The 120957-nt window shown below is 41.3% G+C and overlaps 6 protein-coding genes across 7 annotated transcripts; 1 reads left to right on the top strand and 5 right to left on the bottom strand.

The window, feature by feature from the left end:
* Positions 1 to 22527: 22527 nt before the first annotated feature.
* Positions 22528 to 28523, bottom strand: dpm2 (dolichyl-phosphate mannosyltransferase subunit 2, regulatory). Its single transcript, XM_080876303.1, has 4 exons — positions 28441 to 28523; positions 25855 to 25944; positions 23791 to 23893; positions 22528 to 23708 (listed from the first exon to the last, which is right to left on the bottom strand). The coding sequence occupies exons 1-4, from the start codon at positions 28441 to 28443 to the stop codon at positions 23653 to 23655; spliced, it is 252 nt and encodes an 83-aa protein (XP_080732429.1). The 5' UTR covers positions 28444 to 28523; the 3' UTR covers positions 22528 to 23652.
* Positions 28524 to 30611: 2088 nt separating this feature from the next.
* On the bottom strand, positions 30612 to 54728 carry LOC308391970 (early estrogen-induced gene 1 protein-like). The gene is made up of 12 exons (XM_080874806.1): positions 54543 to 54728; positions 54012 to 54268; positions 41023 to 41143; positions 40698 to 40727; positions 39072 to 39188; positions 38934 to 38980; positions 38696 to 38856; positions 38484 to 38585; positions 38006 to 38219; positions 37342 to 37460; positions 35947 to 36016; positions 30612 to 35869 (listed from the first exon to the last, which is right to left on the bottom strand). Exons 2-12 carry the CDS (start codon positions 54182 to 54184, stop codon positions 35824 to 35826), a joined length of 1200 nt encoding a protein of 399 aa, XP_080730932.1. The 5' UTR covers positions 54185 to 54268; positions 54543 to 54728; the 3' UTR covers positions 30612 to 35823.
* Positions 54729 to 56534: 1806 nt separating this feature from the next.
* Positions 56535 to 61277, bottom strand: naif1 (nuclear apoptosis inducing factor 1). Its single transcript, XM_080864844.1, has 3 exons — positions 59708 to 61277; positions 58417 to 58464; positions 56535 to 57956 (listed from the first exon to the last, which is right to left on the bottom strand). The coding sequence occupies exons 1-3, from the start codon at positions 60150 to 60152 to the stop codon at positions 57391 to 57393; spliced, it is 1059 nt and encodes a 352-aa protein (XP_080720970.1). The 5' UTR covers positions 60153 to 61277; the 3' UTR covers positions 56535 to 57390.
* A 3154-nt stretch (positions 61278 to 64431) lies between these two features.
* Positions 64432 to 71812, bottom strand: LOC308392378 (folylpolyglutamate synthase, mitochondrial-like). Its single transcript, XM_080875382.1, is given in 16 exon segments — positions 64432 to 65026; positions 65275 to 65335; positions 65446 to 65521; positions 65692 to 65842; positions 65924 to 66007; positions 66131 to 66278; positions 66359 to 66436; positions 66518 to 66620; positions 67026 to 67087; positions 67367 to 67418; positions 67420 to 67442; positions 69906 to 70020; positions 70411 to 70475; positions 71013 to 71066; positions 71174 to 71293; positions 71801 to 71812. Coding segments are annotated over 15 exon segments (1485 nt in total). The 5' UTR covers positions 71207 to 71293; positions 71801 to 71812; the 3' UTR covers positions 64432 to 64646.
* A 2301-nt stretch (positions 71813 to 74113) lies between these two features.
* Positions 74114 to 88629, bottom strand: LOC308393109 (folylpolyglutamate synthase, mitochondrial-like). 2 transcript variants are annotated; one of them, XM_080876618.1, is made up of 15 exons: positions 88252 to 88629; positions 82108 to 82236; positions 81953 to 82006; positions 80661 to 80725; positions 80109 to 80223; positions 79436 to 79513; positions 79202 to 79263; positions 77744 to 77846; positions 77590 to 77667; positions 77362 to 77509; positions 76605 to 76691; positions 76375 to 76525; positions 76166 to 76241; positions 75997 to 76063; positions 74114 to 75293 (listed from the first exon to the last, which is right to left on the bottom strand). In XM_080876618.1, the coding sequence occupies exons 1-15, from the start codon at positions 88495 to 88497 to the stop codon at positions 74917 to 74919; spliced, it is 1836 nt and encodes a 611-aa protein (XP_080732744.1). In that variant the 5' UTR covers positions 88498 to 88629; the 3' UTR covers positions 74114 to 74916. The 2 variants fall into 2 exon arrangements, with proteins under 2 accessions (XP_080732744.1, XP_080732745.1); XM_080876619.1 differs by having other exon boundaries at positions 76605 to 76688.
* Positions 86571 to 99367, top strand: cdk9 (cyclin-dependent kinase 9 (CDC2-related kinase)). Its single transcript, XM_080876621.1, has 9 exons — positions 86571 to 87028; positions 94360 to 94770; positions 94909 to 95022; positions 97699 to 97780; positions 97869 to 97959; positions 98037 to 98203; positions 98293 to 98464; positions 98594 to 98742; positions 98829 to 99367. Exons 2-9 carry the CDS (start codon positions 94730 to 94732, stop codon positions 99192 to 99194), a joined length of 1182 nt encoding a protein of 393 aa, XP_080732747.1. The 5' UTR covers positions 86571 to 87028; positions 94360 to 94729; the 3' UTR covers positions 99195 to 99367.
* Positions 99368 to 120957: the final 21590 nt, after the last annotated feature.

Raw genomic sequence — 120957 nt, 5'->3', positions numbered from 1 at the left:
TTTAAATCACATTTCTTCCCCATTCTGATGCTCAATTTGAACGTCAGCAGCTCATCTTCACCATTTTTTATATGATGAGTTGCTGCCATGTGATTGACTGATAATACATCTGCATTAACATTCAGCTGAACAGGTGTATCTAATAAAGTGACTCATGAATGAAAATAGACACTAAAACCACTTGGTTTTATTTTATGAAGATGGTGGTTTGGGTTATAATTCACTCCTGGAAAACTTCATATCTGCTCAGTGACCAATGAAGCACAGTGGGTCCTGATGATGTGATTACATGTGAGGAGGTGTCAGTCTGAGCAGTCTCAGTGTTGCAAAGAAACTAAAGAAACAAATAAAAAAAATACTTGTATTTGGCTTCAAATAAACAGAGTCACTTCATCAGTAATAAAACCTTCATTTTAGAAACAACATTAAGATCTGTTATTACAGAGTCTTTATCCTGCAATTTAAACCCATCTGAGATTACCATTTTTATCAGCTGGTGCTTTATAAGGAAAACAGTGCCTCAGCACTCACGTCACAGCGTTACCTTCCTTTTGTAAATTAGCCTGCCATGCCATTGGACGCGTCCATAGCAACATGCATGACGCTGCGCTCCTTGGACCTTTTGAGCTCCTCTCTCTGTTCTTCACTTTGACTGAGAAACAAAAGCTTCCTGTCTGATCACAGCCTCTCCTGATGCTGTTTGATGGTCTGAGTGTTCGGCTTCAGCACGTCTTTAACAATGGTGACAAACTGTAATAACCATTGTTAATAACTGGTAAAAAAAATAAAATAAATTGCAGTAAATTATATTTAATAATGTTTAATAACTGGCACATAATTGATTAGTAGAACATCATCTGGCAAAGTTGCAACTGATGTTTATAGAACGTTGCAAATCTATTCATCATTCAACCTTACTTGGCTCTTATAATGCTGAAACTGACATATAACTATTTCACAGGGTGTAAAAATGGACAGGTGTCCTGCTTCATTAAGTTTCCTGTTTTTTGGGTTTTTTTGCTTTAACTTTCTGTAAACAAATACATAATAAAGTACAGTGACAGGACAGGCCTGCTGGAGTCCAACGCCCACCCTCAACGAATCAGATTTACTGCTGGCAGTGCAAACCAGGCTCTAACTACAGGGACCAGATGACCCATAACAATGGGCCTGATACCCAGTACACTCAAAGCGCCCCCTACACTAATCTTTTTGTCACTTTTTATGGAATCAAACTCAAAGTAATGTCTGACCTTCCACGCTTTAAACACTGCATGGTTGCACTCTCTCCAGCACTCCATTTGTCCGTTGTTGATCTACACACATCTGTTGTTGCCATGGATATTGCACACTCGTATGTCATTGTCATGAGACACTCTCACAAACAAAATCACGACTTAATAACGTAGTAACGGCGCCTGCTTAGGGGAAACTAACAGTAATGTAATTACTTTTTTGCTTTAGTAATCCCTTACTTTACTCATTACTTGAAAAAAGTAATCGGATTACACATTACTGCCCATGTCTGTTAGTCACCCAGGTATGTTAACAGCTGTATTCTACAAATAAGTTTAGAACGTATCTTTAATCTGTTTAAGAGGACAACGACGTCTTGTGATTTTACTTGCGGACAATCTGCCGCTCTTATTTTGAAACCTTATCGAGGCTCATCGAGGCTGCAGAACAGCAGCACGAGACACAGGTCTTGTTCACAGTCCAGGGAAGGATTGAGTGGAAGAGTGACTGATTGATGCAGCATCTGCCGAACCCGTTCTGCTGTGGTGGAGAGCTGAGCGTTGAAGCAAAGCTTTAGATTTACTGGTTGATCTACATTCCACATCTGTGCTGTGGGTACAGACTGAAAGCATGAGGGTGAGGTACGTGTGCTAGACATGAGCCTCCCCTGAAGGCAGGATGGGCTCAGCTTCAGAGATAAGACTAGAGCAGTTCCTCTTCCACATCAAAACGCAAGACTTAAGGTGGTTTGATCAGGGTGCCTTCTAAGTGTCTTGGTATGAGTCCTCAGGCCCGACCCAGGACATGCTGGAGAGACTTTGTCTGTTGGGTAGACTGGGTTTTCTAACATTATAAAAAGTATTTAGCGCATCACGTGGAGAACTGGTTTATGTGTTGAGCTCATTAAAGCTGCAGAGCTGGTCTCTATCTCTTGGGAGATAAATCACGGGCGATCCATTTTTTTTGAGCAACTTCTGGAAGTTAAAGCACAATAATTACTGGCAGCTGGATGTGCCGGCAATAAACTGGTACTTTACATTCGACCTCCTGAAATCTAACCTTTATACCTTTACTTAACTGTAACTGAAACAGTGCTGTATTCAATTAATTAAAAGAACCATTAACTAAGTTTCAGTCTTGATTACAGCAAGACTGGAAGCCTTCAAACATCCATTACAATCAAGTGTAAACTCTAAATAACTGATAAGCCACCACAAACCCCCCAAACTGATGAACTGTATAACCCAGGTAAAGTCTCCCAAGGCAAACTGGTCCGAGGAGATTAATTAGACCTAGAGCGATTTCAAAAACTCCAGTGAAGCCTAAAACTTGGATCTGGATAAACTTGTAGGAAGTGTGAATCTACACCCAAGAGGAAAGCTAGTAGAGAGGGAGTGCATTATTTGATTTACGAGGCAGGTGGCTGGAAGTCTTTTCTTTTGTTTCTTAACCTTTTCCTTGCTTTGGAGCCTCAGGCGGAGATGCAGTGATGGCTTCTGTCTCCTGCTCCACCCCCTGCCTGGAATTTCTCCATTGAAACAGTCCTTCCAACACCTGCCCTCTATCTGGTAATCAAGTGTAGAGTACAGCAGTTCTCTGCACCATTATATGGTGAGAATTAGGCCACCTCTGTTACCTGCCGCTTTTGTGGTAACGCAGTGTGCTTTCACGTCTCCAAGCTAGCTGCTCCAAACTTCCACAGAAGGAGAAGGTTCATCTGGAAACTTGCTTATCTGGAAACTTGTCTACCTGTTGCTTGAAGAAATTTATAGCTGTACTTACCAGCTCTGAACCCAATTACCTGTAACATGTCACAGGAAAGACTTACCTGCTCTCTTGCCTTTCTGCCAACTCTCTGATGCTTGCCAGCTGTCGGCACACCACATCCAACTCATGTAAGACTGTTAAACACCCGCTGGCTTTCTCATGTGAATTCAGTAGCACAGCAGCTGATGTGCACACCAGCCTGCCATAAATTATTATTAGATCGTGCTAGGACTTGCTCCGTACATTGGCGGCTGCTGTTTGTGACAAACATGGGTTCCAGTGGAATTCATAGCAGCTTTCCCTTCCAGAGAGTTTCACTTTCACCAATGAAAATAAAAGTGTGTCAAAGCAACGCAAGTGAGCAAAACATCAGCAATATGATAACAATAGAAAGGATAAAACCCAGAATTGCATGCCAATTACAGGCCAAAAAAAATATAAAACAAATGAAAGGAATTAAATATTAAATAAAATAATAACGTTACAGACAGAGATTGGATATGGCAAACATACTGCCCTTTTTATAAACCCAAGTATAGAAAAGATTTTAACCGTCAGATCATTTTTTTTGACCCCAGCTGTTGTTATTTTTATGTACCATAAAACATTTATGGTACATAGAATCTTTTTCAATAAAAAAAATACTAACTAATACACGTTTTGGTGATTTTTGAAGTCCACCCATTCCAGGCTTCCAGGCCCATTGCTGTGGTAAAGATGATAGGTGGAAGGTTGTGTGGGAACCCAGGAAACAAATAAAAAAATGTAACACTAGCATAGGATTTGAGTCAGTTGTAATTTCCCTGGTCTTGTGATGTTTTGCAGAGTAATGCACAGCATGACAATGAAAACAGCTAAACTGATGGAGATGAGTCAGGATATAAAAATGTGTGAAAACCATCATTATCAATAGGGCTGGGCTATATCATGCCGTTCACGGTAATACCGGTGTAATGTTGGGCAATGATAAGAAAATGAAATATCGCGATAGAATATGGGTAAAACGCACATGCGCAGTGCCTTTGTTTACATGCGCACTTGGCTACGACGCAGAATGAGACGAGCGAAAGTGGATCATTGAATGAAACAGATGAACCAGAATTGGTTTGTAAAAATGCTGCAACTTCAGTGGTGTGAAACTGGTTTAGCTTTCGTCCGTCAGGTACACAACAAAGCACTATTTTTGGTACAGCATGCTAGCGGGCCGTCGTTATTGCCGTATTGTTTGGAAAAGACGGCACACTTAAAATCAATCCTTTGATTTTTCTGAAAATCGACAGGTCCCCTTATAATCCCGTGTGCCTTATGTATGAATTCTGGTTGTGTTTACTGACCTCGAAACGATTTTATGTACACGGCGCTGGAAAATCTGTCAAATGTTTCAGTACGACTTTGCTAAGCTACGAAGCCGCACCGCTTGATGGATTGTCGGAGCATTACTGCTATCGTAGGCAGGAGCCTCGCGGAGGGATACGTACTGTGCTTCAATATAATATTACCGTATTGCGTGTGTATAACCTCTTTTTAAGTTTTGTGGATATTATACATGGTTATGCTGAGGATATGTCGGCCAGTTTCCACTGAAAATGCCTTTTGGTTAAACTGTCAGCAAGGAATTTGCATTTGCACTGTTAACTTTTTATATAACTTTAATACACTTAAAAAGCTGCTTGTGTAAGTGAAAATACATTGATGGGGGTGTTTTTTTGCACCAATAAAGTAGAGGAGTTGTAAAGTATTTTGTCTAGTGTCAATTATATCGTCAGTTATATCGTTATCGCAAATTTTCAAATGTATATCGTGATAAATATTTTTGGTCATATCGCCCTGCTCTAATTATCAACATTAAAATGTTTTGATTATCTTTCATATGAACAGTGTAAGTATGCAGTGTTACTGATCAGGCCAAGATTTTAGTGGATATTTTAAGATTTCTTTGGTGCAACAACAAGAATAAACCCATCATAATAGATGCCTACCTGCCGACTAATACACTCACTGAACTCTGATTTGCATTTTTTTCTACCCTCTTGTCAGTCCAAACTGGTCAGGTGCATTTACCACAGAGTTTGCTTATTAGCACAGAATCATGTCCCACTGCTAAGACAGGTGAGTCAAATACGTGGCCCTAGGGCCTGAACTCGCTCACTGAAAGACCCAATCCACCCCACTGGATGGCTTTAAAAAGTCTAAAACCTGCAGAGAAGCAGGGCACAGCTTAGTTTAGCTTTTCCCTGTTTTCCTGTGTGAATTCTTGTGTTGCAGGGTTTTAAACTCCTAACATCTACCATGACACTGGCAATGATCAAGGATTAGGGTTTTGGTACAGTTAGCGTCTAACCTTTCTTCCAACCCTTCTACTAAATAATTAGTCTATTAAAAAAAAGTTTTATTTATTTTTGCAGAAAATCTGTGACGCCAATATGAGAGGGAACATCTTCCAGTTATGAAAGCGTGCCTAGTTAACATGTGGCCAAAATAAAGCACAACCCTGTTAAGTGCCATGGTTTGTGTGCAGGGAGGCATGAAAGGTCCCAAAATTCAGACTCAAATGCAGAGGCCAAGCTGAAACTCAAAATGTTAGCTTTATTGCTGAACACTGGGGAAAAACTAAATTAAACTTGGCAGGCTTGGCAAACAGAACACACAGACATACAGTGGGGCAAAAAAGTATTTAGTCAGCCACCGATTGTGCAAGTTCCCCCACTTAAAATGATGACAGAGGTCAGTAATTTGCACCAGAGGTACACTTCAACTGTGAGAGACAGAATGTGAAAAAAAAATCCATGAATCCACATGGTAGGATTTGTAAAGAATTTATTTGTAAATTAGGGTGGAAAATAAGTATTTGGTCACCTCAAACAAGGAAAATCTCTGGCTCTCACAGACCTGTAACGTCGTCTGTAAGAAGCTTTTCTGTCCCCCACTCGTTACCTGTATGAATGGCACCTGTTTGAACTCATCATCTGTATAAAAGACACCTGTCCACAGCCTCAAACAGTCAGACTCCAAACTCCGCCACGGCCAAGACCAAAGAGCTTTCGAAGGACACCAGGAAAAGTATTGTAGACCTGCACCAGACTGGGAAGAGTGAATCTACAATAGGCAAGCAGCTTGGTGTGAAAAAATCAACTGTGGGAGCAATCATCAGAAAATGGAAGACATACAAGACCACTGATAATCTCCCTCAATCTGGGGCTCCACGCAAGATCTCATCCCGTGGGGTCAAAATGATCATGAGAACGGTGAGCAAAGATCCCAGAACCACACGGGGGGACCTGGTGAATGACCTGCAGAGAGCTGGGACCAAAGTAACAAAGGTCACCATCAGTAACACACTACAACAGCAGGGAATCAAATCCCGCAGTGCCAGACGTGTTCCGCTGCTGAAGCCAGTGCATGTCCAGGCCCGTCTGAAGTTTGCCAGAGAGCACATGGATGATACAGCAGAGGATTGGGAGAATGTCATGTGGTCAGATGAAACCAAAGTAGAACGTTTTGGTATAAACTCAACTCGTCGTGTTTGGAGGAAGAAGAATACTGAGTTGCATCCCAAGAACACCATACCTACTGTGAAGCATGGGGGTGGAAACATCATGCTATGGGGCTGTTTTTCTGCCAAGGGAACAGGACGACTGATCCGTGTTAAGGACAGAATGAATGGGGCCATGTATCGTGAGATTTTGAGCCAAAACCTCCTTCCATCAGTGAGAACTTTGAAGATGAAACGAGGCTGGGTCTTCCAACATGACAATGATCCAAAACACACCGCCCGGGCAACAAAGGAGTGGCTCCGTAAGAAGCATTTGAAAGTCCTGGAGTGGCCTAGCCAGTCTCCAGACCTCAACCCCATAGAAAATCTGTGGCGGGAGTTGAAAGTCCGTGTTGCTCGGCGACAGCCCCCAAACATCACTGCTCTCGAGAAGATCTGCATGGAGGAATGGGCCAAAATACCAGCTACTGTTGTACAGTGTCCTTGGGTGCTTTGAAAGGCGCTATTTAAATAAAATGTATTATTATTATTATTATTATTATTACTGTGTGTGCAAACCTGGTAAAGACCTATAGTAAACGTTTGACCTCTGTTATTGCCAACAAAGGTTATGTTACAAAGTATTGAGTTGTATTTTTGTTATTGACCAAATACTTATTTTCCACCCTGATTTACGAATAAATTCTTTACAAATCCTACCATGTGGATTCATGGATTTTTTTTTTCACATTCTGTCTCTCACAGTTGAAGTGTACCTCTGGTGCAAATTACTGACCTCTGTCATCATTTTAAGTGGGGGAACTTGCATAATCGGTGGCTGACTAAATACTTTTTTGCCCCACTGTATATGAGGGAGATCGTGACACTGATGAAGAGAAACACGGGGCTACACTGAGGGATAACAAGGGGAATGAGACACAGGAGGAGAGCACAGCTGAGAGTAATTAGGCAGGACGAGACAAGGGAAGCAAAACTAGAAATATTAACATAAGATGCAGACTGTCAAAGTAAAACAGGAAATATAATACAGACGCGGACTTGACAAGGGGTTACAGCGCAAACATGGAACACAGAGAGAAACCAATAGACTAAGAACTCTAAATAACACAAAAGAGAAGATTATTAATAATAAACAACACAAAACACTGGGTCACAGACCCAGTCATCCAGGACCATGACATTAAGAACTTAACTTCATTCAAACCAAAGACCGAAACAACAACCTTCACACTGACGCCCATAATCCTGCGTGCACATTATCTTACATTTGTTGATTTATGCAATTTTCAGAATACAATCCCAACCCCAGTAAATCCGGCCATGGATTGATTAGCTGACTAATGTGATGGGGAAGTAACCGCTCACTAATGTCATGATGGAAGCCATTAACGCGGTCAATGCATGGTCAACATTTATGGCACTCAATGGCCACAGAGGCATCTTTGCAGTCAAAAGCAGTCACAGTGTGATGGTGAAACTTCCAAACAAACAGAAGTTGATGCTGTTTTTATGGACAGCAAAGTTGCAACAACTGATTTGGTCACTATACGGCTGTGAGCAGACAGCCAACTCAAAATGAATTGAGGACATTTCATCTTTAAATGAGAATCTGATGATTGTAACAAAAACAAAGCTGACAGTGTCTAATAACTGCACACAGCAGCCCGGGGAGGTGACTACACATCAGCAGCTTGGGTGAAACCCCTCACACAGTTGATCTCTAGCAGTGACTGCACGCATTATGGAAGCAATCAGATTCAAAGCGTTTCACTTGCCTCTGTACAGCAGCTGATGGTCGGCCTGTCCGTGTCTCTCCCAGTGTGTGTCACTCACTGAGTGCATGTGTGTCACATGTCAGCCTGCAGAATGACCGTGTGATGTCATCGGAGCATAGCCCGGCTCACCCAGCGGTCACACCCACACTGGCACTGACTGTCTGAGGCAGACACGACTGCCGGCAGCTGCAGCTCTGATACTGCAGTCAATATGAGGCAAGCAGAGGTGCAGAAATAAAAGGTTTGTTGGCAAAGTGGGAATGCAACTGCAGCGCAAACTCTGCTGACTCACTGCTGGAGGTTTTCCAGCCAACTGGACTCGAGTCTCCATCCATCTGAAAACACACCCAACACTCCACAGACAAGAAACCCCAACTCCTCTCAGACGATATACAAACATATACAATACCTTCAACGTAGATTTTCACTTGGAGACACCAGAGTTATTGGATTTTAATTTGCTTTTTCTCCATTTTTTTTTCTTTTTTGCAAATTCTTTCGGATCAAATCAAATCAAAATGTATTTCTATAGCACATAATAATACAACAAAGCTGACCAAAGTGCTTCACAGTTGGTCAGAGAAATAGCATAAGACAGCATAAAAGAAACAGGTAAAAGGAGGGCAGGAAACAATATGAACAATATGAGTAAAAAACAACAACAACACATAACTAGCCATGAAATAGCATATTAGTTTGAATCAAAAGGTTATTCCAGAGTCTGGGAGCTACGGCAGCAAGGGCCTGACCACCTCTGAACTTCAGACGAGACCTCGGTTGCATCAGGAGCATTTGATTAGAAGATCTAAGTGCCTTATTAGGGATATACAAATGGAGGAGTTTGCATAGATAGCTGGGAGCCAAATTGTTTAAAATTTTAAAGGTAAGCAAGAGAATTTTGAAATTGATGCGATATTCAACAGGAAGCCAATGTAGGTTGGCTAAAACTGGTGTGATGTGGGCATAATTTCTAGTATCAGTTAGGAGATGCGCAGCTGCGTTTTGAACTAACTGGAGGCGGTGGATAGAGGAAGATGGGAGGCCCAAGTAGAGGGAATTACAGTAGTCTAATTTGGATGCAAGTTAAATATCAGGGTGACAGCTCAGATGAACAATTTGGAGACAAAGTTAGAGAAGGAAGGATGTGATGATTTGGACATGTATGGAGGAGAGAGAGTGGATATATTGGACAAAGGATGATGAAGATGGTGTTGCCAGGTAGGAGGAAAAGAAGTTGACCTTGGAGGAGGTTCAAGGATGCAGTGAAGGTTGAATAAAATGGGTCTTTCGTCATTTTTGTGACAAAGGATTTCATGATAAAAGTATTAACATGAAAGTAAATGGTCTTTTTTCTGTCCCAAATTATAGATTCTGATTTATTTTGATGGTAAGAAAGACAAGTGAAATTTTCAGCCTTTTCTTTAAAAGTCTTTGAGATATTCACGTTCAAACGTTGCCTCAGATTTCAGGGCGCGAAAAAACAAATAAGTCTCGGATGTGGGCTTTTACCTGTTTTGTCTCACTGAGAGTGGGATCTCAGATAATACAAAGACATTAAGAGAACAAATACCAGAAAATAATGGCCTTTACCAAGATAACTGGAGCAGAACGGACTGAATTGTTGGCTTCTACAAGCTGTAAAAAAGTCTCCTAATGTCCACTATTGTAAGATACTACATATCGTGTGTGTGAGATTGTGAAACTTGTGGTGTCATTGTGATGTCGTAGCTCTCACCATGCTCTTTCATATGATGTTATACTCAATTATATTGACTTTGGGTGCTTACAATGAAGGTCATATTACAGATTTACTGATATCTGATATTTGAATACTGACTTGCACATTTCCTGTGACCTTGATCTTAACTATGAACTGATTTTCAACCAAATTAAATCAGCTCGAGTTCGTTATTGATATTTACTATCGCACAACATTTGAAAATTATACATGAAAACTGTAGACTGGAAACAAACAGACCCAGTTCTCCTTCACTTTGAGGGGAAAAACTGCAACTCATTAGTTGAATTTTCACAATGAACGATCGAAACTTTAGGATACTGAGTCAGAGCGGTGAAGGAAAAATGTCATTCCTGTATCAAACCCTGTTCATAAAATGCAGTAGAAGAAAGTGTTAGATGTTTTATTACCGGCCAAATGAAGAAGAGGCACGCTATAGACAAAAGCATTAGACCGCACCTGTAAATCATGCTCAGCAAGACATTTTGGAACTTTCAGCTTTGTGGAAACTGGTTGAAAAAATGATTTCTGCACAAAGAAAGGTCCAAACAGGCATGACTGACAGAGTTAGATGTGGCAGAACTTGACTGGTTTGCACAGAGCCCTGACCTCAACCCCATCAAACACTTTGATCATACCAGAAGGGAGTGTGCAAGTGTGCAATCAGTGTCTGAACTTACAAATGCTCATCTGGATGAATGAACAACATTCCCACAGACACAAAAATCCTGTAGGAAGCCTTCGCAGAAGAGTGGAAGCCTTGAAAGCTCCTGCAGGTATAATCTGCAAGTTTCCCAGTATTTCTGTCTGCCACTCTGATGTCTGTCTAGCAGTTAAAAATCCTCTGAAATAGACTGATTTGACTTTGGATCAACAATTAGTGAGCCGACACCTTTGCAAAAAGCCAAATACCAAACAATTTTGAACAATACTGGTTAATAACAGAGTAGTAAGTGTACCAACCTAATGGTCTGTGGGCTCAGAGTCCTCTCGTGTGTAGCCAGGATTCTTGATCCGCTCAGAGAGGATGTATCCAGTTTAAATGAATCTAATAAGCTGTTACTGAGCCACGGTTCAGTCAGGAGGAAACCCAGCAGCTCTTCATCTTTTTGGTTTTGCCGGTTGTGTTAGCCTTGAGCTTGCACCTCTTCCTCCTGACTCTGTGCAGCTTCCTCCATTCCCCTGCTGCCGGGCTTCACATCTCCAGAGCTCTGCTCACGGCGTCCTTGACAATGCATCCTTGGGAACGCATTCTAGGGAATGTGTCCTTGGGAATGTCCTTTTTCCTCGGAGATCGTAGCCACTCGCCCGCATGACAAACTGCCAGAACAAGCTTGGAGATGTTGGGCTGGGGAATAAAAGAGTGCCATTTATCCAATTCCAATTAAAATAGCTGCGTATTACAGCTTTAACTGAAGAAGAGGGAGTGATTGTGAACAGAGGACAGAGGACAAAATGTTTCATAACCCATTTTATCAACAAAGCATCCATGGATTGGAGAAATGCTGTCCCAGCATGTGGAAAAAATATGAAGTTCAGTGAGCTGAAATGGCTGTGGCGAGCTGATGTTCAACACATTTATTATATCTGATTTTATAAAAGCGTCATAGGCTCAAATTATGTGTGGCTTAAATCACCCAATCTCACTCAGGGAAAGATTTTTTTTCTCTAATCTGACAGCAAAGGAGTGACTATTGGGACTGGACAATATAACCAAAACTGCATTTCTTTAAACAGCGTCTCAAAAGTGAGGCAGTGCCCGCAGAGTCTCATGTCCAGCTATACAGCACATATAAACGTGTTTCTAAACAATATGAATTCTTTAGAGATTTATAAAATTGCACACAGATTATTTTTCTATGACAAGCATCTATAAACTAAATTAAAGGCTTATTGCCACTTTGACTAGTCTGATCCAGGTGGCTGCAGCTTTAGAGCCACACTCCTGGTAACTGGAGCCACAAGCTGACCTTGGACTCTGTGCTGTTTGAGACCTTTATTCTTTTTTTTTTAATGCAATCATCTGGTGAATATTCAGGCTCGCTGTGGGGGTACTTGTATTAACAGCCATATACTGTGTGTAACTGTAATCACATTACATTTTTCATTGAAACAGTAACAATCACATCGCACACATTAGAGTTGCAGTTATGTTACACTTACTTGTGTTACAAAGAATCTTCTGTACTTTTAGTATGTGAGTGTAACTTTCTTGTACAAAGAGCGATGACGGGAATAAAAACAAACTGCAAGCTTTGGGTTTAAAAAATCAATTTCCAGATTCAAAACAATTTTAGTTTGAACAAGGCGATATCAATTCACTAAATCCTGAATCTATTTTTAAATATAAATGCATTTTGCCAGACACGCCAGAGTCTCAGGTTAAAGCTCAAAAAACTATTTCTACAACCAGGTTTCATCACTCTCTGACCAAAATTCACTGAACCAACAGCAAAAGAAGATCAAAACTACACTTCATGTTTGAAAAACATTGTCATGAATTTGTAATCACGTTAGACGGTAAATCTCTCTCCAAAAAGAGTCGCAGTGATTAAATCCATTCTGAATTACAAAGAAACAAATTCAAAGTTTTTGATGTCATTTTGCTGTCTGTTGATACCCAACTATCCTGCGTGAGAAGCGTCGTTATTCATGACACCTGGGAGGAGACTGACAACACATGATAAACTACACGTGCAATCAGTGGACTGGAAACAAAATCCTGACAAATCATTCACTCGGACAGTGTTGTTGCAGGATGGTGGGGAATGACAAACGCCAATGTTCATCATTCAAGCTAGCAAGAGCTGTTATAGCTTCAGGTATCTTTGTGGGCTCCTCAGATTTAACTCTTTAGGTACCACATTCTGTGTCACTCCAAATCCAAAAGTACAAATGTGCCTGCTCATTTGTTAAGCCACCACACTGTGGTGCTTCACTCCTCCCACAGAAGCAGATGGTGAACCACACAGCTACATACTAAATACGAGCTTAGTACAAATGAAATGAAGATATTTCACCCCCTATTTAATATTTTCATTGGGAGTGAGCAGAATAGACAAGATTAGAAATGAGTGCAGCAGAAGGACAGCTCAGGTTTAAAGGCAAAGTTAAAGACTCAAGCTTGAGAATGTTTGCACATGTACAGAGGGGGGAGAGTTGGATGATGACAATAGAGCTGCATGGCATGAGGAGAAGAGGAAGACCTTAGAGAAGATTCATGCTGTGAAGGAGGATATGGGCCGGTATGGCTTGAAGCTGTACCGGCCCATATCGCCAGGTCGTCTGCTACTCTTTCTGGTAAATCCACCTCCCTGTCTGAACTCACATTTGTTTTTCCAATTGTTAATATTTTGTCTCCCTTTCCTGCAGTCTCCATGCCTAAGGACCAATACTTGTACGCTTCCATAACTTCTTGGCTCAACGTCCTACTGAACATCCCTGCAACATCAGTGGCTGCTCAACATCTCACCCGCCCGCTTGCTCTCAAAGCTCGGGATTTCCCCGGTCACTCACCTGCCTGACCCTCTGCTTCTGGAAACATCTGTTGAAAGAATTCCTCCCTTGGATCCTCTTCTATCTGCATATCTTACCTGGATCTTTCCCTCTCACCTGCCTCTCAACTCTGCAGAACAAAGTAAGGAAAACATTTTTCAGTGAACTCCTCACCAGTGACACTAGTTTGCCCTCCAGCCCCTGCGGTCAAGTCTCCTGTGAAAAGATAAAAAAACAAAACAAAAAAAACAACAACTTGCTTTTCTTGTGAAATGTTCTTTCTGATGAGTCAGCTTTTGGGTCTGCCTCTTTGCTCCGGCCAACTCGACCTTTTGACAAAACATCCACATGACAAACATCACAGATACAGAAAAAGCTTGTCTGAGTGATTCAAGGAGAAGCGTTTTAACTCTTTCTCTATTATGTTCTTAGGTGGGAAAGGAGGTGTGTGCACAATGTTTGGTGATACATGTTCTACATTTATAGCTAACAATACTTCAGCTGATGGTTTGTTTACAAAAGCCGATCCAAATGTAATCACAAAAAAAGTTCAGTGTTTAAGCAGTTTGACAGATTTTTGAGAATATGGGAAACTTCATTAGTCACACTGTGCGTCATGTATGAGGCATCTGTGAGGCCTGATGAATCTGTCTCACACCAAACAGCCTCATGCATGAACAACCTGACATGCACCTGACTGGATACCTCCCTATCATAATTGTAAAGATGAAGCAAAAAAAAAGTAACTTGTGTAAACATTTAAATCTCTGTATAGTTTGTGACCATCTGGAAGGTCATTTCACTTTCCAGTTTAGGGTGCTTAAACCCCCAGGTGTGCAAGCACTGATGGTTTTAGATTTTATGCTATGAGGAATTAATTCAAATCAAAAGGAGGGAAAATTGTGTTTCATCTCATTTCTCCTCTCTGTACTGTTGGTATGTTAGTGTAACTTTCTTGAGATGAAAGAAAAACAAACTATTTGCTGAAGGCATGATGGACTTTCTTCATTATCAGGCAAATGCCTGCATGACTGTGAAAAGAAAACGCCTGACAACTGATCAAACAAAGATTATCCCCATGAGTATAAAGGAGCTGTTGTTCTTTCATGTCTGTATCAGTGCTGGTTGTGCTGTCATCCCTTGCCAAAGTTTTTTTTTAAACAATAAATCCCTGAATATCTGGTTTCCATACTCAGTTTTGTATGGCTGATTTCAGTTCGTGTGCATTGCTTTATTCTTAAGAAAGGTGTACATGACCTTATCCCCCTTTTTTCTACATCTCTGAACCTGGTAGCAGTTCCTCTGAATCTCATTGTACAGGATGGGCCATTTATATGGATTCACCATAATAAAATGGGAATGGATGGTGATATTAAAGTCCTTTATCATCCCTTTATTTGTTTAACAACTCCAACACTGATAACAGTCCATCCATTCTCTTCCATTTATGCTTATCAGGGTACCCCTGCTACCTTTGGGCGAGACGCAGGGTACACCCTGGACAGGTCACCAGCCTGACGCAGGGCTAACACAGAGAGAAAGACAACCATTCACACTCACACCCACAGCAATTTAGAAACACCAGTTAGTCAAACTCCACTAACTGCATGTCTGTGAGAGGAAGGCGGAGTACCCAGAGAGAACCCACCCAGGCACGGGGAGAACATGTAAACTCCACACAGAAAGACCCTGACCAGGTAGTGAAGCCAAACTTGCAGTGAGGCAACGGTGCTAACCACTGTGCCACCGTGGTGCCAACTGCTAACAGTGGTGGAACATAATGAAGCCACATTATGATGTCTAGACCAAATAGAAGGTTATATTAATCACTGGAATTGAACGATTTACTGAAGTGAAAAATCCTTTTCTAACAAAAGCCAAGCAATGATACAAGCTCCAAGGAAATCTACCCACAGGAAATGTGCTTGTGTGTGGAGTAAGCTGACACTTAACACATCTGTCAGATCTGATAAAACCACCGGCCACAATTCATTGTTACATGTCATGAGTCATAGACGACAGTTCCCAGCAGTAACCACAACCTGGTTTCAGCCTACAGGCAGATCACCAGTAGTAGCCAGCTTAGCGCTCTACACTGTAAATTATGGGGAGTTAGTCCGAGCTTGCAGCATGTCCTTTCACTGTTACACAGAGGACACTTATTCAGTCAAACATCTTAAAATCAGAAGTCTACTTCTTCTGCTGTCGGCAAACCTCATCAATCCAGCGCCAGCTTTATGGACTGACTCCAGGGTCCGGGCCTGCCCAGAACAGCCACTGTGCTCCCTCAGCTGAATTTTAAGTACCAATTCATACAGTTTGGGCATGAAAAACTTTAACACCCAGCCCAGCAGCCACGCCCTGAACTTCAGTCTCATCAATCAGGCTCATCAGTTTTCATGTTTGCTTTGTGCTGTCGGCTTTGTGTTTATACCTAAATATTAAGAGGATGATCTTATGTGCCCCTGTCCTAATGAGGCATTAGGACAGATATTTGTGTTGCTATGTAGGGCTGTAGCTTCAGGTTTATATTAAATGGTGATTATCAGTTTCAGGTCATTTTACAGAGTAATTTGAAAGTTGTGTAGGAGGAGTATAAAAAATGTCTTTCTCCTAGGTGTAATTAAGTAACGTGGTGCATGACTTTTCAGAAAATTGTTCTGTGTAAGAATTCATTTTTAAAATAACAACCCTGACACCGATCACAGCAAATAGAAATACCCCAACAGCAGGAAACATTTGACCACACAGCATGCAAGTAATGTGCATGAATGTAATGACTGCTTAGCAATGGTGGTGACTCTCAAAGCGCAGCCAATCACAACACAATAAGCCTGTGATGTTAGTTTTAAAGGACGAGCCTTCAGAACTGCCAAACAAATGGAACGTGCTGAGATTACTGTGCACTCACATTCAGATGTCTGAGTGTAATGCACTGATTCTTCTATAGCGCTTTTCTACTCTCCCGGAGTACTCAAAGCGCTGTATACAACATGCCTCATTCACCCACTCACACACACTCATACAAGCGCTTCTAAACTCAAGTGCAAACTAACCAACATTCAAACACATTCACACTCCGATGAATGCATCGGAGGGCAACATGGGATTAGAATCTTGCCCAAGGATATGTGGCATGCAGACTGGGGAAGCCAAGTATTGAACCACCAACCTTCCAATCTGTAGCTGATCTGCTCTACCACCTGAGCCCTGTGTGGTGAGCTCGTTGATCTTTGTCCCTGCAAGGACAGATATAAGTGCTTACATAACTGTGGTTACTTTTCTCTGTGTGTTTACTCATTCTGACAGTGTTCACATTGATCCAGCAGCAGGATGCTGAGCAGTGGGACAAGGCCATGCAGTCCTGCTTTCATTTCATCTACAGGCACCATTACTGCAACTCTCGTCCTATCTGATATAATCTGAGAGTCCAACTGGTTAAAAATGTTCACATCCTACAATCTTGGTTTCTCTCCTGTGACTCCTTTTACATTTTAGAACTAACTTTAAAACTTTCAACCCTTTGCTGGGTTCAAGCTTTATTGTAAAGAACTGTGCTTCTGTCCTCGACTTTAGGATGACTTTCCAGAGGAGATAAGTTCTCCAAAATCACATCTTAAGAAACATTTTCACGATTGTTGTCATTATTTTTTCCGACCTCATCCTTTCTAATAATGAATAATCATGGCTTAGGGAATTTGTATGACGAAATCTCATCAAGCAGGAGCACCGGAATCCGGGTCATGTTGGCTCCTGGGCCAGTTCAATCTTTCTCACTTACACTCCTTACTTATTATTTGCATAACCATCACAGCTGTATCATGCACAGGGCCTATATTACATGGTTTTTAAAAGCTGGATCTCTAACTGAGGTGACACCCTTCAGGTTGAGATGCTATCTTGAAGGAGAGTACAGGTTCTGACTTTTTTGTTTTCCTGATGGATGTCAAGATGCCAGATCATGTTTTGGTAGGAAGTTTAGTTTAGTTATGTTTGTGGTGTGATGTGCCTGCAGTAACCTGTTATGTTGTAAACTTTTTGGCTGTGTCTTGGAAAAAGAAAGATGTAAACCTGATGTAACTGGAGCCTAAATCCCAGCTTAACCCTGTAAAGCCTGAACCACTTCAGAATAATCCCACATAACTTAATTTGTTGTGAAATGCACTTCTTTTTTTTTTAAATTGTCAACCAAAACTTATATTTTAGAAATGTTTTGGATAAATGTAGCACAGTGGAAATTCCACACCTGAGCTGTGAATAAGTGGGAGAAAAAAAAGTGTTTCTTTTATACTGTTGTAAATCTGCTCTATTTCCTGTGCATAAGTCCTAAGCATGTCAGCAGGACGCAGGTGAAATGCTGGCATGAATTTAAAACAATTTACTAAATTTACTAATTTTTTAACTTACTGGCCTTTTCCAGTGGTGTCTTGAAAAGTTTGTGAATCATTTTCCTTGTCAGCTTCTGTATTAAAAAGCATAACCAACAAAAAGGGAAAGGAGGGGAAAGCCATGGGCTGAATCATATGTCAGACTGATAAGAGCACAATGAAACTACAAAATCAAACACACAAATTAAAATGTTTGGAATTTTTTTCCCCTGAAAATTGTATTCTCTATGTCACGGCTATATTTATAAAAAATCTGAATCATCGACGTGCATCACAGCTACGAAAGATAACAAAAACAGATAAAGAACTGATGCATTACCTTACTCACCCTTACTGCTTCCAAAGGAAATAAGCAGGAGCCAAGTGCTGATAATCAAATGTGTTGGTTACTCAATTATAAGCAGGTGTGAGCACTTTCATAAGGGTACACCTCTAACATGTCAAAGGTTAAAGTTCATGACAGCGAAATTTGAAAAGTAGGGAACAGGTCTGGCTTGTGTAGAAGGGTTTCCAATGGAAAGCCTAGTCAGCTTTAGGATTGTTTATGCAGCTCGTACACAAATTTGAAAATAGCCTGTAAACATGAAAGGATGGACAAGAGATCTCTTTCCTCTGTCTGGCCTTTTTATTCCCAGACACATATATTGCAGTAGTTTATTAGTTAAGTTGATCACCTTTAAAGAAAGATCCATTAAATTGGATCTCTAATGGTTCAGAAGGTCAATGAGGACTAGCAGACATGTAGATGTATGTTTTTATGTTTTGGCATGCCATGAGCTGAACCATGACCTTCTCTTCTCCAAGGATTGTGTGACACTCTTTTGTAACCACACAGCTGATCTGACTTTACCTAAAGAGCTTCTTTCCCTTCCTCCTTCCAGAACTACAGAGCTGATTTTCTAGGGGTGATCAAAACTGAGGTTTCATTTATTTGTCTGTGTTTTAACTCAGCAGCTACATTTGGCGAAAACCAAACACCTTGGCACCTCACAGTCACTGAGTCGACCATAGATTATTCTAGAGTCAAATGTGAGACCATCTGTCAGGTTTATATGGTTGATTGTCATTTATGCTTAGAAATATTTACTCATATATGCTTAGAGTTTATAATCGAATAGGGGTCTGATCCTTAGTAGTCTGCAAAGACTTTGTGTGCATTCCAGAACGTTCTGGCATACACACTCACACCCTAGGGTCATGACATGAGAGAGGTCGTATCTTCTCTTGCTGATATATGGTAAGGCAAACACATCTATATCTGTTTTAGTCTACGTGCCTTTTGTTTAGATGAACTGCTGGACTTCCAGACCAGCAGGTTTAGGGAAGTTTTTTTTCGGACCCCCCCACACACATGTACGCAGACGGTACTCTTTGTTCACATGTGTAACTATGTTAATGAGCCTATGCATATTCATGTAACCTCAATAAAAGAGCAGTGTTACAAGGGAGCGGACGAGAGCGACCGAGGTCAAGCGAAGGAACGGCGCTAGTCTGGTTCTCTCCCTCATGGATGAGAAACACAAAGAACTTTGGTGACTTGTGTCTTGCTTTTGCTGTGTAGTAGAATTGTGTTGAACGTTCCGGCGAATAGGTTTATGCTACGAACCTTCGCCATTTGTACGGTTTTCTGAAGCCAGAAGTTGCCTCATGTGGATAGTTATATCCATGTATACATATGGTATAGACCAGCGATCCGCAACCCCCGGGCCATGGTCCACCGGTACCGGGCCATGAGAGTTGAGGCTCTGGTGTGAAATTCAAGGTTTTCAGGGTTTTTAGCGTTTTTATTTTTATTTTTTTATTGTTTTTATCATTAACTCGGTTTCCCTTGGTCTTTTCCCGTGCGTTATGAATAAATCTTCTTTTTTTGTACCGGTACTGGTTTTATTTTGTTGTATTTCTCCGCAACACCTTAAAGGCCAGTCCGTGAAAATATTGTCGGACATAAACCGGTCCGTGTTGCAAAAGAGGTTGGGGACCGCTAAAGCTGCATTCATAAACCGTCTGAGCGCTGAAACAAATCAGCCAAGAAGGGCTAAACTAATCAAACTAATAATTTCACTCATCAGTACTGAAGCACAAACTTCTTCTGGTCTGTGTCACAAACACCATCATATTATTTGGAAAATCCTTTAAAAACACCACAAAGATTCAAAAACATCACACACAGTGAAAAAACCCAGTTTAATGTCTCGATAGTAGATGAGGTGTTGCAGACATTCCTCATTCTGCCGTCCAGATGAATGAGTCAGAGAATGATTAAAGTTTATTTCAACATTGGAGTCTGTGGAGCCTGACTCACTTCTGATATCAAAGGAACTTCAGATTTTGGACTTTGGCCTTGGATTCAGTTTTCAGTTACTGAGGCCGCCCCCAGGTGTGACAGCTCAACCCGAAGTCTCATAAACTTGCATTCTTTCTGAAAAGTGAAAGATGACCAGATTTCTGGAAAGACCATTAGCGGGTCTGTTAAGATGCAAATTCTTTTAGTACCTCAGTCAAGTGAAATGGCCAGATATTTCAGCATGAGGCTTCAGGACCGCTCTTCACACACAGGTGGGTCAAGGTGGTTAGGCCCATTCTTTCTAAACAGTCTGTTTTGTCAGGATTTCTGCATCGTCAAAAAATCTTTAATCGAAATCAGTTATCTGCAAACACAATCTGACCAAACTATAACATATCCTGAAATTCTGGCAGTCTGGTCTTATATCAAAATGTGTATTTGTTTGTGCTCTGCCACATGTGGATGAGCAAATTCCAAGGGAGGAAATAAAAGGCTATCAAAGGACCAAAATAAGCAACGTTGTATGTGGTGTTAGAAGAGTGGATTTCCTGTGACTCAGGATTTCACGTGTGATGCCTAATACTACAAAAATAACACGAGGACTGCAGAACAAACGAGCGGATACATCTGAATTTCCTCTAAGGCTAAAAATTTCTCAGATTCTAAAAAGAAATTTTTTAAACATCCTTTCATGAGAGAAGTCTTCAGTATTTTTTCATGTTAATGGGAAAAGGACATTAAAACAATGTTCAGTGGAACAGGATGGAGTGAATCACAACACTAACAAACACAGCAAGCTGGTATTTCGATTTAAATACGCTGATATGTAGTCCTTCCTGTTTCCTCTGGTGACTTTTATACTCGTTGGGTTAAAACCATGTTATCTTTTCCAGTAGAGTTAATGTGATTTGGGGAAGAGAGGAGTGCAACACAATAAAAGATAAAAATCAAGTCTTAAGTTTGAAATCAGCTCCAAAGAGTCTTGACTCTGTTTGTAAGATGTTTAAAATGATTATGAAACAGTGCCCACTGTGTTTGGTTTGCGCAATTTACCAAATGTATTGTTGCCCTTTAAATAAAGGTGATGGATCCCTAATGACACGTCAGCACGGGTAAAACTGTACAGCAACACAGGAAGTAAACAAAGAAAAAGATAGTGGGAAGAGCAAAACAAATGAATGGTAGCAAAAGCATGGCGGTTACATATTGTTGAACGAGCAGGTCTTAAACCTGTAAGATGTGGTGCTGATGGATAAGAGCGGCACGTAGGTAGCATCAGCTTGGGAATTTTCACCACGCTGCTTCGACCCAATCCAAACCGCAATGCTGCCTTCAGCAAAAAAAAAAAAAAAACTTCCTTTGCAGTTGCAAGGAAGTTTTTTGTGCTTTTGACCCTCCAACTACAGTAGTGGGAGAAAGTGTTTAGTCCCTTTCCTGATTTCCTAGTGTTTTGCATATTTGTCACACATACATGTTTCAGGTCATTATCCGAATTTTAATATTATACAAGTAAATAGAACATGCAGTTTTTAAATGATGATTTCATTGATTAACCAAGAAGATGTATCCAAACCTACGTGGTTCTCTGTGAAAAAGTAAGTGCTCCTCTTGTTGAATCATGAATTAACTGTTATTAATCACATTTTTTGGAAAGTCGAGTTCAGTTTTACTGAACACACTCAGGCCTGGTTACTCGCAGACCTGCTGAATCAAGAAATCATGTAAATAGATCCTGTGTGACAAAGTGAAGCAGGCTAGAAGAATCAAATGGGAAACAAGGCAACTGACATCTATCAGTCTGTAAAGGGTTACAAAGACATTCCTGGGAATAGGGGAAGCTTCCCAGAAATGACTAACCGACTGAAATTACTCCAAGAGCACATCAACAACCCATCCAGAAGGTCACTAAAGAACTTAAAACAACATTAAAGAACTGCAGGCTTCACGTGTCTCAGTAAGATCAGAGTTCATGATTCAACAATGCAAAACTGGGTTCAAGAAAATCACTGCTGACCAAAAAGATCACAAAGGCTCATCTCAAGTTTGCCAAAAAGCATCTTGATGATCCCCAAGACTTCTGGGCAAATAATCTTTAGACTGACGAAACAAAAGCTGAACTTTTTGGAAGGCGTGTGTCCCGTTACATCTGATATATCTGACATGTGAAAACATTCAGCATGAGGTTTCAGGGCGGAGCTTAACACACCAGGGGGTCCTGCTGGCTACGTCCATACTTTCTAAGCAGTCTGTGAGATTATCAGGATTTCTGCATAAAATGTGCCTTGATTTCAATCTGAGCCAGAATTGTAAACAAACACAACCTGACAAAACTGATCACACAACAGAAAAAAAAAAAACAGCTGTGTTGTTCACATTTTTATTAAACACAATAACTGCTTGTTTAGCAACATCCTCCATCTCGTTTCTCATTACGACAGAGCAGCACGGTCTCGTGGCAAATGTAAATTAACCTCAAAGAAATGGACGCGGTGACCTTTTTTCTAACTGAAACCAAGTGGTTTCAAATGATAATTAATGCATTTAAATCATTCAAATATTTAAAATTCATTGTAAAATCTGTGACATGTGGGACTCAAACTTGAGTGTGTGTGAGCAGCTCCACCACCTACTGCTCCAGCCTCCACATGCAGACTTTTCCAACTTTTAAGTGAAAATAATAATTTTGTATGTACAAATACATATACTAGTAGACAGATGAAAAACTGTGTTCAGGAACATGACGACAAACAATGGAAAACTGTGCACAGAAATACAAATGAACAGATTAGAGGGTCGTCTTTTTAAACTTTATTTCAATTTTTGCCCAAGTAAGTGCTCGAAGGTGTTTCGGGGGAGCTGCTGAGGGGTCAGAATTGCTTCTATAAGGACTTTGGCATTTCCTGTAACTTCGTACGAGACTTGCACAATGATGAAGAGGATTTCTGAACAATTCCTCCTATCAAACAGCCCCTTTCAGGTCCTACCACAACATCCCTGGACTTTATTCATTGGCGTCTTTGCGTTATTGCTGGGTTGCATCACCCCACCTCTCAAAAGCTTTTGCTCATGAACTCCTGCTTTGATGTTCACTTGAAAATGTCTTTGTAACGTTTTATAATCATTGATCTCTCACTGAGTGTAAAGGTGTCCAGGACCTCAAGGTGGCTCCACCCTCCAACTTGCTTCACAGTCATGATGCGGTTTTGGTGCCTTTTTCCCTCCAAACATAATTTCTTGTCTCATTTGTCCACGCAGCAATACCTTAAAAATGTCGAGAAACTTCCAAATGGTCTTAAGAGAAGTGCATTCAATGATGCCACTTGGGGCCACCAAAGCTGATTTCTTAAAATGCAGAATTAAGACCGGCAAACTTTCCTCTGAACAAAAATACTTGTAAAAGCGATGATGAGGAGTATTTATTACAAAATAGGGCTGGATTTTAGTTGTAAGGTGCAAGAAGCTGATGTTTTACAACATTAGTCCGCTTTTTTTGGCTTGCGATTCTTCCACATGATGACAACGGTGAAGGCTCCTGCAGAGAGGATAACAGGCATTAGTGTTCATTGAATTAGATAAGCAGATAACTTGGCCTGCAGTTCTCATGGTGGACTGACCTATACAGATGAGCAGTATTACTGCTGCGATTCCAGGCAGAATGACTGAGTACTCCCGAGGAAGAAAATACTTGTGCAGGAAGTGATCGCTGTCCACGAAAGGCTGGAAAAACGACCAAAACAACCATATTAATGTGTGGTGTCAAAATTACTGTCCGCGAGTCACATGACGCAGTTCCACACCTAGACTACAAAAAGCAACACGAGGAATGGTGCACTAAAAGGCAGATACAAAGCTACTGGTTAGTTTCTGGACAGGATTTTTTTTCCTCCATTCCCTCAAGACGGAGATCTAGTTCAGTATTTTTTTTTTTATGTGAATGGAAAAAGCAAATCAAAAAAGGGGAAGGTGGAATAGGATGGAAGTGAATCACAATGCTATCAAAGGCAACAGACTGGTGTACTTTAGTTTAATGTGCTTGTTATTCGAAGTTCTTTTTCAGTCTCTCCTGTTTCCTCTGGTGACCTTTATACTACATCTGGGCTGGAGCCATGTTAAACAAAGAAAAGGATGGTGAGAGGAACATGGCAAAGTCAGGACATTACATAAACTCTACAATGAGATTGTTCTAACAGACTGTATCTCACAGCTTCCACAATGCACAAACCAACGAACTCACCAATTAAAAGCTTTTGGCTGGAACCTGGACTAAATTAATTCAAAGAATACACGGAAGTCTCTAATAAATAAAAAAAGACTGGGGTGACATAATCAGTTACATGAGCTGGGTGCTTGACTTGTAGCATGTGCCGGTGTAGTTTATGTAGCGCCAGCTCGGTAATTTGCTTTGTTGTGCCACAGGCTAGTTAACATCAATCACAGTTAAAAAAACAATTTAACTCCCCCCAAAAACACCAGCTTCCATACAGGGAGTGCAGAATTATTAGGCAAGTTGTATTTTTGAGGAATCATTTTATTATTGAACAACAACCATGTTCTCAATGAACCCAAAAAACTCATTAATATCAAAGCTGAATGTTTTTGGAAGTAGTTTTTAGTTTGTTTTTAGTTTTAGCTATTTTAGGGGGATATCTGTGTGCAGGTGACTATTACTGTGCATAATTATTAGGCAACTTAACAAAAAACAAATATATACCCATTTCAATTTTTATTTTTACCAGTGAAACCAATATAACATCTCCACATTCACAAATATACATTTCTGACATTCAAAAACAAATCAGCGACCAATATAGCCACCTTTCTTTGCAAGGACACTCAAAAGCCTGCCATCCATGGATTCTGTCAGTGTTTTGATCTGTTCACCATCAACATTGCGTGCAGCAGCAACCACAGCCTCCCAGACACTGTTCAGAGAGGTGTACTGTTTTCCCTCCTTGTAAATCTCACATTTGATGATGGACCACAGGTTCTCAATGGGGTTCAGATCAGGTGAACAAGGTGGCCATGTCATTAGTTTTTCTTCTTTTATACCCTTTCTTGCCAGCCACGCTGTGGAGTACTTGGACGCGTGTGATGGAGCATTGTCCTGCATGTCTCTGAGTATTGCACACTTTGTGTTTTTGGGCACTCCAGTGATGTTGCAGCTCTGAAATATGGCCAAACTGGTGGCAAGTGGCATCTTGGCAGCTGCACGCTTGACTTTTCTCGGTTCATGGGCAGTTATTTTGCGCCTTGGTTTTTCCACACGCTTCTTGCGACCCTGTTGACTATTTTGAATGAAACGCTTGATTGTTCGATGATCACGCTTCAGAAGCTTTGCAATTTTGAGACTGCTGCATCCCTCTGCAAGATATCTCACTATTTCTGAGCCTGTCAAGTCCTTCTTTTGACCCATTTTGCCAAAGGAAAGGACGTTGCCTAATAATTATGCACACCTGATATAGGGTGTTGATGTCATTAGACCACACCCCTTCTCATTACAGAGATGCACATCACCTAATATGCTTAATTGGTAGTAGGCTTTCGAGCCTATACAGCTTGGAGTAAGACAACATGCATGAAGAGGATGATGTGGACAAAATACTCATTTGCCTAATAATTCTGCACTCCCTGTATGTCCATGTGACTGATGTGATTTCAGTGAACTGAAGAGAACTTACCAGGATGATGACCCAGACAGAGTAGTACGTGAACAGCACGAGGCTGAAGACAACAAGACTCATGCCAGCCGCTTGATCCACTCCAGTAGCCTGAAAACATATCCACAGAAAAACTGAGCACGAGGACGTCGGTGTTAAGCATGGCACTGGTGGTCGTTTGAAGCTTTATGCAGACTAATGTGAATGTGGTTAAAAGTTTAAAGCCAGACGTCAGGTTGTCGTCAGAGGTGAGACACTAAATTTCCCATAAAGCAACTGGAAAGGAGATCCTCCTTGTTGTTACTTGGATATTGAGCACACTTCATGGCACCATCCTCCCCTGGCAAACATTAGCTTTGTAATTGTCAGTTTTGGCCAAATTTAAAAATACTCATTAAGACTTTACATCACATCCTGACCAATAAACTGTGATTCTACCTTTTTTAAATAAATGTCAAACAGCAACAAGAGTAAATAACAACAAAAATTGCAGGTAAACTTTTACTAAAAAAAAAATTTGGATCAATATAAATAGTTATCTTTATTTACAGGCACTTTTATAAACCCGCATTTCAAAGGAAGTCATGTAGTCAAAATAACGAGCAACAATCAACAAATAAATGAAAACTCAACAAGACGTTGATTCAATAGATCTCGAATCAAAAGATCTCCAGTACGAGGTCACGAAAACAACGGCTCCATCTACAAGGTCAATTGCAACTAAACATGACAACCTATGCAGCTAAAACAACCACTGACACTACAGCAACTTCAACTTCATCATTCATCTGCAACTAAATCAACCTCTAAACCAACTCATCTAAATTCACCATTGCAACTATACCTGCAACTAACCCCAGTGCTCCAGGTTAACTGGTTAGATTTGTTTACATGTTCTACTCTCCGTGTTCCAGATGTTGGATCCTCTGTCTGTCAGTGTATCTGCAGCTTGACAAGATTAAAGACCTTGGGGGGGGGGAAAGTCTCCATCTGCAGCTTGTGCAAATGCATACACACATCAAAATTATCTTCAGACAACAAATAAATTGTTTGGATAAAAAAATAAATAAATCACAAAGTCTTCTGCCTGGTCTCCTACCCCTGTCTTTCTTTAACATAAATAACAGCTGACATTTTCTCAGGACACCACCGATCAGCTCAGCTGACCTCCACTTTCCCCTCTGAGTGACTAATCTGGGTTAAAGATGACAAACGTGATTTAAAGGAGGACCGATGGATGCTGAGCACCAGATCAAAAACACACACTTAAACCTACGTCCTGTTTCTAACCTGACTGATAAGCTGCTAAGTGCTTTATAATTCAGCTGTGAGTTCGGTGAGTTTTCTGAAGATACTCGCATCTTGAGAGGATGACTGTGGTGGGGCGTGGTCTGCGGTGCCGTGCAGGGAGGGCGGACGCACCTGCACTGCATCCTTAATCACGCCCGCCGAGTTAAAACACGGGGACTCAGGGGTTGGTGTGCGTTGTGGTGTGATCTAAATAAACGGCTCATAAGTGCGATATGTGGTCCCGCCGAGCCTTAATTCCACCACAATGATTTTTAATCGTTTCAGCAGATCAGTAGCAGCTATATTACTGACGTACACGGGTACTAATCCAAACAGTGTGGGTCATTAATTCTATTTATTCCATATCCAAACAGCCCAAATTCTTATTAAAGCAACAGGTTTGCTTATAAAGTGGTCCATCGCTCCATCCGTTTAAATCCTGTTTGTCATCTGTCATCCAGATCGGTCACTCTGAGGGGGAAGAAGTTCCAGCAGCTCTGCGCTGAAAAAACAAACTACATTTACTTATTTTGTGCACAATATTGTGATGACGTCACGTTGTATTGCCCACGTTAAACTGTGACTTTCACCAGATAACGGGGGCATGTTTCCTGAATCAGCAGGCGCTAAACAGGGTCTACGCAGGTAAACTCGAGGGTATTTAGAAAGAAAGACAGAGCTAGGAGACCAGACGGAAGACTTCATGGTTTATTTATTTGTTTAAATTTAAATAACTTAATTGTTGTCTTAGGATAATATTGACGCGTGTATGCATTTTGCATCATCACACTAACTCCATCAGCACCTGCCAATTAAACTAACAGCTCGAGCTACAACGCTGCCTGCACCGCAGCACGGCGACTCTGACAACTAAACCAACAGAAGCATCTGCAGCCACCAGGTGTTCCCCCATTTCCACAATAAGATGCATTAAAAGGAGACAATCTTGGGAATCCCCTTTAAGCTGCAACGGCACTGCGCAGCCGCACCAAACTTCATTCAAACCTTCACCGTTTTAGTCAATTTGATAATTATCAAAGATATTTGATCTCCTAACTTCATAAACATGCAACATACGAATTAAAAAACACTGCCAGTAAATTCGGCGCTGAAAAATGTTACCAGGTCGGTTAACTTATAATCCCCAACCATGAAGCTGACTGCTAGCATGAAGCTAAAAGAAACAAATGTCACAGCCAAACAGCAAAGATTAGCTCTGAAGCTAATTACGCTTAAACTGATAAAATTTCATTAAAGTATTAATTTGTCTCTGCTCGTTTATCAGCTGTTTAAAAGTAATCACAGCAGCTTTCTTACCATTTCTCACCCACACACAGGTAATGTTGTTATTTGCTGACGTATCCTGGTGCTCTTCTTCCTGTTCAGTAATCCGGTTGATACAATTCATCTAATGGTCTCTGATGCCCTCTCGTGGTTCTTCTTACAGCAGTACCGCACTACCGTCACCAACTGGTATGGAGTGTGGACCGAAATGACCCCCCAAAATAAAAACATTCAAATTCTCCGAAACAAATGAGTCTTCCTTAAAGACCAAAATATGGCTTGATAACTTTCACTTTTACAGTTCTTGCGAAATAAATCAAACAAGTCCAGTTTCACTTTTATATCGTCAAGCTTTTTCATCAGTTGTCTTCTTTCAGCATCAAATTTCTAACAATCCAATAAAACATGTTCTCTACTGCAGTCACACTCCCCTGTGCAGTGTTTCCCTATTAATAAAAGCAAGGTGCTATTCAAACCAGTGTGTCCGAATCTAAGTCGAGATATAACCGATCTGTGTAGATTCTGACAGAACTGCAGTGCTGAGTAATATATTCTTGCACTGTATGCAAATAATAAAGAATAAGGATAAAACCCCTATCCTTATTCTTTTTGTTTAATAGTGTGAAACATACTACTGGATCAGGGAGTATCCAAGGTGGTATTGTAGGCAACTGTTTGACTTATGTTGATCTTGTCCAGGTTAAATTCAGCTGCTTCCTGTCAACCCAAGGTTCTTCAATTCTCTTTTGTCTTTTTCCCAGCATGAAAAATATTTTTTGTTGGATGATCTTGACCATGTCCTTGTAAAGCCCCTTCGTGGTTTACCTGCTACTGCAGCTTCATAGATCACAGCATCACACGCATGTTTGAGGCAAATAAACACAAAAACAAAACAAATGGAAAAAATTGACGTTGACACATTGTATTCAGAATCGTAAAAAATATTTTATAATCACCCCACAAACCATAAAATACTGTTGACAGACATTATAAAAATCATTTTTTGCTTTATTTTAATGTGAATAAAAGCAGAATAATTAGATAATCATTTTATACCTGCACTGAAGTGGAAAATAGTAAGGGGCAAATGAAATTCTCATTGTCCTTCAGAAAATTCAAGCTGTTTGGTTTCAGGTCATTTACATATTTCATTAAGTTGAAGTGCCCCTGATTTTCTTCGAGATGCTTTTTATAAGATGATTTCCCCCCCTTCTTGTTCCATATCTGGAGTTTGACAGTAAATCTAGAAGTCAAGACCAGGCCTTTGATGTCCTGATGGATCATCACAGTAACAGTTGACATGTTTTATTGCAGAGCAAAGACAGCTTTTAAGAGGAAGAACCACTCTGTGAATTCTGTAAACAGTGACACAGGATAATGTGAGGCCATCCATCTGAAAGTTCAAAGTTGAATTAGAACTGGACTTTTCAACAGTACCAATGATCCTTAGTACGACAAATCCACCAAAGGAGGACTCAAAAAAAGAAAGGAATGAGAACCAGATTCCTTTCATTCCTGGAGCATCAGATAACAGCGTTTTGGCATTGCTGCTTGCGTGTTTCAGGTATGCACAAGGTGTCCTTTGGTGCTGTCATGCCTAAACCAAACAATTCTCAGGGCCTAAACCTACCTAGTGAATGGCAAAAAAGGAGGTCAGTAGGTGAGAAAAGAGAGTCCAAGTGCAAATCAAGAAGGTCCAATCAGCTCCAATCAGGTCCACAGCTCCCCGGCTGCAGGGTTGATATGTACGGTGAGTTTGTGGCACCCTGGATAATAAGGCCTTATTCAAAGCACAGATCTAAGTAAAGATAATTTTTCCTTTTTTTTTTTTTGAAAAGTGGATGAAAGATTTTAGCAGGTTAGCATCAGAGACTGGTGGACAATCATGCAAAACGCCAAAAAGTAATTTCTACTAAAGAAGAAGTGACTTCTGATACCAGAGGTGTAGTTATTCTTTTCTATAGAATAATTTCACTTAAAACGATAATAGTTTTGATGATGATCAGAAAGTCAGGTTTCCCTCTTCTTGATCAAATATACCACCGTCTCCTGAAGGCATCGTTTCAACTTTTGTTTGTCTCCATATTTTCATTGCATGTACTTACAAACTTTTCCGGCGTGACTGTATATAATAACACTTGTGTTAAGGTGTAGTATCATGTGACATGTGCAAACAAAGAGATGAGGCAGTTAAAGAAAGAAGATAAATCCAGACTTTGACAGTTTATTTGGTTTTCATGTTCATCACAATTCCTCCGTTCACATGTAGTTATTAACATTTATTAACATTGTAGTTATTCTTGGAACATTTCCCAATATTTTAACACAAGGAGTAAAAATATGTGTGCACGGAGTTAGAAAGCATTTGAAAACAAAAAAACAACAACTGATTTTTTATTCTCAAAAACCCAGAAATGCACCAATTTATTCAACAAAATTATTTTCACCCAACATTAATGCTCATATTAGATATTTTATATGCATTTATTATATTTCTACACATTTAGTGATTTTACCTTTAATATAAATACATTTTAAAATATGGTGGAAAATGTTTTGTGAAGTATATATTCCCTTTACCAAACCCCATCTTGTTAAATCAGTACCACAGCTACCACTGCAACATAACCCTGGCCCCAACAATTTCATTTCAAATCATCAGAAATGATAATAATAATAATAAAAAACATTTCACCACACGCAGAAATTGCTTAATAAGATCACAAGGTTACATATGGTCAAGTACAAAGAAAGAGTAAGTATTTCTAGAAGAAATCACAGTAGCAGACAGATCCCTTTACTGCACACTTTCCCCAGTAACTCCAGGCTGCACTGTAAATAATTACTGTTTAGTCACATCTTACCATAAAATATAAGCTTTTACACACAGATCTGTGCTGCAGACCAGCCTGCTGGTCTGGAAATAAAAGGAAAATAGACTATATGGTTACCACATCACACATTTCATACATACATACACACAACAATGACAAACATGGACTGTTAATGGAAAATATGGCGATAAAGGTAGGTGCATAATTATTAAATAGTACAGGTTAAAGTTGGGGATCACTTAGAAAAGTGCTTCAAAAAATTAATGTATCATACATACATGTATCTATGACAGACTGTTACCTAATGCAACAGTGTGTACTACTCCCTTCATTAATGAACCCAGTCTGACTGTTATGGTTACCGTCTAATGAAGCTGCAATCTGAACACCTTATGGACTTTGTCAGTTGTGAACCTCTTTCTTTTCTGGTGACAGCCAGTTACTGTGTTCTGTGGAGGGAGTAGTACGCATGGCTGCATGAAAATGTCTGCCTGTAGCTCTGCCTGTCCCATTATTGAAAATAAACACAAAAACAAAAACAGTTTTTGCCAGATTAAGTGAAAATTTCAGGTTATTATCTAAAAAAAATCTAAGTTCCTAGCTCAAACATCTGAGAAAAGAACTTATTCTTTCAGTGGCAGAAACAAGCTTCCATATTCTACAAATTATGAAAGCTGTGGATAACATACAGAGCCTAACGACTTTATATAATGATTAGCAGGCTTTTTAATATGATAAACTTCCAATGGTTAACACAATATCGGAGGATTTATAATTAACAGTTTCATTAATCACATTTTATTTAAAATAGTTAACATGAATTTAATGTTATATTAAATAAAAAAAGAAAACTACTTTATTTTCAGCAAAGAAGGACTTTTCTAAGTAATCCTAAACTTTTGAGGAGTAGTGAACCTAACAAAACTCTAGATGTCCCAAGTATCCAGTACTTGCTTACAACTTACTTATACTTTTGCATGACTTGATGCACCAGAAGCTTAAAAAAACTGTCTATTATACAGTACATCCTTTCATATCAGTCAGAGATGCATGGCCGGCATGCACATCTTGCAGCATGAACATAATCACAAATGCACAAATGAGTCCCGTGGGGGGGTGAAGATCTATTGTATACTGTCAGTACTCGCACAACAGAGGCTTTGTGCTGCTGCAGCTGTGGGACTGACCTCACTACAGCCAACACCAGCCCACAGTATCACTGCTAGCTCAACACGCTAAGTCTGCACAAGCCTTGCAAAAGCAATGAGGAAAAAGGAGTTTTATTTTCCTTGTTGCAGCACATGCACAAAACCTAAACTGCCCAAAGCTACAAAATGCAGAGTTCTGACTGAAGTTAATCTTTTTGGTAAAAACACTGCTTTGTTTGTCAGTGTGGAGCCAGAACGATGGCAGGCTATGAGCAAGTAAAACGACATTGATTGTGGTTCCAAAGGTGAATGAGCACCTAAATGGATGGATGCAAAAATAGGCAATGCTAATATTGTGCTTATAGTCATTTTGCCTGCTAACGTCAATTTCTTAGCTTGTTGTGATGTCACTTGTTGTTAAAAAGGGTTTATTTCTTACTTTCTGTTAAATATATAATATTATAACGTTACATATTTTACAAAAATGAGGTAAACACTGATAAGAGTAGTTCCTGTGAGCAAAAAACATTCTGCTCTCATGATGTGCTGATGTCAGTTTTGCATGAAATAGACAATACAGCTCAGAAACCCTGATTTGCTCCTCTGCAGGCTTCCAGAAGCTGACCAGTCATTGGAAAGTTGGCTTATAACAAGAGGGTTCTTATAAAGAGACAGGTGCTTAAACTATTTCTCTTAGAGAGTGGATGAACTGAGGTGTGGAGCAGTGGAGCAGAGCAGGCCCTCAATATAGATCTCCTGCCTTAAAATGCACACATTCTGGATTCAGCCTATTTGTGTGTACTTAATATCAGAGAAAGGCCAACGTTGGAAAAAAAAATGTGGCTGAGAAAGGAAGTAAAGCCCCCACAAAACCTCACATTTATGACAGGTTTATGAGATCATTGGAATTTAAAAAGTTAATAAGTACTTAGTAAGTGCAGAGGATGGATGGTTACATATGGCCAGCCATATGAACAAAGGCTCTGCGGGCATTAAGCCAACAGAGATGAAATAAGATATTTAAAAACAGAAGATTTCATGTTGTTTTGGACAACTGTGCCACCTCTGTTTCCTTTTAGTGGTTTCTAATTCGCCTCGGAGAGTTCACATGTGCAAAACAGTGTAAATAAGTAAAAACACAGTGATCAAATAACATTAAAATAACATAAAAGGATAAAAGCTTTAGTTTCAGTTCCAGGCTGATTTTTGCTCAGCCTGAACGAAGAGCGTCTCTCTGGGACTTTTGGGTCCTCATCAAATCCAAAGGCAGAAATATTGACGAGATAGCGTCATAACAGGGGTGAAAGTGATGCTTCAGCTCCTGTTTACTGCCCCTACATGTTGTTCATGACTTCCTTCAAATTTACTCTACCAAATCTATCCAGGGCTAAGTTAGCATTGATTTCTTCTCACACAGAAATGAAATGGGACGTATTGAAAGCACTGAAGGGACAAAAACGTAAGGGGTGTAAAATTCAGAGGAAAAACCTGCAGGACAAGCGCTCGGGGAGCGTTTCCATCAAAACAAACGTGTAGATCGATTTGCTTTTATATTAATATGTGATGCTGTTGGTGAATTTTTCAAACTTAACCTTGAAAAATGAAGCAAAATGTATCCTTGACTAAAGATCACCATTCGTGTTTCTCTTTAAATCTGTCAGAAGTTTGTTAATTTTTTCCCAGTTTATCCTATTACATTTGACAAGATTGCTCTAGTTTTTGCCTGCTTTTTCTCCAAAATTTCCCAGATTAATTCTTGTAAATTGGACAGTTTGTTGTTAATCTATCCTTCTTTTTCTTTCTCAAATTTGCCATTTTTGTCCTGTAAATTTTTCAGTTTGGTCTCATACATTTGTCACTTTTTACCTCTGAATTTTACCCCTGACAAACCTCACGCAGCCTCATACTTTTTCCACATCTCCAATAGCCCTAATACGGCCTTGCAAGTATGACACTTTATCTGAAAGTTGAAAATATATCTATTTAGCATGTGGCTAAAATGCAACCTAACACTAAACCATAAATCTGTCCACTGGTTAAAGGGAAGCTTTCACAGTCTGACATCTTCTGTCCTGTATTTTCTCAGAAACTCTAAAGTCCCAACCAGCTGACAGAAGCACCCTTGTTTCAGTGTCGCACTACAGATCCCAGAATGCAGTGGTTCCTAAGGTGTTGTTCAAGTAATGTGTGCACAAAGCCCTGGTCAGAGGTTGACTGGGTGTGCTTCTCACTGGTACCAGTGTTCAGTGACTGATTATGTGACAGAGTCAGCAACTTTTATAGACGTCCTCGGGGACTCGTCTGAAACACACCCAGTGTAGCGAAAAGAAGAAAAGCCGAACAACAGAGTGAAAAACTGAAAAAGTCCTGAAGTCACAGAAGGGAAAAATAAAAACTAACCTGAACACACAAATTAGTAATTGATGCTCCCAGCTTAGTGAAGAAAACATAAACAGGTTTTCTCAAATGTCAGCATCACTGATTAATATTTAACAGGTGAATTCTGTCTGAATGTAAGTGGCTCACTTTGAGATTTTCCATGGCCTCGTATATGTTAGGTCTCCCTTGCTGCTGCACTGCACTCATGGACGGATTATGAGAAAATGCGCCTCTGAGCACAAGCCTGACGTAGGAATCAGGATACGTCTTTGTGTCTCTCAGGCTGTTTTATGTAACTGTGCAGCTGATTAAAGCAGTTTCAGACCCTTTAGCGTTGTTATAAATTTTTGAATTTTTGCTTAGTATGGTCATTTTATTCCTCTTTATGTTTTATTTCAAATCTCTTTGGGGTTGCTTGGATTTCATTTCATGTTTTACGTTCGACATTTGGAAGCTGTTTTCTGGATCTGCTTTTAGTTATTTTATATCTGCCTCACTGCCAGTTTTGTTACAGTTTGACTGCTGGGTTTACAGGTTAAATTCTAGATTTAGACCCTTAACCTAGTTTCTTTGAGAGCATGAATTACTGATTTCTGTGCATGCTTCCCCCTGGTACTCATCAGGCTCTTCAACATCACATTTAAACCTGATCAACACTTCCTGCAGAAAATGCAAAATAGAGGCTTCCGCCGCTAAAAGACAGGCTACTCCACGAGGAAGAGTTTTACTTTAAAACAGAGGGCACAGTCTAACCAAAAGAGCTGTAACATAACGCGACACACAGAAGCAGGCTGGAGCAGTTTTAAAAGTGCTTAAAACCAGTAAAATTAGAAATGATGACCTTTGTTAGAGGTTAAAAACAGGTTAAAATCAGTCTACTGTCTGAGAAAACACTGTACCCGTGTGTTACACCCGTCCCGCCACCTGATTAAAAACACTAGAAGGCTCAACATCTGCACCACGGTGATCACACATGAAGTTTTGTGCACATGTTTGCACGCACGGAGACAATCGGACGTCAGAGAGACGGCAATGAGGCGAGAGGAGCGTGGGTATCAGTGAGTCTCGATGACCACCGGCTCAAAGATGCCAGGAGTTACTCTGGGAAAAGAACAGAAACAGGTGAGTTTTTATGAAAGATGATCGTCGAGAGAAAGATACGGCGAGTGAGATGATACCTGTTGGCGAGATGCGTCCCGCTGAGGGCTGTGGTCCCGTCTTTGCTGATAAACAGTCTCAAGTTGCTGTCTGAAAAAAATGAGCCCAGAGATGTTACTGCGGTGACGCTCACATGTTGTCCCAAAACCACAGACTGCATATAAAAGATGGACATACAGTAGCCCATTATTTTGCTACAGGGACCATCGTGTCTGTGTGGAGCTCAGACGTGTTATAACTTAAATTTTGAGCTTTTTTAAATTCCTTTTAGTCAAACCTGGTTTCCAGAGTGAGTTTTCTTGTTTCAGTTTAGTTTTACTCAATCTGTTGGGTTTAGTTTGCATGTTTTTATTAAAATGAAGGTGGAAACTTCATTTTAATAAAACAAGGCTTAAAAAGTTCCAAAACGATAATACAGTAAAACTCATCCCCGTATCAGCAAATATTTCCACACCTTTGCCCACAATGACACAATGACTAAAGTTAAAGGGTTTTTTCCAAAACAATACTCTACTTTTTTTCTACTTTTAACGTTTTTTTTTTACAAGTTTTGATTCATGTGAACGGGTATTTAGATGTCGTAGCTGTGTACAGTCACCAGGGGGCGATATCCTAGAGTGTGGAACGTCCAGTAATGAGTACTCAAGAAGACTGAGGTCACAATACACAAAGAATTTATTTGTTGTGAAGTGAAACTGAGCCCACACATACCATCACCGCCATCAGTCCTCGTGCTGCTGGTCCCTCAACACTGATTTCTGAGTTAAATCTGATTGGCCACTCGTTAGTCTTCAAAAAAACATCCGTTTATGTTAAACTGGGTTCAAAACTGGAATTATTTCCACTTTCTTTATAAGAGGATAAAGTCTGTTTTCACACCTGCGCTGTTTAGTCAGTTTAAATCAAACTCTGGGTCTTTTCCACCCTTAGTGTGGCTCACTTGTGCAGGTGAACCAACTCCTCCAAACCCTTTGGAGGAGCAAGCCTTGAGCTAGTTCCAAACTTTGGTGTTTCTCGTACGATGAGAGGTTAACCCAACTTTGCTCTGACTCAACTACAGGTGTACACTGTAACAATGGAAAGTGTAAAAGTCTCAGACACTTCTTAACCAAAATCATCCTGTGAGCTTTGCAGCAGACAGATTAATTGTCCTCCTGGACGTTCATGAGGACATCAAATTATAAAATGAGCATCATATTGAAGCCAGTTCAACCTGATTCTCATCAGGACTTCATCGGGAAAGTGATGAGTTCTGTGCTATCTGACATCTTTATGCTGCTGCAGGAGCCGCCCTCTGGTGGCCAACAGGAGGATTTAATGCAAGTTTGACACGTTTCAGAGCCAGAAGCTGATACTGCCTTTGATATTTGTCCTGTGGCTGAAACTAAGTCCAGATAATCGGGACTCTGGCCGACCTTCGTTGTTGCTGCTGTCAAAGTCCTGGCTCTTTACGATCGTGTCCACGATAGCGTCTGCATCGATGCGGGTGTCGTCCACACAGCTGGGCTGCTTCTCCACGGGTTCCTTCTTCCTCCTGTTTGTTGGACCGAACACAAACCAGAGAAAAAGTCACGTCTGAAACACAAACACAGCTTCACAGTGAAGCGCTGACAAATTCATTCTGGAGCTCTGTGGGTTGTAATTCTTCTGTAGTGACACCTGCCCCACCTGTCGTTTCACCTTCATGAATCATCTACTGATATCTTACTAATAAAAAAATAAAATCAACATATTAATATTTTTAATCAGTGGGGAGGGGAAAGGGTTTGGCTGCTAGGAGTTGGTTGGTTCCTTGTTAACCTTTTAACTGATATATGCAAATGTGTGCAAGCAAGATGAAGCTGAAAACTGCAGGTCTCCGAGTAGCAGATGTATCGGCGTGTGTGAATTCCAGCCAAATGCTTCACACTCTTCCAGAGAATCTCAGGCATGTAGGTTCACACATGCCTGAGAACCATCTCCGGCCTTTTATCGACGCCACGGAGTCCTGACATGCCTCGCCATGACATCAGCGAGGCTGAGAACATGCAGCGGCAGGTGGGTTTCCTCTGAGGTGCAGCTGTGTGTGAGTCTATCTACCTGGAGGATCTGTTGGACAAGATGGCCACAGCAGAGGGAGGAGGAGGTCTCTCTGGCTTGGTGGGGGTCGCTTGGCGGTGCGGCTCAGTGGGGGTGGAGGGAAGCGGCTGAGAGGGGTGGCCGAGCCCGCAGGAGGTGCCGCTGCTGGAGGAGGTGTTCCTGTGGTGGCTGAGATCGTTCAGGCTGGAGCAGCGAGAGTGACCGGTGCTGTAACCTGAGGAAAGGAAAGGAAAGGAAAGGAAAGGAAGTGGAAAGGAAAGGAAAGGAAAGGAAGATTGATAGGAAGAGAAGAAAGAGGAAAGGAATGGGAAGCGGAAAGGAATAAAAATGAGAGGAAGGGGATGAGGAGAGGAACAAAAAAATAAGTAAAGTGAACAGGGTGGATGAGATAGAAAGGATAGAATGGAAACAGATGTTTATTTGTGTTTATTTCCTTCATGTTTTGCACGTTTGCACGAGGAAGTTAAAGCTCTCTGACCTGATATCTTGCTGTGCTGGCTGGCGTAGCTGGAGCTGCGAAAATGACCGATCTGAAAGACTTCGTCCGGACTGGAGACACTCCCTCCCTCCTCGGGCAGCCCTGCACACACAAACATAGCTCCGGCATTAACACCTCGAACCGTGAAAACATCCTTAGGATCCCTAAAAATACGCTACATTAATCAAGGTACATCTACACCAACGACTTACCTGAGCTGCGCTCTGATGACTGTCGGGGTTTGAAGGACCGAGGTCCCTCCACGATGCCCCCTGGTGGCTGCAAAGTGGCGTCAGTGCTCTCCCCCTTACAGTCCAGCTGCAGGTTGGGGTCCTCATCCCCGATGGAAATGGATTTGGCCGTACTGGGAGGCCTGGAAATATAATTTATGTGTTACAAAGAAAGCTTTAATTGTTACATGTGTTGCTCAGACAAATTGAAGGAGCTCACGTTTTAAAGCAGGGATCCCCCGACAGAAGGGTCATCCCAATTGTTACCTATAAAAAAAAAAAAAAACAGATGTGTTACTAGACCTGAGCACTAATCAGGTCAGTGTGTGTGTGTGTGTGTGTGTGTGTGTTTTCCTGCCTTGAGAATAGAGTTGTCTTGCCGAGTGTTTTTGGTGTCATAGCCCTCCAGGATGCAGCAGCGGACAGTCGAGCCTGAACCAGCAAACTCGGAAATGTTGAGATCAGCAAAACCCAGCTGGAGACAGACAGACAGACAGACGTCAGAAAGCAACAGAAAATGAAAAAGCCATGTTGTAACGACCACGGTCGCCATCAGGTGTGGCTCATGGGCTTTTAATTTGTTCCCCTCACAGATCTGAAGCAGCAGGACTTCTTCTTCTTCTACTACCACTTGGTTAAAAATATTTGTTTTTGTCTGCCGCTGACAATCCATGCCCTCATGTAAGGAAGTCAATGAAGGAAAATAGGAGAGAGTGACTTAATGTGCAAGTCAATGACCTCCTTTAACCTCCTCACTCACTGTTTTCTGCCCACTCAGCTCTACTTCCTACTGGATGGGCCACAGCTCGTGGTGGATTGCATGTGTGTGAGTTTACACAAACAGCAAAAGTGCTGCTGCACATTCTAATTTCTGCTTGGACTGAATCTGAAAATATCATCAATATTTGTCCGAGACCAAATAAATAGTTGTTCCTTCACTCAGCCTACAAGCATGCTTTTATCTGATTGGTCTGTCTTTCCCACAGTTTGTCACAGGAAACAAACAAAAAGAGGCACAAAAGCCCAAAACTACAAAGAGGTTTCAATCAGTAAAGGAGGAACTGAATAATTACAAAGAAGAGCAAAACAAAAATATGTAAAACAACTATGAGGTGCAAAAAAACTGGATGCAAACCAACAGTAATCAAATAAAAACCAATGCTTGTCGTTTAAGAGGTGCATGAAGCTACAGAGATGCACAAAACAACCCTAAAGATGCACAACAACATCCAAAAAGTAATTAAAAGACTTAAAAGTACATAACAAAAACGAAAGAGGCATAAAACAACCCAAAGGAAACACTAAACCTTTCAGAGCCACTAAATGAACCCAAAGGTACACAAAGGAACCTTAAGGAGGCACAAAACATAGACACACAAACTACCCCAAATAGACCATTAAACCACCAAAGAGGCAAACAATGACCCCAAAGAGACACCAAACAACCCAAAAGAAGTACAAGAAAACCTCAAATGTGCATAAAACCACCTCAAGGAGACAGAAAACCATCCAAAACAACACCAAATAACCTCAAAGCTGCCAAAACACTTCAAAGTGTAACTGAATCAAAACCTAAACTGCACGAAAGAATCAAATAAAGGCAAGAAATAATGGCGAAGAGCCATAAAACAACCCCAGGGAAACATTAAACCCCAAACAGATAAACACACATATTACTCAGCATAGAGGGAGCCCTGCAGTCAACATGCGGATATAAAATGGCTCTGCAGTGAGGTGACAATATTCCCGTCATTCATCGCAGCTGCTGTAGCTCAAACAGCTGACTGTAACCTACATGAGCAGACAGTAAACAGTGTTTTACTGGCTACTGCTTATAGTCATCACCCTATGACTGTCCCGTCACATGTCTCTGTGAGATGAAGACTTTACTGTGTTTAATGCACTGTAAATCTGTGCACTATAACGTTTATGAGTCCAACAGTTCATCCAACAGTTTTAGGACATAAACAGGTTATAAACTCACCTTTGAGAAGGCCTTTCCTCCTTTGAGCTCCTGTAGAGACACAGAAACACAGAAACACTGGTGATTCACCCTGCTGACCACTCATAACGCGTCACATGGTTCCAGTATGGAGCTGAAAGTGGGACAGGTGCAGGCGTCACCTTTGAATTAAGGAGGATACTGCTCGCCTGAAAAGCTTGATGAAGCAGTTCATTAAAAAATTTAGCGTCAGCTAAATGTTCCCACAGAGCTAATTTTCTGCAATAATCTAAAAACAATTGTTTGGCCTTGTGTTGAGGTAATCAGGCACTCTATGTCCCAGAAGAGCATGGGAGTTGTAGTTTACCTTGCGTACAGACACTCTGCAGATGCAGGGGTCCAACACTCCACTGATCGGATTGGCGCTCATCTTGCACACAAAGGAGAACTTCTTCCTCCATCGGACGGAGTTCTGCTGCACCTCCTCCCTGCAAACACACACACAGATGTACCTGCTGTAGTTAGACTGTCACACAGTTTACAGTGTAAACAGGTGTAAAGAGTAAATCCTGGAATTTATACTATAAATGTTTGCACCTTTACCTCAATTCACCCCCACCCCCCCCCCACCCCCCTACAAGCCAAACTGCAGAGAATTAAGGCTTTAATCGGACTTCTTAATATACACATAGTTGTGCTTCACTTCACCTGCTTGGACTTTGTTTATGGCCCATGTATCAGCCAGCCCTGTTTTTGGGTCCTCGCTTTACCACACATCTATTAAAAAGCAGCTCAAATATTATCATCTTTATGATTTTATCTTTGGAGACCTTCATTTGAATAGATAGATAAAATCAAAGTGTTAGAGACTGTGGGAAACACAGCAAACCTGTGGCAGTGGCATGTATTGCTGTGCCTTCCTGGAGGAGCTGGACTACCTGTGAAACCTCTGTAGAGTCCAGGTATCGCCTCGTGCTACCAGCAGCGACACTGATGCTCACTGAATGCAAAACGAGTGAAAAACAGCCAGAAAAGATGAGGAGGGAAAAAGCATCAGTGGCCCCCACATGTAAAACCATTCCACCCTCCAAATCGATATCCCAGAGGTTTAACTGATGTGATGCTTTACTCTGATTAAAAAGCATTCCAGCATTATTCGGTTTGTCCGACAGAATAATGTAACCCCAGCCTTCATCATGCAGGGGAAAACAAACAAGGCTGCAGCGGATTTATTGGCCCATTAGCACAAAGTGAACTGTGGGTATTGTAACAGCTGGGGAAATATGCTGGAGGCTGAGCATGTGAAAGAGCAAATGTGTTTATATTAGAAGTGTTATTATCTTCAGGATCAATAGGACGACACGGACTGTTTTCTCTGGCTGTTTTTCTAGAGAACGTCCTCGAGACCGAGCAGCTGATGGCCCAGATGATCTCATCCCGGGACGTGGCACGTCAGACTCTGCTGAGGGGGTTTCCACTTGCTCTGATTGGAAACAGATTTGGTGTTTATCTGCATATTGTTTTTATTTCTTGCCCTCACGCTTTCCAGTCGAACAGCACTATAGGTGTCGTAAATAACTTAAAATATAAGCCAAAGCAAAGGGGCGAAAACAGGGTTGGACAAACTGTACAAACTCTGATGCAACACAAAGAAATCCTGTAAGAAAAGACAGTCTTCGATATCTGTGCTGCAGGGTTTGGTGAGTGCATGACATAGGGTTTAGTGATATGATTCTCACATGGATAACCTGGAAGGGCCACCATTGATCTGGTTAATTAACAGTGCAAATATGTACATTTTACAGCTTGGGGACCTTTACATGGTTTCCAAAAATTAGGCCTAAGGGGACACATTATTGTAGAATGAACCTGCTGGGACAGAAATGCACTTTTCCTGCAGCTGCATGTCTGAGAGTCTACAAAAACAAAGCCCACCTCTATTTTTTGTGTTTAACTACAGTAGTTTAGCTTTGCACCTGTGAAGTGAAGCCACAGCTGCCCACACTGCCCCTCCTGTGCAGACACGCTGTCAACCTACAAAGAGGAAGAATCTGCAGCAGTGTAAACTAACACTAAAGCAGTCAATGAATTGAGCTCACTTTTCTGCACGCAGTCCATCCGTCTGCATGCCGGGCTTGTCTCAACCTGAAAGTTAAATTCTGCTGTTATCTCTCCCTGCATCGCTCATGTCAAAGGAAACGCCGCATGATTTGTCCACTTACACAACATACACATATGCAGACTCAGCCGGCTGCACTGCTGAGAACAGATAGTCCTGTAATTTTGCCCTTTGGAACATGCAAACCATGCAGCTCCAGCCGATCCTTCCCTACATTTTATGTACACCAACACACATCTCTAACATATCTGAATTGCAGCTCTCTGAGTTGTTTCCAAGATGGACATAGCCACCACAAATGTAACCTTTTAGCCACAATACAGAAGTGGCCATATTTGGAGGGGGTGGAGTTATCAGCTAGCTAGCCTGGTTAGTATGGAAATGCACAAGGTTTACCAGAAGGTGCAAACCACTGGTTACACTCAAGAACAGGACAATCAGATCAGACTCTGGTGGAAAAAATCTAAACGAGTCATAATGGATCTGGAAAATATATATTTTTATTTTATTATATTGATGAAACCAAGATTAACTTGAAAAGTTTGGAAAAGGAGAAAAACACGATTATGATCTGAAGTACACCACATCATCTGTCAAACATGGTGGAGGGAGCGTTATGCCAGTGGACCCAGGTCACTGGTTTTACTGATGAAGCAGCAGGATGAATTAATACTAAGACTCTGCAAAACTCTCCACATAGAGCTTCACAGTGCAAACAAGAGCATAGGTACACCCGAAAGGCAAGTGCTATAACTGAATTGGAGATTATGTATCGGAATTTCAGGAGTGGGACCACGCCTCCAAACGCGCTCATTGGTGTCATCTATATAGGTTCCCCCAGTTCCGCAAACTGTTCATTCTCGTTTATGTGCCCCGCCCTCCCTCCCTCCTTGTTCTCAATTCTTTAACTTCTTCACTCCTATTTAGTACATGAGGATCTGTCAGGCCCGGGAGCCGTCGCCAGTCCCCTTCGAGGCCTTCCCCAAACCACAGCTCTATTCATGTCCAAGCATTCACCTTTACCTACTAAAACACTGTCAAACCTAAAATGAGGACGTGGGCCCAGCTAGTGAAATTGTTTTTTATGGTCATCTTTGACCTTGGGCGCTAACAATGAAAGTCAGTGTCAAGCCAACCAAAGTACTCATGTTGAGTCTTTACTGATTTATTGACATATTTGATGTGACCTTGACCCAGTTTTTGAGCTGTTATTGGTATCTACCATCACACAAAATTGGAAAATCATATCATGAAAACTGTGCAGGCTAGACTGCTAACAAACACACAAACTGCAAAAGCAACTCTAGAGATTCTCAATGCACAGACAAGGAACAAGCCAGTCGCCTGATCTCAGTCTAACAGAGCAGTTTTCAGTTATTATATGCAAAACTACAGAGAGACACAAACAAGCAGCAACGGAAGGTGGCCACAATAAAGGCCTGGCAGAGCATCTGGTGAGGAAACACAGCATTTCATGACATGCATGGGTTCCACACTAATTTTGATCCTCTGTCAGTTAATACTTGTGTTGAACCCTTAGAAATAAAGGTTTGCACTTCAATCACATCTTGATTGTTTGGTTCAAAAAATAATCTAACTGCGCTGACTTGCATCAAAATCCTTGTACCCTTTAGATTTTTAAGTCTTAGAATCAGTTTGTTGGCCTTTAGCGCTAACAGAGGGAGCTGGAAACAGTCTTATCTTTTTAAGTTGTGTTATTGTTCAGATATTGGTAATGATAAGAGTTTTATACATGAAAAAAATGTAGCTAAGAGACGCACAGTAGCATTTTATCTATTATTAAGGCCTGCTGAGGTTTAAAATCCCTATACATCAACTACGTGTGATACAAAAGCTAAACTGTTTAAAACGTCACTCCAACTTTAGACAAACAGGAAATGAAAAACAGATAACACTGCATGCTGGGACATGTCATTACTAATTTCTTTGGTATTTTATGCCGTTTCTGTCCTCTATTTTCTTGCTAATAATTCTGAGTAACAGCCCCAGAGAGAAACACACACTGTGTTACATAACTTTTACTTTTTTGTTTGCTTTAATGCAATCCATGATAAGTACATGACTCAGTATCTGAGGCATTCTTTTCCCACGTTAGCTTTATCGCTGGAACTTTTCCTACTTCACTTATCTGAAGGGTGACCTGAAATGTGCAACTCATGAAACTCTCGGAGGCGGCCGGCTGCCTGACGGAGGCAGGAAACGGTCAGACTGGTTCTGCAGCTTCTATTCTTACAGCCCGTCCGCCCTCACAAATGCACCTTTGTACGACAGGTAGATACAAGCACAGGTCACATGGTCACTTTGTCACAACTATGGAGAGTGGAGCAACAAAATCTAAGTAAGTTCAGAAAATACAAACACTTAGAATGACACATTTCAGTGCATTATATCTGCATCCATGCAGCATCTGAATTCAAAACAAAATTGCGCTGCAGTCCTTTTGATGCTTTAAAGTCATCTTAAATCACACAGAGACTGGAAGCAATCAGTCAACATGTCTAAGTTTTAGCCATGTTTAAAAGGAAAGACGGTCCGTTAAGAGATTCTTCGGGGACCAGGCCACTCTCCACACCCTGCACAAAATTCATGATTACAGAGTCATTGACACATTTAAGGACAAATCTATGGCTGCTCTGACACTTATCATATAAAAACAAATAAAGTATTTATGGCTCAAGTGAAAATACAAAAATACACTAAAATCTCTCTCACATCTTCAGTGCATTTGTCATGTCTGAATGAGAGGCCATGAGTAGGATTAATTGCATATCATTTTGTTTTTCTTGATTTTTGACATCAAATTTGTGACATTGTTTTGAGTTTCTATGTGTGTTCACTAGGTCTACCTCAAAAAAAAAAAGATTTGATGTCAGTGGTGAAATACACATGGATAAGTATATAAATCTAGATTTTACTCTAACTGTTGTGCTGCATGTAAATCGTTTCTTTGTGTGGTTTTTACTATGAGACAGTTTCTGTGTACAATGAGGCAAATGAGGCATTACAGATAGCCTGGAAAGGCCTTGTCTCCACTGCAGCTTGTTTGGTTACAAACTGCAGGAAGTGCTGCTACAACTGTGTTTGGGTTCAAAACCTTTACTTAACCAGCTCTCCCTGATTACTCTCTGTCATTGTTTTCTGGAGAAAGAATCTGAGGAATGAGGCTGAGTTACAAATGAGCGCAACAAACACACACACACACACACACACACACACACACACACACACACACACACACACACACACACACACACACACACACACAAACCCTGACCTTCTGCCCTGCCATAACTTTTTTTTTAATCATTTAAAGACAGCGTGACAGGTTGTGTATGTGTGTGTTTGGGAGTGTGTTTGCATGACCTGGCAGAGTGTGATGTATAAGTTGTTATATAACAGCAGGCTGTGGTTAGCAGATGTATGTCGAGGGTGGTGGCAGCTTTAAGGTGGGATAGACTCAGGCGGTGATATATTGAGCTGCTCCCAAATGTGCAAGTCTGTACCTCAACTTTGTGTTAGGGAATGTAAAGCACAACAAAAAGGGTAGAGTAACAAAGTGAGCCGGTATTAACCTGTGGAGCCCATCCCAGCACTGAGGTAAACAATGGATGGGTCTCCCTTCCCTTTTTTTCTGTCACACATATGCTGTTCCACTGGTGGATGTTCATGTCATCCATCCATCCTATTCAGTAATCCCAGCTGATATAGTTTAAGAGGCAGGGTAGACTTCAGCAGGTGACTAATCCATCAAAAGACTAACACAGAGAGAGAAACATTCAGAACCACCAGTTAACCTTACAAGCATGTGTTTGGACTGTGGGAGGCCAGAGTACCACTACCACAAACAGGCCGCTAACCAGTCAGTGGATTCAAACTATTGTGACACTGCTTCAGCATACTATCTATTTTCACGTTAATGAAGTTTTTAATTGTGAGTTCAGTGTACGTAAAAGTAATCCCTGTGAGCCAAAACCTCAGTTTTAGTCCGTTGGTCATGTATGATGTCACAGTGAGAGGGTACGTTGAGGTCTTTTTCACAGTAACAGGAGAGTAGAGTGTGAACTTGATGATGGATAGGGGCTGTTGTGGTGAAGAGAGAGCTCAGTATAAAAGCAAAGCTGCAGCTTTATCGGTCAATCAACATTCCTACCCTTACCCATGCATACGAGTTCTGGGTACTGACTTAAGGAATGACACAAGATACAAGAAACTCTTGTATACACAAAGTGTGGTAGGACTCTCACTTGGAGACAGAGTGAAGAGTTTAGTCATTAGAAAGGGCTTCAGAGCAAAGCCACTGCTTCTCCACATTGAAAGAAGCCAGTTGAGGTGATGCGGATGTGTTTTGAGGAGGAGGCCTTGGGGCAGTCCCAGGACTCACTGCAGAGATTATATTTGTCTGGCTTGGAAACAACTTGGTCTTCCTCTAAATTAGCTGGAGGAGGTAGCCAGAGTGAAGTTTGGGCTGCTGTTTGGCTCTGCTTAGGCTGCTATACCTGTGACCCGAATTCAGATAACTGGCAGGAAATGGTCAAGTAGCTGAAAAGATGGATGGATGGATAAAAATTGTCTTAAAGAGGGAGGAGCTAGAGAGCAGATTTTAGACAGCAGATGAACTGAGCGTCAGCCTAAGAACAAACATAGTCTTATTATGAATTGTGAATCATGCATAGCTACTCTGACACATTCCATCACAAGAATATGGAGCTGGAAATTAGCGAGTTATCAACGTATTTTTTCCACGTGCAGGTTTCCATCATCATCATCCTGAAAGGGAAGTGCAAAAACCAAACAAAAAGTCTAGATGTTTCTTGGCTATTAAACTATATCCTTCCAAATACCAGCACGACCTCTCTAGCCTCATAATATGGGTTTGTAAGACAGGACCCTCTTGGAAGCCAATGTCAGCAGATCAAGGGAACAATGCAGGTGTGTCCTAAGGTGGGATGTAGACAGTAGTCTATGTCCCACCTTTTCTAGTAATCAAACTAGAAGCTTTTCTCCATAACAGCTATCATTATCTCCAAACAAACCAACCAACAGACAGTCAACCAGGAATATTCTGAGAACACTTACAGGAATAATAATTTTAAAGAAAAATCCCATGTGATGAACTTGATGCATGGTTTCAGCCATATTTCTGCTCTGAAAGTAATAAACCAACACATGAGTGTATTTACAGTGCTCTATAAAACATTAAACAAAGCCTCATCCAGGCCCGCAGTATTTCATACATTTTCACTGTTTAACAGGCCGTGCACAAGTGCGAGATTGGCACAACCTGATTATACATCTTATGGTATCAGTGCAGTGATGCAGGGAGTACTCTGGGTTTTCTGAGAATCTAAAGAGACTTCCAGATCTTAAAACAGAAAAGAGGAACTGAAGAAACAATCTAAAGGCAGAGGTTTGTTAACCACATCCTTTAAAAACCATGTTAATTATAAAAGGTACCTGTTTTACAGCACACAACGCATATATCATCTACGAACAGCAGTCATGATAAATGACTAAGCTTGGCCCCAGAATGCTAAATTCCTTTTTCCAGTACTTTTTTTTTTTACCGTTGCATGTTTCCGTGTATGTCTCTATTTAAATAAACTTCCCAATTCCAGCCGTATTTGTAGGAACTTTAAAGTTTGTTGTATTCCAGCAGTTTGAAGCACACCTGACGCTGAGCATTCAAACAGAAAAACGACTATTTCTAGTGAAGCCAGACAGCAGACCAGACAGCTCACACTTCCCTTTTTTAAGGAGTACTTCTACTAGAAACCCTGCCTCCTGAGGTTTCCTCACAGCACTGTATGCTGGAGACCACAGGCTAAAAAGTAGCTGTGGGACAATAAATTCAAGATTTATTAATTAATTAAATTCATATCAAACTGAGCCTTAAAGAAGCTGATATGTTTTCATGTGTTTAAGAGAAGCATTTTCTTGTTTACCTTTCTGCTAGTCCTTCTCTGTTTTGTCAGCATTTTGGTCTTCTTTACTTGGGTTGATCGTACTGTAATCCCATTCCAAGACAACCAACGACACAAGAACTTCCACTTGGTCACTTTTCTAGATAAACCATTTATCCTCATGTTTATATGCAAAAGGAAAGGCTCTAACCAGCAAGCACTCAGCTTAGCTAAAGACTGGAAACAGAAGAAAGTTTGTCTGTTCAACAGTCATGACTTTTTGGTAATTTTTTGGTCATTTTTATTTCAACATGTGAACAATATACAGGTACATTTAGAAATGAAAATAAGAGAGAGAAAAATACTATACAAAATACATTTTTAAAAAAAAAACGTTCTGATTAATTTACATGTTGAAAGGGAGTGGGAACTTTTTGCCAAGTGACCTGAAAAGACCTGGAACTAATCCTGTCAATAGATGAATCCAACATGAAACACCTCACTTTACATTTATCTGTTTGTATAGATAAAGCAAACGAGACATGATAAAATAGTTATAACAAAAGGCAGCCAACACAGAAGTGGCAAAATCTGCAGTTCCTCTAATGTCCACTGGAGGCTTACTCCAAAAGTGAGTCAGTCCACATAGACTCCAAAGTTTAAATGTCCAAATTTACAGCAGAAATCAGCATGTTTGCATCCTGATATAAAATAAAATAGTTTAGCCTCTATAGATAATCTTCCCCTTTGATAAATCTGTGCTCGGGTGACAGAAACTTTATGGAAAGTTTACACATGCAGCTTGCTGAACCAAAGTAGCATTACCTGCTAATAGCTAATAACTACAGTAAACATCCTATTTCATCTCTATGGATGTCACAGAAACTTCAAACCTTAAGTCCACAAATCAGCAAATGCTGTTCTTATATACAGTCTGTGGTTATATTTACGAGCTTTCATGGTGCTTCTAGGTATAGCTATCCTTTTTTTAAGCATTTACCATGCTTTTGGCTTTCATGCTAAGGAAGTGCCTACCAGCTTTTAGGCAACAATTCAATTCAGTTCAATTCAATTTAGGTCTATTCACATAGCAGCAAATCTTAAAGATACTTTAGGGCATTTTAAATGAAATACAGTGTATTGGGAGTACCACTCCAGGTCAATGGTGTGGAGATATTTGGAGCCTGCTGCAGTGTAAAAAAAATGAATATGTGGTCAGGTGCATAACAGGCCTCAAAAAGATAAAGAGGTAAATTCACTCTCTTATCAGCAGTAGACAGCATGGCTGTTTTATCTCAGTGAAGCTGAAAGTGCCAAAAGATTTGGTGCCTTTGCAGATTGTAGGAAAAACAAATCTGTGAATATAAAGGTATGTCTCGGTGTTGGAGTATTAACCTTGTAGGCTACAGAGGAATGCCTGAACAACACTGAAGGACCCTGCTGATAAAATCAGCCACTTGCTGTGCTGTGGAGCTGGAGGTCTTCAATAAATCAGTTGTTTGTCGATTGTGCAACACTGGCTGAAGTCTCGGGTGACGCCTGTTTTCCATTGTTTAAAGTACAAGAGAGGAATTTCTTTAAATGTGAGCTTGACTTGGTTCTTGGCAGCTGATAAACAGCACAAACAGATAACCGTTTAATTTCCAGTCAAAGAACAAAGAACAAAGAGTAACTGATAATCACGCACAGTGCATCCCTAATGGCCTTCAAGTACAAGACGTCCCTGTATAATTGGTAAGGAGTTCAAAGAATCAATAACAGTGTAGGATTTTTAGCTTCTGAGCACAGAGGCACACCTCTGTGAGAGAGGATGCATTCAAAAACCAGCAAACACAGAAAGAAAGAAAAGTTATGCGAGCAAAAACATGCCTCACAAAAGGACAAAAGCACGGATCGGACTGGACTGATGCTCTCCCTCCTTCAAGTACACCTCCACAGGTATTTACTTGGTGAGCAATGGACTTGATATAATGCCAAAATACAAATACGCTCCACACATGTACAAATGTGCGATAAAATGGTCCATTCATGGCTACTCTGATTCATGATGAGTGGATTATGTGATTGTTGGACGGTGGTTGATATTACTCAGCCTATTCTTTGGAAATGAATGTGGGAGGCTTCCTTGAGCTCCTCGCACGCACCAGGTTGGCCTTCACCTGCTCAGGGTTAGGCTCAGATCCACGTCTACTACTTTTTATATGCAATTTTTACATATTTGTTACACCTAAAGGTTATCATGAAAAAACTTTAAGGTGAAAATGCATGCAAGAATCCCGTGGCAGGACTCCAAGAGCAGTCATTTTCTTCACCATTTTCTTTTAGTGGGCAGGTGTTAGGTGTACATTTAATGGCTTTACTGTCCTGTCCGGTGTCTACCTCATCTCACCAGGACAGGACCGAGTCACTCTATTACTCTAAATTGGTCAAGCAGTTAATAAGATCTCTCTCCTAGTCTAGTCAAATGCAAAATTATGTACAGGAATGTTGTTGTGCTGTCCTTTTAACAATTGGAATGAAATGAAACAAACAAAACACTCTCCACCACTGAGTGAAGAGTAAGAAACTCTTGACCTCTTTCTCTGGAGACTCTGACCTTTCCTCCTGAGCTTGCCGATAATGACACTGACCCCGGGGGCATCATGGTGTTTATGTCACTGACGAAGGCTGAGAGGTGATGGCTGTGAAAGGCCAGATAAGTAAGTTTCCCATGAAAAACACAATGATTCAAAGCTTACACGCTGGTATAAGTAAGTAGCGTAAAAGTCCGGCAATACAAGCTTGTGGATGCCAGTGAATTTGATTTCAAGAACAAAGACATTTCCATTTGTTTTGGCTGTTGAAAGGATTGATTGACATTCATTTCTTGACCTCTATTCTGCATGGAAACACCGGCAGCAGCCGTGCAGCTTTTGCCATCACATTATGACCAGTTTTGACGTCAGTGATAACATCGCTGATTCTGCCATGTTTGCAGGATACACATCAAGGGCCAGACCAATGCAGTCTATTGACATGCTTAAATTAACCCAAAGATAAGATATCCATGTTAATAATGCTACATACTTAGGCCACGTATGCTCCTTTGTTTACTGTTTGCAGTGTTTTGATTTTACTGACCTACATTAATGTGTTACTGATGCACAGTATATATGCATGACATTTATATGTGGTACGATAAACAAGCCCTCCTTCTTTGGGCTTTTGGCAGCAGGAACAGAATATGTCAGATTATTATTGTTTATCTGACATGTTTTCCGTCACCTCATAGGCTGGGTCCTGATAGTGGTTTGATAAGGGCTACAGCGGGAAGATGTGCTATGAAAACCTCAAAAAAACTAACACTAGTGCACGCTTCATTGCAGGTTCTGATTATTTCATTCTGTAAGTTCAGAATAAATTGGTTTTTTGCCCATACATACAATCAGGGATTCAAAAGGAAAGTCTGACTTTTGAAACTACAGTCAAACAGTGCTTTAAAATAAAAGCCTCCAATCCAAATATTTGTATGAATATATTTGTACAATAACATTTCTGCCCTGTTGCTCTGTTGTTTGTCTTGCAGTCTTAATGCACCACCCATTTACATTCACAGGGAAGTTAGGTAACTGTCATACATGAATACCTGGAACTCAGAGTAACAGTTATTTGCATGCAGTAAACATGCTGACTCGGCGTTCTCTCAGTTCACTGCAGCACTGGCCTGCAGATTTTACAGATCACTTTAAAGGGTTTTTATCCACCTGGCCCAGATATCTGTCTGAACCTCTTGATGCTCACTCTCTGTTTCCAGGTCAAAGGTTCAAAGTCTCAGTGTTAAAGTCTTTCCTCTGTGTTTCTTTATGTCATTCTGTCCATCTCCCCCTCAACTCGGCGTATTTTTAGCATGTCACTGTTTTCTTCTGTCTTTTCCAGCTCTGCTATAAATCAAGACTGGATTAAACCTGTTCGTTTACTGCCCCTGACCTCTAATCTTTTTTTTCCACTTTCAGTATCCAATCAGAAGAGTTAGAAAATGATTCACCCTCATAGAGTTTTTATGAAGGGGGAAATTATCCACAGAGGCCAAATCAGTTTTTTATATCATGTTTATTTCTGCTGGACACTGTAACACAGGAGTCTACAGAGACTGTCTCACTTTTTCAGCCCCAGAGGCTGCATCTTGGATACAACCCATTGTGTATCCACTACAGTGTTTTATTTCATTTGTTTAACCCACACAGAGAAGCAGAATAATAAAGAAGGGGTGTGGTTTGATGGAGAGTTTTTGGCGGATTTAATTCCTGACCAAACCAGTTTGGATCATTTCAGGTCGCCAGGCTGTTGGACAGACAAGCTTTTCTGCTATCACCTGTTCACTATACAGTCTCACCTTTTATATGTAAACATGAGGTGAAATGTTCTACTCAACTATCTCAAATCTTTCAATAGCAACCTCAGCTGCTCAAAACTGATGTAAACCTGGAAGACCCACAAACTCCAACTCCTCTAATGCCCACCTGAGGCTGGCTCCAGCAGTTAATCAGTCCCCATACACTCCCATGTTAAAAGGTCCAAATTTACAGCAATTCAATTCAGTTTGATTTATATCGTGCCAAATCACAACAACAGCCACCACAAGATGCTTTATACTGTAAGGTAAAGACCCTACCTACAATAATACAGAGAAAACCCCAATAATCAAACAACTCCCTATGACAAAGCACATATTGACAGTGGGAAGGAAAAAATCCTATTTAACAGGAAGAAACCTCCGGCAGAACCAACCATCTGCTGTGACAGATGTTGGGGGCAGAAATTTAAAAAAAGTAAAGATTTCCAACTTAATAACAAATGTGCGGGAGGAGAATTTATTTACAGCCATCGTTTAAATATATAGTCTATGGGGGAGTGACTCATTTTTGGAACCTGAAGTGGCCGTTATAGGAATCCACTACACTGGCATCATTTTCCAGCCTCTGACGTTATCGCTCCTCAGTCCCCTTTGCCCAGGAGCCCTTCAGCAAACTAACAACACACCACTGCACCACCCCAGAGATGAGCCAAAAGGACCAAAGGGTGTGTTACTTCTGGGTAAATCCCAGTGTGAGTGTAGTGAAAGGTGGAGTTGGGAGACTTTCCAAGCACAGCCAAGGGTGAAGTAACACATGGCTGCCAGTTTAAGGTCTGTTAAGGCTCATCTGAGGTGGAAAACCCGGCAGAAACAGAGGCAGAGCGGAGACATCCACTCAGACTCGAAGAGGGATTACATTTACAGCAGTCAGTTCATGCAGTGCAGCTTTCAGTGGTTTACAACGAGGAAGGTGTCCTACATACCTGGACGATAAGATGGCAAAGTCCCCACCATCAACCAGGCGGATCTTACAGAAAAGCACTCCGTTCACAAAAGGCACCGCTGTCAGCTCCTCCAGAGTGAAGTGCACCTGAAACTTGAACTTCTTCTTCTTCATGAGGAAGGCCATGGTGCCCAGCTGCTGGAGGGTGCTCATGGTTGAAGATGAATGAACAACAACAAACACTCGGGCTTTAAAGAGGAGGAGGAACAACCTTCTTTGCTTTTAGGTTAATCATTTCTGAAACAGAAAGAGAAGAAGAAAGTCTCTCGCTTTCATTTACAGGTTTTTAGAACTGGAAATATCAAGTTTAATGATTTTTTTTCCTTCTCCACAACACAAAAATATCCCTTAAATACAATTTAACGCACTCCTAACTGACGACTATGTGATTTTAAACACTTTCAGATGTGTGGACTTTTTATTTTTGTGCCTCTCTAACATTATCAGACTCTCGCGGTGAAAAAAGCTGCCACGCAAACACCCACACCACTCCGCACACACACAAGCTTACCGCTCCGACGATCAGCTGCTCCACGTGCATGGTTAAAAAAATAAAAAGCCCACAACAGCACAGCTGGACACCGCTGCAGAGGACTGGGGTCTGGGTGGTTTCTTCCAACACACCAACTTTCCCCTCCTGCTGCTCACACTTCGACAGGCGGTGAGTCTGAGCGGCTCCCTGAACGCCTCACTGGGAAGTCAGGGACCGTCCGCAAAGTCTGGGCAGAGGCGCATGTGAAGAGGAGGAGGGGCCAAGAACTGCATTAAAAACAAACATGAAGAGGAAGGCCACTGGAAGGGAATGGGGGCTCTTTTGAATTTTAATTTTACTTATTTATTTTGAATGTTTAGAAAAATAGAAAAAATATAGTATAAAAGCACAGTCGGAATTCAGATTTTTTCCTCAAAATTATAGAAAGAAATTTCCAAAAGATCTCTAATCCTAAATAAAAGAATAAATCCTAAATCAAACCGTCTGAAAATTCTGTTAGATCTAATTGCTTTAACTGTGGACAGACCTGACTCTATAAACATGTAAAACACCAAAAAAAAAAAAAACCCCACCCTGCAGTTCCTCTAATGTCCTACTTGAGTGAGTGAGTTGCTCCTCCGTAGACTCAAAGGTTAATATGTCTCGCATTACAGTAGGAATAAACATTTTTACAGCCTGATACACAAACTATCTCAGTCTGTAGGAACTTATGATCATAACATCTGTAGAGGGGTGAATTTATTGAAAACTCACCTGTTTAAATTACATCAGGGACAAAGCTTGCATTGTTAGGGGTGTCACATGCAACTGGTTCACAGCCCAACTCCCATTTTTTTGTATTTGTCATAAGTGTTATATTTAAAGGAAAATGTGTTTGTATTTTTAATAAACAGCTAGGTTTGATTTAGAAAAGTACATTTAGACATATAAAGATTTAAAGCTTTATCAGACTTAACAAGTCGTTGACCAGATTTAACGCAGAAAACATCGTCCATCTGGCTATGTAATAAGCAAGGTTATTAAAACCAGATGTGAAAAAATATTTTGACTAAAATAAAAATAAAAACTACACTTTTGAAAAATGTAAACTAACTGATCTGAAATAAAATAGAGCTACAGAGGAAATACTGTTAGTTTTAGTACATCAGTAGTTTGATAAAAACTTCCCTGATGAGACATTGATAGACGTGTTTACTGAGATGCAAGACTGTGAGTCACTGCTTTAAAAACTGTTTTTATTGTAATACCTGTACAAACTTTCCTAAATCTTCCCTCTGACATATGCCCTCCATGGAATAATACTAAGACTAACACAGAAACTAATTAAACTAAATACAAAACTGTGGTGATAAGTTTGCCTCGTGCCCTCTTTGCTTCAGGAAATGAAGATGCCTTCTTAAAAAAATTGATTAAAGACTGATAAATATCAGCAACTAACGTCAATGAATCTCATCTTATGGTGACAGCAGCCAACAGGGTCAAGGAGCTATTGCCAATGTTTGCTCTGAACTCAGGAATACTCATAGTGAAAGGTGCTTTACTGAGCTTTTTTAGATACCGTTCTTTGTTAGGGACAGGTCACATGACTGGAAAAGGAAAAAGAGGTTCAGCAAACAACCTGAAGTAGAAATGATGAACTGTGAAGTAATAATACTTATTACAGGAATAACTGATTTGTTAAGGGTTTTTAAATGAAAACATCAAATTAAACTCCAGTACACCCTGCAGTACTGAAGTGTCCTCATTTGTGAAATTTAATCTGATACTGATATTAACAAACTGATTTCCTTCCCCTCACCCTCTCAGGACCTCAAACGTCACTGCTGTGCTCACACACCTGTAATGAAACTCTGACTTACACTGACCTCTGCTGGCTGGTTGCAAGCACTACAGCCAGCAGAAAAAACAACCTGCTCTGTATATTTCCATCTCCATCTTTCCAACTGTTGGCTTTTTAGAGTAGGCTTTCATGCTTTATGTTTCATAGTTAACTTTATTTAGTATATATCGAATCATACACCCAGAATCAAGTTTTCCAGCCTGAAGGCACGCCTTCAAGAGCACGTCATTTTATTGAACATTCAACAAGTTTTGCACCATGAAATCATCCCCAGGGTGAGATCATCATTGCTGAGGTCTGCTGTGAAGTCCTCTGAGGCATCTGATAGTGAACAATCAGAGGAAATGAACGGTGGTGCACGCCATCACAATCGCCTCCCTGAAACATTTGGATACACTGGAAAAGATCCATCACACACTGCAGAGCAGAGTACGGGAGGAACATAACAGCATCACAGAGGATGGAAGCTCCGAAAACAATTTAGAGATGCACAAGAAGACGATACCAAGAGAAGAGTGGAACTTTGGATGTGTTTCAAGTATTTTATAGAAAGCCTGCTCTCTATGACATGATACAGATCCAAGAGTAGAAAAAACTGTGTGAAACTAAGTGTTTAAAACTTTTGACTCATGGGGATCATTCGTTCACTCACTGACGTCTTTTACCATGTTTAACATGAACATCTGCCCCTGAGACAGGAGAGATGTGACAGGAAATAAAGAGTTTGGCCTCTTTTTCACTTTATTCCGGTCTGAACACATGCTGGTTAAAGTGCAGCTCACACACAAACCTGGCTCACCACGGTCTAAAAAAACCAACCCGTTAATTTTCCATCAGGCTGATGAAATATTTGCATAAAAAAAGATCAGAAAACCAGATTCAGGGTATTAAATAACATGAAGTCGTGGCAAAAAATAAAAATAACAGTTCTCCATTGGTTCTGTACATGTTCTTCATAAGGCATAAGTGTAATCATGGTTCACACACGTACACACACACACACACACACACAACCACGCACAGAGTCTATTGCACCTCCTCAGCCTGTTGTGTAGGAGGAGGCGGAGGTGTTTTGGGCCTGCTCTGCTCCTCTGTTGCCGCTCCATCAATGGTTGCTCCAGTTGCCGGTGTCGCCACAGAGCTGCTGGCGTTCGCAGCCTCAGACCCGCTCTGCAGAAACTTCCTCAGGTCTTTGAGAGCCGGTCGGAGCATCTGCACCAACGCGAGCAGGGCGGCCTGCGTGCCCTCCAGTGCCTGAGCTTGCCTCTCCTGGGCAAAGGCCTGCGCCTCCTGGGAGCGCCGCATCATCTGCAGCAGCTCGTTCTGGCCCTCCAGGTGCTGGGCGATCTGGCGGATGTGCACGTTGGTGACTCGCTGCTCCTGCAGCAGGCGGGCGGAGTTCAGAGCAATGCGGCTCTTCAGCTCCTGCGGTTTGGCATGACTCTGAGGTGGCGGTGGGGAAACGGAAGACGAGGCCAGCATCTCCATGGGAGCCTCGACCGCGGCCACCACAGTCGGGGCAGAGTCGCCCTCAGTGGTGGTGCAGTACTCCACCACGCCGCCATCCTCCAGAGTGTGGTACGTCGTCTCAGCTGGAAGCAGGAATCAGTTTCATTTCATTTCATTTCATTTATTTATTTAGTTTCAGACGTTTATTAAAAGCCTCACAGAGAACGTGAAGAAACAACTGCTCTGAATTCATGTCTGAAACATCTTTCTATTGTGCTGAAGAAATATAGACTGAAGCTGAATTAGGGCTTGGCTGTACTGTCATGTAATACCAATAAGCAGCAGAAGATGGCGCAGTGAATCAGTGTAACCTTTATTCCTTTAACCAGGCAAAAAGAAAAAATGGTATTTAATGGTAAGAGAGCTAAAAGTTAAAATGTCGACCCCTGGTAGTGATTAAATCTGTAGGATAATTACAAAATGCACCTTTTAAAGCACAGCAGTTCAACACCAGACAGTCCAGTAGAGTTGTGATTAGAAACTCTGATGGCTCTGCAAGTGTCACGGCTAAAGTTTGAACATTTGCAAAGAAATGAAACGTACCATTCAGCTTTGAGTCATCGCAGATTGTCCCGGCACCGGCTGGAAGAGCTGAAAGACAAACAGAGGAAGAAGCTAAAACCTCAATGAAACTATCAGCAAATCTTTAATATGTATTTTTTATTTTAAAAATGTAACTCTAAATTTAAATGTTACATTTAGGGTTACATTTTTGTAATTTATTATCATAGTCATATGATCAGATTTCATATTTATAATCCAAATTAGTATTGAATTAAAATATTAAAATGTAATATTAGGATTTAACATTTACTACATTATTTTTAAATTTTTGGTGTCAAATGTTGCCCACTTGGCTTTCAATAGCTAACTACCATAATAATGGATTGGATTTATATAGCGCTTTTCAAGGCACCCAAAGCGCTTTACAGTATCACTATTCATTCACTCTCACATTCACACACTGGTGGAGGCAGCTACGGTTGTAGCCACAGCTGCCCTGGGGCAGACTGACAGAAGCGAGGCTGCCATATCACGCCATCGGCCCCTCTGGCCAACACCAGTGGGCAAGTAGGGTAAAGTGTCTTGCCCAAGGACACAACGACCAGGACAGAGAGCCCAGGGATCGAACCGGCGACCTTCCGGTTACAGATGCAATTCCCAGCCCCCTGAGCCACGGTCGCCCCATCCAGTCTGTGTCTTTAATATTTAGATTTAAAATTTTGCATTTATATTTAAATGATTTTATAATCATACATTATACACTATATATTATGTTTAAAAGTATCTTATAATAATAGATAATGATTTAAATTTAATATTTAGAATTTAGTACATTTGTGGTTGAATGCAGTTTGAATGTAATTCCTACTTTTTAGTATGGATCTCACAGATTTAATTAAAATATTTCATTAACCTATTAACTTTTAAATGTAAATTTAATAAGCTATTAGCTTTTTGTTTACATGTAATAATACATTTAAACATACTTACATAAAATATTAAGCCTGTGTCGTTATTACGTAGTTTTAGTTATTTTGCATTTCATGTAGTATTTTGGATTAGAATGCAATATTAAACCATACTTGTAAACATTTAACTTACAGACCAATTTTTAACTTTACATTTATTGTTCAGGTATAAACATAAATGTAACTAAACTATAATGTTTACTGTGACATTTAATAACACTTTCATTCACTTTTTCTGTCTGAGTTTTCAGTTGTTTCAGAAAATACTTAAACTTCACACTTCATTTTTTTTTTTTACAGTGTTACACGCACAGTTATTTTCGGCACGCTTCACTTTCCGTACTTCACCGTGCGGCACTCACCCTCCGTCAGAGTGACGGTTGCGGCGGCGTTGACGGTCACAGGTAAGGTGATCTCCGCATCCGAGTCTCCGGCAGGTAGGCTGATGATGGTGGCCTCTCCCAGCAGGTTACAGATCCTCTGCTGCATGGCGGTGAGGATGACGGGAACTGGAGTGCAGTCCGCGGACGTCCCCTCGATGGCAGCCCGCGCTTGGGCCACCTTCCGCCGGACCTCTGTCTTCATGTCGGACCACTTCTTCTTCACCTCGGGCAGCTCGCGCGGACAGGTGGTGACCTGGTTCACCTTTTTCAGGATGTCCATCCACGCGTTATTCTTAGCCATGTGTGTGACTCCGGCATTGAAGTGGTTAACCAGTGTGTGCTTTTGTTTCTCTATTTCTTCCACTATAATTTCCACCTCCCTCTCCGAGAAATTCATTTTTCTCTTTTTGGCCACCGATGCCATAAGTGCAGAAAAGCGTCTTTACGGCAGGTAATTGTGCGTATTGTACGCAAAAATAGTAGGATTTACTCCGGTAATGTGCGCAACGTAATGGCTTCCAGAATCGGCTTCTTCTTCCTACTAACGACGCTTACGTTAGATGGAGGACGTAGCCCCGCCCACCGACTCTTCCATTGGTTGAGGATCTCGCGGTAATGCGACATTCTCTCTTACTATTGGACCAAACAAAAGCCAATCAACTCAACAAGCCAAACAAAAAGACGAAGTTAAAAAAAAGAAATGTTACCGTTATCTCGCTTTTTTCCAAGTTACACTTGAGTGAAAACAACGTTTAAAGCGTAAAAAAGAAAACGTAAGAAGAACATGTCAGCTGGGATATGACTGCTTCATCAACAGCATGGTTTTAATACTGCTGCTAAAAGGTAACAATTCTAAAGACGTCTTTAAACTGAATACTACTAATAATCAATATTATAATTATTGTAACCTCTCATTATTTACAAATTTCCAAGACACCATGACACCGTGAATAATTTTCAGTGTCTTGAATGAGGGATTTAATAGTGAAAGGCAAGTGTCTTGCTTGTGGTCGGTCAGAGTTACGTTTTCTCGATGATGGTTTTTCTCCCCTCTGGAAGAGGATCCTTCTTTCCTTCTGATTGTTGTAGGTGAAACTCACATTTTTTAATCTCTTCTTTGTTAAAAGAAGGGCAGCTGTGGCTACAACTGTAACTGCCTCCACCAGTGAGTGAATGTGAGAGTGAATGAATAGTGGAATTGTAAAAGTGCTTTGAGGGTCTCCAAAAGCGCTATATAAATGCAATCAGTTATTATTATTATTATTATTATTATTATTATTATTATTATTATTAAATATTATTATTTAATAATAATAATTATTATTAAACACCTCTGACATGTTAAGTTCACTCAGTCTGTTCAATGGGACTCTGCTTCCTGTTCCTCAGAACAAAATCTGTTCTTAAGACTCTGAAAGAAACCACTGAAAACTGAGCTGGTTCATGAGCTACCCAACAACCTTGTTTTGATCTGCGTTTGAACAAAGAATGTTTTCCATGTGTGATAACCGCAATGACAACTACACAACAGAAACAGTTTGCCCTATAAGAATAAAGGAGGAAAAAGCTAACAGAGTCTGGTGCTCCATGTTTCTCTGTGTTTCATGTTTATGTCACCAATACCCTAACATAGAAAGGTGATTGAAAGCAAAAGGAAAAACCATCTGTCAATGGGGCATAAAAGACTAAATAAAGCAAGAAAACAAAGTGCAAATACAAAAAAAAGGTAGAAGACAAGGTGCATTAAGAAAAAAGGAAGACAAGAAGCAAAAAATAATAATTTCACAATTATCATGAAACTGACACAAATTGACCAAAAATGGTAGATTGGGATGGGATGGTGGATAAAAGATGGTGAAGATAGAGCTCCCCACCAGAAGGAAACAAAAGTTCTGTCAGCTCTGCGCTCTTCAAGGTCACACTCAACATTTTCAGTGTTTAAGGTGGAAAGAAGATCACAAAGATTTAGTGATGTGCTGAAAAATGACAAAAAAAAAATCAGATATTTGGGGTTAAGTAACCAGAATTAGCTGGAACTTTAACTGGAACAGTTTGTTTTTTGTTTGTGGGTCTAGTGGTTAACACATCTGAATAACTGTCTTCCCATGCAGAGATTGAACCCTCATCATGTGGATACTTCCAGGCACTTCAACTGTTTCAATCTTTCCCACTGATCATCAATGGTAATTCTCTTCAGTAAGAATTTAATACCCTCTCTGACCACAGTGTAGCACTGTTACACATCAAATTTGACTGTCGTAATAAATAAATCAGTGTCCCACACTGTCCTGGTCAGTGTTGGTCAAGTTACTTGAAAAAAGTAATCAGTAACTAATTACTGATTACTTCCCCAAAAAAGTAATCCCATTACTTTACTGATTACTTATTTTCAAAAGTAATTAATTACTTAGTTACTTAGTTACTTTTTAAAAACACGATTTACAACCTGAAGAGGTGATAAAGCGATAGATCTTTCAGCCCAATTCTACTTTTTCTACATAATCCATCATACATAATGTAATCAAATGGAAAAGTCAGTTTTAATCTTTTAACTTTATGCATGAAGCAAAAATTTAATTATATGCAACATTCTCTGAGTTGAATAAATTAGTTTAACATTTAAACCTATTTTATGCACATTCCAGCACATAAAATAAAATATTTTGTGTGTTTACACTCACTCTTTCAAATAGATGCAAGTAAAACACAGCAGAAAATAAATAAAGTCAAAGACTCAGCGGTCCTGTTGCTCTATTTTCACCTGTAAAGCAGGACTGCGGTAGGTTGAAGAATCCGCGAGTTTCTCCGTGAGTTTCCCATTACGTCGTAGCGCACTCGGTGCTTGCTCGGAAGTTTAGGGGTTTTTCGCTGTAAAAAGAAGTTTTCTTCCCACGCACGATGGACGCTAATGTTTTTGTCACTTTTTATGGAATCAAACTCAAAGTAAGGTCAGTACTTCCACGCTTTAAACGCTGCACGCTCATACTCTCTCCCACAATCGATACGTGATCCATTGTTGATCTGCACACAGCTGTTGTCACTAACGGCGCACTCACTTACGTCACTGTCGTGAGACATTCTCGCAGAAAATCACGGTTTTAGTAACGCAGTAACGCAGCGTTCCTACGGGAAAGTAACGGTAATCTAATTACCGTTTTTGCAATAGTAATCCCTTACTTTACTCGTTACTTGAAAAAAAGTAATCAGATTACAGTAACGCGTTACTGCCCATCTCTGGTCCTGGTATTACAGTTTCCTTTGTAAAATGAGCCTCTGTCCTTGTTTCTGATTGGTCAGATGCTGCCAGCATCATCTCTTTCATGTCAGCACTCTTGCAGCGAGGTTAACAAACCCTGGGTTGACTTATCCCATTTGTGACGAGCTTCACGTGGCTGCTGATGTTAGGATAAGAAAACCTGGACCAAGAAAATAGATCCTGGATATGTGGAGCTAGTTTCAGAGTTCAGGGCCGAGCTCTGAAGCTGCTTTTATGTCTCAGGGTAAAGAAAACTATTTGTTTCTACACTACATGAAAAGTTTGGACTTACCTTCAGGACTTGATTTCTGTTTTGTTTTTGTTTTTTCTTTTACCTTATTTTATATTGTGCCGTTTTGTCGTGGTTGCTTTGGTTTAGAAGCTTCAACCTTTTTGTTTTCCCCCATCACTACTTTTAATGTACCACCTCAGTATTACCCCACATCATGTGTGGAACATGTTTTCTTTCTTCTTTTTTTGCACCTGTTTGGTACCTTTTAATTTTCCCATTGCATTTTTTGCTTTAGGTTTGTTCCCTGTGTTGATTTGTTTTTTAGTGTTTTGTACTTTTGAACCACTTGTTTTTTTAATCAGTTGATTATTTCAGATTCTTTTCTAGTGTGTGTGTTTTTGGAAGCATGTGTGTTTGTGTTGTGCATTTTTGCCAGTAACCCAGCACCCAGATTTGATCCATTGTTACCCAGTTGTTACTCGGGGTCCTTTTCCACTTTTCTGTCTTCAGCGCTGCCGACAAACAGGGTTTAATATTTAATGAGGTTCAGTTTAGAGTGAGTTAAGAAGAGTTTCAGAACTAAGCATTCATATGACTGTTTTGCACAAATGTTTAATGTGAGTATGTGTTTGAGTGTCCACTGTGGTTCAGATGTAGAGCAGAATTGTCTAATTTCAGGAAGTTAATCACAGGCACAGCATGGTATCTAGTATAGTGGAGTGTTTAAAGACCTTGCAAATAGGAGGCTGAGGTACAACTCCTTGATGGAGATGAAGCTCTGTCCTTTCTTAACTGTTCGCGTTCATACTGTAAGCACTTTTTGAACCAGCTCAGCATTTCAGGTTCACCCATCGGATTTCCAAAAAGAGAAGCTTGACTCATCGCTGCAGAGAACATGCAGTCTGCGTGCCTTGGTGCTTGAATTTATACACCTGTGGTCATGGAAGTAATTGGAACACCTGAATTCAATCATTTGGATGGGTGAATGAAAATGTTTGCCGATCAGCAGAATGTCATCTTACATTCGTGTATCACAGCATATAGTCCAGTTTCATGTTTACTCTGATCAAATACTGGGATTCAAGGTCAAAATGACCCATAGACTCCAGCTTGCAAAACTCTGTGACTTGGAACCAACGAGGAAGCCGATGCATTTAGTGATGCAAATAAGAGAAAAGTGTTGAAGGCAACATTACCCAGTCTGTGATCAAAAACTTTACATTTTAAAAGATCATTTATTTGCAATCCAGTCACACTTAGAAACTTGAGTTTTGGCCACTGTTACAAAAATATACGCAAAAGTTACCTTCATACCATACAGAGAAAATAATCAGATTCAGGAAAATAAGTCTAGAAAAACTAACACCACACCCAACCCTCTTCCCTAGAAGCAAATCCCTCCCAGTTGTGCAAATAAAAAACACTTCTGTTCACTTGGAAGAAGCTGTGTCCAGGTGTTTGAGAGCTCCTCCCACCAGGTAAAGGCTTCCAGTGATGAGGACGTGGATCTCACTAGCTTCGCGGAGAGGAGCAGCTTTGGCCGTGACACTCGGTTTAACCGGCAGCGTCATCTTGGCCTGATCGGCCAGCACAGAGTCCCTGCCTTGTGTGATCCACTGGAGGGCGCTGAAGATGCACGGGAACACCAAGGTGTCCCCTCTGTGCTCAGGTAAATTAGGAAGCCTGTCCTCAATCAGCAATGGATTATCTCCATTGTCATCCAGGTGGTTATGGAGGCGCCAGATCCTCTCATTGTCCCAGCAGCGAGTCAGCATTTCCTTCACAGACATGTCAAACTTCTTCTCCTGTACTGAAGAAGGTGAAAGAATAAGTTCAAAGTTTTTGGCTCAGAATTATTCACTGGATAAAATCGTCTCTTCTTGCATAATCTGCATCTGGAAACACAGACTCCAACACAAACTCCACACAAGTAAACTATAAAAATGTGCTTCAGATAACATTAGATTACAACTGCACACTTCTGGACACCGATACTGTGTCCAGACTGATTTTATATAGAACGATCTGTACAGGTGCAAACAGGTTCAGCAAACTCACTACTGGAGGTGCTGACTTCGGCAATGCATGGGCAGAACACAGCAAAGTCAAAGTGGCACGGCTGCAAAGAAACAAGACATGCAAAAAAAAAAAAAGTTTTCAACTCTATACGTACTGTCACGTCCTTGCCAACATACCTACAAATGCATTCAGGTTCGAAGAACTACTCACCACCAGGAGTTTAAGGAAAGCAGCTGCGTCTCTCTCTCCTGTAACGTTGAACAGCAAAACTCTGGCCACAGGGCCACTGAAACACAAACACATCAAAGTGTCACATCACATAGCATTTGATGTAAAAATATTTCTGTAGATCCACCTACAATTGGAACACACACTCTGGTCCATTTTGTTAACAACAGAGACCGGACTAAATGTTTAAATTAAAAATTCTAGCACATCTTTTTTTTTTTAGCTCACCTCGCGTTCCTCTCGTGCTCAGCTGCAGTCTCTCTAAACCATTCGGAACAGGCCTGGATGCTGTGCAGGGTGTGAGCTCCATCCAGGAAGTAGGTGACCGCTCCATGTTTTAGGGTCTGGCTCCTGCCGGGCCACTCGGTATCTGCCAACCCTGAGAGCAAACGCATTCACTGTTACATCAGCTGGCCCTGGGTGGGTCCTGTTGTTATCTCATTGGCTCTGCGGGACTCACCTTTCACCATCACGGGGCTGGGACTGAACGCAGTCGCCTGAAGCATCCCGCCATTGTTAACAGTGCTACAGGGGAAGCTATTATCTGTTCAGAGAGGACAGGTACATTGAAGGTACACTAACCAAAGCTTGCAGTTATTATTTGCATTATTTTGTACTAATCATTTATTTATTTATTTCTGGATATATGTTTAAACATCAGCCCAACCTGGTAGACCCCTCATCTGAAGCCAGGTGTGACTCAGCTGGAGGGCGAGGGAGGCGTTGGAGCGCTGGTGCTGCCCTGCAAGGCCCAGGTGCAAAGGTCCACATTCTGCCTGGTAGTCCTCCAGCTGTGGACACACCCACAGTGGACACTGCAACAACAGGTTAGAGAGAGTTATAGAAAGCTGAAGCTTCACTTTCCTGTGTGATGTGACTGAAAGTGGACTCCTACTCCGATCTCTTTGGCCCGCTCCTCGAGCACAGGCATGGCATCCTCTGGCTGTCTGATGGTGAAGGCGGGGACTCCAGGCTGCAAACACAAAAATGCAGCATTACTAAAAGAATCACGCATTCAGACTGAAACAGTTACTCACTCCTAATGTGAACAGACCTTGTAGATGCCCGCTTTGTGCCAGGCGATCTGTTTGATGGTGTCTCCCAGAATATCAGTGTGGTCTATGTCCAGGAAGGAGATGCCACACACCCACGGCCTCCTGTTGAAACACGCAGGGGTCATAGTGACGACCGAGGCTGTACACTGAGCATGGCAGCAGACATAAACAGCAAGAAGTACTACAAGATGGCAAGATGGAAAAATCAACTACACCCCCACCCCACCCACACAACAATAAGAAAAATCTGATCCTATATAAATGAGAAATGTAAATAGTGTAAAAAACAATTTTTAACAGACGTAATTTTGAGAACATTAAAAATAATTTTGTATTTCAGCAAAAAGTGTAAGAAGACAGACTCCAGTGACTCTTATGACAAAGGCTTTTTAAATGTGTCCACTTGGTACCATTTTAGTTTATGTTTTGATTCGGAAGCTTTTCCATTGTTTGTGATATTTTGCATGTTATGCCAAAGACTTATGCTCTGCTAAGTTTACATCTCACCGTATTATGTTGGTGTTGTCGTACGCTCCGCCGATACCAACTTCAATCACAGCTAAATCCACCTGAGCAAAGAGGAAGAGCCATTTAGATTCAAGGAGTGTTTATAGTAAATAAGAACCATCTGTTGGTGAAATAAACAGGACTTATCGTTCAAGTAAATCTGAGCTCTGAGAATTACACACAAGCTTTTCTTATACACATCCAGAGGGGCTCATTTCTGAAGAAACTTTTGAAATCTAATGTTAACTGCACCACTGCCTGTAGGGCAGATACATGCATACATAACATGTGTCAGGAATAAATTCCATATAAACATTTTCTGGCTGCTTTTGACAATGTACCTTCTCCTGAAGGAAGATATGGAAGGCCAAGATGGTGAGGATACCAAAATATCGGCATCGTCCCTCCGTGAGCGTCCTGAGGAGGTTAAGGGGAAAAAAGTTATGACTCTTCAATCTGCTTGTTTATACACCAAAGATGATATATTTTATCTAATTTTTTCTAAATGATCACATCAGGTCATAAGTCTGAGGGTTTTAATTGAATTAATTTTAAGATGTTACCTTTCAAATATGGTCTCAAATTTATTAAAAGTGATGGCTTCTTCTACTTCTCTTTTCAGCTGATTTTTTTCATGGTTCACCACAATGGGTCATCTGCCTCTATCTCACTCTATTCCAGCATCTTCCTCTTCATGTCCTCCTTCACTTCACCCATGAATCTTCCCTGTGGTCTTCCTCTTCTCCTCCTGCCTGGCAGGTCCATTTAATCATCCTTTGTCCAATATATCCTACGCTGTCCCTCTGATGACATTTTCTATCCTGCTCACTTTTAGGTAAATCTTAACATAATTTAAAGTTTCTTATCTTAAATTCCAGAGTTGAATATAGTTTTAAATCTTCCAGAAGTAACAGAAGTGAAGAAGGGGCTGGTCTAATTTCCATATCTAAAGCATGTCTGTATTATGTTAAAGAAATCAAAACTGTACTTTGAAGCAACACCAAGTTATACCACAAGATGGCAGAAAGAGTCATTGTAACCTTTACTAAAAAAGGCAAATCAAGCCTGGGAAAAGACAAAACCCCGCGAAGAAATTGCCCTAAAGCAGTGATTCTCAAACTGTGGTGCGCGTACCACTAGTGGTACTTGGGCTTTCTCTGGTGGTACCTGGAAAATCTCCAATTTTTTTTTAAAGATTAAATAATATACCATTGTGGAGGTATGCAAAGATGACACGACAGTTCCCGAAAACGCCAGAAAACGCCTCCCAGAGTGTGAGTCCTCTATGAAGAGCAGCCTTTCGGAGGCCCCCAGGAGAATTGGTGGGGGGGTGTGGGAGATGCCGTCAATGAGTCAGGAACTACTGCCTGGATGCAATCCGCTTCTTCTGCGAGTGAGCGGTAATCCTTCGCGGACCGCAGCAGCACCGGCATCTGTCGGAGGAAGACGTGAGTGAAGAGGAATCCGCTGTCATCCATTCCTAGCAAGGACAGCGTGCTCTCCATGAGCTCGAGAGCGGTACCATCACCAAGGTCCGAGAAAGAGAGGAGTTTCTCGGCCTGCATTGGAGAGGGAGTAGCGCCGTAGCAGCAGCGGCTTGAGAGAGGTGTATTTCCCTTGTGTGGTGGGATCCCGGAGGAGGGTCATCACACAGCGAAAATTAAAACGTACAGTTTTGCTATCACTTCCGACATAAATGAAGACAGAAAACTAAACAGCTGTGACATTTGTAGGGTTACTGAAGTTGGGCTAGCTGGTATATAATGATGTGCTACGTGGTAGCTAGCTACACAGCTATGGTTAGCATAATATGAACACAGTGAAGCTGGAGGCTGAACGCTAACTTTTATCCACTAGATAAAAGTTAACGTGAGGGTTCCTGATGGTTAGGGACAAATGCAATCGCATGTCAGGATGCTGTAAACGGACCAAACTTCAGTCAGGAGAACAACTGCAATGTAAGGTTAGTCATTAATATACTGCTGCATGGGCTGGGCTGTAGTTACATTGTAAGGTTTTAAAAACTGAGCTTTAAAATGAATAGTGATGCTAAAACCCGAGAGAGGCCGACAGTGATCACTGACTTTTTTTAGGGGCTTGTTCAGATTAAAGAACACAATACAAAGCATTAAAACATGTTAAAAACACAACAGCCTTAATAAAAGCAGAGTAGTTTGGACCCAGAAGCAGGGTTCATCAGGTCATCACTTAAAGATTGGATATCCCACCATGTTTTAATGCAGTACAGTTGTGGTTATTATTATCACTCGTCACATCTTATTTATGACAGTTAAAATAAATAGCATTCATATAAGAAATAAAATTGTCTGTGTAAACTGTATGTAGTGTTAAACAGGCCTATACTACTGCACTTTAATGTCGGTCATAAGGGTGGTACTTCAGGAGCCATATATTTTATGAGGTGGTACTCATTGTGAAAAGTTTTAGAACCACTGCCCTAAAGGAGTAAAGACAAATTAAAAAGTGAAAAAAAAAAAACACAAAACAAAACAAAACAGCAGAACATGACTGAAAACTTTTCAACAAACCCAACGATACAAGCCTGCCCCCTGGTGGTCAAAGCTCTGGTAAAAATTTGTGGAGGGTAATTAGAGAAAGTACCTTTAACAGCTTTGAATCCACATTAGAAGGTCAGTTCATCCCCAAAAGTTAATTTACATCATTTCCCTCTTCAATTGAGAAAGGTTTGGTGCAATTTGCCCAGTTTTAGAGATATTATTTCTATGACACGACTTGGGTTCTCGGGTTGGCAGGTTATTACCAGAACCAGATCACCATAGGGTGTGTCACATCTGGTCCAGTGGATGGGGCAGTGTCAAGTGGCATTTTAGTTTTCTGTTTTTCTCTTTTCACACCTACCTTAGTTTCCTCGAGCCGTCTATATATCTGCCAGAAGTATTTGGTGAAGAGCTCTTTTCCGATTGGCTGCCCGTTGATCCGAATCCTCTCTGTGACTTGGACCAAATGTGGAGAGCTGCACCCAAGAAGAATATTTGAAGCCTGTTATTACCTGTCAGTCTCTCCATCTAATTCCTCCTGTGTGTGTGTGTGTGTTTATGTTCAAACTGCTCAAAATATCAGAGTAATATCAGAGTAATCTGATTACAAAAACTAAACAACCCATTTTACTGTTCAGACTACTCGAGAAGAGCACAACCCCAACATCTGGACAGCTGTTACGTTCAAATGTAGAAATAACAAAAGACTTTATAGCTGAGTATGGGTGTGTATTTGTGTTTTATAGCTTATTTAAACCTTTCCAAGGACTGCACAGAAATCTGAAACAAAGCACATTTTTATGCAATAACACTGCAGTAACCACCTGATTCAGTAACCACCTGATTCAATAAACACCATGGTTTACCTGAAAAATCCTGTGCGGAAGCCATAATTTCTTAAAATCTGCTCAGTGAACGCACACGTCGAGCCCTGAAAGACAAACAGTCATCATCTGGATTCATGATGTAAATGTGTGTTATACATAATTTAATTAAAGCCAGGATCTTATATACCACACACTCATCTCACATAGCTTTTATATTCTGATTTTCACACAGCACGTTATTTGTTTCAGAGATTTTTATTTATTTGTTTATTTAGAAGATTTCTGAAGAGATTTCTGTGTGTTAACATGAGGCCATTCTTATGTGTGCCCTTTGTCCTGTCTTCCTCCCCTCACCCCCAACCGGTTGAGGCAGATGGCAGCTCCTCCCTGAACCTGGTTCTGCCAGACGTTTCTTCCTGTTGAAAGGGAGTTTTTCCTTCCCACTGTTGCCCAGTGCTTCATCAAAGAGGTTTTGTCTGATTGTTGGGGTTTCTCTGTGTTATTGTAGGGTTTTACCTTGCAGTATAAAGCCCCCTGTGGTGTGATTTGGTGTTATATAAATCAAATTGAACTGAACTTAATTCTAATTAATCCACAGAACGGGCCTTTCTGATATAAAGAACACCTAAATGTCAGCTCACCTTGCCCTTTGTTCCGGTCACATGAATGATATTGAGACGGTCAAGTTCATCCACCTTTCATATGCATACAAGCACAGACATCTAGTTCAGTTAAGACTGAAGGTGATAATTACTGTAACTGTGTGTAATCTCTGATGTCACTGCTGCTTTGATTGGCTCACCGTGAGGCCCGCTCGTTCCAGGAAGCCTCTCATGGTCTTTAGCTGCAGGTGACGTTTGCTCTTTAGCTCCTTCAGGGCGGTAGCATAGGGCTGCAACGTGTTCAGGGTGGAGATGGTGTCCTGTGGTAAACGTACAAAAGGAAGGACAGAAAAGTTCAAAAGTAACAAAAATGTGTCATCTGTACAGAAAAATGTCTGCATGAAATGATGAGAATCAGGATGTCAGGACAGTCTGATTGAAATGTAAATCAAATGGTGATAGAAAGTGAAAGAGTCTCTGTTTTCCTACTAGATTTTAGGAGGGGAAAGGGAACCTTTCCAAAAAGAGAACCAAGGAATGATTCATGCTTCATGATCAGCAAGTTGAAAAAGAAAAATTGTGAAAAAAGAAAAAAATAATAATAATGATATATTTTTTTAAAACAAGATTTTTCTTCTCTGGAGGTTCCAGAATATTTGCCAGTGCAGAATTCCCCCACAGATTTCAGACTTTTGGAGAGCCGTGTCCCTCTCCAATAACAAAAACCCCTGGACAGCACCAGCCTTTGCCTTGAAGCAGCAGCTCCACAGTCACAATAATAGAACAGCTGCTATAAAACACTAAAACAGAAGAAAACCTCAGCTTACCGTTTCTGTATCCTCTGCTTCAGTCTGACACCGTTGTGTCAGTTTCTGTTACAGCAGGTATGCACTTGTCCGTCCGCTTTAAAACCCCGCCTCTGTCTTTGGGGCTTTCAGATATTTATCACCTTAGAAAAGCATCATTTTTGCCCAAGGCATGTAGTAAAAGGATGTAAGAATATTTTCAGGTATCTCTACTTGAGGATTTATTTTTTTGTCAACCTTTTATTTTTACTCTTTATATTTTCAAATCAGGCTCATTACTTTAGCTTTAATTAATTTGAGGGAAGTTTTTATTGTGAGTCTTCAAACTGATGTGAGGTTAAAAGAAGGTAACAATAACAAATAGATACATTTATTAGTTTATCCATCAGCGAGGCATCTCACATTCAAAAAGATGAAAGAGGCAAAAAAACCCACATCACTTATGCATTATCATAGCACCATAAACTCGGGGTTTGAATTAGGTTGGGATGATCCTGAACGGCACTTTTGGTGCATGTTGATAAGCTGTGTTTGCAGTACAGCGTTGAAGAGGAGCAATCATAAAGGGAGTAACGTTTTCTAGCGGCAGGTAATTTTAAACGTTTCTATCAGCTCAACAAAAATCAGCAAGCACACAAACTGTTAGTCACACCGTGTCTGTGAGGTAAAGGTCCAGCTGCTGGATTTCACAAAATGAGAGCTAACTTCACTCAGAGATGGAGAAAGACGTAAGAAAGACAGGACAGGAGAGGAAGAAGATGGGTTAGATTTAAAGGTAAGGGCTGCTCAGTGACATTTGATAATCTGCAAATTTAAAGATTGCATGTTAGTCCTAATTTTTAAATCAGATATCAGGTCTGTATGGTGTGAAGTTTTATACTGTTTCATTTTGTAAAACGTCCTGCAAAACAAGCTGAGATCTACAGCTTTGTTTTATTCAAAGGTTGTGTGAAAATGCTGTGCAGTTTAGTGCTGGATAAACAGTAGTTTGCACTATTGTGATGGATTCACATAAAGCTCTGAGCTCCTGGTCAGAGTTCGGTTACACAGCAGAGATGAATTCAAACTTAAGCTGATGATGAGATTCACTCACTGAATTTAACTGTATGCTGTGAGTGTAGGGGAAGGACATCAGCCCAGATAGCTTGTGAAATATTTTTGAATTTAACTGTGATCACAGGCTGTGCACTAAGACCATCTGCTGGAGCTCACAGTAGAAATGATTGAGCAGCAATTCTTGTCCCCACACTGAGCTACTACAACTGAACTTGGGGTTCCTCCACCTGCTGAACCCCACTTATACTTCCATGCATTAATATTATTTTATTATTACATTAATACAGCATGAGGTTCAGTTAGCTTTGCATAATAATATCTGATAGCATTGTCCTTTAAACAGCTACTTTTTACTTAATTACTTTGAGTACATTTCAGAGCCGGTACTTTTTCACTTTTAGTTGAGAAAAGAAGTTGACTTCCACCAGGGCAATTTTTTTTAAACACATATCTTCACTTCACAGTAAAGAATGTGTGTGTTATAGTGTTTAAGGTGTGGAAGCATATAGTGACTGACAGATCTCTACTCTTTGTGGCATTTTTCTAACCCGACAAACCGGATGAATCCCGGGGGGGAAAAAAAACCTCCCCAAGAAGTTTCTTTGTTGTTTTTAGGAATTTATTTCTGTTTAATTTAATTTACCCTCCTGAGTCTGAATAACATCACTCAAAAAAAAAAAAAATTTGGTGTCACTCCCATTTCTTCTTGTTGAATATGGTTTTATGACATTTTTCAAATGCGTCATAATATATACACACACACACACACACACACGTGTGTGTGTTTTCATGGTGATTTCTTTCTTTCAGTAAATGGTAAATTACCTGTATTTGTATAGCGCTTTTACTAGTCCCCCCTAAGGACCCCAAAGCGCTTTACACACCCAGTCATCCACCCATTCACACACACACTCAGACACTGGTGGAGGCCACAGCTGCCCTGGGGCAGACTGACAGAATGGTGTTTGAAAAAAGAAAAACAACAAAACCCTCTAGTACTCCAATTCTAAGAATTGCGCTAATTCTTCAGTGAAGGTAAAGATGTTTCTGCTCAGTGCAGCAAGATGGTCTAGTTCATCCTGTTAAACTGTAGTTGGGGGGGGGCTTACTCTCTTAACTTTTCTGTTAAATTCACTGCACATCACTGATGTACAGGTTGTATATTCACAAACCTTGCATACGGTATCAAGTGGTCCTGTTCTTTGGAATGAGCTACCTGCTGATTTCAGATCAGTTAATAGTGTGTCTGTATTAATAATAGGAGACAGCTCACAGGTGTTGTTTTGTAACCATTTTTATTGTGGATCACACTGCGGAGACGTGGACTGTGTCTGTAAAACATTTCCCATCAGCAGGACCAAGAAGGACACCAAAGTTTTAAACCATGGTTGGCACAACGTCTGCATAAACTAACCGGCTCAGTTTTTAAAGATGTGAGCGGATTCCATCGTAGAGCTTCCACAGAAGTGAATTTCAGGTGAAACTTAAAACAGTGATGTTCATTTTGTGCTCATAAAAGTCAGAGTCTGAACGGATATGGCTGAAGGGCTTAACCTTTTAGCTTTAAATACACCGACTGCATGCGTCACAGTCTGACCATGAAGTTAAATTAAGGCCCATTTAAATAAGACGTAGAAACGCAACACTGATTTTAAACTCGTGAATCCACCAGATTTATACATTTAAAAAGAGGAGGCCACATGTACGAAGCACACTGTGCAACCAAAGTGACACAATAAAGGAAAATGTGCAAATATTTCTCAATTTTTAAAGATCTCTGAAATGTGATAATTAAACGTTCCCAACAGGGTCAGAAACAATTAATGCAGTTTAAATCATTCCGTTTGACCAGCTCAGCTCTTTGTAGCGTCTACAGCTCATGTAAACACATCTGGCTTCAAGTAAGACTGAAGACACTCTGGAGCGTCTGCGCTGTAAGGCTCAGGGTGAAGCTGGAGCTGCCTCAGTCCTCATAATTAGCTCTCAGAGAAACAAATCCCCAAGTCTGAAATGTTAAAAGCATGAAAAACCTTCTTCTGTCCAGGTAAGTTTCCCACAGTAGTGTAAACATGTGCAAATGGTCACTTAGAGGAAGCTGGGTCCAGGTGTTTGAGAGCTCCTCCCACCAGGTGGAGGCTTCCGGTGATGAGGACGTGGATCTCCGCGGCCTCACGGAGGGGAGCGGCTTTGGCCGTGACACTCTGTTTAACCGGCAATCTCGACTTGGCCGGGTCGGCCAGCACAGAGTCCCTGCCTTGCGTGATCCACTGGAGGGCGCTGAGGATGCACGGGAACACCAAGGTGTCCCCTCTGTGCTCAGGTAAACGAGGAAGACTGTCCTGGATCAGCAGCTGGGTGCCTTCGTTATCACCCAGCCGGTTATGAAGGCGCCAGCTCCTCTCGTTGTCCAAGCAGCGAGTCAGCATGTTCTCCACTGACACGTTGAAGTTCTGCTGGTCTGAGAAGGAAACAACAAGTCCAATAAATCCTGTGTATAGAAATCTGCAGGAAGAGGTTAAGACTAAATTCTTGCTCCATGCCCTTACTGAACTCTTCCTGCACCCGAGTTTTGTTTTTGGCCCTCGTTAGCTGTCAGCAGCCTCCGGAGTCCAACAAGCCAACTAAGACTATCCTCAACAGCTTCTTTTATCTCTGGCATCTGGCAGTAGAGTGGACCATGTTCCACACCTATGTCCCAGTCAGTTTCCTGGACTGAGACACTCCTAGTGCATCCTCACTATACCATGTGATTACACCAGGCCTGTCCAGCATCATGTCCCACTACCTGATCTAACAGCACCACCAGCTCAGCTCCCATTTTCACCCGACTGTTCTAGACATGTGAGGTCTGATCGAGAGTCGAACGAGTGTGTCCTGGTGTTCTTTTGGACACCTTGATGCTCGATCATTATGTTTATCATTAACAAACCGCATGCACAGGCTGTCACTCCTGAACGCGCCATGTTAGGTTTCACTCCCACTGTGCAGGTGAACATTAACCCTTTCCCCCTTGAAAGCCAACTGGGAGTAACCTTGAAGCCCTTTCCTGAACAGAGTGGTTTCAAGCTGCTTATGAACAAAATGACTGAACGTATCTCTATCGAGAGAGAGAAGTTTCTTTATTCTCCTTTCAGAAACTGCATCCCATTCAGAGTACTCACCTGCGTTACAGGAAGCAATGGCTTCAGTGATGTTTGGGCAAAAGACAGCAAAGTCAAAGTGACACATCTGAGAGAGAAAAAAAAAAAAAAAAAAGGGGGCAGAAGAATTATTTATAGCGGTCGGTTCCTCTCTACATGAATGTGTGCGTATTAAAGTAGCTGTACTCACCACCAGCAGTTTCAGCATGGCAGCCGAGTCTCTCTCTCCTGTCGCGTTGAACAGCAGCACTCTGGCCACAGCTCCACTAAAACAAACATGTTGAGGCATCAAATCAGCATGTGAAGTACAAACCTTCCTGCAGAAACACTTCTAGGATTTAAAGAGAGCGTGGCTGTCTGAGGTGGTCTTTGACACACAGTTTAACAAGTCTTGCTCACCTGGCGCTCCTCTCGTGCTCAGCTGCAGTCTCTCGGAACCACTGAACGCAGGCCTGCATGCTGCGCATGGTGTGAGCTCCATCCAGGAAGTAAGTCACCTCTTCATGCTTCAGGGTCTGGGTCCTGCCGGGCCACTTAGCATCTGCCAGTCCTGAGAGCAAACACACACAGTTACCTCACTGAATGACAATCTGGTTGTAATGGCAGCTGACTGGCTCAGCAGGACTCACCTTTAACTATGATGGGGCTGGGACTGAACGCAGGCGCCTGAAGTGTACCGTTGTTTTCAACAGTGGTGACGGGAAAGCTGTGATCTGCTGAGAGAGGACAGGTTTCTATTAACACTCTCGTCACCTAACCCCTTCACTCACACCCCTAAAGAAAGTCCCGTTTGCAACAAGCCATGAAGGGAGCCCAGCAAACACATGGAAGCAGGAATCTTTTGACCTACTTCCAAACGCTGTGTGTGGTGGGTACATAACACTGCATGTGAACCTGAACACACCATCTCCTCTGAAGCATGATGGAGGCAGTGTCATAGATAGATGGAGCTAAAATACAGGCAGGGATTTAGGCAGGATCTTTACATCCGAGTCCTGTAAGTTATATACTGTGGATCTCATCATGCAAACCTGTCCTCACCCTGTGAACCTCAAGTTCCCCCTTCACCTTGGTCAGTTTTATTTAGATTTTTCTGACTTCTTTAGCAACTTTTTGAAAGCACAACAGACATCAGCCACTTTCTGCCACAGAAGCACTGCTCTTTGTTTGTGCTCTCTTCAGTGAGTGACAGCAGCACGATCTGTTTACCGTGAGGCAGCGGACATCAATGTAGACCAACTCCTCTCACTGATTTTACATTTAAAAGAATTAATTAAAAAAAGAAAAAGAAAATCACGGTTCAGCTACGTGGTTTCGAGGCTCAGGCAGTATTCAATTTATGTACATTTGGGATATTTAGGATTTATGTATAAACGTTAATCACACCTGGTAGGCACCTCCTCTGAAGCCAGGTGTGACTCAGCTGGAGGGCGAGGGAGGCGTTGGAGCGCTGGTGCTGCCCTGCAAGGCCCAGGTGCAAAGGTCCACAGTCCACTTGGTAGTCCTCCAGCTGTGGACACACCCACAGTTGGCACTGCGACAACAGGTTAGAGCATGTTAGATAAAACTGAAGCTTCACTTTCCTGTGTGATGTGACTGAAAGTGGACTCCTACTCCGATCTCTTTGGCCCGCTCCTTGAGCACGGGCATGGCGCCCCCTGGCTGTCTGACAGTGAAGGCGGGGACTCCAGGCTGCAAACACAATAATGCAGAGTTACAAACAGGAACTAAAAAGAAATAACGGGTTCAAGCTGAACCACAGACACACCTTGAAGATGCCTCCTTTCTGCCAGGCGATCTTCTCGACGGTGTCTCCGAGAATCTGAGTGTGATCTATGCCCAGAGAGGAGATGCCACACACCCACGGCCTCCTGTGGAACCGCACAGGGCGAGAAACGCTGGTTAAAAGCGCCTCAAAGTTTTTCAAGCGACTATAAAGTGTTTTTTATTCTACCTCATGAAAGACGAATTGTAAAAGTAATGCTAATAATAAACACATGAAAAAGAAGTCTAACCATATAAATGAAGACAAGTCTACTTTTTGCCCCCAATTTTCCCTCCAAGTCTTTTTAAGGTCTGTGGCACTCACTGCCTTTAGATTAGGACTCAAATCGCACACGATCACGTGTTAATTTTACCTTCAGGCTCACTGCACTGTTGTTCAGTTCTAATAAACCAAGTGCACAAAATGCTGCACGTTTGCATTTCTTGTCAGAAGCATATTACCTGCATGACTGCACACACTCCTATAGTCAGCAGAGCCCAGTTAAACCAAGAGATGTGTGTGCTGCAGAGGCTTCCTGATGGTTGAATATTTTGGCATTCATTTTCTGATGACATAATTAACTCCATGGTAGCCATGTTCTTTGTTAGATAACTGCATTAAAATCCAAAAGGCATAAACAGCACAACCACGGTGCACATGGATTCCAGCTCAGGGATTCTGGTTAGAGCCACACAGATCTCAAAATGGGACTTTGTAAAGCAGAGATGAGACCATGATAATGCAGCCATGTCCACCTTTCACAAATCCAAAATACAGTGGTCCCTCGCTATAACGCGGTTCACCTTTCACAGCCTCGCTGTTTTGAGGATTTTTTTTGTGCGTAATTTTGTGGACCATTGTCAATCTCGTGCCGTGGCTCCTGTACAGTACAGAATGTGTTCAGCTTGTCAAATTTACATAAATCTTCGATCGCTAGCAGTGTGACCCTAAAGTGCTGCACTGTATGTTTGTACGTTTTCTCCCCAACAAACACAACAATGTCGATGAAACGTTTTAGTTTTATAATACTGGCCTTATTTTTCTACAAAGGTTTGAACTTTGAGTTTAAAGAAAAGAAACGTGTGAAAATGTTGATGCCTGTCTGAGAACAGTGTATAAAGTATGTAGTGAGGGGTGTTACAGCCTTTAAACATATATAATAATTGTAAAACATAAAGCTGACTACTTGGATTTTACCTGTCACAGGTTATTTTTAGAACGTAACTCCTGCGATAAACAAGGGACCGCTGTATCACACACATATTCCTTTCTATCAAAGGTACACACCAGTGTGCGCAATCAGAGCCATAGCACCACATGCTAATGTTTATTCACCATGAGCCTGGCAGTGGGCCCATTTTACAAGTGCTCAGTTTGTGCTAGAAACAAAAACTCCCTGTGGCCTGTATTATACTCTTGTATGAGTTTCATTGAAACTCAAGTTTCAATGAAGAATCTCACCTTATGATGTTGGTGCAGTCGTACGCGCCGCCTATACCAACTTCAATCACAGCTAAATCCACCTGAGCAAAGACAAGAGCTGTTTAGATCCAAAGAAAACACCAGGAGTAAATCTGAGCTTTAAACTTCACTGACAAAGGAAACTGCACAGGTGTCTGTATTTAAGGCACATTAATACCACTTAAGTGAGGAATAATTTTTTTAAGTGTGTTTATTGGCTGTCTCTGGAGTTACCTTCTCTTGGAGGAAGACATGGAAGGCCAAGATGGTGAGGAAGCGGAAATATGCCGGCATCGTCCCTCCGTGGGCATCCTGAGGGGATCGAAGAGAGAAAGACAGACTGCCTGATTACAGCCAAAAGATAATAATGAACTTTCTGATCCATAATTCTAATCTTCAAGTCAAGTCAAGAAAGCCTTTGTCACATGCAAGTTGCCCTGCAGCGAAATGGGACCCCCCTCGACCGACCTTATATACACAGCATAGACATCACATGGGGCACAGGTCGTATTATGGAAAATCTTGGCTATTTAATGCAGTTATTGCACAGAACACAACCTATAATAATCAGAATGAATAATAATCATCATCATCATCATCTATAATAACCTTGGCAGGGACCAGCAGATGGAGAAAAACACTTATCTGAAATAAGAACTAGGAGTTTTTAAAAAAGCAAAAATTAAAAGGACAAAATTAAATGAAATAAATAAAACTGCTTTTCTGATTCTGTGGGAAACCTGCAGCTGCGTGACCAACACGTGCTGCCCGTCACATGAGGCTCACGCTCATCCTGACGCGAGGAGCCTCATTTTAAAACCAACTCAATTACAACCTGTGACACAGATCACACACACACACACACTCTATGGTCAGTGACTGTCTGCGCTCCCGTTTTCAGACCCACCTTTGTTTCATCGAGTCGCCCGTAAACCTGCCAGAAATATTTAGTGAAGAGGTCTTTCCCGATTGGCTGTCCGTTGATCCGAATCCTCTCCCTGACCTGCACCAGATGTGGAGAGCTGCACACAAACGCGCAGCTTCAGACACAAACACTTCAACACAACCAGTCGAACCAACATTACACACCTGCACCCCCCCGCATCATCAATATGATCACATTTTGAAGACCTTCAGAAGAGCTCACAAATGGTCACTAACTTCATTTTCCTTTCCATTTTCTCTTTTTGTTTTTGGAGAGGCGTGTATGTCTCGCCAAAAAAACAAAACCAAAAAAAAAACAAAACCCCCGCAACATGTGGATGTTGTTCAGACTTTACGATCTGGACCAGCTCTGCAGTTCGGGAGGCAAAGGGCAGTGATCCTTCATGGCTAATTATGGATTTTATTTCTTATTAAATCTTGTGTGTACATCCCAAAAAGCTGCAACACATCTTTAATCTTACATGGTGGATGCTTTAAGTCAAAAAATAAGAATAAAAGTTAGATTTGAGTTTACCTGTAAAATCCTGTGTGGAAGCCATAATTTCTTAAAATCTGCTCAGTGAACGCGCATGTTGAGCCCTGAAAGACAAAACAGTCATCGCTGGGTTTTTCCATCGGGACAGAACAGCACTTTGTTGTAAATTTCCTCTAAAAATAAATAAATAAATAAATAAAAAGTGAAGTCTGAAAGCACCCTCGACCGAGCTGGTTAATGAATACACATTTGCCAACATGTTTGTTTGACCTTCTGCTCTCAAGTTGCATAACGAGAGCTCGGCGCTGACGGGACAGACAACAGCGAGGTTAAAGAGAGTCCCACACATCACTACAAGCCCGACAAAGATCTGCAGGGCTGGATGGGACTCGCACTGTCAGTAAACCTTTGGCATCACATCCTGTTGGTGTGTGCAGACAGATGAGGCCTGCTTATGCTCATGAATTCAGAGTTTTAGAGTCATGAAATGTACCAAAAACAACAGAAACATCTGAATGACTGAGCAAATTTAACAGAGAAAGCAATCCAGGAAATGTATGAAATTGTGTCCCTCACCTTCTCTTAGTCAGGAAATATTAAACTGTTACAAACTCATCACTTTTACTATGTTTTCCTGCTAAAAATCAAACTTTTTACTTACAGTTTTTTACTAATTAAATTAAACCTGTTTAAACCATTAAAAAAAAAAAAAGAACAAATTCAAAATTAAAAAAAAAATAAAAAATAAAAATTGCATACATAAATTATAACTTGTATACTTTTTGCTACATCCTTTTGTCTGACTGAACCCATTATGTTTTACAGGGGAAAAATAATTCTTAAATAATTTTTGCAACTTAATCATATTAAATTATTTTTTTATTGCATTCTTTTTTCCCCCCCATTTACATGACTTTATATTGTATTTACATATATTTTATTGCATTTATTTTTAATGTTTAACATTGTAAGTTGTTCCATTTTTTCCATAACTGATAAATAGCGACATAATTTTTTTGCATAAATTCTATTTTTTTTTCCCCACAGCATTTTACATTATTGAGCTCCTGGCTCTTACTTCATCCATTTAAATTTGTCTTTTTTCCCCCTTGAGGGTTATTCCCCCCCCACTGTTATACATATTTTATAGAGCTATTTTTAAGATAAGTCCAATTACAGGGTGTGTTTGTACAAGGCTGCCTCTTTATCTCAGACCTAAATCTAATTTCAAGATATGATTGAGTATTGAGTGAGACTGATATACAAGAACAATAAAACAGCGCTAAAGAAATACTCATCTTGATACAGTTATGTAACACACATCAGCTCACCTTGCCCTTTGTTCCAGTCACGTGAATGATATTGAGATGGCCGAGTTCGTCCACCTTTGACACACACAGACACACACGTCAGATAACACTGAAGGCCATATCTACTATGACACTGTTTGTAATTCTAAATGTTTTCTCCGCCCTGATTGGCTCACCGTGAGGCCGGCTCTCTCCAGGAAGCCTCTCATGGCGTTCAGCTGCAGCTGAGGGTTGCTGCGCTCTCGTCGTACCTGCTCCAAGGCGCTGGCATTTGTCTGCAGCGTGTTCAGAGTGCAAATGGCATCCTGAGGTGAAAGAAAAATGTTTGAGGATGGAATCAATAATCTGCAGGAAAGAATTTCTGAATGAAAGGATGAGGATCAGTCTGACTTAGAGAGTGACAGATGCTTTGTTTCCTCTGCACATGTCAGAAGGTAAAAATGACACTTTCACACGAGCAGAGCTAAGAAATCTTTCATGCCGAGACGGTCAGTGAGAGTCAGAGGTGTAACCACCAGCCCAACAACACCTGTGAGGCAAACCGGCTGAGACCAACCAACCACTGATGAGCAGCACAACAGCAGCTCTTCTGTCACTCTGTAACAGAGATACCTGCGGCATGTGGGGGTGTGGGCGGGGTCTAATGCTTAGCTCATGCTTCACCGTGGACACTGGCAGTAGCTGGCGCAGTGTAAAGCGACTTCTTCACAAATAAGTCCACATGGTTGATGTCTGATGATGAAATTTGCATCACTCTGGCCCAAGTGGACTCGTGAACATGGAAATTAGAAGAATCAAAACATGGCCACGGTATTATTTATTCTATATTACATCAGCCACCCGTCTTCATCTGGGCAACATGTTAAGCCTCTTCTCATGCCAGATCCATCTTACAGGTTTCAGCAGTCTCAGTCTCATATATTCAAAATGAACTGAAGTTAAAGTCAGAGCTGCTGTTTCTTCTCATTCAGTTTATGTGCAAAGTATTTACGTTTTGTGTTGAAGTGATATCAACTCAAGTTGAACCAGGGTCCGGCTGTACTTTCAGGTACGTTCATGTAACAACTGTTTGCACCAGAAGAAGCTGCAGCAGGTCAATATAAGATTTCTTTTATAAGTGATTATTCAAGCAGCCAGCAGTTATTCCGGTTCTCAAGTTCTTTGAAATCAATTTAATCTTGCTAAACAACTGGCAGGCTCATGAAAATCTGGAAAGCTCAGTCTGATTACTCACTGAGTTTTGGTTTTAAAAAAAAAAAAAAAAAGCCCATGAGACTCACAGGAGCAATGACAAGGATTCTGTTCATAAATAATTTGTTACAAAAGCAAATATTCAACGTGACGATATTTTCTGAGCTGTGATCTGACTGGATTTGGAAAATGAGATGGGAATGAAGAGTCAGCTTCAAACTGTCCACTCCATCAGATTCACATGTCTAACAACTCATTCATTCCTTTAATCAGAGCTGGAGAGTGTTCTGACATTTCAAATCGCTTTGCCGTTAGAGATAAATGTTTGCTTTGATCAGGAATCAATGCAGGAATCTATGAAATAGTCAGACCTGTAAGCAGAATTAATGACAGCTTCAGTATACAAATCTTATCAGTTAAACTTTGGGAGTTAAAATTTCAGGAATGGATTAATGTCAGTGTGAGTCCTCGGTTGATCTGATATCCTCGTGTTGGTGTTGTTCCCAGATCATCATACTAAATGTTGTTCCAGGATCAACATTGCAAGTGACCAATCAGAATGTTGTGACGTCATACTTTTGCGACTTCGGGAAAAACCGGCGTAAAACAAAAAACTGTACCTAAGCTGCGTGAAACCGCCTCTGTCCGCCGATCAACGGACCCTGACCCTAACCGTAACCCTTTAATAAACAGTAAGCAGAATTGATGTTGTCCTTGCAACATTGGAATTTCATAAATGCACGAATGGCTTGGCGTGCAAAAGAATAACGTCACAACAATGTGATTGGTCACTTGCAATGTTGAACCTGGAACAACATTTTCATGATGGTCTGGGAACAACACCAACACGAGGATATCAGATCATCCGTGAGTCCTCACAGGTGAGTCCCTCCCCCTACACACAGAGTGGAGCAAAATAAAGCCATCAGAACTTTCTTTCCAAGCTCCTTAGATTATGAGAGCTCAATGACTTCAATCTCAGCGCCGAGTTTGCCGAGACCCTGAAAACTAAACAGCCAAGTTTAAAGCAGATCGGATGAACTGTTATTGAGATATGCAAATAAAAACAACCACAGATTTCTCAATTTACAACTGAGACGTCATATAAACACGGCGAAACTTCAGCATGTATCCGCAATCCCATTTACCCAATTCCTCTGTATGAGAGTTCAAACACTCAATTAAAAAAAAAAAAAAAAAAAAAAAGATAAAAGCCAGTACTTTTAAAAGACAGTGATTCACAGCATCTGACATCTCACGCCTTCCACTTTAAAACCAATAAATATAAATCAGACACAGAAATAGCAGAAATGCTGGAAATTAAGCAGAATGAAGTCTTACAGCTCACGATTGCTCTTATGCTGTCCTGTCTACATCCATGGTTAGATCACTGGCTCCAGTTTGATAACGTTTGATCACCTGTTGTAGCAGGTATGCTCAGAGCAGGGCGATATGACCAAAAATATTTATCACGACATTCATTTGAAAATTTGCGATAACGATATAACTGACGATATAATTGACACTAGACAAAATACTTTACAACTCCACAACTTTATTAGTGCAAAAGCAAAAAAAAAAAAAAAAACATCAATGTATTTTCACTTACACAAGCAGCTTTTTTAAAAGTGCATTAAAGTCATATAAAAAAAAAAAAAAAAATTAACAGTGCAAATGTAAATTCCTTGCTGACAGTTTAACCAAAAGACATTTCCAGTGGAAATCGGCCGACATATCCTCAGCATAACCACGTATAATATCCACAAAACTTAAAAAGAGGTTATACACACACACAATACGGTAATATTATGTTGAAGCACAGTACGTATCACTCCGCGAGGCTCCTGCCTACGATAACCGTAATGCTCCAACAATCCATCAAGCGGTGCGGGTTTGTAGCTTAGCAAAGTCGTACTGAAACATTTGACAGATTTTCGAGCGCCGTGTACATAAAACCGTTTCGAGGTCAGTAAACACAACCAGAATTCATACATAAGGCACACGGGATTATAAGGGGACCTGTTGAGTTTGAGAAAAATCAAAGGATTGATTTTAAGTGTGCCGTATTTTCCAAACCACCACAAACACGTTTAACTCCAACCACTGCTTTCTTCGAAAAGCTTTCACTCCGTGTCATTTCCCTGTCTCACAGACGCCACATTTCTTTTTCACTTCTGCATGCAAATGAACTGTTCTCCTGGCCAGAGTCCAAAGCACAGGCGTTGTGAAAAGTAGGTGTGGAGGAGTTCTGACAGCTTAAAGCAACAAGAGGTAAAGACAGATGAAGAAGAACGTGTGAATGTTTCAAAACTGCCACAGGAGACCGTTAACAGCATTCGAGCCTTTCAAAAAAACAGCTACCAGACACCCTTCCATACCACCACCAGGTGGTGTCTCCTATAACTCAGGTGTGTTGTTGTTTTCTGGAAAAACAAAACAAAACAAAAAATAGGTGTGAATCCCAGGGAGCCGAGCCCAGCAGTGGATCAGAAATGTAAAGAGAAATCTTTTGTTTAGCTGCAGGCATGGGTGTAATCTCAGTGGTTACAGGCTTCTGGGTCAAAGGTGACAGATGGAAAACAAAACACTTTTAATTACTTAAAATGAACTCCACCCTTGTATGAATCAGAGTGGTTTGGTCCACTCATTTAGGCAGAAAAAAAAGATGAAGTCATAGCAGCCATTTCTTCATATTCTGTTAATTTATTTTGTAAAAACTTTATAGAGGGTTTTAACTTATAGCGGCACACATCTGGAAACATCTAAACTGTCCAAATTATTTAAACCTCCAGAGGGCAACTACAAAAAGTATATTTAAGTTTATTTGCTTAATAAAAATCGATTTTTAAGCAATTATTTCTGTAGAATTATGACAGATCATGTCTAAAATCAATCTAGAAAGTGAGACCAATACAGAAGTGCCTTAAACCTTGTTTGATCACCACCAGGTGCCGACTCCTCTGGTTGTGTATAAACCAGCATTAATTGATTTGTGACGGCAGTGAACACACTCCTGATCAGTTTACTGGGCCAATCAGGAGTTTAAAGTCTTACAGAAGAAAACGTGTTTATTTTATGAATTATGCTCATTATTACAGTCACAGTGGAGCCTAAAACAGGATATGCGCCTCGTCGATCATAAACCAAAGAGCAGGCAGTCTGATCCACCCTGAGCCTGCAGAATTTCATAACAACACCAAGAGGTCAATGGACAACTACATCCATCTTTCACATACATGTCGTGTCCAAATTCATGGGCTGCATTCTCCTGAGGCCGCATTTGTAGACCGATTACGTCACAGCGACGCGCCGAAGGCTGTCCAAATTCGTAGACCCCTCCGAATGCAGCCGACAAATGCGTGCTCCTTTTTCCGAATTTGAAGGATGGGTCGGGTGTGTTCTTCGTGGCCCACCATATCCCAGAATTCATAGCGCGGCCCAGCCAAGCTCCAGTTTCTGGCTAATGGCGGCCGCTACTAAGTTTTAAAATTACTCTTATTAATCTTTCTGGGTCACAAAATAAACTTTTAACATATTTTCAGGCGAGAAAGTAGCTGTGTAAACATCAAATATCTGCTCGGTTTATCAAGATATCGCATCTTTGCTAAAGTGCTTCGACGTTTTCGGAGACGTCTGCTACCCACCAGCTCGATAGCTAGCCGGGAGCTCGAGGCTTACTGATGCGGCCGAGAATGGCACAACTCCCGGCACATCGTTTTCAGATCACCGCGGACTTTCGCTGCTCGGGTTAAACGTTGTCAGCCGGTGATCAGCTGTGATCAGCTGATCACGGGGCCGGGGTTAAAAGAGAGACGCCACCCACCTGTTCGCCGCTCAGACATCATTCTCTTCGTGTCAGGAGCTCCGAAACTCTGCCGACGTCAGTCTCCGCCTGATTCAGCAACCGTGAGTGATTATCCCTTCAATCCTTTTTCTCTTCCCGGCTCCGCTCGCTCTCTGTCGGTAACGACCGTTCCGAAGCCACGCTTCGTGCACTGATCGTTACTAGAATAACTGTGTGCCTGCTCCAAACCCACCGCTAGCCTTCGCTGCGCTTGGGTCTAGCCAGCACGCCACACGGGCACGCCGAATTACTGTGTGTAACCCGCCCGGCCGTGACAAACGTAATATATAAGTCACTTAGACAACCTAAAAATGTTATTGTTGGGCTTTTTTCAGTGTTTTGTTTGTTCGTGAGTAAATCGGTTTGGCTGAGATTAAAGTTATTAGATTAGATAAAATGAAACTTTATTAATCCCCCGAGTGGGTTCCTCCTTGGTTTTTACACAGCTGACTAAACATCAAACAGAAAACTGATTAAACAGAAGTGTGAGATGGCCGAGAGTTTACTCCAGTGTCCTGTTATATTTTAGACAGCAAGGAGCAGACGGCTGAGTTTATTAAACTCCACCGAGACAGCGGTGACGCTAATCAGAAGGCTAGACAGTCCAATTTCACGGCCGTTTACTTCCGGCCTACCCGATCTTCTGAGGACCCGGCCCACATAGACCGCGAAGGCCGGGTCCTCAGGAGGATGCAGCCCATGAATTTGGACACGACCACAGTCTACAGTAGAAACAGACTCAGAAAATCCTTAAAGATGATTTTGTTGCAGTGACAATGAACTCATTCATTGAGTCTCTTTAATATCTGGCCGCAGGAAACCCATGATGGACGCCATGTGTAAAATTGTATGTGCCAAATGCTCGTGAAAGCAGCAGCACGAGGAGATAAAAGGGGTCTTGTCTCCTCAATTTTGCATAAAGTAGACTGCGGACGGCTCTGACAGACCCAGTTCTGAAACTGCGGAAAATTCCCATTAATATTACAGGAAACATCAAAAACACCTGAGTTCATCCAGGAAAAAAGTGAGGTGAGCATGGCACAAGTCAACCTAACAGAAATAACATGGCTACACAGAAATACCACAGCACGTGCCAGCGCAGACTTTTAGCCACTGACACACTACTGCGAGCTGTTAATAGTTGTCCAAGCTAGCGTGTAACAGCCGAGTCCGGGCAGCCTGTCAGCCCGAAAACTACCTCCAAACTTTCGGAAACAGTCTCGCTGCTCAGTTAGCTAGCTCGTTAGCCGGCTGGAGCACGAACGGCGGCGGTCAAGCAGCATACCTGGTACTCCATTCCCGGGATGTGAGGAGCCGTCTCGGTGCTGTAGTGCCGGCACGAAAGACCCGCCAAACTGAGTGCCCGATCCCGCCGTGCAAGCCGCGCGGCGAAGGCCGAGCCCCGCCGTAGCATGCGCGACATGCACAGCATCATGAAGCGTGGAGGTGTCCCAGGAAGGCGACACCAAATATGGAAGGCTCGTTTTTCAAGCGTAATGACGTCAGAACACGCCCCGTCATTTTTACTCATTTATTATTTTTTTAAAAACACGAAAACGCAAAGAAATAAAACACACAAATACTCCGACAAAGATCGAACAATAAAAAAAAACAATACATTTTCAGAACCTGAGATTAGATCAGTATCTAAAACAATCCTGCAACAGTGAAAGTTGGTGGATGTTTTTCAGTGTCTCCAATATAAAAAATAATAATAATAGCCATCCCAGCTCCATAATTTGTCGCGACTCACTGAAAACAGCAATAACAGATTTTTGTGCCACTAAATGTCCAGACTTTAGCAGACCTTTACCAGAAACAGAAATGTCCTGCAGGGAAATCTAACCTATAACTGAAAAGCATTATGTGGAAGATTAAGGTTAGGGGTGTAAGAGCACATTTCTTCCCTTCCCTCCTATAAAGTGAAAGAGGAAAACTTCACAATCCTGAATGAGATTTACCTTTGACGCCATGAATTCTCAGGACTGAGCTTTAATTTGAATGCAAACTGTTTATCTCTGGAATAATATGTGCATCTTTAATCCAAGAAAGCAGAATTATTACCTTTTATTACTTCTCTAAGGTTTGTTCAGAATCAGAATCGGAGGCTTTCAAATACTTTCCTGTAAATAATGAAGACGAAAACAAAAGTTAAATTAATTTGAGATATGTTTACATTATAACACATAATCATTATTTATTAATTTACATGAGCATTTCTGCTGCTTTGCAGTCGTCAGAATGTCTTGGTTTGTATTTTCACGTTTATTAATTTATCAAACAGTCCGGTTTGGTGCGGAGAGCGCCCCCATGTGGTAGTAAACTAGTATCATAGTTTTGATCAAACGTTTAGAATCAGAATCAGAAAGGGTTTTATTGCCAAATGTTGAGCGGGTTTACAACATTAGGAAATTGCTGCGGTGCTTCAGTGCAAACATACTGTTATAAATTAAGCTTAAATAGACATGAAAAAAATAAAAGTAAGAATAAAAATTAAAAGTGCTAAGTAGATAGATATATACATGATATATACATGATATATACATGAGTGCAGGTGGTGATCAGTGCCAAACATGGAATGATGCAGTGACACAGCGTAGGGTCATGTGTTAGTGGCGGGTACAGTCATATGGTTATTGTTCATGTGTCCAACAGCAGAGGGGAAGAAACTGTTCTTATGGCGAGAGGTTCTGGTGCGAATGGACCGGAGCCTCCTGCCTGAGGGGAGCAGGTCAAACAGACTGTGTCCAGGGTGAGAAGGGTCAGCTGAGATCCGAGCTGCACGCCCCAGTGTCCTGGTGGTGTACAGGTCCTGCAGAGATGGGAGTCTGCAGCCAATCACCTTCTCAGCAGAGCGCACAACACGCTGCAGTCTCTGTTTGTCCCTGATAGTGGCTCCAGCGTACCACACGGTGATGGAGGAGGTGAGGATGGACTCGATGATTGCAGTGTAGAATTGCATCATCGTCCGTGTTGGCAGGTTGAATTTCTTCAGCTGCCTCAGGAAGTACATCCTCTGCTGGGCTTTCTTGATGACGGAGGTGATGGTGGGCTCCCACTTCAGGTCCTGAGTGATGGTGGTACCCAGGAAGCGGAATGAGTCCACAGAGGTGATGGGGGTGTCAGTCAGGATGATGGGGGGGAGTGGAGCTGTGTGCTTCCTGAAGTCCACAATAATCTCCACTGTCTTCTGGGCGTTCAGCACCAGGTTGTTGTGGCTGCACCAGGACACCAGACGTTCAACCTCCCTCCTGTAGGCAGACTCATCTCATCCCAGATGAGTCCAATAACGGTGGTGTCATCTGCAAACTTGATTAGCTTGACAGACTGGTGGGTGGAGGTGCAGCAGTTGGTGTACAGGGAGAAGAGCAGAGGAGAAAGAACACAGCCCTGAGGGGAGCCGGTGCTGATGGTCCGGGAGTCCGAGACATTCTTTCCCAGCCTCACATGCTGCTTCCTGTCCGTCAGGAAGTCAGTGATCCACCGGCAGATGGGATCAGGCACATTCATCTGGGAAAGCTTGCCTCGGAGATGGTCTGGAAGGATGGTGTTGAAGGTAGAGCTGAAGTCCACAAACAGGATCCTGGCGTAGGTTCCTGGGGAGTCCAGATGCTGCAGGATGAAGTGTAGAGCCATGTTGATGGCGTCATCTACAGACCTGTTGGCTCTGAATGCAAACTGCAGGGGTCCAGGAGGAGGGCCGTGAGGGTCTTGAGATGGGAGAGAACTAGGCGCTCAAAAGACTTCATGACCACAGATGTCAGAGCCACGGGTCTGTAGTCATTTAGTCCAGTGATCCTAGGTTTCTTGGGGACAGGGATTATGGTGGAGGACTTGAAGCAGGCAGGCACATGACACCTCAGCTTCACTACTGGAACTTTAACATTATGCACTCCATACTGTACAGTAACGCCACTGTTTTGCACATGTCTCACTCTGTATATTTTATTTTATATATTTTATTTATTGTTTACTCTATTTAATTTGTAAAATATGTGTATACACACACACACACACACACACACACACGTAGAAAAATATTTAGTATACACATCCAGAAATGCATATACTATTATATATTGTACATATATTTATTAGTTTCAGATGTAGCCATTCTTGTATTTTGCTTGTTTACATTATTGTATTTTGCACAACTCTGTTGCTTGTGAAGCTCGCACACAAGAATTTCACTCACATGTGCTGTACCAATGTACCTGCACATGTGATGTGACAATAAAAGTGATTTGATTTGATTTGATTTGACATGCCTGCAGTGAGGAGTTGAAAATGCCAGAAAACACTGGGGCCAGCTCGTTTGCACAGTGTCTGAGGGTGGCAGGAGACACACCGTCTGGGCCGGGAGCTTTTCGAGCATTCAGATTCTTAAACTGCTTCCTCACACCTTCTTCATGAATATGAAGAGTTGTGGTGGGAGGAGGTGGTGTGAAATCCTCTTTTGTGTGGGGTGAGGAGCGGGGTGTTGTAGGTGAAGTGTTTGAAGGTGGTGATGGCTCTATGGAGGGGGGAGAGGTGGGGGAATGAGTGTCCAAAGTGTCTCTATTGTTATTATTTACGTCGGTTTTCTAAGAATTTACCCTTAAATAGGGCTAAACCCTGGTGAACAGTTATTCACCGCCTTTCTTTAAAAAAGGAATCGAAAGGTCAAAAACACGTTTTCAGTGGGGATCCTTTGAATAATTTGTCTCTGTTAAAATGTGTCTGGTAGACGTAACTTTCAGGTCATAAAAGCTTTAACAACAACTTTAGATCATTTTGGGGTAAAGCATTTGTTTTAGATCTTGTTAGAAGCACAAACACTGATCCATTACTACACACATTTTCTTTTTGCTGGGCAGCACTAAACTCATCAGTGGCTGAGATTGTTAACATTTTAAAAATTAGTACCAGTCATTACATCACTCCTAAGGATCCCCCTTTCTTATTTGGGAGGTGTGATGGGATTACAAAATAATCTTATTTACATACTGCAGAGGCTGGTTGATGGTGGGTGGGGTCGGGAGAACCTAAAATCCTGTTTATTATTATGCAGTTAACCTCCAGCTTTGCTTCAGTACGGTACTTAACAGCCTCATTTGCACAGTCTCTTTGATAAAGTACTTTGTGTATTTCTCTGGCGATTCAGAAACTGGGTAATAAAGCTTTTAGCTCTTAAGAAGACCTGGGACCGTCATTTAAGTTTGAAATGGGACAATAAAAGAGTGGGAAAGGATATTTAGAAACATTCAAATACTTTCCCATGATGCAAGGGATACAATTTCTTCACTTTAAGATTGCGCATTGCTTTTATTGGACACCATACAGATTATATACAATACTGCTGTATAAGTCTTATGTACATATGCCATCGTTTTGTAATAAAATTCAGGAGTTTGGGACTACAATATATGAAAATATATGTGATGCTGTTTTCCCTGCGAGGTGAGACAGAAATATACTAAGATTCTGACCTAAATGACTGATCTGACAGTGAAGACTAAAAAACTAATTATTTAGTTTTTCAAATCTGATGACTGGTGGTGGGAGAAGGGGAAGAAGGTGGCTTCCATTTTTGTTGTAAAACAAATGTTTTAGAACAAACATGTTGAGGTTTCCATTCTCCTCAATGTGCACAGTGGAGTCCAGAAATGGCAAACTGTTGTCTTTTGTGTCTTCCCTGGTGAACTTTGTTTTTATCCACAGAGTTGATGTGAACAGTGAAGGATTCTACTTCGTTGGTTTTGATTTGTGGATAAAAACATAAATTTCAACACACACTCAGACAAAAACTGGTTGATCCCAAAGACAAAACTCCTAAACACAAATTTAATAATGTAGACTGTACAATGTAGTGAGGAGTGCTTAGACCTCTACATTGGAGAGACCAAACAGCCACTTCATAAACGCATTGCACAACAAAGAAGAGCCACCTCCACGGGACAAGACACGGCTGTCCATCTGCATCTAAAGGACAAAGGTCACTTGAGGATGCCAATGTTCACGTTTTGGACAGAGAGGACAGATGGTTTGAAAGAGGAGTGAAAGAAACCATCTATATCCACTGTGAGCGACCATCTTTGAACAGAGGCGGGGGTTTACGACACCAACTCTCTGCCATCTATAATCCAGTTTTGAGATCCCTTCCCAGACGCCTTGACGCCCACTCACATCCAGCCATTTGACCTCAGGAAATTACTTGATAGGATGGGGCTAGGTTTCAAGATGAGCTCATCCGAAACCTTGGCTGATTGTGACCACACCCGTTTTCACACCTTGGCTCCTGTGATTAGGTAGAGGATCAATAGGGGCCCATGACCCTCTTGGGTACACTCCCATAGGGCTTGAAATCTGGGACTCTCCACCAGTTGCTCTTAGGACTTTTTATATATTTTATTTATTGTTTACTCTATTTAATTTGTAAAATATGTGTACACACACACACACACACGTAGAAAAATATTTAGTATACACATCCAGAAATGCATATACTATTATATATTGTACATATATTTATTAGTTTCAGATGTAGCCATTCTTGTATTTTGCTTGTTTACATTATTGTATTTTGCACAACTCTGTTGCTTGTGAAGCTCGCACACAAGAATTTCACTCACATGTGCTGTACCAATGTACCTGCACATGTGATGTGACAATAAAAGTGATTTGATTTGATTTGAACTGAAGAAGGTTCTCAGATGAGAGGTGAAACGTCTTCAAGAAAACTTAAAGAAATTTAGATGCTTTTAATTCCAAGCTCCTTAGACTACAATGACCTAGATGACTGAGAACCTTCACAGACAAACTTCAGTGTTTGTTGTTGCTGTTTTAAGTATAAAAAAAAACACGTGAATCATAAATTAGCTTGTTGTTTCTTTTCTTTCAGATAGATTTGAATAATGATAATAGCTCTTTTATTTCCCAGTCAAGTTTAGTTTCGATGCATGCTTTAAAATAACTGCAGAGGCAAGCAAATGGTTGCTGAGGGGGTGGCAGGGAGCTCGCAGGAAATCAAGAAAAGCACTTGAAACCGGCTGAAAACAGAGTTCTGATGGTTTTAATGTGCAGAGACCTCCATCAGCATGCTGAGGGTATGTGGCTACCCTGTAATAATAATAATGTATTAATACAACCGCCACACAGAAGCATAGCATTTAATGGTGAATTAACAGATCGACAACATGTTTAATTTTAACGAATGGAAACGGCAATCACTACAGCTTCTAAGTAAAAGTTATAACATTATGAATAAATACAAGTTGGCGGAAGTAAATAGGCTAACAGTGAGTTCCTTTGTTTACAGTTATGAAAATAAGAGTTCTAAATAAACCACTGTGCAAGTTTCAAAGCTTACAAATATATTATTTTTGTGACATGGTTTCATGTTTGATGCACTCAGGAGGATCAGGAGAACTGGAATTCCCACCCTGTATGAGGCCATGCATTATGGCATGACAACACAGTTTCGGAGAGGCCACTCCACTCCTCTATGCCCCCCACCCCGACAGACTTGACCTTTCTGAATGAGATGCTACAGACGAACCCGGCCTTACGAGATTGGTTTTTTATTTATTATTTTATTTTCTTAATATTTATTATTCTTTTACTGCTTATTTTTCATTTGTCTTTCTTTATTGTTGCTTCTTTTGGGGTTATTTTTACTTTTTGCCAAGCCCGCCCCCACATTAGCATGCGGGGCGTCGCTGAGCTCTAGAGGTGACGCCGTGCGCAGACGCTCCATACGTAACTACGTCGCGGACACGGACAGGATGCAGCGGGATAAGACAAGCAATGCCACCGGGGCTGAAAAGTAAGATTAAATCTATTTATTTTTCAATTTATCAAACGGGTTTGCTTTAGTTTGTTTAAGCTGCATTTGAGGCGCGTTCTGTGTAAGCCTTGTTTGATGTTACCACTATAAAGTCTCGTGAATTTTCCTTTTGTCCAGGCCCGACCGGGAGGCCGCCATCATGTCGAAGTACTACGACGGAGTGGAGTTCCCTTTCTGTGACGAGTTCTCCAAGTACGAGAAAATGGCCAAGATAGGACAAGGAACCTTTGGGTGAGTAGTACAAAGCAGGCTGGTTGTCTTACTGAATCTTTAGCTGCTTTGCGAATTCCGTATAAACGCCAGCTGTGTTAAGGCTAGCTGTGCTAACTGCTAGCCGCACGGAGTGAATGAAGAGCAGGTAAACAACGGAAGTTTCCTTCCTGTATTAGTCCAGCTGCTTATTAAGGAAGGCTGTTTCGACATGTTTTTTAAAAGGTATTTGGTTTGTAAAGTTGCAAAGCTTTCATGGGCTATGGTCTTCTGCGATCAACTGAAACAACAGGGCACCGAGATATGGCACCGGAATAATTTGTGACTGGCTAAATGAGCCACATGCTGAAAACCAGGCTCACTCATAGAGCACCAAAGAAGGCTTTGCGTTGTATTCTCAATGAGTGACATCTCTTCTCCCCTGACGTGGAAGAGAGGCAGCTTGACCTCTGTCCCGATGAGCTGATTCTCCGATGCTGTGCCATGCTTTTGTGAAGTGGGTGTTTATTCTAGGGCTGAGTATCGTCACTGATTTCTAGAATCGGTTTCAGTGCACGTTAGCATATGCTACTTCCGGTGGGGAAACTCCTGTAGGGCGCTTCGTTTCCGGTGTGATATTCGCGTCTTGTTTACGGTCGGGTTAGCATCTTCCTCTGCCTTTTGTGTGCTACCGCAGGTACCTTTGACGGTGCAAAACGTTTCGTCGACATTGTTGTGTTTGTCGGGGGAGAAAACTTACAAACATACAGTGCAGCACTTCAGTGATCAATGTAGCGATTCTGCGGTGTCGTCATTGTCGATCTCCTCGGCGGCACGGAGGAGATCGACAATGATCTACAGCTGATCGGGACGCAGAACACAATGGACTTTAAAAAAACAAACAAAGCATGCAAAATTGCACTAAAAGAATCCGCTAAATAGCGAAGGACCACTGTAATTGTGAAGATAAGTCACAACATACCCTTCGTAAATACTAACATATAGAGATCCTTACCCGCAATCATTCATGTATTCTTTTTTTTAAATATCCTGTGGCTTTTTTCCCACGGTTTGTTGACATGCTGTGTAGATGTGTACTGACATCGACTTAACAGGGAAACATCTGGCTTTGACTATTGTTCACCTGTAGTTTGAATGCTGAACATTTGCCTGTTTAAATCACAAGTACTGTCACTGTACAGAGATGTCTTCTGCATGCAGTAATGCAGTTCTGCTTGTGCTGAGTGATGTAAACAAACAATCGATCTACGCTCTTCAAACATAAAAATTCATCATTTGATTTTTTTTATGACACAGCAATGGTGAGTGTTCCCACCCTCTGCTCTTTGTAACTTAACGTAATGATTTTTGAGTCCACCTTTGCAGTAGCAATTGACTTCAAAATAAAGCTACCGGAAATGTACAACCCTACGCCCAGTCTTAAAACAGGAAGTTAGCATTTTCTCGTGCACAGGGTCTATTTGATTAGATCCACGATTCGATTCCATTTGAGTCTGGGAAATTTTGTCTCAGACAGTAAGAAATATTATAATTCTGATTATTTATCAGTACATGTACATATTTTTATATCTATAAAAAGAAAGCTGACACCTGTGAGACTTGATCAGAGGTGTAACCATCACAGCAGATGACTTTGTGTCAAAGTAACAGAGCATAAAACACAGAAACACATGAAGGAGATTTTCCTGGCCTGTCTTTTTATAGCAGATAACTACCTTAAAATATTCTGCAATAGAACAAAAACAGAAAACCATGAATCAACATATGAACATTACTTGATGCTGCTGAAGTGAAGCAGAGCAAAGTTACAGAAGTTTAGTTAGAGAAACAGCTAAGCATTTTGCATAATTTTAAAAAGTTTAAATTTCTTCAGTATTAAACAGCAGAAATGAGGCTTTCTTTTTGGAAGTCAGTTGAATAAAAAAAACCAAACAAGCAAAAAACACAGCGGCTGACAACGCTGCACATAACGGTAGACTTGTGCATAATAAGGAAGCAAATAACGCAGAAAACAGATTTTTAGATTGGAAGAGACGAAGAGAGCTGTGCATGAAGTGTCATTTTATCGTGGTGGGAGCAGAACAGCAAAAGTAAGAGGGGATTCATGATGATGTTTATGTGAAGCATAGTTTGGATCTTCTTTTGCTGCTGGTTCAGTATAATGTGGTTGGAGAGAGACACAGCCTACAGCTGCAGAATCTAGCGCAAAAAAGATGTAAACACAGAGCGTGGACCTGCCGATGCACCAGAACCTGTGAGCTGTTGGCTTTCAGTCCAGACAGGGTGTCCGTGTATGTGCCGTCAGGTCAGAGAAGCTTACGTTTTTGGTGGCTGTCGAAATTTTGTGAGGTTTAACCTGAGATTCTGGAGTTTCAGGCAAAATACGTTTATATTTAAAAATTGATTCAGGATTGTAATGAATCAATATCATTTTATTCAAGCTAGAATTGATTTTAATCGGAAAATCGATAATCAAAACCCACCCCTAGTGTTTAGTCTGTAAAGGTCTAAGTACTCCTGTTGTTGTTCACCTTTGTCTTTGGGATGAAGCAGTTCTTGTCTGAAGTGGACTGAGATCATGTCTACCACACAAATGCCAGCAGTGTTGTTTCTCTAGCCTACTATACATTAGGCTATATACTGTTTGAGTCGAGTAGTTTAAAAAGCCGACTGTTCTAAAATTTGTCTTTTGTACAGGGAGGTGTTCAAAGCGAAGCACCGGCAGACAGGGAAGAAAGTTGCACTGAAGAAAGTGCTGATGGAAAACGAGAAAGAAGGGGTAAGAAACCAGAGCATTGGCGTCATTTAAAATCCAGTGTCCTGAAAGTTGGTGTGGATGAAATATAACTGGTTTTCCTCCACTTTAGTTCCCAATCACAGCTCTGAGAGAGATCAAAATCCTTCAACTGCTCAAACACGAGAACGTTGTCAATCTGATCGAGATCTGCAGGACCAAAGGTTTGTGTGACACATCTTTGTGTGGATTTATTTCAGTTAGTTGGGGGTTGTTTTTAATTTGCTGTTCTCCTTTTCAGCTACTCAGTTTAACAGGTACAAAGGCAGCATCTACTTGGTGTTTGACTTCTGTGAGCATGACCTGGCTGGGCTGCTGAGCAACGCCAACGTGAAGTTCACGCTGGCAGAGATCAAGAAGGTGATGCAGATGCTGCTCAATGGGCTGTACTACATCCACAGGAACAAGGTTAGACTCTCAGAGACACAGTGGGTACTTTAAACCAAAGGAAATTCCACTGTCAGAATATTAATGGGGATCTGTTGTTCTTTGCTCAGATCCTTCACAGAGACATGAAGGCAGCCAATGTGCTCATAACCAGAGACGGCGTCCTGAAGCTGGCCGACTTTGGTTTGGCTCGAGCCTTCAGCCTGGCCAAGAACAGCCAGGGGAACCGCTACACTAACCGCGTGGTGACGCTGTGGTACCGACCTCCAGAGCTGCTGTTGGGTAAGAAAGAAACAAAAGACTTGTACTCAAACATAGTCACAGGTATAATCAGGAAAAAGTAGTACAAGTAAATTTCAAATGTACTCCTGGTGCAGTTTTTTAATTTCTGTGTATTCTTTGTTTTTGCAGGTGAGCGAGACTACGGGCCTCCAATCGACCTGTGGGGCGCCGGCTGCATCATGGCCGAGATGTGGACACGGAGTCCAATCATGCAGGGGAACACGGAGCAGCACCAGTTGACCCTCATCAGCCAGCTCTGCGGCTCCATCACGGCAGAGGTGAGCCTTCATTCTTCCTCTCAGACTCTGTTTGTTCTGTTTCTCAGCTCTGTGTTAACTTAACTAACACTCGGTTCTCCCATCAGGTGTGGCCCGGTGTAGACAAGAAGTATGAGCTGTACCAGAAGATGGAGCTGCCCAAAGGTCAGAAAAGGAAGGTGAAGGACCGCCTCAAAGCTTACGTCAAAGACCCGTACGCCCTGGACCTCATCGACAAGCTGCTGGTCCTGGACCCGGCACAGCGAATCGACAGTGACGACGCCCTCAACCACGACTTCTTCTGGTCAGACCCGATGCCGTCAGACCTCAAGAACATGCTCTCCACCCACAACACGTCCATGTTTGAGTACCTGGCCCCGCCTCGGCGGAGAGGACACATGCCCCAGCAGCAGCCCAATCAGAACCGGAATCCGGCGACCACGAGCCAGACAGAGTTCGACCGCGTGTTCTAAACCAGGTTCTTGACGCTTGGCAGTCCAATTTTCCTTCCAGACGTCTGTGGATTAACTGGGAGCAAACGTTTCCTCCTTGTCTTCACTGCATGTTTGAGGCAAAACTTCTTTTTTTCTTACAGCTACTCATTTCTCTGTGTTACAGAGTTATTTATGAAGACAGTGTTAAAGTTTTATTTAAGACACACTTACAAGGACACTTATTCTTCTGACACAAAGGGACGTGCATACCTAAAATAAAGTTTTCGTTTTTTTTCTCGTCTTCCTTAAATGTACCTGGCAGCATGTGGTCCGACACATGTGTGGCCTGACTTGACCATCAGGATGTGAAGTGACTGAAAGACTGCAGTACCTCCAGCAGGGGGCAGCATCATATCGCTGTATATCTTTATACAGCACATGTACATAACGTTTTATACTCCAGCATCGCTGAACAAAAGTGTTTTTGAACTGTGGGCTGGGCCTGTGCCTGTAATGTGAAATTTGGGGTCAATAAAATATTTTAAACCCTATCTGATTCCTGATCTTTATTTAAAAAAAAAATATATATAAAAATTTTCTGTTTAACAGCTGTAGCTGTTTTAGTCTGGATGAAAAACCAGATGTTGTCTTCTGTTTTATACACACTCACAGAATACCACATCTGGTTTTTGGTAATGTTGTCAACCAGGTTTGAAACTGATAGTGTGTTACATGGGTCCAGGATCATTACTATTTCATTATTTTTAAATGACTTAATAAAAAGTTATTTTATTAACTTTTTCAGGGAAACAACACATTTATGTGGAGATCTCCTTTATTACATAATTTTCTCTTAGATTAATAAGCTTTCTGGAAATTTAAAAAGTGCATTGGTGTGCAAAAGTCTTAAGTCATTTCTTTATATTTTTCGTCCAGCCAGACTTTAATGAAACTTTCCTCAAAAGTGCTCTTGCAATAGTTGTCCCAGCTTTCTAAACTTCTTTCATTGGTTGCTCTTTCACCAAGCCGGGCATCTTAACTCGAGGGATGAACCTGTGTTTTGTCCAAACTTATAAGAAACCCTAAAGTTACAAAATCTTTAGGTACTTGGATAATAGCAGCCTGTCACAGGAAAAAAATCATTTGTGTTTCTGAATTATAAATGCAGAAAAGTACCAACAGATATTGCAGAACCATCTGGAAAGCGTCTGATTGACAACAGCTTCATTCTTCATCATGACAGTGATCCGACACACACTGTCAGTGTAAAAACGCACCAGAGACGAGTCTCAGCGTTACTGAAGCAGCGTGAAACGATCCTGACAGAGAACAGAAGAAAAGGCAGAAATGTCCAAGCTTTGAGAGCTTTGAATATCCTTAAAGAAGGCTGGGGAACTATTCCTGATACTACTTAAAGAAATTACAGAAGCTGCCCCAGAGATCAGGCCGTGTCAAAGAATAAAGGTGCTCATTCACTTTCAAGCTAACAAGAATTGTACAAACAGGCTACAATAAATTGTTGCATCTATTCCCCATTTTCCAAGCAAAATATAAAATAAGACACGTCTTCTTCACTTCAGTGACCTACTTCAGTCCAGCGAGTTAGAAGCCTGGTGGCATAAAGTGGGTTTATATAACATAATTTTATAATATAATAATTTATATAATATATATTTTGTAATTTAATTTGAAAATGAAATGTAATTTAAGAAGTGCTAAATGTATATTCTTATATCTTAACTAAAAAAAATTCATCTGAAAATGTGGTTGACTTGTTTTATGGATGTTCTACATGAGGCCAACAGAGGAAGGGTTTATTAATATGCATGTATCTGCTGTGTGTGTTTGTGTGAACCCACTCTGGGCTGGTAGTTTCCCTCCCCTCAGCCTAACAGCAGTCTGTGTGTGCTGTCAGAGCAGAGCTTTACAGATGATGGATTGCTCTTTTAGTTCCAGAGCTCATTCCCCGTCACTTCTCCTGAAGAGGAGGGTGTGAAGACAACGCTGACAACAACAACTAACATAAATTAGAAAGCGCTCCAGTGGACAGATGGGCCTCCGACTCCTGCAACCGGCTGCATGCAAATGGACTCCCGGCTCTGCTCCTGCCGCTGCTGCTGATGGTGATGATCTGTATGGATGAGAGGTGGATGGTCTGAGCTGTGCCAGGTTTAGGCCTCATCAGAACTGACTGTGAACTGTTTCCAAAGGCTCTTCACACTGATGTGATGATATTCTGGGTTCAGGAGGTGTTTAGGGGCAACTGCCATGTCAGACTGGGATAAATGTCACCTCACATGGAGTCCTCCATGTGGCAATGCTGCTGTTTTTTGGTGTGGCTGTGCTCTGTGGAGTTCATTTAATGTGGAAATACTGATGCATGCTCTGTTTTCTCACAGTCTCCAGGTCAGGAGCTCATCATCATATGCATTAAGAAAACCCTTCTCCTGTTTTATCTTCTGCAAAATCCCAGAAGAAGCTCCATTCTCTAACAGCCAGCAGGGGGCGAGTACTCTGGTTTCAGCCAAAATCTGATTGTCTATTAAGGAAATTATCTGACCTCAGTAAACACTAAGTCTTACTGAATAAAACATGATTCTTATTTTGTAAAATGTGGTCCCATTTAGAGTAAAACAGGTGGCTTAACAGGGTGGTACAGACCACCACATGCCCACGCTGGCTCACTTTACACCCTTGTAAGGTTCACTTCCTGCTTTTATCACATTTCCGGTTCCACATTTCCTTTTTAATTGCCCTCCTCAGTCTCACCTCTGTTCACTTATCTAGTCACACTGCCCTGTATATACGCTCTCAGGTGTTAAAGTTGTTGCCGAAATGATCCCATATGGTCTTCCGGCACCTTCATTTAATGTGTGATTAAATCTGACGGGCAATTTAATACAAAATGATGTCAACCAAGTTCATTCTTAATAGCACTGCAGCCCGGCAGTCCTTCCAGGTGACAAGACAGAGGCAGGTGAGTCATCGTGCAGTCATGCCTACACACTTTTAACCCTTATCATCCTAGTCATGTGCTGATGTGTCCAGACCAACACGGTACTTCAATATGGGGCTAGCTCAGTAACTTTTTATAAGTGGCAGATAATTTCAAATGCAATGTTTGAAAAAGCTAAAAGATATCAGCAAGTACACAAACTGCCCACTCAAAGAGTGACAAAAAAGATTAATGTGTGGTAATATCAGAGAAAGAGAGGAAGAAAACACCTTACTTTCAACATTTGATAAACTGGAAAGATTAAATTTAACGGTTAAGTTTATTTTAATTGTATTTAATGTCATGTTCAGAGGTTCACTGCACAGGTTAGATATAAGTAGCAGCAGAGACATCATGATCAAAGAATTCTGGATTGAATCTCAAAGATGGCTTGTTGAATAATAAGCCAAATACAGACTGAGTAACCAAAATCTACCTGTTATTTGCTCAATCCAAAAGCAAAACAAAGAAAAAAGCCAAGAGGGAAACCATAAACTCAGTACAAAGAATAAGCATGGAAGAAAGCTGGTGAGTACAACTCACTAAGACAACGTTAGGCAGGAGATGGGACTATTTTTACACACAGAAGGATAATCAGGATGTAGACAATGAAGGCTTACCAGGTAGGAAGCAAAACTAAACAGACCAGAGACACATAATTACCAAAGTAAAGGAGAAAATGAATAACTGAAAGCAGGGAACAGAGAAACATGAATGAACCAAACAGGGGGAAACTCTGGGGGGACTAATCAAACTCTATAAACAAAAGCAGTAACTAGATCTACAATGCAAACAAGATGAAAGGCTCATAATGCTGAAAGTCAAACCATAACTACAAAATAAAAGATGAGCCATCCAAGTTGTCGTGTTTTTTTGTTGTTGTTGTTGTTGTTTTTTATTAAAGTTTTGGATTTGTGTATATTTTGATTTCTATTCATTCTTCAAAGTTTTTGTTTTTTAAGTGTTGTTTATTGTGTAAATCTGGGTTCATGTTTTTTATTCGTATTCTGTGTTTTCGGTTCCTATGATGCTGTTTGTATTCTCTTTTAGTACTTATAGAATTTATCAAGACTTCCCTTGATTACCTCATGTGTATATTTATAGCCTTGTCCTACTTTGTTCATTTTCAGAATGTCTGTTTGCATATCTTTGTGTGCATTCGCTGGGTCCATTCTGTCAGAAAAGCCTGTGATTAATTTGCGAGACTCAAATGCAGGCTGTAGGAAACGAGAGAATTTAAACCAAGCTTTCCAAGATTCTTTATGCATTATCATGCAAGTACAACACACAGTGAAATGTGTCCTGAAAGGCTTGTTGACTGTGGAAAAAGCTGACTTTGGAATATGAAACAAACAATAAATAAATTTGAAAACCTAAAAAAGAGCACAGTCTGTGCGGAGCGGTCTGGATGTGGCGGCACCATCTTTGAACATTTGAAGGAATTACAAAGTCCCCAAAAAACACAGAGAGGAGGCACATGGGTGTGCAGACAACACAACAAGGGACAAAGGAAGACTGAAAAGATAAATGCACCAGAGGTAACGAGGAAAGATGAAATAGTTGGGGAACTAAACACAGCTGAAAAAAATCTAGAAAGTGAACAAGGGGAAGTTAAACTACACAAGATACAGGAGAACAAACCGCCACCAAAATAAAACAGGAAATAAGATTAACCTATAGGGAATTCAGAGGAAAATGGGGAACAGTGACAGACAAAACACAACACACCGAGGTGGAAGGAACAAAATGAAAAAACAGCAAGTTATATCAATAGCAGGCTGAACACTAACCCAAACACACACAACCCCAAATCAAAGACGACCTAAAATGCAAGACTTGAATAAAGTATAACCAGTGTTGGGGAGTAACGGAATACATGTACCGCCGTTACGTATTTAAAATACAAAATATGAGTAACTGTATTCTGTTACAGTTACTGTTTAAAAGGGTGGTATTCAGAATACAGTTACTTTGTTGAAATAAATGGATTACACTGCGGTATTTTCCTGTTTCATTTTGTCAGGACTGTTTGGGTTTTGTTTGACAGCTACGTTCTGTTGTTCCAGGCGGCAGCGTTATGGTTGCCATGGTTACAGGGCGACGCTCTCTCTCTCTCTGCGACTGTGTGCTTCCTGGGTGAGAGAGCGCCTTTTCGTTGTTGTGCTAAGCTAACAGGCAGAATGCTACAAGCATAGCTCTAAAGAATGTAGCATCATGGGCAGTGTAGTCCGTGCTGCAGGGAGAATGAACTGCCATACACGTTATGTGTCTGTGAGTGTAAGGAGGGAGAAAAAGGGGAGTGGAAAGGTAGGAGTTGTCATCGAGGAAAAACGGGAGCTGGAAGCATGTAAATATAATAATAACCACTTCAGCCAATATGAGTGCCTGACGAGCCCAGTTGTAAGTAAGCTATTAAGACTCGACTGTACACCGTGTTCCTGTTTTCCTCCGAAAACAATAAGTTCCGTTGGAGCAGTCTTTCAACGCCTCTCTCTGTCTGTCGCAAGAAAAGTTGACCCACACAACAAAGTAAAGCTAGTTTTCGGCTACCAGCCGACAGGGACCCCGCCGTATTAGTCAGAGGTCCCTTTACTACAGTTCGGAGTCGCGGACCTTCAGTAATAGTAATAAATCACACAGCAATAGTACATTCACGTTGTTGTAAAAAGCATGATAATATATTAAGTAATCCAAAGTATTCAGAATACGTTACTGTCATTGAGTATACGTTACAGAATACATTTTGGGGCATGTATTCTGTAATCTGTAATGGAATACATTTTAAAAGTAACCTTCCCAACACTGAGTATAACACATTAAAAAACACAAATATAAACAATACTGGCAACCTAATTTTAAAAAGGAGAAAAGAACACAGACAATGCTCTAAAAGAAAAGGAAGAAAAAACTTTTAAAGTCTTGGGTCCCAGAATAAAAGGTTCAATTTATTTGCTCCATCAAACACAGAAAACAACTAAGGGTGTGGCTCTCAGTCATTCAGATCATTGTCTTTAGGTGATTCTGATTTATCTGAAAGACAAAACATCAAAACAGAAGCTGAACAACATAGTGCAGTGCGGTGAGGAGTGCATTGGCGAAACCACTACACAAGCCGCTACACAAATGGCACAACACAGAACAGCCACCTCAACAGGACAAGACCGGCCTTACACCTGAACCTAACAGGTAAAGGGCTCAATCATCCAGCTAAGGAAATCCCAGAAAGTTAATTCTGTTGATCTGGACGTTTTCAGTGGAAGAAACGTTTCCCAACTCATCCAAGAAACTTCTTTAGTGAAGAAGTCAATCATTGTCCTGAAGAACAGAATCAGCTTTCTGGGGCTAAAGGGTAAAAGATGCCAGTGTTCACATTCTGGACTGAGAAGGCAGATGGATTAAGGAGTGAATGACCATCTGTGAACTGAAGTGGTGGCTTACAGCACGAGCCATCAGCCACCTGCAACAAAGTTCTGAGATCCCTTGGGGGGGGGGGGGGGGGGGGGGGGGGGGGCAGTGTTGGGATCTGGGTTTGCTTCAGTTGATCAGATCAGTGAGTGACCAGATTTTCCCATCAGTGGATTGTTTTTCTTCCCTGATGGCAGGGACATGAAGACAATTCCAGGATTCATTAGGCTTGGATTGTGAAAGAGTGGTTGAGGGAGCACGAGATATCATTTTCACACTTGCCACCACGGAGTCCAGACGCGAACCCCACTGAGAGTCTGTGCTGGAGAAAATTTTACACAACGGTGTGACTCTCCCATCATCGATGCAGGATCTTAGTGACAACTTAATGCGACTCTAGATGGAAATCACTGTTGATATTGGATGAGGTCATTTAAATGAATCAAAGCTAAAGGTGGTCCAATAAACTCGTACGTTTCATCATTGTTTTGGGAAACATGTTGATGTAATGGTTTCTGGAGCTGCTTTAAGACAGTCATCAGAAAGCTCCTCCTGATTTTTCTTTTTCAGCTTTCTGGCTCATGTGTTTAACTCTAATTGAACTTTCTCTTTCTTGATTTGATTGTTTTCTGTCTGTAAAAGCTTGGAAATATTCCGGTTCTCTAATTTCATTCCAGCCTGCTTCAAGTGTTGGTTTCACAGCATAGAAGCTGTGAGTTTCACTTTCACATTTCAAATTCAGGGAGGCCTCCGTGTACTCTTCCACTGTTTTCATTGCTTCCTTCCTTCTCTTTCCTTTGCCCCCCTTCCTCTAACACCATTTCAGTCCTGCGGCTGTATGTGGCTGATGGCATCCGGCGTGCAGGGCAGCACACATGAAAGGGGTCCTGTCACTCACTCGAGGCGACCATATGTGTGCCGGCATGAGCTCCATGCCAGCGGCGGGCTGCCTCTGCCAGAAGACATTAGGGAAGCAGCAGGGTGTCATTAAGGCGGCACGATGATTGATTAACTTAAATCTCGAGCATGAGACCTACCAGTCGCAGCTCCTACCTCTCTGCTCACACACACCGCACACACTCAGTGACAGAGGAGAGGTGGAGATGGAGGCAGAGGGAGCCCCCTGCAGATGCGAGGGTGTAATTGCATTATCTGCCCAGTAGGGATAGGATGAGCTTGGGTTGCTCTGAAATGAACACAGCAAGGGGGCCACATCAAGCCATTAGTAGCTCTCCAGCCCTCTGCTTCTACTCAGAGATGGATTTCAGATGCGGCTTTTCTTTCGTGGAGCTGTGGGGAGTTAATGGCAGCTCCCAGTTGCTTATCCACACTGAGTGGCTGGATGTTTTTCTGGTAAAAGACAAGAGGCTGCCTCTTCAAAGCTGACCTCAGAGGAGTTTTTAACACAAAACATCGACTGCAAAGAATGATATTTGTGGTATCTAAATTCTATCAAACACATGGTGTTAAATACAAACTGTGCAAAAAATACTGGTGCAGCAAGTCTCTGAGTGCTGTCTGGGATTAAATTGGAGTTTTACTTCCATTTACAGTGATGTAAGTGAAAGTAGCAATGATGCTACTTCCAAAATCCCTATATGTATTTCAATGCCTTCCCAGCCTGATTCCCAAATCTTTTTTTTTAAATCTCTGGATTCCTTAATCACTTCATTTATTTGAAATGTAAACATCCAAAACTGAAAAAAGCTATTCTTCAAAGACCCAAGTCGGTGGGAGGTTCAGTCCACCCTAATTTCCAATATTACTATTGGGCCGCCAATATCATGTGTATGTTGTATTCGAGACACTACCACCTTGACCGGCATCACCAGTTTGGGCCACCATGGAATCTTATTCGAGCAGGAAAATTTCTCTACCCGCAACTTTAGGCTCATCATTCCCTCTGGCCTTGCCAGTAGTGATAATAGAGTAGTCCAGCAGTCTCTTAGAATCTGGTCTCAGTTTAGGAAGAGTCTTGGTCTCCAGGCTTTCTAACTTCAAAGCCCAATTGCAGAAAACCACCCATTTGTTCCTTCAATGACAGTGTTTTTCACATCTGGCACAGAAAGGGTCTAAAATCTTTTGCAGACTTATATGTAGTAGGACAATTTGCAATTTTTTCTTAGTTATCGAACAAATTTTGCATTGCTGCTACATTTTTACATTACAGATCAGACACTATGTGCAGACTATGTCAGCACAATTCCCCCCAGACAATCTGGTAGTACTTTGTATTATACATTGCACTGAAACCTTTGTCTAATAAAAAGACTTTTGAAAGAAAGAAAAAAATAAAATAAAAATGCAGTTCCTCTATTGGCCACTCATGGATGGATCTAAAAGTGAATCCAGCCTCCCGTCATGGGAGTCTGAGGACAAATCAGCAGAAACAAACATGTGTACAACTATACAAAGTGTGAACTTTAAATAAACTCACCATTTAAATCTTACTGGGGTTTGAAGTTGTCATTAATTCATGTGAAGCAGGGAAAGGAGTAACTGTTCCCTCGTTATCTGGGAAAACACCAGATATGTGTCACTAGGTCTTTACGGGATTTCTTATTTTGAAAATTGGCCAGATTTTTTTACATTATCATGTCTGACTTCCTGCCTTTGTCATCTGCTCTGTGCATCTTGATGCTTTAATAGTTTGGAATTTCTTAGATCACAAAGATCCAGCCTTTATGTTACCTCATACAATACCACAATCTTCTCAGCAAATTCACTTCAAGCTCAGAATGTACAATGCTCTGAGACAGCACAAAAAAACCCAAGAGCTACAGCTCAGACTCTGCAGGCCTCAGCCAGCATGTTAAATGTTGAAGTTCATGAGAATACAGTTAGAAAAAGACTGAAATATGGCTTGTTTAGAAGGCAGCACAGCTCAGGTTTGCAAATTTGAATCTGAATGAATCAGAAGACCTCTGGAACCATGGCCTTTGGATAGAAAAAACAGACAAAATCAAAGTGGAGATATTTGTCCAAACATAACACTTCATACCAACAGTCAGCACGGTGGAGGCCTGATGACTTGGGCTTTCTTCTTGTAGCCAAAGGACTGGGAACCCAAGCAAGAAAAAGAAAAGAATGGAGCTGCTGCAATGGTCCAGTCAGAGTCCAGATCTTGAGTTGCTTGAAATGCTGTAGTGGGAGTGGGATCTTAAGAGAGCTATGCAGAAACAAATATCCATAAACCTCAAGGAGCTGAAGCATCAGTGTAAAGAAGAGGCACCAGTCATATAAGAGATTGATGAGAAAAATGCAGTTATTGCTGCTGAAGGTGGTTCTACAAGCTACTGAATCATTGTTCATCAGGGTTTAGTTAGTTTGTGACTGGACTGCACAGAGTCCAGTGGAGTGCTTCAGTTTCCCACAGCTATAGCAGACAGATCCTCCGTTTCACAGAGGGCAAAACAGAAGAGAAGCAGTGAGAGAAGTGAAAGTCATTGTTTTCTTTGATGTAGGAGAGTTTGACTTTTTTTGCACCTTGTTCGCAATAAATGACATTATGTATGTATGTGATGCACTTGGTGCTATAGGGTTAGCAGCGGACATCGTTATTGTTGTAATGCAAAGGTCCTTTGTCTCCTGTTTAATTGCCAGCTTGTCAGTCATCTGAGAGCTCTGTGACCTTCACATCTGTGGCTGCTGGGCATCTTTATGACTTTTGTCTTTAATTTGTAAGGTTATAACTGACCTCCCATTTGCCAAATTTGTAAACCTTTCTGCTCCTCAGTTCTTCTTGGATGGACTCGATTGGTTACCCTTTGACCTAGGTCACGTGTGCAGGCTGACAGCTTCCACAGACAGTTGCAGAAATCTCCAAACAGCATGTGTGCAAAATTACCGACCTCTACTGCTGACTGCCTTTCTTTCTTCCCTTCGTCCCAGCGTGTCCTGAAGTCATGTGGCGCCTCGCAGAGATGAGTGATGAAATCAGCAGAGAGGGAGTTCACACCGGGACTGCCGCTCGGGCTAATGTTTTGTTTGATATTAACATGCACGAGGCACTTAAACTCCCACTGATTTGGATGAAAAAACATTTGGAATCGGGCTCATCAATCAAAGGGCACACACACAGGAGCTGTCAAAATCCCGGCGTGCGCTGTGTGTGTTACACTGCTCAAAGCAATTGGTGTTATAAAAGGAGAAACTCTGTTTTTCTCTTTTTATTCAATAACTTTAATGATGCATTTCCCCCCCTGAGGACAGAGGAGCACCTGGACAACCACAAACCTGTTTCTACACCGGTGACCACACATCCACGGTGTCAACATATTTGTGTGCATGGATTTTTAGGGTGCTTTGTTTCCTGCATAAAATCTGGATAAGCGATTTGCTTGTTAAGTCTTGCGTCATTAACCACTTACAGATCCAAATGCTCCTGCAGGTCCCAATCAAACACTCCAGATTTTCCTCTGTTTTTCTGTTTTGTTTTTTCTTTTAAACAGTGAAAACTTGTCCACATTCTTTCATTTCCAATAAAATGATCAGTGTGTTTGCTCGTCTAAGTGTTACAATGAAGTTTAGTTTTCAGGCATTAATGAAAAACAGGAAATAAAAGGTTTAGCAAGAGTTAGACGAAAAACTGTTTCTAGATCACTTTCACAAACGGCGTCTTCTTTGGACAACAGAGCTTTGACCTTCACTGCGGACAGTACAGTGAGCTGTGTTCACAATGATGCCTTGAAGTGTTTCTGAACCTATTCAGTGATTTCAATTTCAGGATCATTTCTGTTTTTAAAAGAGTGCTGCCTGAGGGCATGAAGATCACTGGGATCCAATGTTGATTTTTGGCTTTATGCCTTGTGCACTGAGATTTCTCCAGATTCTCAAAACCTTGTGATATTGTGTACCGCATCAGAGACGAATTGCTGCCCCAAGTGAGGGAGCTAAAGAACTTCGGCGTCTTGTTTATGAGTGAGGGGAGGGTGAGATTGATACAGGGGTTGGTGCATTGTACAGAGTGGTGTGGATGCTGTCCTGGTCTATATTCCCATGCTCACCTGTGCTCATGAGCTCTGGATAAAGAGAAATAAGAATGAGAATGAGGTCTTGGACACAAGCAGTGGAAATGTGCTTCCTCTGAAAGGTGGTTTGGCTCAGCCTGAGAGAGAGGGTGAGAAGTTCAGTCATTTGATGGGGTTTAGAGTAGAGCCGCTACCCCTTCACATTAAATGAGCCAGCTGAGGTGGTTCAGGCATCTGATTAGGACACCTTCTGTGTGAGGTGTTTTGGGCATGGCCTGCTGGGAGGAGGCCCTGGGACAGACCCCAGATGAGTTGGTGGAAGTGGCGGGGGAGACTGAGGTCTAGGCTTCTCTGCTTAGGCTACTGCCTGGATAAGTGGTAGAGGGAGGATGGATGGATGGATATTATCTACTTAGATCAGGATCATTATTTTGAAGTTGTTTCATAACAAGTAGGTGGAGGTTTTTTTGCACACTTTACCAGTTACCCATCTTTACTTATGAGAAACTGTCTAAGATGCTACTTTTTATGCCCGGTCACTCTGTTAGTTGCAAAATGTTTCTTGACTTCTTTGCTTTCTTTTTCCAGTCTACTGTTATCCTTGTTGAGACTCATTGCTATGATCAAGTTCAAAATGAAATTGTAAAATGTGTCGGTTAAACATCTGATATGTTTTCTATATTGTAAATAAGATATGACAGCACAGCCAACCAGCCCACTCCACATATCCACCTTATCATGTTTATGGATTGAAACGTGGAGGAAACACTTAAGTATACTCCTGTTTTGCAGAACAAACATCTTTTCACTCGTAAAAGTCATGCAAAGAGTAAGGTGGCTCTTCTACACAATCCTCAAAGACGCTGCTGCATCTTCACCAATCCCGCCATCTTGTTCTGGCAGATGATGGCTATCCAGCTGCCAAAACACCTGAAGATTTCATACAAATGGTGTGTACTCCCTTCACAGAGCAGTGCATGCCGGCTCTGACCAGAATAGAGAAAGAAGAAGGAATAAGAGGACAAGTACATCCGAGTTTGAGTCTCTAGTTTGAGAGAGAGACGCTTCACAGGTCCTCAACTGCCAGCTTCATTAAATGGTACCTGCAAAACACCAGTCCTGACATGAACAGTGAAGAGGCGACTCTGGGATGTCAGCCTTTTAGGCAGAGCTGCGAAGAAGAACACAGAGCTGACCAATAAAAGGAAAATAATAGGACCGGTGAGAGAACACGGACAGAGGAAGCATGGAGGGGAGAAAAAGAGTGCTATGGACAGAGAGATCCAGAGGTGTTTGGGTCAAAAAGAAGAACATTTGGGAGAAGCAGAGCAAATGAAAAGATGGAGCAGTAGTGCATGACGCAATCTGTCAGCAAGGTGGAGAAAGATGATGATTTATGGGTTTTAAAGTGGGAGATCTGAAAAGGATGAAAGGGAAGTGGAAAATGTGTGTTAATTCACAGAGTGCTCACAGACTTGGACTTAAGGTCTTTCTGTGGTGTAAAAACTGTGCATCAGCTCTCACTGGATGGTATGATGATGTAACACTTTCATAATATGATAATATGCTAATAGTCAGGAGGATGCAACGTGATTTTTAAGGGTCCTCTCAGTGTGAACAGACTGGATCTCCTTAGTAATCACCGACCAGCAGAGAGCAGTGTGGAGCAGCTGACCGCAGACAGCACGTCAGTGTGGATGTCATGGGATAGGTTAGAAACAGCAGCTTAAATATCCCTGCCATGCTTTAGATGTGATCAAACATCCAGGTGGATTAGCAAACAGCTGGCACAGCCTCTGGGCTCAAGAGATCAGGCAGCCTCAAAGCCAGAGAGTCTGCAGGAGGTGGCACTTCTTGTCTGAAAGTCAAAGAGCCCAGACAAAAGGCACAGCCTGATGTCTTTTGCTTCAGATCCAAATCCCACACTCATAATGTCGTGTATCTGCTGAGACAGGATCTACATAACCAGCCTGTTATCATCCCCATCCAATAATATTGTTTTGCCAAAGCTGCCAAGATGTCCTTTAGCAGCATATCAGGTTCTGGTATTTGTCAGACAAGCCTGTCACTACAAACTCTTCACTTCTCTGCTCTGAACAGTCTCATTTCAACCCAAACCACCATCTTTTCTTAAACGGGAACACACAGTTTTTAGGAGAGTGCATTTATCAGAGGTCCACAGCTGTTAAATAAAATCCTCAGAGCCTTAGATAGTCATCAAACTCGAACTCCTACAGGATTATGATGTCGACACTGGACATCCAGGTAGAGGTACTTCATGTCAAGTTGAACCAGCATCGTAGCACAGACGCACGCACATGGATGAGCTAAAGCAGGGATGGGGAACTCCAGGCCTCAAAGGCCGGTGTCCTCCAGGTTTTAGATGTGTCCTTGATCCGATGCAGCTGATTTAAATGGCTAAATTATTTCCTTAAGACGTCTTAAAGTTCTCCAGAGGCTAGATAATGAACCAATCATTTGATTTACGCATGGTGACCCAGGTTGATATCTAAAACCTGCAGGACACCGGCCCTTGAAGCCTGGAGTTCCCCCACCCCTGGGTTAAAGGATGATGTTCCTGCTCCTACTGACCAGCCAAACCACTTCATGTCAAAAGTAAAATAACAAGAACACGAGATACACCTGAACAAGATGCTCTGGCAGGGTCCTGGCAGGGTAGGGTTTGGACCATGACCAAAAGCATTCTATTCTCTTTCCAATGGCTGCCCGTCCCAGATCCATTTTGTTTCAAAAAGTTCTTCCTTCCCGTCATGGCTAAGCGTCACTCATAGGGAATAAAGAAACATTCACACAGGAAGTGACATATGTCAATAAAGGTTATTCTTCACTCTTCACTAGTTGCTTCAGTTACTCACCTGAAAGTTGAGAGAAGTTTAGTTTAGGATCCATCAGCAGTGATTTCATGGTCGTCTCTGGTCAATGCAAACTGAATTCTGTATCGTTACACCCGAAACACAAGTAAGAACAACTGAATGGCAGCTTCAAAATGCTTTAGTACTAACTACATTGGAAACAACAAAACTGCAGTTCCTCTATTGGCCACTAGAGATTCCAAAAGTGAGTGAGTCCTTCATAATCACATATTAACGTGTCAAACTTTACAGCAGAAATAAAGATGTTTACAACCTGCTGTACACGCTTGTTTAGGTTTTATTACAGCTTAAAGTTTGGACTTTACAGAGGTCACTACAGCCACTGAACTGGATATGTTATCCATCTTTGTGGTGCTGATGTCTATATTTAAACAGATAAATCAAAAACACCTGATATGGTTGTGTGTCAGAGTTCTTCAGAATGTATGGGACAATACGAAAATGTAAGTAGAAAGCAGAAACAAAAGTGTTTGTCTTTCAAAGCCATCACAGGTTTATATTAGTATTTATTTGGGTTCATAAAGTTCACAGAGGTCTGGTCACTCCTCCCCTGCTTTTGTTGAAAAGTGTCTCCATCTTAGATACTCCTTGTCATCTCTTCTTTTTATATGATTCCCCACGCTGCGGGTCTCGAGGGCGCTGGCCTTGACTGCATATCAAAAAAGAGCAATTTGACTGGGGCCTTTGAAACATTTAGCTGTAATGTCAGTCCTGGCCTCTTTCAGATAGAAAGGAGAGGGAAATGTCAGTGCAGATTTCTATCAGCCAAGTCAGTAAAGAGTGCCCTCTCGGTGGCCAGCTGTGCCTGCCAACAGGACAACTGCCCTTTATTGCTGGTGTTTTTAGACCCTTTTGCCAGGATTTGGAAAAGCTTTTTAACATTCAGTGTGCACATGTTTGCCCCTCAGAGAAAAGACCAGAGGCCACAAAACAAAAAGTCTTGTTTGTACATCAACATTTACTTGTTGCCAAAGTGGAAAAGTAAACTTCTTTTCTTCACTTTCAGCCGATCAGTGCAGGGTGAGGGCAGATACAACAGGAGGTCCGTATCAGTCTTCAGTGGTCTAAATGTTTTCCTCTTTAGTGATTAAGGGGCACATCCACCTGTTAAAGCTGGAAAACACTTTTTTTTTAATCTATATCTGGATGTTCTCTCTGGATACACAACCAGCCAGGGTGTAAATGAGCACTTCTGAGACAAGTCTTATCCATGTGTGAATGCAATCATTACAACCTGACTGCTTTCTTCAGAAAAGCCGCTGTATTTGTGATCAGTGGCTGATATTAATTACATGCACATGCAGGGCCTGACAAAATGACACTGTATGAAACCCCAACATAAAAACCCCTGCAGTCACACCGAAGGTCATCAGATGGTGGCTCCAAAAAATCTTTTTTTAGAAAGTCTGAAATTAATTTTACCAACAGACCATCCAAGAACTTCAAACCTCCAGGCTGGGTGAAGTTCTAGGGTTTTATTTGGATACATTAACTGGCAGGTATCTGTGCCTGTGTGATGCACCTGTGGAGTTTATGTGAGCGCTCCATCCTCTCATCTAAATGTGGTTACTGCGGCTCCAAAAATCAGGACAACCGAAATGCAGAAAACAAATAAATAGCTTGGTGGTAGTTACACCCATCTTTGAAATACAGTCTATGTTTTGACCTTTTCTTTTGTCCTTAGAGCAGAACAAAAGAAGTTTGGCCATATTTTTGACCCCTTTAGGGTTACTGTTAGGTTAACAACCACCTCCTTTATGGGCTTTTCGCCTGCTTGGCTTAAAAGTTTATAAGGGAAGAACTCTTACAAGACTTGACCTCTAGGATAAATTATAGTATCTATAATTTTCACAAAGAAAATATAACTGGAAGGCAAAAATTACCATTTAATTCATTTAAATATTTAAGAATCTTCTCAGTTTAGTTTTTGCTAACCAGCAACTGCACTTCTTCCTTGGCACATTTCAGAGGTGCAGGCATCTGGGTGACAAAAATAAGATTACTGAGAGGTGGAGGAGATCACGTCCATGTCAAAGTCAGTGACTGATTTAGCTCCTGATAGACCAATAGGTTCTCTTCCTTGTCCCTCTATGAGACGAGTCTTCCTGCAGCCGTCTCTGCAAACAGCTTACTGCTGCTTACTGCTAACACAAGTGTTACAAGCGCAGCCAAACCAAACTCCCAGCTGCTCACATATGTGGGCTTAAATGTTCTCAGTGGCCTTCAGGATGAAAGCTGCACAAACCCACAGGCCGAGCCAACACGGGGCCCATTTAATCCTAATAATAAACACGTTAAATTTAATGTCAGCGCTGAAAGGAGGGGGAGGCTTTGGAAGGTCTTGGTATTGAGAGTCAATTAAGCCTGTCTCAGCAGTGGGCTGAGAAAAAATGCAACCAGTGTGGACACAGCAACATTTAGGTATGCTTTTCTCATTTATGTTGCTTTGGTATGTGAGCAAAACTTTATTGGCTCTATTTAGAGCCACAGCACTTACTCCAGGCTGTGACTAAAGAGGAACTGAAAACAAAAACGGCAACTGCAGCACTCAATGAGTTATTCAGCTGTCTTCTGCTGTAATAATGATGAATGATCCTGTACATGATTCATAAGTTTAAAAGAGGAAGCTGCATTTTATATTCATAAAACCCACAAGAGCAAAACCAAAACTTCCCGACTTCCTCTCCAGTTCTCTCCAAGGAATGTCTGCAAACACTCATTAGCCAACATCAGTCAGCCTTGTTAACAAACTGAGCCAGTTAAGTTATTTTTATCTTTTTGTGTTTAGTCTGTGTTTGTTCATTTGTTTTTAGCAAATCCTGCCCAGTCTGAGGAGTGACCCCACAAACCATATATTTAGTAATACCTGCCCAATAACTAGGCCTGCTAATAAATGCTTGTGACCACCATGGTCAGGAGCGAACTGTTTATTGTGGTCAGAAGCAGGTCATGGCTTGTGCAATGCTTCTGGTGTAATTTTGATAACTTGACTCTATTCTTTTACTGTGTTTAATTTAGTCCTGTGGAAAAGCTAGTCAAGTTTGGTCATTCTAAGATTCAGAATAGAGAATTATCCATGGTACATTCATTGGCTAGTAACCTTTGATTGACAAGTTATAAGCCAATAAGCATGTGGTTTGATAAAATTTCATAGTCAGATCCATCTCTCTCTTATCACATCCAAAACACCACATTTCAAGACACCAATAGAGATTGAAAATGTGACGTCATTCAGGGGTAAAACCGCAAAAAATTCTGGGAACTCGTGGCAAGAGGTACTAGCGCACGCAGGCTTTCAATTGAAATCAGTCACACAGCGATAAAAAGAAACACAAAAATGTCAAGAAGCCGTTGTATTATTAACTGCAATAGCCGGTCGCATGACAGCCACGGGAAGCCGACGGGTAAAGAGATCGGTTGTTATCGGATTACCTCGTTGAAGAGAAATTGTTCGAGCCATGTTTCCGAAGTAACAAAGAGGCGACGGATGGCCTGGATTGCAGCCATTCAAAGACCAAATATAATGTCCCAGAACACTCCAGCTCACAGGTTAGTCTGCTCCAAGCATTTACACGAAGGTCAGTCTGCTGTAGTAGTTAATACGTCATTTTCTTAACATAATTGGTGATATAGGTTACAAGCAAGTCTGGCGCTGAACAGAAATTGTCGCGCTATGCTCCTTTATTTATTGTGCATAAATAGTGAATTGTCCTGGTACATTGACAAAAACATATACTTTTATTCACAGGATAAAACAGTTGTTTTGTATCACTAATTGCCCAGTACAATTACAGCATACAGTATTATTGTCACTGCTACATTTCTGTGATGCTACCAGAAATTATTTCCACTACTAATTAATTACCATTGAGCTCAAAGGTCCTATTAATAAACGGTTAACGAATGTGTATTTATGACGACGATTTGTGAGACTGGTAAACTTATGATATGTACGATGGTCTTTCGTTCTACACGGTGCATTTCAAGGTCCTGCACCCATCCGTCGGTAAACTGTACCTGGGCTTGTTGCAGTGACCTGAAGTTACTAAACTTCATGAGTGTATGCACTCACTCCAAGAACCGTATGATTATAAATATGAGCGTGGTGAAAGTTGGGCAGCACGCTAACGTATTTTGTCCCTCTGTGTGCTCATAAGGATCTAACCCTTTCACTGGTTTGATTTTTTTCCTCGTATCTTTTCTTTGACTTTTCATCAAGTCTGTCTTTGTACGGACCGGCATTGTTCTCCTTCGTTTTGTACATACCTTTTTAGGGGGCAAAGAAAAAGCAAGAATTTATTGGAACCGAAGAATGAACGTTTTGCGGTGCTGCAAATGCTTGCATTTGATGCGGTACTTGGATTGTTTTGCCACGAGTTACCGGCATGCAATGCGCGAAAGCCACGTGGTCTGTCAATCTCTATATGGCGATGGGTAGCTATGTCCATCCTTTATATACAGTCTGTGGTTTACACATTTATTAACTTGACTTAATTTAGCGAATTTTGTCTAAATTTTTAAGCACTCTGTATCTCTTTGAAGTACTACACAAATGAATTGCTTGTATTAACAAAACATATATAGAATAACATTTCTAGATTGTGGCCGAGAGCGATTGCATGAATTTCTAGTTAGCTCTTCTTTGATGGTAAATTTCTACAGAAAGATCTGATTTGTGAGTAGGCTATCCAGTGTCCCTCTTGTCAGTAAAGGCATTGCATTTCAAACAGACTGACTCCTGAATTGTTGGATAAAGTCAACAGAAGGACGCCTGAATTCCATCTCAGTATTTTCAAGCCGTGATTATTTCACACCATGCTGATGGGTGAAGAACTTGGACAGGAAATGTTACAGAAACTGAACCCTGCTCCTGAGCTGCAGACTCATCTGGTCACCCAGCTGCTTTCTCTCATAATGCCTCGGTGGCTTTTGATGCTCACAAGCAATTTCCTACAGATGACTATCACATTACATCAAATTAAATTGCATTACCTCACACCCAGCGCAGAGGTTTATTTACTCAACAGATGGCGGCCTCATCCTGGGGAAATATGAAACGTGCCTCTTTGGATCCTGCAGGTTTGCTCATTTTTAATGGCTTTATTTATGAATTAAGAGTCAGGCCAGCTCACATGGCTACAGGTTGACACATAGAAATCAAAGCAGGATGTTGATCTTCACTAATTTGGTTTTGGTTTAAACAAGAAGAAAATTTATTGCAGTGTTTACTTTCTGGAAACAGCATGAGAGCTTAATCTAATAATTCATAAACATTTAAGATGGGTTTTAAATAAACTGTGAGTAAACTCCACCTGGTATATGAGCTGATCTGTGTGGGAAAACTGAGATTCAGTGAGTGGGAATGTGTTGCAGAAAAACACAGTCTGCGAGGAAGCATGATGCATGGCTGTTTCCTGTTTTCCTCCTGTGAATGGGCTCTTTGTTCCCTCTGCTCGGCTGCAGTCGCACTGAACGCGTCTCTGAGGTATCCCGAGCCGAGACCTGGACTCTGTCTGAGAGGCTGCCGACACTGCCGGAGCAGATAAGGACAGAGGTGGCTGGTGCCAAGGAGGGAAATGGAAATAATGACCTCCTTATTATCGCCTTATTATCTGCTCTTTAGCCCGCTGGCTCCTTCGTTAGGCACAGCAGAGATGTATGGAGCAGCTGTGCAGGGCAGGAAGAGCTACAGTGACATGAGAGGTTTTCATTAAAACTACATTTTACCTTCTGACATTAGCCGAAGTTACAGGGAAATTTTAAATTTGCTGTTTAAACAGTCTCATTAAGGAGACCTGTCCTTGCTTCTGAGGTCAGGAAGTGAGTCCCTATGATGTAAATCATTACATTTAATCATGAAGACCTAGTTTAATGGAGTTTAGCTTTAGAGTAAGGGCTGGGGTAAGTCTCTGGGAAATTAATGTGACATTTTTAAATCAGTTTTCACCAAGTTTCAACTTCCAGAGCTGAAAAATTAATCCTGCAAGTTCATAATTGCAATTCCTCTAGTGTCCAGTTAAGGTTGCTTCCAAAAGTGAGTTCATCCCCACAGACCCCGTTTTTTAAAACGTCCCATTTTCCAGCAGAAATAAACATGTTTAAAACCTCCTGCAAAGAATAATTTTGGTCTCCGCAGCTAATTTCCCCTTTCGGAACAACTTCACTTTGTTCAAAGCATCGTTTTGACTTTTGTTAGGGGTTATAGTTAGAGGTGTGGCTACTAGTTGTCTGCTAGGCCTCACTTAAAAGATACACCTTATTATGGCACAAAAATTCGGCATTGAAATTGTTCTGATCAAACTAAGGCAACCTCTGGTGCTAAAAACTAGAATTTCCTTTGATGGCCACTTTGTTTTGCCTAAAGAATTTGGAGGGAATTTCAACACCCAAAACTAATTTATTGGTAACAAATATAATGTTTAATGGATGAAAAACATTGTGTAACCCAGTCCTTTTACTTTCCATCCTTTCGTAATTATTTTGTTTCTATTTTGCCTCCCTTTGTAGTCCTTTAAAAATATTTTACATCTCTTTGTAGTAATTTTCTGCCACTGTAACACATAGACTTCATTAATCCCACATTGTTACAGCAGCACAAGAGCCAGCGAGAAAAATGAATTAGAGCTATATTAGAAAATTTAAAAATAATTAAAAACAATAGCTATATACATGCTATATAGCACATACTACATACTACATATGTAGTTCCTCATCCTTTTATGGTTCTAACGTGCCTCTTTGTTTCTGCTTCCCGTCCTGTTATTGTCAGTTTTCATTTGTATGTGCTCATTTTGTGTCCCTTTATTAGTCTATTGTAGACTTCTTGGAGAGCTTTGTGGCCACGTTTGTGATCATTTCGATAGTTTTGCATCTACTGACATTCATTTTGTATACTTTCATTGGCGGTAAATTTATTTTGCATAATTTTGTTGTAATCATGAGTTGTTTTACATCTATATGTAATTATTTTACTGCTGTTTTGTTTACCTTAGTTTGTGTTGTCCATCCTGTTGTTATGTTTTGTTCACTTGTGCTCATTTTGCTTCCCTTTGTAGTCTTTTGTAGATCACTTGATGTTGTTTTGAATCTCTGTGTTTATTTTGCATGTCTCTGTGGCAATTTTTAGTTCTTTTTGTAGTTATTTTGGCTGTTTTATTGTATGCCTTTGTTATTGTTTTCCGTCCTTTTGTAGTTGTTTCGTGCCTGCTACTACTCATTTTGCTTCCTTTTTTGGCTTTCTTGAAGATGTTCTGAATTACATTTTGGTATTTCTACCACTTTGCAGTTGTTTTGCATCCCTTCATAGTACTCTTGCCTTTCTCTGTGCTTTATTTACATCTGTTTGTATTAATTTTTAAATCTTTTTGTTGTCATGTTGCATAAACTCACAATCATTTTAAGTTGTGATTGTTTTGAACCCATGTGTAGTTATTTTGGATTGCTTTTTGATCTTTCAGCAGTTATTTTTTGTTATTTTGTGTTTCATGTCAAGAAGAGAAGTTAAGTTTTGGCCTCTTGGATTTTGTGTTTTTGCTCTT

Source organism: Rhamphochromis sp. 'chilingali', assembly GCF_963969265.1.
Source record: "Rhamphochromis sp. 'chilingali' genome assembly, chromosome: 2".
In the NCBI taxonomy this organism is placed as follows: Eukaryota; Metazoa; Chordata; class Actinopteri; order Cichliformes; family Cichlidae; genus Rhamphochromis; species Rhamphochromis sp. 'chilingali'.
Note: the sequence above shows the minus strand (reverse complement) of the source record. Positions and strands in the feature narration are given on the sequence as shown.

Coding starts and splice junctions, on each gene's coding strand:
- dpm2 (XM_080876303.1), bottom strand. Junction 23,894..25,854: donor CTGTCTGGGTCATCATCCTG/GTAAGTTCTCTT, acceptor TCGTTTTTCCAG/CCTTTCGTGGACAGCGATCA. Junction 23,709..23,790: donor AATACTGCTCATCTGTATAG/GTCAGTCCACCA, acceptor TCCTCTCTGCAG/GAGCCTTCACCGTTGTCATC.
- LOC308391970 (XM_080874806.1), bottom strand. CDS start 54,184: ATGAGCACCCTCCAGCAGCTGGGCACCATGGCCTTCCTCATGAAGAAG. Junction 41,144..54,011: donor TTTGCCATCTTATCGTCCAG/GTATGTAGGACA, acceptor GTGTGTTTGCAG/GGAGGAGGTGCAGCAGAACT. Junction 38,981..39,071: donor AAGACAACTCTATTCTCAAG/GCAGGAAAACAC, acceptor TTTTTTTTATAG/GTAACAATTGGGATGACCCT.
- naif1 (XM_080864844.1), bottom strand. CDS start 60,152: ATGGCATCGGTGGCCAAAAAGAGAAAAATGAATTTCTCGGAGAGGGAG. Junction 58,465..59,707: donor AACCGTCACTCTGACGGAGG/GTGAGTGCCGCA, acceptor TTTGTCTTTCAG/CTCTTCCAGCCGGTGCCGGG. Junction 57,957..58,416: donor CGATGACTCAAAGCTGAATG/GTACGTTTCATT, acceptor TCCTGCTTCCAG/CTGAGACGACGTACCACACT.
- LOC308393109 (XM_080876618.1), bottom strand. CDS start 88,497: ATGAGTAAAAATGACGGGGCGTGTTCTGACGTCATTACGCTTGAAAAA. Junction 80,224..80,660: donor TTCCACACAGGATTTTACAG/GTAAACTCAAAT, acceptor GTTTGTGTGCAG/CTCTCCACATCTGGTGCAGG. Junction 77,510..77,589: donor AGCGGGCCAAAGAGATCGGA/GTAGGAGTCCAC, acceptor CTGTTGTCGCAG/TGCCAACTGTGGGTGTGTCC.
- cdk9 (XM_080876621.1), top strand. CDS start 94,730: ATGCAGCGGGATAAGACAAGCAATGCCACCGGGGCTGAAAA. Junction 97,960..98,036: donor CGAGATCTGCAGGACCAAAG/GTTTGTGTGACA, acceptor TCTCCTTTTCAG/CTACTCAGTTTAACAGGTAC. Junction 98,465..98,593: donor ACCTCCAGAGCTGCTGTTGG/GTAAGAAAGAAA, acceptor TTGTTTTTGCAG/GTGAGCGAGACTACGGGCCT.